Below are 144,179 nucleotides of genomic sequence, written 5' to 3' on the forward strand. Positions count from 1 at the left end.
CTAAAATCTGTGATCTGACTCAATGTCACGCTCACTTCATAGTGTTTGCACATTGAGGTGGTTTGACCCTTTTTGATCCTGCTTTTCCTCCCATTCCAAAGACTGGTAGAGGGCCCACCACCACTTGTCAGACAGACTTCATCCCATAGTCCTCCCCTTTGCTAACAGTGGCAGTGCACCCTTTAGTCGCTTTCAGAAGTCTAAGTATTGTCTGACTTTCCCCTGCAATCAGGCTGCACCACTTACTGCAAGCCGGTGGCTTCCCATCTAACAGCCACCGCTATCAGACTCGGAGAATCATATTGTCTAAAACAAAAACATTTTGGAACAAAATACACAGCAATTAACTTTTTTATTTTCTTGTATATTATTTTATCCCGTTATTTCACCCAAATGCGTGAATTTGTGTTTTTTGTTTTGTTGCAAATATGATGCAAGATTTTTAATCCTTTCTGAATTAATTGACCCTTTATTTACATAAAAGCAAACCATTTTGAATGTTCCTTTCGGAGAAATATAAAAATGTACCTTTTTAATGTATTGAATGGTTACGGCAATTCTAATATTAGTTAAGAGTGCGCTACAGTGATTGTGTTATATTATGTGTGCCTCAGACATGGGTTCCTCCACCTAGTGAGCCTAGAACAGGAGTAGTGCTGCTCCTGTGGAGGTTGTGTGCCTCAGACATGGGTTCCTCCACCTAGTGTGCCTAGAACAGGAGTAGTGCTGCTCCTGTGGAGGTTGTGTGCCTCAGACATGGGTTCCTCCACCTAGTGAGCCTAGAACAGGAGTAGTGCTGCTCCTGTGGAGGTTGCTGTGAGATGTGCAGGAATTGTGTCCTGTAGTTGGTGGAAAGCGAGATTTAATCACTGCCAGTCGTCCTATGCACCAAAATTCAATATAAATGTATACATATATGAAAAAGTGATAAAACCAATAATTGCACTTAATAGTTGTCAAAATCCTCTTATGCATGTATCCAATGGGAGAAGAAAACATATAAATGAATACAGGTTGCAGATAAACACTGTTCCATTGTGTAGATTTCCCCGTGCAGGGGAAATGCAGACACTGGAAAAATGTCTATTTGAAATATGTATTAACTTATATTTTCTTTCTCCCATTTTATCCTTGATACACACAAGGTGATATTGAATGATAATAAGCGTAATTATTGGCGTTATCATATTTGTATATATATATCTTTTGATGATGTAACAGGTGACACTTGTACCATGTTGCATCTCCTAGAGAGCGCAGTGGTTGTCTGTATATTCTTTGTAGATATTAATTATGGTGGACTAGACCTGCTTCTGTCACATATTAATAAATTATTATTGAAAGTAGTTGTCCTGCATAGTGCAGCTACCTGTTCTCTACGAGCTGTGGCCCAGAGTTCCTGTACACCTGCCTATAGTGCAGTGACTCTCATACTGTAGCTATCCCTGAATTGAGGCATCACTGTAGCGCACACAATTCTCATGGAGTGGAGGTCCGTAACCTCTGGAGTGCTGTTTAGGTTATTCCTTTACCCTTTGAAGAGAATTTGTGATCACCATTGGCATGATATTCTTTGCCCATTTGTCCTTACAGGAAAGCATTTGCAAGTATGAATTGCAAACTGAAACATGTTGGTAGCATACTTGGGGACCTGTCCGTCACTTTGTTTTTTGATCATTTTATTTGGGTGATAAATATGGAAAGTATGCGCCAATAATAAAATAAAATGAAATAAAAAAAAAAAGTTGTGGTTCTGTATGTTACAAATTTAGTTTTCTCTTTCAATGGTCCTGGTGACACAGCTCAACATTGGGATGTAGGAGGGTCCGTAGGAGCCAGGCACCTATCCTAAAGCTTTTGCAGGGTAGGCTCCTCCCTTCTGCATCCCAGACTCCTCAGTTTGTGTTAGGTGCCCACTGGAGTGGGTGCTATTCTAAAGGGCTGCTGGAGCAGCCGAAGGATTAGAGTTAGTTAGGGGTTTGTTATTTTATTAACTTTTACACTAGCTAGGTAGGCACAGTGTGAGGATTCTCACTGAATCCTCACACTGACAGCGCAGCAGGAGCTGACAGAAGCGCGTCCTGTCAGCTCGCTGTGCACAGGGGAGACGCTGTCTGGTCTCCCTGTGCAGCACTTACAGCTTCTATTAAGAAGCTGCCTGGGCTCCGGAGCGCTCTGAAACTGGCTTCACGCTAGGTGGGGATCATGGGGGACAGGCGCTCCGTGATGGCGGCGGCCATTTTCTGCGGAGCTTACACACTAAGCTCCTATATGAGAGGACAGCAGTGTGTTACAGGCATGTTCCAAGTGGTCCCCAGCTGAGGGGGAGACACTGGAACTTGGAGATCCTGCAATGGGAGCGGCTGTCTGGGGGTGGTTGGCGCCAAAATTCACAGACCCCGCAGCAGCAGGGACTTGGTCTCTTCCCTCACTCTGTTTTGGCGCCATTCGGAACGCTTGCAGCGGAGCTGAGCTGGCTGACAATCCTGGCAGAGTGTTTGGATTTCCTAAGCATCGTTTCCCCACATCTGAAGCCATCAGACAGATAAGTGACTGAGTACATTGGCTCTGTATTAAACGCCTGTACAGTGTGCGCTGTGACTGTGTTACTTTTACATCATGTCTGAGCAAGCCAAGAGGGGCTTGTGTATGACTTGCGCTGCTGTGAGACCCATGGGGAGTGAACCCCAGAGGGTAGAGCAATCGGAGCCTGCGTGGGCCAGTGCCCTGGGCAGGTCTGTGAATGCCTTAGTGCAATTGCTGGACAGACAGTAATGTGTTGGTAGCTTCCCCGAGACCTTTGTCATCATCTCAGCAGTCCTCTGGCTCCTTGCCTCTGACCCAGGCAGATCCTGGCTTCTTACAGGTCATGCAGGATACTGCTAAGGGAATCAGCAGGTTTAATGATTTGTTAGACAAATTTGATGGTGACGCTGTGGGGACCCCTAAAAGGTCTTATTCAGTGCCATTGCTTGTTGCTGAAGAGGAATGAGAGTATTCAGACATTCCCTGGGATCAGGGTGATGATTCTGAGGATTCCTCGGCCTCAGGGGTGGAGGATTTGATTACTGCTATAAAACAGGCTTTGAATTTGTCTGTGGAGGATAAAACTCGTAACGTAAGGAAGCTGTTACCTTCCCTGCAGATGAAGGTTACAGGATTTATTGGAAGGGGCTTGGAAAACGCCCGATAAAAGGCTGCAGATGCCAAAGAGATTTTTATGTCTATACCCCATGCCTGAGGCTCATGCAGACCTCTGGGAGAAAGTTCCAGTGGTAGATGCTTCTGTGGCACGGTTATCAAAAGCCACTGTGCTACTAGTCCAGGGGGGGGGGGCAGCCTTTAAGGCCCCAGTAGACAAGAAGCTGGAAGGTAACCTCAAGGCAATATTTGAAGGGGTGGGCTACACTTTACGCCCTCTTATAGCATCAGCCTGGGTCTCTAAGGCCATGATTGTGTGGGCCAATGACCTGTGCACTATTTTATATGCTGATCCATGTGTGTTGTTGCTTGCGGAGAAGCTTAAAGCAGCTGCAGAGTATGTGCTTGAGGCTGAGGAGGAAGCTCTCAAAATGGCTTCCAGAGTTTCCACAGTGTCCGTCAATGCCAGCAGAGTGCTCTGGCTTAAAGCCTGGGAGGCGGATAACGAGTCAAAGAAGGCTTTAGAGGCATTAGCTTTTAAAGGAAAGCTGTTGTTTGGTTCAGAACTGGAAGAGATTATTAAGCAGGCCACGGGAGGCAAAAGTACCTTCCTGCCGGCTCCTGCAGCCAAGCAGACTTCAAGGTTTTCTGCTTTTTGGCCGTCCTTTCGGCCCTCCCCTAGAGGGGGTGCGTCCTTTCGAGGACAGTCTTTTAGGGGAAAGTTTCAGTCCTCCAGGGGCAAGGCCCCAAAGTCTAAATTTGGTTCTTTTCATAAGAAACCAAGCACCAAAGGAGAGGACAAGCCCTCTGCATGACTACCTGGGGAATCTCCCAGCAGTGGTCAAGGTGGGGGGGGGGCGTCTGGGATGGTTCAGGGACGCGTGGGCATTGTTGGACTGGGATCCCTGGGTGCTAGACATTATATCCCAGGGTTACAGAATTCCCTTCAAAGGTCTTCCTCCGGGAAGATTCATTCCTACACCACTGCCAAAGGAGTCTCGGCTCCGTGCTGCTCTTTTGGGGCGGCTCAATCTCTTGTAGAGAAGGGTGTGGTTATCCCGGTCCCTCGAGCGGAGTGAAAGAAAGGTTTTTATTCCACTCTGTTTTTGGTGACCAATCCTAAATCTAAAATCTTTGAATCTCCATCTGTGGGTAGACCATTTCAAAATGGAGTCTCTACGGTCTGTGCTGCTAAGCCTGGACCAGGGAGAATTTTTGGCGTCCATGGATGTCCAGGACGCATATCTTCATGTGCCTATCCAGAACATCAGACTCTCTTGAGGTTTGCGATAGGAGACCTGCATTTGCAATTCCAGACGTTACCCTTCGGTCTGGCTACAGCGCCAAGGGTATTCACCAAAATAATGTCAGTAATGGCGGCGGTGCTCCGACTGAGGGGAATCACTGTGATTCCGTATTTGGACGACCTGCTGTTCAAAGCAGAGTCGGAGGAAAGGTTACAGAGTCACTTGGCAGAAGCCATCAAGTTTTTGCAGGCTCACGGTTGGCTTTTAAATTTACAAAAGTCTCAGTTGGTGCCGTCACAGAGACTCCAGTTCCTGGGAGTTGTCCTGGATACCCATCTACATCGGGTATTCCTACCAGAGACAAAGGCCAGGGACCTGGCTTCCTTGGTCTGGGAGATCCTCGGGTCTCAGAGCCCATCGGTTTGGAGGTGTCTCAAACTGTTGGGGAAGATGCTGGCGTCTTTCGAGACGTTACAGTTCGCCAGGTGCCACTCTCGAGTGTTCCAGTGGAACATCCTGACATCTTGGTCGGGGAATACTCAGACCATGAAGTCAGAGCACATAGTGTTGTCTCCAGAAACACGGTCTTCCCTGAAATGGTGGATGGAGGTGGATTCCCTTCAGTGGGGTCGGTCTCTGCAGTCCCGGAACTGGCTGGTAATCACTACCGACGCCAGTCTCAGGGGCTGGGGGGCAGTGGTTTTGGACCTGCGCCTGCAGGGCTTATGGACCTCGGAGGAGTCTGCCTTGCCGATCAATATCCTGGAACTGCGGGCTGTGTGGAAGGTGATATCTCTGGCAGGAGAAAGATTGCAGGGTCTTCCTTTAAGGATTCAGACCGACAACGCCACAGCTGTGGCATACCTGAATCATCAGGGAGGCACACGCAGCAAGCTGGCCATGTGGGAGGTTTCCCGGATCTTCTTGTGGGCGGAACAGAATGTTCCAGCGTTGTCAGCGATATTCATCCCGGGAGTGGAGAATATAGAGGCCGATTTCCTGAGCAGGGAGGAGCTGCTGGAAGGGGAATGGAGCCTGAACCCACAAGTATTTCTTCAGATTACATTGAAGTGGGGAACTCCGGATGTGGACCTGATGGCATCAAGGTTCAATCATCAGGTGCCCAGGTTCTATGCCAGGACGAGAGATCCACAAGCTGAAGCAGTGGATGCTATGACCATTCCCTGGGAGGGGAATCTGCTTTATGTCTTCCCGCCGTTTCCAATGATGGCGAGAGTATTGAAAAAAGTCCAGGCCCAGGCAATTCCGGTGATTCTAGTGGCCCCAGATTGGCCAAGGAGGTCCTGGTACTCAAGGCTTCAGAGATTGTCTGTGGACTCGTGGCATCTACCTCTGAGTTCAGACCTGTTAAACCAAGGGTCGTTCAATCACCTGGATTCAGCTCGGCTAAATTTGACGGCTTGGCTGTTGAGACCGCCATCTTGAAGAACAAGGGGTTCTCGGAAGCTGTGGTTAACACCATGGTGAAAGCTAGGAAGTCAGTGTCTTCTGCAAACTATTATAGGGTCTGGAAGACCTATATTAGGTGGTGTGAAAGGCAGAAGTCACACACATCGCGATTTAGATTGTCTAAATTGCTGGAGTTTTTGCAGGATGGCTTCTCATCTGGGTTAAGCCTTCAGTCACTCAAGGTACAGATCTCGGCCTTGTCAATTTATTTCCAGAAAAGGATAGCATTGTTACCGGAGGTGCAGACCTTCCTGCAGGGGGTTTCTCGATTGAAACCTCCCTACAAACAACCAGTAGCTCCATGGGATTTATCTCTGGTTCTGGAGTGTCTTCAAAAGGCGCCTTTTGAGCCGTTGAGGTCGGCTGACCTTAAGTTCCTTACATGGAAGCTGGTATTTTTGTTGGCGGTTGCGTCAGCAAAGAGAGTATCGGAGTTGGGAGCATTGTCCTGCAAGTCTCCCTTCCTTATATTTCATGATGACAGGGCTGTTCTTCGAACAGTACCCCAATTTTTACCAAAAGTAGTCTCTGCTTTTCATTTAAATCAGGAGATAGTTCTGCCTGTGTTTCAACCCCCAGAGGGTTCAAGGAAAAGGGACAAATTGAGGAATTTGGATGTTGTGCGCGCCTTGTGCATTTATGTGGACAGGGTGAAGGGTGTCAGGAAGACTGACACTTTGCTAGTCTTGTATGATGTGCACAAGATTGGTTGGCCTGCTTCTAAGCAGACCATTGCTAGGTGGTTGCGTTCTGTCATTGCCTTTGCATATACTAAGGTTGGTAGGCCTGTGCCGGCCAGGATTAAGGCGCATACCACCAGGTCGGTTGCCACCTCTTGGGCGGTTCGGCATGGGGCCACAGCTGAGCAGGTTTGCAGGGCCGCCACTTGGTCATCTGTTCACACTTTTGCCAAATTCTATAGGTTCCATGAGTTCGCGTCGGAGGACGCATCATTCGGGCGAGCAGTGATGAGAGCTGCAGACCTGAGCGTACCCACCCAAAGGACCGGCTCTGGAACGTCCCAATGTTGAGCTGTGTCACCAGGACCATTGAAAGAGAAAAAGGGATTTTTGTAAGAACTTACCGTTCAAATCCCTTTCTCTGATATGGTCCTGGTGACACAGCGATCCCTCCCTTACGCTCAGTAAGTATGCCAGGTTCATGATGTTTTATGTTATATATGGTTGAAAATTTATTTTTTGATATTGTGCATATAATATGTGCAGGTGTTTGTACTGAGTTAATGTATTCCAGTGGCTTTGAAAGATTGAACTGAGGAGTCTGGGATGCAGAAGGGAGGAGCCTACCCTCCAAAAGCTTTAGGATAGGTGCCTGGCTCCTACGGACCCTCCTACATCCCAGTGTTGAGCTGTGTCACCAGGACCATATCAGAGAAAGGGATTCGAACGGTAAGTTCTAACAAAAATCCCTTTTTTTAACAAGGAGACTGCAGTAAGCTCATGCAAGTACATTAAGGGCCTTATTCTAGTTCACTTTTCTGACAAAATCCTTCTAAAGGAGCCCATACACACTCCGTTGTGGTCCGGCTCCGTTCTGTACTATGCGATGCGCGCTCCCGCGCATCACATATTACGGTACAAAAAGTATGTGCTGCACATCGTATCGCATTGCAGTTTATGCACAATGCATGCGATCTGATCCGATGTGTACTTTAAAAGTACAAAACCGAGCGTGTATGGGCTCCTTTAGATGGACAAAACCATGTGCACTGCAGGTGGGGCAGATGTAACTTGTGCAGAGAGAATTATCTTGCAGTGTAAAAAATAAAGCAGCCAGTATTTACCCTGCACAGAAACAAAATAACTTGCCCAAATCTAATTCTCTCTGCACATTTTACGTTTGCCCCCCTGCAGTGCTCATGGTTTTGTCCATCTCTAAGAAGGATTTTGTCAGAGTGAACTAGAATAAGGCCCTAAGTGCCCATACACTAGGGTGAGTCACATGTGATTTGGTCACTTTTCATGAGATTGCGGTGATTGCATGAAAAGCGTCCAAATCACATGTGATTGACTTCAGATCAGATGCGATGCACCATCCCATGCCAAATGCATCAAATCCTGTGAGTCGCACCGGCTGCAGGAGAGATATGTTGGATTGCAGTGAGGCCAGGCAGACTTGTCTGGGATCGCATGTGAAATATCATGCGCAAAAGGACTGTATGAGATATCCACCTACCTGGGTGGCTCAACAGGGGATCAGGTGCGACTTCTCAGAGAAGTCACACAAGTGTATGGGCAGCTTTAGATGGACAGCTAGGCTAGGGGGAGACAGGTAAGGAAAAGCTGTTCCTGGGTGGTATTTACACCATTCAAACCATCCCCCCTTTAAGGAGACAATACAACAGTGTGACTAATTCAAAAGTAGAGGTCACCCTTGAACCGCACAGGAACCTCCCTTGCGGCATACGATACACCTTCTGCAGTCCTTTTGCAAACGAAGTATCGTTTGCGATCCCAGCCAAGCCTGCTGGAGTCTTGGCGATGCGATAAATATATAGTGCAGCCCACGGCATCTTCAATCTGCGCATCACATCGGACCTGATATCAAGCACATGCAATTTTCACACTTTCTCCGATTCCTCGGCGGAATTATGAAAAGTGACCAAATTGCTGTGGAATCACCCTAGTGTATGGGCACCTTTTAACAATTATGACATATTAGAGACCATTCTATTCTCTGTGATGAGTTTGCAGGTGCTAGTCCCCACAGAAGCGGCACCGATTTGAACAAAAGAACTTGCTCACAACTCACCCTTTGCACTCAATAGAATTTACCCCATTGTCTGGTGATTACTTCTATCATATACTTTATGGAGATTGAGTGCACCTATGTTTGCATCCAGTACATTCACACTGGAGTAATCATTAACATGTCCCCCACCCTAATGTATGAGTAACTGCAAATGTAGTTAACACTAATTCATTGGATGAATGGGGACTGACTCCGTGCAATACATTAGTATGTGATGGCTCTGATTTTGCCATTGTGTGGTTTATTGGAATGTCTCTGAAGAGTATGATCAGGTTTGTCTGGTTCACCTTTTCAGTGGGTGGTTAGTGTAACCCTCATCATGGTTTGGGACAGCTACTGGTGAGTAAATATATAGTGTGTCTCCTGCAGCAATTTACACATTTTATCAGAACTACTTGTCAGGAAATAAATTTCTAATATACTATTTGTAGTATTCTGCCAATGAACTGTAAAGGACGTGTGGAGGAGAGGACATTCAGGTTCTAGGCTCACAAAGCATGCAGTGTCTTATGCTCAACACTAGCCTATATCCAAGACTAATCCACAGTATCCACTTTTTGTTAATGGAGTAGGAGATATAACATGTGGAGTTGATTCTGAATGATTACCTGTTTGAACACCACAGGAACTTTTATGTTTGCACAGGGTCGGTCCGCACAATAGCTTCTCCTGGATGATGCAAGTACTTCAACCAATGTTACCATATTAGATGGACATTATGGGGCGATTCAGGATTGCTTGCATATGCAAACCCCAGCAGCAAACGGCTTTGGCGAGTTACACCCTCACTGAGTCGTTTACTGCAGGGAGGGAGGGCTGGGGGTGTACACCGGGCCAGAGCAGGGGAACACCAAGTGGTTTATGGGTGTCCCCATGAAAACACTGGGCTGCTGTCTGCTCGGGGTGGGTGGCTGGCTGACTGAGTTCACATAATGTCAACACCCACCCTGTCGTCTGTGTTCTTCAGAGGAAATAAAAAAGAAAGAGTGTGCCAGCGCTGGCTGTAAAGAATTCTACAATACGCAGTTCTCCAAATATATATAAACAATTTATTAATACAAAATCAAATAATTTAAAATGTAAATAAAATATAGAAGGTGAATCGCTCTAGAACATGCAGTTCATAGCACACAATCATAAATAGCTATCACGGGGATAATCAGGGTCTTGATTTTGAACTTTGAGCTGTTTGTATAGCAAATTTGAATGAATGAAGCTGTATATTACCATCCCATTGTGCCTGGTCACTCTTAAGGCCCCCATACACTATGCGATTTTGGGACGATTTCATCCGATTTTGGCACTTTGTGTCGATAATTGGGTGAAATCGGCCCAAAACCGCAGGTGTGTGATATCTGATCCGATGCACGGTCCCGTGCGCATCGGACCGGATCAGGGAGGTCAGACGGTCAGTACATACGATCACGTCCGACCTCCCTATATGCATATGCCTGCCCACCTGACAGGCATATGCATGCAGACACCGGGGGAGCAGTGGGGTGGGCAGCTGGTCCCTGAGTGCTAAGCTGGCGGCGCCAGGGAGTGTTGACCTGGCGGTGATGATCATAGATATCAGCACAGCAGCGCTGCGGGACGGGATGCTCAGTGGCGGGTATCAGATTTTAAAATTCCTGTCAAGTGACTAGCCGTTCTCTGATTGGCTGAGCTCTCCCCCTGATAAGAGCATCGCCGCCCCCTGACCCTCACCACCCGTTCCCTGCACCCCGACATGTGATAAATCGCAAGCGATTGACGGCATGGACGGCGTGGATGGACGGCAGTTTGAACAGCAATTTTACTGGTGCTCAACGCGTTTCCCCAGAATCTCCGGCTTCATCAGGAGCTCCTGCCGTCTGTCCACCTGCCAGTGATGTTTCCACCTTCCCACAGATGATCCTCAAAAATTCTGGATATACAAATCTTCTGGGAGAACTGATTGATCCCTAATTCGTCCAGGCAAGCCAAGAGGACACTCGTATTGGGTAACACAGAGTCCTTGAAAATATAGGACAAACCATAGGACACCATGTCACAGATCCTGTGACCAGGCACAATGGGACGGTAATATACAGCTTCATTCATTCAAATTTGCTATACAAACAGCTCAAAGTTAAAAATCAAGACCCTGATTATCCCCGTGATATTTCTGATTGTGTGCTATGAACTGCATGTTCTAGAGCGATTCACCTTCTATATTTTATTTACATTTTAAATTATTTGATGTTGTATTAATAAATTGTTTATATATATTTGGAGCCGTGTATTGTAGAATTCTTTATAGCCAGCGCTGGCACACACTTTTTTTTATCTACATTCTATATTTGGGGCCTGATAAACCCAGTGCCAGCAGCTGTTGATAGCGCACCACACAATATTCTTTCAGAGGAAATAAGTCAGTTTAGACCAGGCATGTCCAAACTATGGCCCTCCAGCTGTTGTGAAACTACACATCCCAGCATGCCTTGCCATAGTTTTAACATTCCCTAATAGCAAAACTGTGACAAGGCATGATGGGACTTGTTTCACCACAGCTGGAGGGCCATAGTTTGGACATGCCTGGTTTAGACTGACTTATTTCCGAAGGCAGGAGAAAGCATTGGCGATCATCATATGATTTCTCCTGCTAGTGGCCGCATGCGAGGGCTGTGTTCGTGAACACATCCCGTCACATGGAAGCGAAGGGATTCCGGTGCCGGGGCAGCACTGCGGTGCTCATTAAGCAGCAATCTACTGCTGCTTAGCGAGCCAACCTGAATTAGGCCTTATGTATTCAGATCTTTGTTCTTTTGCTAAAGCCTTATAAGACTTCCTCACAAGGAGGTTGTTATATAGAGAAAAATGTCAATTCCATTAAACAGTTGCCCCGACACAGCTTTATCTGTGAAACCTAGCATGTTTCATTGGCCTTGAGGGTTCTTAATGCTACTCCAATCTCCCCGGGACACAATTACTTAGCAGCCACCATAGGTCTATTCTTAGACATAATGCACATTTGCAAATAGATTGCGGGATCTCAAAGCAAAAGAACGTATCACATCCGAGAAGTGGCCTTTTCCACGAACAGTCACTGCAGCTGTTCTCCTCTGCTGGATGGTTCATTATTTGCCTGGGGTTTGTTATACTATTGTGTGGCCAGCACATAAGACATGTTATAATGAAAACTTGTGGAGTAGGCCAATACCACAGATAATGTTATTTTGGTATTACTACACTTCGTGAAATCCCTTGAACCTTATCCGGTCGTCAATATCTAGATCGACAATCTGGTCAACCACTAAGTGGATCAAGTCTATGCTACATTTATTGCCTGACCTTCCTTATCCTGGTTCAGGGGTTTATGGTATAGAAGAACGGCGATGTCTAGATCAGCGTTCGCCAACCCGTTGCTCGCGAGCGACGGGTAGCTCGCCGGGTGTTTTACAGTAGCTCGGGGCTGTCAGTGACCTCCTGCCGCGTAGCACTTCCTCACTTGGCGGCAGTGTGACCTCCTGCCGTCCCCAACATGCCGCACTTATCGACGCCACAGCCTCTGCTTAACTCTGTTAGGTAATTATTATTTTTTTTAAACTGTGTGTGCGCAATACATTAGGGGTGACTCCAGCCTGCATTCCATATTTTACTGCTTGAGGTATAATGGGCATCATGTGTATGGCATATGTTTAATGAGTCATTAAACATATGCCACACAAATAATGCCCATTAAACATATGCCCCACACCTTGATACTCATTAATTAATAATCATCAAGGTGTGTGGGGCATATGCTACACACATGATGCCCATTATACAAATGCCCCACACCTTGATGCTCATTAATAATGAGCTTCACGCTGTGGGGCATTTGTATAATGGGCATCATGTGTGTGGCATATGCCCCAGATACCTTGATGATTATTAATTAATGAGCATCAAGGTGTGGGGCATATGTGTAATGGGCATCATTTGTGTGGCATATGTATAATGGAGCATCACGGTGTGTGGCATATGATTAATGGAGCATCACGGTGTGGCATATGTATAATGGAGCTTCACATTGTGGGGCATATGTATAATGCAGCATCACGGTATGGGACATATAGATAATGGTGCATCACAGTGTGTGGGGCATATGTATAATGGAGCTTAATGTGGGGCATATGTATAATGGAGCATCACGGTGCGGCATATGTATAATGATGTATCACAGTGTGGGGCATTTGTATAACGGAGTATCACGTAGTTGGGCATATGTATAATGGGCATCGCGTGTGTGGCATATGTATAATGGAGCATCACGGTGTGGGGCATTTGTATAATGGAGCATCACGGTGCGGGGCATATTTATAATGGGTATCACGGACTGCACTATTGGGGTCATGTGTATCTGGCACTGCACTATTGAGGGCATATGTGTATCGCACTATTGAGGGCATATGTGTATCGCACTATTGAGGGCATATGTGTATCATTTTCCATGGCCGCACCCCATGTGGCTACAGCTCTTAGAGAGCTGATCATGCCCCCATAGCGGAAAAAATGGGGGATATAGCCTCGCAGGAGTTCCATGGTAGTAGCTGAATCCTCTAATTTTTGGTGCATGCCTTCGGCACGTGCAGATGTCTCTTCTCTACCTACAGTGTTGGGAGGTATGTTTGTGACATATTGGACATTGCAGTGTGTGGCATATTGTGTCTGGGGCATTGCAGTGTGTGGCCTAATGTGTTAGGGGCATTACGATTTGTGGCATTATGTGTAAAGGGCATTTTTTTTTTATATTATGCAGATTTTGTAAAATTTTTTACTTTAGTAGCTCTTCGGGCGGTTTATTTTGTCGCTAGTAGCTCCCGACCAAAAAAAGGTTGGAGACCACTGGCGTAGATGTTGACCGATACTAGAGGATTAGCCAATACCCAGAACAGAGGCGCAGAGTCTAACATGCTGGTGGTTTTCAGCAGGGACCTCCGCTGCGACATGCCCCATCACAAATCGGTTTTCATTGTGTTCAATAAAAAAAAAAAAATCCCCATTTTTACCATCTATGGGGAGAATTCGGTACTTGTGAGTTATCTGGGCTGCCGATTTTTTGATTGTATGCCTTAAGTTAAGGCATACAATCAGATGCGATGCGATATCGCATCGCATGCGACCATCGGATGCGATGACCCGATTTTTCCATAGGAATCAATGTTAAAATGGACTGAGTCCATTTTAACATGGAATTCAATGGGAAAAAGGGGTCCTTTTCATACCCCTACTATCCAAGTGGGCATGGAGTTGGATATAAACCTGTGGCGAGCGTAGCGAGCCACCGAGCCCGAAGCGTGGCGAGCGAAGCGAGCCCCGCGAGGGGACGGTATTCTGTGTCCCCTCGCGGGGCTCGCTACGCTCGCCACGCTTCGGGCTCGGTGGCTCGCTACGCTCGCCACAGGTTTATATCCAACTCCATGCCCACTTGGATAGTAGGGGTATGAAAAGGACCCCTTTTTACCATTGAATTCCATGTTAAAATGGTCCATTTTAACATTGATTCCTATGGAAAAATCGGGTCATCGCATCGCATCCGATGGTCGCATGCGATGCGATGTGCCCGATCCGACCCGATTTAGAAATCGGCAGCCCGGATAACTCACAAGTACCGAGAATTCTTATTAAACCTCCAAGCTTCCATCATATGGCCTCCAGCCATATTTGAACCTTGGGCCCTGCTTCCAATCCAGACACGATACTCCTTTTCCACTACACAAGCTGGGTCGCAACCAGGATTTTGTACCCAGCTCCAACCAAGGTGCGATCCGGCTTGGGAACCCTTTTCCACTAGCGTCCCCAACTCAGCATTATGCCAGGTGGGTGATGTCACTGGAGGCGGTTCCTAAGAGAGTATTTCCCAGCTTCAGCTATTGCATTGCAGCGAACAGGACCCGGGTTACATCGACCCTGGTTACCAGCTTCCACTGCCCCTGGACCCGGAAGAATCCTGGTTGGATTGCTGCGTCATTTGACCTGGAATTTTTTCCTCGGGACGCGTTACTACTAGCAAACAACCCAGGTGTTGCGCCTCCTCATACAAAAAAAGTTATTTCTGCTTGTGGAAAAGGGGTACGAGTTTGTTTCCCAGTTGTTTATATAATGATTTATACCACTACTCCTATATAGTTCACAGTTATAATTTGGATCAATCATATTGCCTGGCAGTCAGTAAAATCACTTTGATGCCAAGACAACACAAAGGTAGGCAACTCCTATACTCTAACAGCTGTTGGTGGGCAAGCATCAGGGTGGATTTAGTTCTACAAGACCTGGAGATTGATCATTGTTTTTTATTTGATCCCTCTGCTTATGATCATTAATAATTAAGTATGCTCTTCAAAACACAAAGCAAACCCTATACTATAGGAAGGATATTGTGATTTAAATGCTGTAATTGGAGAGATGCGATACCATCTAATGTACAATGTATTTTTGTACCGTTTAAGATATGGCCTTAATGTACAGGGTGTACCGGAAATGCTCCAAACGGCTTCATCTGAGTCAGTTCTAGTGGTAGGTCTCCTCCTGCTACATAGCTGTATGTACACACGTACTAGTCTGCATAATTCCCAGATAACAAAGAACAGACAAACCAAAAAGTACGTGTCCTACTCCTTTTATTAATACCACATGTATTTGCAATATATATAGAATTTTGTTCCACAGAAATAAAAAAAAAAGTTTTTGTTTCTGACACCCCAAAAAATAAAAACATTCTTTGTTCTAATAAGCTACAGACTTATTAGTGAATACTTCATTAGCTTGTGACCCTCCAGTCTTAAAATAACAATAAAGCATTTATCTCTTAAACAACATTGATACACAGTGAATAGTTAGAAAGCTCAGTGCAACACAAATCACATTAATAAAACGACCCACCCTGTTACAGGACTAATGCATCTTCTAATTCAAAAGTACCCCACCCAACACAACGGGCATTTACATGGATTGCAATCCAACACCACAGCACAGGTTGGCGTACAGCGGCTGAGTGCCGAACCACATGGAGAAGTGACTTTTCTAGCCCTGTCCCCAATTGATGAAGAGACGAAAACAGCGCTATTGTTATGCAACATGGAGAGTGTCAAAGTATCCTACAAGCCAAGCCTGTCCTCTTTACACCATGTGAATACGTCCTATGGGCTTTTGTTAGTTTTACATGTGTGTGCGTGATATTGTAGTGTGTGGACCTGCATTCAATTAACTTACCTCTGTAGTAACACATTCCACATTTGCATCCCTGAGGGACAGAATAGCTTTGTGCTATGCAACATGGGAACATTAGTATCTCTCCTACAGTCAGGAAGGGGAGGGGGGCACACATGATAGACCATGGGCAGGAAAAGGAATAGGGAGACAACTGTTACCTGAAAATATAAGCAACTATTACAGACACTTAAGTTATGCAACTGAAAACATTTCTTTGATTAATTTTCACTTCGTACAGACCAAGAAATATATAAATTAAATTGTGCATTACGTAAAAATAAAGTTTTGTGGTGTAAGAAACGCCAATATATTACTTCATGTGGCACACAACAGTGATCAAACTGAGCGTATGTATGGAGACATGAGGCGAAGAGACAGCACAGAGGGAATCGGAAATCATATTACTTTCTTGTTGAAGGTAGCAAATGTAAAACATTTCGCGTAAGTGAATGAAAACCAGACCAGTGTGACATAGGTGGGAAGAACGTCAACCAGAGACCAAAAGGAAAGCATAGAGGAGAAATGAGTGTGGGGAGCAGGAGAAAGAACGCGGAGGTGGTCTAATTCAGCTTCCTGTTCCTACAATATCTTTAGGGGGTGGAAGAGTACCAGTGAGTGACAGGGACAGAAGAGAGGTGACTGTGCAAGGTGCAGGAACTAGAATAATGGGTTGCTGGATCCCTACCCAACTCTCCAGTATTGACACAAACAGAAACTTTTAAAATCCATGCCAGTGCTGACACGGACAGACACTCCCTTTGTACCAGAGAGAAGCCGCATACATGTGTGTATACATGAAGTACATGCATACAAACAGTTCCTGTGAGCTACATAAAGGCAGACAATTTACAGAGTAGTAATGAGATACGTAGCCAGTGTATATTTTCACACCCTCCCAGAGCCCGCCCGCCCACCCACCCCCCTGATCCTTCACTCTGCTTTCTTCTTCAGTGCTGCTGGAAGCTTGGCCTGAATCCTGCAAGGGTGGAAAAAGGAGAGATTCTTAGTAAATTTCCTAATACTTTGTTTGTTTTAGGTTAAATAGTTTAAACAAAATCCTAATAGAAAATAAAATGCTCCAGTGGAAATAGGTTCAAAATACTTACTTTAAAATGGGATAACCACCATTGTATCAGGCAATGGTACATTTTTACATATGTCAGTACAGTGATGTAACCATTAATATAACAAGCAACATAACTAAACAAATGACTGTGGTTGTTCACACTGTATTGAACTTTCCATTGAGTACCGATCCCCACACAGACCAATGGTATCCAATATTTCCTTCCATAAATGCTCCATTCAGCATGCACAAAAGGAAAAAGTGGGAGGTGCTTAGAGTCAGGATGCTGAAATTAGTTGAGACATCGTTTCATGACAATGAAGAAAAACTATGTTCTCCTACGAATCGCTCTACAGCCCGGTAGTCACACACAAGTGGATGTAGACACTAGCATCGGTTTTAATATTTAAGACTTAAAAATAAATGTTTACTTCATTTATAACATTAATGTACAGTCATGACATTAAAAAATGTGGCCAATATTTACTTCCTTATCATACCCCACAGGTTCATTCCCCAGTGGAGCAGTCATTCTCAATTCTAAGGTTCACAACCGCTTTTATGGATGGTAAAAGGTTTCTGGTATGAGAAAATAGGACACAGGTACATCGTAATGCTCACTACTTATCCCTTCCGTATCCAATGCAGTACTTACTTCTCCGTTATGGATTTCACTTGGCTGTACACCAGGGACACGTAATGATCAATTTGTACCTGTGAGAAGCAGAAAAAGAAGGTGACACTGAAAGGAAACCTCAGATTCTTAAACAGTATTTTGCACCCTAACCATTTGCTCTACCAGTAGCAGGAGAGATCCAGCACTCCTGTAACTTTTAATCACAGCTTTTGAAGCAGATGCAGACGCAGTTTGTGGCATATTTTCCACACTATTTGCACTGCACATAGCCAGAAAGCGAATGGAAATTTTCAGCACTGTTTTCTTGTTTCTCGTTGGCAGTTCATGTACTGTGAATTTGTTAATAACAAATAAAGTTATTGATGTTGAAAGCACATATAAGAGCCAGTGCAGATGAGAGCGCATTATGGACTCCTTAAACCTTACGGCCTGAGAGGCAAAATACAGATGAGTGTGCTCGCATAGAAGACATCTAGCAATGGCATGTTCAGAAATGCATCTTACATTGCATCTAATGTTGCCATCAGCTATAAATGCAGGTGCAAATACACACAGATGAGGACAACTTGCTTTAACCTAGGCATGCGTGCATGCATGTTTCCCAAGTGTAAAGCTCTGCACATGTGCAGAAATACACTAATGGCCCATACACACTAGAACAGTGGTAGCCAACCCTAGCCCTCGAGAGCTACCAACAGTTCACATTTTCCAGACAACCTAGCTGCTGCACAGCTGCACTCATTAATCACTGACACATTTTAAAAGATACACAGATGGAGCTTATTACTTCACTTGTGATTCTGTGAGGAGACCTGCAAAACATGCACTGTTGGTAGCTCTCGAGGGCTAGGGTTGGCTACCCCAGCACTAGAAGATATTGGACACAATATCGCTCAGAAAGGGCTTTCTGAGCAATATTGTGGACAACATCGCCTCCCTAGTGTGTACACTCCCTGTTGTTAACAACCCCCTCCCTTGTCCAAGCATGTCCGGATGAGGGAGGTCATTGTTAACGACGGCCATGCTGCAGCCAGGCCGTCGCTCCACCTGCCGCCGGCTCACCCTGGAGCAGGCATTGGCAAGTGTGTAAGCACTTGCTGAAGACAGTCCCTGACGCCGCCAATATCGGTGGCGGGGGTATCGTTTAATGTACATGGGCCTTAACAAGCACAATCATTTGGAGCCATTGGCAACTATTTTCTGCCAATTCTTCATGGGGCCCTCTGTGTAGTTAATATGTGGGAACCTTAGGGATCACGCCCCTTCACTCCTCACAGTTCTTTATTTGGGAAAGTTGTTATATAGTTACATAGCTGCTTCTTTTTCTCTTTTACCATTTGGTTATAAATGTATCCGATGATGGTGGGAAAACATCTCTAAACTAGAAAATCAGGTTCATTGGCCCTTTAACTTACCTTGTATTTCTCATAAACAACAGGGGCGCTGAAGGCAACCAGGACCCCTAAAAAGCAGAAGAGAAAATGAAAAACGAGTCCCTGACTCTGGTGTGGTTAGTAATTTGCACAATTGCACAACAGGATCTTACCGAGGATGAGAAGTGTGATGCCATTAAACACAGCTCCTACATAGGTCATCAGCCACATAAGAAGGGCAAGCTGGTTGGAGAAGATGAACAAAGGAAGTTGAAAAGCGAAGCAGGGAAACAGTCTGTTCCTACACTGCAGACTTACCAATATTACCCCTCTCATTATTATAGGTCACATGCCCACAGTGTGTATTATTTACATAAGATTTCTATATGCGCTTGCAGCAACCATCGTGAAATGTTCACGATTTAAACGTTTGCAACAAATATTTACTGTTTTATTGTTAACATGCCCTGGTACAAGGGAACCAGGAATCTGTGACTAATGTTTTGTACTGTTCTATTAACGTTGCCATTGGCCTTGCTTCTTTGGGTGATTCTTATTGGTGAGAGGGTGTACTTGTAAGGCCCCCAGAAGAATTTACAGACATTTTATTGGACATTGTTAGGACATCTCAGGACATCATTTCCCACACAGAAACAGAACATTCTAAGCTATACTGGAAGACCATTCTGGTTTGTAATACAAAGCCTCAGAAGGACTGTTCACCTTTATTGCATATGTTATATTGTATATGTATTGCACATCAGCTGAGAGCATCACACCTATTATTCAACAACTTATGCAACCGCCCATTTTTAAGTTTGACGGTATCTATGTGCTCCAAAATCCACAGGTCACTGTGGCCACTGTCCAATGGCCCTTACTCTGGTTCACTCGCAAAGGCAAATTCCTTCTCAAATGGCCAAACCATGTGCACTGCAGGGAGGCAGATGTAACTTGTGCAGAGAGGTAGATTTGGGTGAGTTATTTTGTTTCTGTGCAGGGAAAATACTGGCTGCATTATTTTTACACTACAATATAGATCTCAATTTGAAGGAAAACCCCACCCAAACCTAACTGTAACATCTGCCCCCCCCCCCCCCCCTGCAGTGAACATAGTTTTGTCCATTTGAGAAGGAATTTGCCTTTGTGAGTGAATCAGAATAACCCCCAATGTCTCAGTTTTAATCCACACTGCAGAGCAGACCTTGCAAAGAACTTGAATGATAAGTGGAATAAACATTATACACAGGCATATGGAAGTAAAGATAGTCTTTTAGCTTAGCAGTCCCAGCAGCATAATGATGTTACTCACCTTCAGTGAATCTACAAGATCCTCCACGAGAAAGAGCCTCATGATGTACTTCACCGCGCGGTTGACGTGAACAAGGGATGAATTCAGCATCTTCTGGAAGCTGTCAGAGGACAGAGTGATGTCCTTTTCCAGTAGAGACCTGTGAAACCATATATATATATATATATATATATATATATATATTAAGGCCGGGGTATTCAAAGTCAGTCAACAATATACAGTCTACAACAACTAAATACTTTTTATTGGGAAAATGAATGTTCGTTCTTCCTGATGAATCTGAGACAAGGAACTTCCCAGGAGACCAGATGCACTGACAGCCTACACTAGAGTCACAGCAGTTTCTGTCCAATTCCTAGTAGGAGTGTGCCAATAACTGAGGGGTAGATTTATTAAGCTCGGTGAAGTGATAAACTGCCTGCGGGGTGGGGAGAAGGCGTCTCACTTACTCCACGGTTTAGCAGGCCTATTCATCAACGCGTTTCGGATAACTAATGTATCCTTTTTCCACATCTTGAAAAAGGATACATTAGTTATCCGAAACACGTTGATGAATAGGCCCGCTACACCGTGGAGTAAGTGAGAACATCGGGATACGCTGACGGCTGCTTGGACGCACAGTACAGCACAGACACCTTCTCCCCACCCCGCCGCGTCTGCAGCACGGAGGCCTGAGGAGATTGGAAGCTGTCCCGGCTCTAACGCTTTCATCCACGGACTTTTTATATCTCTGTTCACGTTTTGGATTTTATCGTATTTGTCTTGGAATAAACCCTGTCTTTTCAATTTCATGCTGTGTACCGGCTGGTGCTAAAGATACCTTTTTGGGAATGCGAGATTGAACCACAAAGTAAGTTGAGTTCATGCCATACGTGTTTTGAAGTTACCATAAAGATACTGTTACGTGAACACCTGTCAGAACTACATTGTAAGTTCAGTTCCATTTGTTTGATTGCAGTGGACATCCATCTGAATATATACAGGACCCCATTAAATCACTGTTAATGAATTCCACACTAGAATTCTGTATAAGCGCAGGTCTTTCCTATATTCTGTCTCCAATTGTATTATTAACCAGGGCTGGGCGTTAACCCTATTAGACCTGCTGCTGACCAGAATCAGCGCAAGGTTCAGATATTACTCTTTTCTGCCTTAGATGTGGATGCTTGTGTACAGCCTAAATCATTGCTGCAATATATCCATGATATAACAAAGGACTGAGAACGCATTCTAACTCATATAGCATAAGGCTAAGTAATAGGAAGTGTGCAGATCTAAGATGGATCACATGGATATAGAACATAAGCTGCTACTTTTCAACTCTAATTGGAATGTCAAGAAGTGGTACAGAGGCTGCGATCCGGTGACAGGCAGAACACTGGCAAGGTGACGCTTACATTGTAACAGCAATGCGATTATTGGCTGGAGAAAGACGACATATTTAGAGAATACTCTTACTTGAAAGGATGTCCCTCATCGGACTTCTGGACGGCTTGCATGACAGATTTGTAGATGCGAAAGCTAATTGTGACAGTCAGCAGGGACAAAATGAAATAGGATAGAACACTAATGATACTGAAGGCTGCCAATGACAGCAGCAGCACCATTGTCGCTCCGAAAACCATTCCAGACTTCTTCACATCTCTCCAAAACAGCAGGTCATGAACTGGGAAAGGAGAGAAAGACCACGTTACCATTTGTCTCAGGCTAATGATTGGGTCATCGTTGTACAACCCAGAAATTATCATTTTAAAGTTCAAACACCACTGCACAGCTGCAAATGTTCCCATAGGTAGTTGCTGGGGGCCAATATCAGGAATTACTTTGCATTCTGGTAAATCCGGGAGATGTGGCTGATGTTGGTAATGGAGGGATCACAGCAGCTTTCAGAGATATCCCTCCTTTGTACATTTAGTAGTTACCTAATATCTGCAGCTAACCTCCAAAACGTGTGTTTTTGGGAAAGCAGACACAAATATGGAATGATAAACGGGTCCCAAAGTCTGTACCATTATTTCCATCAGTGCTGTCTGTTCATGGGACAAATGCTAAGACTGGATGGTCTACATAGGCAGTTATTTACATTACATTGCTTTATGTACAAGGGGGCACATGTTTGAAGCAGGGATCGGAGTGGTGAAGGTTGTCATGGCAACCAATCAGCTGCTAAGTAACCATAATTTAAAGCTCATCGGTTTTGATGGCACAAAAGTGTTCATTCTAGAACCATGCATCTTTCAGTTCCTCTTCCCTGCCTGGGGTGTCGCTCTCTGCTGTGGTGTTTCTAGCACAGGTCTGGGCTACATATAAGTGCTGAAAAACAGACCACACTGTGCTAGAAGCTCCACCCCAGGTAGTGAGGAGGAATTGCAGGGGGTTTGGAAGATACGGGGTGCTAGAATGAACACTACTTCTCCACCCTGCTACCCCAGAGTACCATCCCTTCTAGAACACGGTGACATGGGGTATTTTACTGCAGACCCTGAGCCCCACCACTGCACAGCTGGCTCTATCTGATGTAAGGTAACAGGTCAGATATCATTACAGCTTGGACGTTCTCCCTGGCTCCATATGGAAGTGCCATTGTCTGTAAGAGCTGTTCTCAGCTGGGGGAACATTGTACTAATAACAGCAGTTGGCACTTCTAGCAGAGCAGAGGGAGAATGAGCAGACATGTGCTAGTAGTATGTGCTAACCACTAGTGAGGGGCAGAATTTCAGGTTGCTACTTCTGAAATATAAAGTATACAAAACAACAGTTTGGTATGTGGTCTACAATGTGTAACATGGCTCCAGATATATTAGATCTTTATTTCCACTCACAAGCATGCCGGCTAATCTTCCTTGGAGGAATAGATACTACGGACACCGTTTTCACACGCTTCCAAGCCACTGCCTATTCAACTGGTTGCATGAGCTCATAAGCAATCATCCACTTTCTGCTCAGAGGCACACTGCCACACCACCCAAATACAATCTCTCTCCTAATGGGACATCTGAATCAGGGCTTGGAGAGCTTCACCCAACCAGCTTGGAGCGGATTAATTAGTTGGTACGTTATTTTTCTCCAAACTTTGATACACATGTCCACAAATGAGAACCTTTAACAGACTTGTGTATTAAAAGTAAATGCTGGGCTTACGGGAGGTTAATATGCTGAGCATTGCTGGTTCATAGCCTTTGCTAGGTCAGGGTTGGCCAGAAGTTTTCTAACGTTAGGGCCCCAGCAGATTCTCAGAGGAAACTTATGGCGTAAAGCACATGGTGTGTGATAGTTCGTTAGAGGTGTGTTTCTCCGGGAGCCGGATGACGCTCCGACAGTGGGGTTCTGGACTACTGGTGCTCAGACAGGGGGGATCCCAACTCAAGGGCTATCCTCCCTTGTGGTGGTCCACGACCCCCATAGAGGGATATTAGAACCTGTAGCGAGCCACCGGGCCCGCAAGGGGCTTATTTGCACTCGCCCCCTGTCGGAGCACCGGCAGATGGGATCCCGACGTCGGGATACTAACTGTCAGGATCCCCACTGTCGGAGCCCCATACCACACCCGTTTCTCCAACATGTCCCCAGTATATACCAGCAGCGCACATCGTAGTGTTCTCAGCATGAACCAGCAATGCTCAGCATATTAACCTCCCGGCAGCCCAGCATTTACTTTTAATACACAAGTCTGTAGCTGGAGCTGGGGTGTGGATTCCACACCCCTGCTCCAGCTGCAGACAGACGTGATCCTGCTGCAATAGTCAGCTGATTAAACGCAGACAGATTCACCCAACACACAAACAAAGAAACCTTGCTTGTTGCATATAGATTAGTAGGTTAAGCACACAGGAACTGAGCAACTACATTGCTTGTTACACACACACATACATACATACATACATACATATATATTTGCATTTCTATCCTACCAGTAAACAATCCAGTTCATAGCCGAAAGAGAATTCCGGGCCCTATTCAGATGGATGTAGTCACTAAGCAGCCATTGTGCCCACATTGGTTGAGATTTTCTTGCTGCACATGCATCTGAGCCACAATGTGCATGAGCAGCGACTGAACTGCGGTCGCAATGAGGTATGAGTCGCAAAGCGAGTGACAGGTAGACAGCGTTTGGAGTGGTAAAGAAGAGGGGCTCAGGTAATTGCAGACGGTTGATGGCCGTTGAGACAGCACTTTCTAGGCCGCACATAAATTAGCTTCCAAAGAGCTGCTCAGCCTGCGAATCGTCAGAGGTACACAGACCTGAGACGATGGTACCGATGTTGCTGGGTCCCTACATTCAGGTTAGCCTTTGCCCATATTACATACACTTACCGGCAAAAGATAGCAGCAGCAATTGCAAGAACCACCGAATCTGAATTAGACCCACTGTGCAACGAAAACTCGTGGTTGTGTGGTATGAGGCTCCGACATGGGGATCACGACTGCCGGTGCTCTGACAGGGGGCGAGTACAAAGCCGCCCCTTGCGGGCTCGCCACGCTGCAGGCTCGGTAGCTCACCGAATGTTCTATTCTCCCTCTATGGGGGTCGTGGACCCCCACAAGGGAGAATACCCCATGTGAGTAGGGATCCCCCCTGTCGGAGCACTGGCAGTCAGGATTCAGACGTCGAGATGCTGACTGTCGGGATCACCCCTATTGGATCGTCATCCGGCACCCCGCAGAACTGCTCTACTCTGTGTGGAAATTGGTCAACAGGGTCCATGTCAACAGTCACACCAATATTGATCGGCAGTGATTAGGTTGACACCTAAAATGGTCGACATGCACTACTTATATGTTGACACAAGCAAAAGGTTGGCATGTAAATGGTTGATACAAGTTTTCCATGTTTTCTGTTTTTTTTGCCAACTTGTTCTTCCTTCATGATCCAAGTGGGCATAGAGATTATAGTAGTGTGCCGAGCACAGGGAGCCATGCAGCACGCTTACACCGTGTCCATGTCAACATTTGCCTAAAGACACCGAAAACCTGTGAGAAACTTGAGCCAACCTTTTTTCGCGTCGACCATTTGACAATGTCGACCTAGTGCATGTCTACCATTTTTAGGTGTTGACCAATAGTGTTGACCTAGTGACCTTCGGTGTTACAAAGGTAACCTCATTCTGCTTCACTGCAATATTTATCAACAAAACTCTCCCACAATGTTCTCTACATCAGGATCCGCAATCACCAGTAGCTTCAGGCGTGCATCGCTCAGTTACTACAGGAGACTCGCTAAGAAAAAGGACTGGTCATATCTTAGAACTTGCTCTGGATAGAAAACAGTTATGGCTGCCAAACACTGGTACTCCATCTCTATTCCATGTGGTGGAAGAGCGTGGGTATAGAGATGGATGATCACTTGTTTTTGAACTGTATAACAAAACAGTACGTGGACATTCATTCACTGAGAAGGCTTCACGAGGTCCCTGCTATCTGATAACAAAATACATCTCTTAAAAACAAAAACAGCAGTATACAAAAATAATTGCTGGTACTAGATGGAAATCCACACACGTCTTCTGTGCTTAAATGCAAGAGGTGGAATAATTGTTCGTTTTTTAAACCAAATATTTGCTACCGAAGCGTTTTCACAAAAAAAAAATAATAATACAAAATTATAAACTTTACTGTTAATCTAAATCAGTGGTTCCCAACCTGGGGTACTAGTACCCCTGGGGGTACTCTGCAGACCAGTTGGGGGTACTTGAAAATATTATTGGTAATGGCGGACAATGAAAATGTCTTTTAATGGCTGAAGAAGACCCATTGCCATGGAGACAAACCATGTTGTGTCATATGCCTGACCAGCAATCCACTGGGAGCTTCCCATGCTGCCCTCAGACATCAGCAGTCATCTGCCCAGCACTGACAAAGGTGGAGGAATTAGCGGCATTAATCCTACCGATGTTAGCGGGAATCCTGGAGATAATACACAACCAGTGTCTAGACACAGAAGGGCATGATTCCTTGCTTTATACTACTCCTCCGCTCCTCCTTAATATAAGGACATGCATAAGGATCTGCATACCGCTAATTACTGTCCATATTTCAAAATGAGAGGAAGGGGTACTTATCAATGAAAAGCCTAATCAAGGGGTACGGGAGAGAAAAAAGGTTGGGAACCACTGATCTAAATAACAAACACACACACACACACACACACACACACAGCGCGAGAGGTTTTAAGGAGGTGAACTTGGTATAAAAACATAAGCACACTCCACTGTTTAACACAGTTATGCAGCACCTAAAGCCAGAGCTCCCTTTTTTCCTTCTTCTTTAACTGGTATGAGATGTAACCACAAGCTCCCCAGTGACACAGTGGTCTGTGATTGTCAACATCAATTGTCCTTTGTGTCCTCGGGGATGCCTTGCGATTGTCATTATGCTGCGCCAAATGCAAAAATATGAACAGAGGCTCTGCACTCAGGGGGGACTTATGTGTTAACAATAGCAGCAGGGGAACTTATTCTGCATATATGGAGAGGGGTGAGGGATAATGCTAAATCGTGCTAGGTGGGGTGGGAGTAATCCTGCAATAGAGATCAATGGACAGTGGCATAAGGTGAAGGGAATACAGGAGATAGAAAAAGGTCACAGCAATGGGGAATTGTGCTACCGGGGTCAGACGGAAACACTCTAGGCTAGGGTGATGTTTGTCACCCTCCTAGGCATGTTTACTGAAATGTTATGCTGTGTACACCCATTGCAATTTTGGCTATTTTTCCTTACGATTTCCTTAGCCAAAATGGCACTATGTAAGGGGACTTGTCATACCGATGTGCAGCCCCGCGGTGCTGTTTTAGAAAGCACAGTCTATTTCTACTAAATCGTAAGGAGGGCAATGCTGCACAATGCAGCATGGCCCATCCCCCTCACCCCCTTCCTCCCTGACAATGCAATATCAATCGGCCCATGAGTACACACCTTTAAATACATTTTTAAATAGTGGCTATTTACCAAATGTATTAAACTAGTGATATTTTCTAAAGAAAGTTTAAAAAAAAAAAAAAAGTTCAGTTAAGAGGTTAAAGACCATCGCTGGTATATGCAAAGTAACTCACTCTGAATTGGATATCACTAGTTTCTAAAATGATAAAGGTGCCCATACACGTTACAATTATTATATACAATATCGCATATCATCGCATCTCGGTTTTGCGATAAGATGCAGCACATACATTTTGTACTACATCTCATCGCAAAACCGAGATGCGATGAGATGCGATATTGTATATAATAATTGTAACGTGTATGGGCACCTTAAGACCTATCTAAAATGCAGGAGCAACAGCACAAACCAAGAAATCCATTTGTAATTTATTTTCCATCGAGATGCCATGAATCTCTACATGCTATAGCTTACAGTTTTATGGCCCTTGGAAAGACTAAAGCCAGGTACACTCCATATACGATACATCATACATACCCAACCTATCTTTTACACGCGTTGCTCATCGCATTGTCCTATCAGATGGTGCGCATTGTGTACTGTGTGCATAGGATACAATCTTCCTACATGATAGATTGTGCCATTGTATACACGTGCAATCGCTCTTAATCGCCAATATCTCTGCTCGATTAGAAATCAATAAGTGGCGTTGGCCTAAATTTAGTGCATTCCTATGCTGTACTTACAATAGTCACCAAGGGTTGTGTTTTAGTTCACACCTCTATGGGTTTGCAAAATTGCTACCTAAAGTACCAGTGTCGGCATTCACACAGTGGGTATAGGTCATTCGGTCGACACTCATTAGGATGACTACTATTGATCAACAGTCATTAGTTGAACACATGAAAAATGGCCAAAAGGTCGCCAAGCCAAAGGTCAACTTGAGTTTAACTTGTTTAGGGTCTGTTGACATAGGTCACATGGACACTGTATGCAGCATCACCTCGCCACACTATTATTACTCTATGCCCACTGGGATGAACAAATTTGGTTAAAAAAAAAAAAGATTTATAGCTAGTAGAGGTAATTCTATTAGCAGTGATGCATGTCTGCACATATCCCTGAGAATTTTTGTAGGACAGCACTGTGCAGTTTTGTAAAAGGAATGGCAGTGCACATTCATCTTCTCTGCCCCCAGTAGTGCAAAACGGTGCCTGCGATGTTTGTGTTTCTTTACCATTTAACTCAGTGGTCAGGGAACTCGGTCCTACGCAGTGCATGTTTTGCAGGTCTCCTCACAGAATCACAAGTGAAATAATTAACTCCACCCACGGACCTTATAAAATGTGTCTGAGTAATTATTACACCTGTGCACCTGCTGGGCTACCAGCAAAAAATGCACTATAATGAGGACCGAGTTGGGGGTGGGGGGAGGACAAGGGGAGAGGGTCTGGAGGAACAGAGAGCAGGGGAAGCTGCTGGAGGAACAGATATGTGTATATTGTGGAAATTATATGTACCTTTACAAAAATGGGAGGTAAGGCACAAATGTAGTTTGCAGGGGGCGCCAAAAACACCGGCACTTGCTGGGTTCTGCCTAATGGGAGGGTGTGGGGGATGGGATCAGGGGAAATGAGTTCTCCACCTCTCCAGGACCACTTTAAGCCCTGACCATATGGTTCATGCACAGATGAAGTCTATTATTTGTAGCAGAAGAGATTGCAGAAAATGGGTATTTTGCCGAATACATCAAAACATCGGGACATTTAATTTTTAATGTACATTATAAAGTTTCTTATGTAGCGTAGACAATGACATATGGGCAGGGGGTTATTCAAATGCTAGTGAAGGGTGCGAATTGCTATTGTCTCTGTGTTTAAATGCTGGCAACTGCACCCCATCTCGCACCCTTCGCCTTGCTAAATGCCAGATTTGCGCTAAAGTTCTCGCTACCCTATATAGCAATGAACACTTCTGTGTGAGACTTGGCTACTGTAGAGCGCCACATTGCCGCACTGATCTGGCTGGGCACAGGGATTCATTGGCAGCTGAACTTCCCTCAATGGCCTTCACTGAGCTGTATATTTTATGTACAATAATTCTTGATCCCACAGTCTCAAACATCTAACTTTCTCTAGAATATCAGAATTTGTTCAAAGCACCCCCCATGTCAAAAAGTTTCTTATGGATAAATAATAAAAAATTGTGCTCAACGGTCACCCTCAGGTTCAGTTATGTGGTGGGGAACATAGATGTGGTTCTAATTGTCCATACAGCACTGGTTTTGCCCATCACTTTGAGCATAATTTGTTTTTATCGTGGATCCCCAACCCGAGGAACCCTTGCAAACATCCCGAGACACCACAGGGTGCCTAGGCACACAGTTTGGGAACCATCTAACAGAGTATAAAATGGAGATATACAATAAAGGTATGGTCTAGAGCAGGCATGTTCAAACTGTGGCCCTCCAGCTGAAACTACACATCCCAGCATGCCTTGCCATAGTTTTAGCATTCCCTAATAGCAAAACTGTGACAAGGCATGGTGGTAAACAAACACCAACAGTACTGTATATACATATACTATAAATTAAAATCATAAATAAAATATAATAGATTGGGGGTAGAACTAGCAAATGGTCACTATTTTTAACTGATCTACAAGTACAGGTTGAGTATCTCTTACCCAAACTGCTCGGGACCAGAAGATTTTTGGATAATGGATTATTCATTATTTCGGATTCATTAAAAAATTTTAATAAGGTATCTTGCATTTATGTTGTATTAACACATCAAACACACACACAGATATATTGGGCAGTATTCAATGCTTCTGATTCACCATTTTTTTTCCCGGCGAATCGGGCTGTTTCCACTCCTTGCGGTGAATCTTTTTCACTGAAAATCTGATTCACCCTATTCAATGTTCAGCGAAAGCGAACAGTGAATGCCGGCCAGTTCTCCGTTTCATGCTCGCTGCAATTCGCTGGTATATTTCAATTGGATTTTCACTGGGATTCGCAGAGAGTGTATTCAATGCTAGGATGGAGAACTGCTTTCAGCATGATTTTCGCCATGATTCACTGTTTTGCCCTCAACATCTTTTTAAGGTGAACTGGAAAGTGATCTTTTAAAATAAAGGCTTTTTTTTGGTTTAAAAAAAAAAAAATCTGTTTTTTTTTTTTTTTTTTTCTGTGAAGGGGTATGCTATTTTTATTCATGTACTTCCAGTATATGAATATATATAGTTAATTTTTGTACATTTTTTTTTTTTTTTTACACATTTGCCAGCAGGGGTCCGGGAGCCACTCATTACATATTCACTTCACACTGCTCCCACTCATTACATATGCACAAGTGGGAGCAATGCAGCGGCTCCCTACCCCAGTCTGCCAGCTCTCCGGAGTGTGTATGTGTTCACCTTCTGCTGCCTGTGTCCCCAGGAGCCCTCCTTCCCCCCACACATTCTGGGGCAGGCAGGGAGGCTTCCATCTCCCTGCCTGCCGCCGCCCACCTGCGGCATTCGCAGCAGGGGTTAAAATTCGCCATCAGGGGCAGCAAGCCCCTGCGGCATTGAATAGGGTGACAGGGAGGGCTGGCAGAGAACGCTCCATCCCTCTGGAACCCTGCGAATGTGCAGCGAATCCTAAACAGGATTTGCTGTACATCGCGTAATTTATCATTGCATACTGCCTGTTGTATTTGTGCATGAAACAAGATTTTAAAACATAAAACAAAGTTTGTGTACTATCGCAAGCACTGACATTGAATGTCAAGCAATCATTTTCTTGCACATGTTTTAGCCCAGTTACATATCATGTCTCCAGTAGTGCCAGTTACATATCACTTCCTCAGCAGTAGGGTGGCCAATACCAGGATCGGTGAGATCCCGGGATTTGGCCCCCAAATCACAGGGATTTAAATTCCTGGGATTGGGCTTCTCCTGTCCCTGAGAGTGCGGCTCTGTGTAGAGTGATGAGGTCAGAGGTCATGCTGCGCAGGCCACACAGCCCGCCTTGTTCTGGGCATGCTGCCTTCCCACCGCGTCTATTGCGTACTGCCCAGCTCCAGGACAACAGCCCGCACACTCGGCTTCAGGCAGCATCATGGTTCCTGACTCCATTGCCTGCCCACCCTCCCACACCGCACATGTAAGTAAATATGCGGGCGCTTTATTTAATTTTTTATTAGGAAAGCCAATACGGGGATTGGGCATTTTTCAATCCCGAATTCCGGGATTGAAAAAATGCTGCAGGATTGGCATCTCTCCTCAGCAATACTGTTACAGATGTCACCTGTAGTGCTTGTAGCAAAAAATAAATGAAAATATGAAATTCTGGAAACTATTTTTTGGAATAATTTGGATTACCGATATATGGATAAGGGTTACTCAAGCTGTATAATTATCTTCTAAATAGCATACTGTAGACAGATACCATGCAATACAGAGATTAGCACCTAACCCAATAGGTGCACCTTGCCACAAATAATGCCAAGATCTTATAGTGCATACACACTGGTTGAATCAGTCTTCGATTAGATTTGGCCTATTCAACCTTTTCTGAAGTTTTTTTTTACTCCTTTTCGATTTTCACAATTTTCCAATCGATTTACTATTCGATGTGCATTTGATTTGCACTATTCAATTTGCTATACGGTTTCAATTCAATCTTAGTGTTCCTGATCCTTCCGGCAGGAGATTGAAAGTGAATCTGGATCTAATCGAATGCCGCAGTGAACACATTAGATTGGCACTAGATTGAATAGAAAAAAGTCTATTTCCACTACACGGGAGCGCGCATTGGGATAGAATGCTAATAAAATCATTCAAATTCTATTCGATTTTGCTTCTATAAGCAAAATAAAATAGAAAAATAGTGCATATCTCTCCGTGTGTACCCACTATTAGTCACAATAAATTGTGCCTTCCAGATGTAATGCTGTTACCGCACATGGTAGGCACACAAATAGCCCTAAGGCACTAGTTCAGGCGTAGGCAAACTGTGGCTCTCCAGCGGTTGTGAAACTACAAATCCCAGCATGCTGTGCAAGTTTTAGCACTCTCTAATAGCAAAACTGTGGCAAGGCATGCTGGGACTTAGAGTTTCATAATGCAGAATTCTGCTTCCACCCTTACAAGGGTGCGAGCAGAAATCTGCTAGTTGTGTGCTGACTGCAGGAGCAATTGAATAGCTCCCGGGAATTTAATCTGAGAGCTACATCCCCACAGCGCTAATTGAATCAATCTTATGATTTGGATTGAAGTCGGAACTAAGGTTCGGCAAACAATAAATGTTCCACAATTTTCTGATTATTGGGTCTAAAAGACTTTTGAAAAAAGTGATTGAGAAAAATATTGAACCTGATCTGCTCCAATAAAAGACTTGAAATACTTTTATATTGGTATACATGAAGCTTTCATTATTGTCAGGTGTTTAAGTGTGTTTTAATAATACTGATGGTATAAAACCACAATATTTGAAAGCCTGAGAGTAGGCATGTATGTAATGTATATAGTAGATTTTATATATACATACACTCATACATGGATATAAAAGGTAAAGGACAGAAGATCAGAAAGGGGTAATTCGGAGAGAAGATACACGCATGCCAATTTAAAACATACCAAGTACATCTAGGAAGCAGGTAAAGGTAAAATGTTATAGCCGTGCATGGCAGCAATGTGTACAGAGAGGGCAGGTTGCTGTACCAAGAGCGAGTTGCGCATGCTGGATAGGCAAAGATGTGCCACTGATCAGCTACGAGACATGCTGCAACAGGTAATAGGACATCTACAGAGCATGCCAGTTGTTCATGCCAACAATATGACTGGGCATGAACGGTGTAAGTCAACAACGTGAGGGTCATGCCAATGGTGCATTGGTTAAAAACTCTTCTTTACCTTTGAAGGTCAGCAAATCAATGATGGAGCCTGGGAAGGATTCTGCTTGGGCCCGCCTGTCAGCTGATTTTAATCCTTGAATGTTCCCAAAATGGGGGCACAAGATTTCAGGAGAGGAATCCTGGCTTTCTGAATTCCAGTCTTGGGTCCCAGCTGCCAATGCTCTTAGAGCTTCAATGGTTAAATTTTCCTGCACTTGGTCTTCCAAGGACTTGGACTGAAAATCATGACCAGCTCCTGTACTAGAATCAGTATTAGAAGTTTCTGCCAGGTCTACAAAGCCTTCGCCATGCGGAAAGTCCGGCATCTGTGGAACAGCTCTGTTTAGTGTATCCACTACGTTTTGTGACTTTCTACACTGTGCCGAACAGAGGGGATCCGGGGTGTCAGGATTCTCTTCCTTTGTTGGATATTCTCTCTCAAGTTCATTAGCTTGCTGTGTACCACTGATCTCCACCCAGCCATCATCTGTATTCTCTCGATGGTCTGCCTCTGAACCTTTGAACCGCCAACCAGCGTCTATAACCGTGTCATCAGACTCCCCTGAACTATCCTGGTCTTCATCGGCATCAGGCCACCGGAGGTCAGATCTGGAGTCATATGAATGCTCTTCACTTTTTGCAGAACTAAGCTCTGTCGATTCCCCATATGTTTTTAGAGCACCCAGGTTTAGTTTCATGTAGCAGTCCTCTGCTGAAGCTTTGCTAAGTACTTCCATGCCTTTAGTCACACATTGAGGATCGGATGCTGTTTGATGGTCAGGTAATTTACAAACTTCAATAGGCAAATGTTCAGTCCCAGAATCCTTTTGCCCTGTATGCGTTCTGGCATGCAGGAAAACATCCCTGTTTATGAATGGATCTTCCTTGGGAACAGAAAAACCTGGGCGTGCATATCCAACCAAAAAGGATTCATCCGCCCTTGTAGATTGGTCAGAGTTTTGTGACAGTCCATAGAGGTTTCCTCTCTCTTCGCTGTCCTTGAACTCAAAGCGCGAGCTGTTGGCAATCATTTCAAATGGAGACCCAGGTGATTCTGGACTGGGATGTTTGGGATGAAGTTCTGGAGAGAAGGGCGTCAGAGAAAAGTCTGTAAAGACTGTCCCACTAATAATATTGCTGTTTACTGACAGCGCAAAGCTATTTTATTAATATCTTTCTGGCGTAGACACAGGGACATCATTGGGACATGTAGCCAGTGGCAACATTAATACAAAATACAGCACAGTTCATTGGGTGCCACATTTAAATGTGCTCATGGTTACAGCGGGGCTAGTGTCCTTATGTTTATGTTATTATCTGAGTAGGAGCGGGTCAGACAGAACTCATACATACTGCTACTGGAGCAATAATATTTCACCATCAGTAACAGAACATCTTACTCGTGCAACTACATGGTGGGCACAAGCGAGATGTACCCAATAGTCAGTTCTGCACAACTCTCTCAGATCCAGGTAATAAATACTATACTAGCACTATCCACTGCTTCAAGGTGCAAGAGGTGACTCCCATCTTCCTAGGTTTATGTTATATCTACACGTGTTGCTACATACACAGCAGTAATAAATAATGTGACCCACAAAAAAACCATACCCGGATTATTTGGCTCATAAGAGTCAGAAAACTAAAAAAGAAGAGGTTTAGTTACGGCACTATATTAAAAAACGGTTAGAGCCGAGACATTACTGCAACACAGCTGAGCAAGGGAGGAGCTGAGCTCTGCTGCAGGAATACTTGTTCCACAAGGCACAGTATCACAATTCATCTGCATGTTGCATAATGGCCTTGTGAGACATGTGGTTGTTACTCAATATCAGCCTAATATTGCAGAATTAATCTGTGTACAGTGAGAAATAACATGAACAACTGTCCTTATTGATTTCTAAACTCATACATCATGTAATTTACAGCTTACCAATGGACGATATATTTGACGAAGTACTCTACAAAACCAACTAATCCACAAGAGATCCACAAGAGCTAGGGACTGAGGGGTACATTTATCATCCGTTGATCAGGGGAATATGCGCTATCCCCATACTTTATGGCAGGGGATGCATGACACCTGCGATGCGGGTGGTCAACGAGTGGCACTACAGGGGAGGAGGCTTAGCGGAGCTGCTTTATTTCAAATTTAGCGCCGGGCTCTTACCTGATGTATCATCAGGCAATGCGGGGCTTCGTTTCTTATCCGGCCCTGTCGCTGATTGCCATCTTTTTCTGGCGCTGCAGGTCTCTTCTTAATGTTCTGCGCCGCTTGCTGGTCTTCGGTGTTTTCAATTTAAAACAGTGTATGTGCTGGGTTTACAGTGCTGTCCATTTCCCGGCATCCCATGCAACCATAACCTGGCGCATGCGCTGTTTTGATTTGAAGATGCCGAAGACCAGCAAGAGGTGCGGAACATTAGAAGGCAGGAGACACAGCGCACTGTTATATTGGATGCAGCAGGAATTATTCAGCCGATAAAAGGACCCGCTTCACCATGATAGTGTGGTGAAGCGGTTCCTGATACTTAAGGAACAAAATGCCCATGTTAATAAATCTACCCCTGAGTGGCCTTATTTTATTTTTACATACAAACATAAGATTATGAAGGTAGTTTCTACTTTTTTAAGAATAAATAGGTTGGGTAGAATATCAGAGGCTCTACCCAATACCAAAAGCTTCCTTACCTGGGGTAGTTTCCCAGATGGGGAGTGGTATAGCGGTCCAGGAGTCAGGATTCCAACGGCCAGTATACGGTCATTGGAATCCTGACTGCAAGTATTCCACATGTATGATTCTCCTTCTAAATATTACATATGGTGCCACACTACTCAAGGTGCCCATACAGGTACAAAAATTGTGTGCGTTATGGACTACGATGAGATCTAGTTCAAAAAGTATGTGCAGCATACACTTTTTGAGCTGTGCATCTCATCAAACACAGCAATTGTACTGTGTATGGGCACCATAAGTACGTTACACTGCACTGCTCATTTCACAAAGGAAATGTGATCCTTAATGTTTTGCCCCAACAGCAAGATAAAACTTTATTTGGTGAAACATTATTTGCCCAGAACAATAATTAAAACATTCATTGCAGCATTGACACAGGATGTAAAAAGTAAACTAGAATTAAGTGCTGCTTGTTTTAACCATATAACATGTTTTGTGGAGGTTTTTTCTTTTTTTTTGGATACATCAAAATACTCCACGTGTTCAACCTAAACAAGTCATGTAATATTTTCCACCCCAGCTGACATGCTCTCAGGGCGTCAGTCCTTCCAATTTGCAGGGCTTGGTTCTGCTAGATGAAACTATATTACCAGGGGAACAGTTCACACGTTCAGTGGCTAATATCAAATGTGACCTCAGCTGTACAATACTATGCAGTTGTTCATTAGGACCTGAAATCAGTTTAGGATTAACATGAAGTCCGTTAGGTCCTAAATGACCGAACTGGCCATCATAATGGCAGCGAATATAGTGCCCTTTACAGGAAAGAGACAAACTAGAGATTATGGCTGGGAGCAGCAGTGTCACCAACGCAGCCATGCCTTCCTTATACACACTGTGCAGAATGAGCATACAGGTCCCATGGAAAACGTGCACCAATACAACAGGATCTGCTTATTTGGTATATGTTACCTTTAAAAGAAGCAGTCAATACCTTATACCAGTGGTTCCCAAACTGTGTGCCGTGGCTCCCTGGGGTGCCTCGGGACACTTGCAGGGGTGCCGCGGGTTAATGGTCCAGGACCAATTCAAATTATTTATGGACAAAACCAGTGCTGGTGGCTGCCAATCATAAAACGTATGTACAAATAGAAGAAAATACTGCCCTTTACCAAAGAATCACATATAAAAGCAATCTAATTCATTTTATACAATATATATATATATATATATATATATATATATATTATATATATAAAATCTACATGTTTGTTTTTGGCCTAGGGGGTGCCACGAAAAAAATTCTGATACTCTAGGGTGCTGTGACTGAAAAAAGATTGGGAACCACTGCCTTGTACTATACATGTTTTGAAAACTTTGTGACTGTTCTAGAAAAGCGGTTGCAAAAGACTAGTGTACATAGCATCCCAGCACATTACAGAACATAATGCTATCACTTATAATGCATCTCCACTACTCAGAGGTGAAGAGTACACTCTAAAACAGTGGAGTCAAACTCATGGCCCTCCAGCTGTTTTGAAACTACAGGTCCCAGCATGCCCTGCCACAGATTTAATATAAAGGATTGCTAAAACCGTGGCAGGGCATGCTGGGACGATTAGTTCCACAACAGCTGGAGGGCCATGAGTTTGACACCACTGCTCTGAAAGAAATGAAGATGTATGCACAGATGTTTTGAGGAGTTGTAGAAATGATACGCAGTGGGGTGAAAACAAAGTGACATTACAAAGCAAGAGATGTGACTGCTTCCACCTCATTGCTAAATCAAACAACAGGATTAAAAAGGTTTCCTATTTAACTGGCCCCTCGTTTACCAATGATGGTACCCAGGACGCTCACCAGTCACTGTATGTAGCAGTGCAGGTGCGTAACAAGAACCAATACAACATATCCAATAGAGGCTGCATTGCATCTCTAGTGCACAGAGAGTTGAGCAGCACCAGAAGGCTGGCATAGATCCCAAGCTATACGTATGTGCAGAGAGTATAGTGGGTGATGGGGCGCCAGTAAACAGGGTGGAGATTTTATAGAGTTAATAGAGGTTCATAATCATGTGTATCATTTCACTCTTACATCACTCAAAAACACCATCACACATACATCCATTTAAAGACGACATATCTGTATAGAAATACAGCACACAATAAATATAATATATATCATTTTTTTCCCCACACATACACACAGTATATAAATGGTTAAGTATTAGACTATAGTGGACGGCGACAACATTTTTTCTTCTATTCGTGTAGAGTGGGATTTCTTCATTTGCATTTAGAGGTATGAGATGCATTAACATGCAGCTGAGAGGCATGCAAGCAGATGCAATGAACACTACACAATTACATCACAATCACATAACGGGAGCAGCTATGTATCATTCCGTAGGAGTGCACTACTAGCCCTGTGAGCTGCAGGCTACATGCCACTAATGAAGGACTGGCTGCATTCTCATGTATAGTGGCTTATACCAGGCATGTCCAAACGGTGGCCCTCCAGCTGTTGTAAAACTACACATCCCAGCATGCCTTGCCATAGTTTTAGCATTCCCTAATCGCAAAACTGTGGCAAGGCATGATGGGACTTGTAGTTTCACTACAGCTGGGAGGGCCATAGTTTGAACATGCTTGGCTTATACTATGTAGTAGTAACACCATAAAGCAGCAATATCCTTTTAACTAGTAGATGAGCACATGGTGATGCTCAACATCAATGGTATATAAATTTTCCCACTGGTGTCGTATCGACCAAAGCAGTCTCTATTCTTGTCTGGTCACAGAAAAACATATATATTAGGAGATTTGGGGGGACAATAAAATTAAAGTGTGCCTCCAATATTACGCACTTACATTATATGTCTATTACAGAAGACACCAACACTACAAGTAGCCCTGCCCATGGAAGTAAGGTATTATGTGCCATTCCTAGGGTCTCCTTCCAGAAGAAAACACTGGAATGTGTGAGAAGACTCAAGGTGTGTACACACGGCAGATACTGCCATGAGATGCGAGTCCTGACGCGATCAGATCGCATCGGGACTCACATCACACAGCATGCTAGAGGGGCACAATTTACACTATATAGTGTAGATCTGCACTATATAGTCTTGCCTGCCCTCTCTATCTGGCATCGGCAGCGCATCGGGCTCGCAAGCCCTAAAAAAGCATGCGATTTAGCCAAATCTAACCGTGTGTACACTCTCTAATGCTTTATAGACTACAGATGAACACGACTGAAACACGCTAGGCATACTGGTGTCCATGACTTCCCTTTGTTTTAGCATACATTAGCTCCTAAAAGCTATTGATGCTTTCATCATAATACCGAAGCATACACCCAGCACAGTCACACTGTGATTATGGCTCATTAAACTCCAGAGGCGAAGTAACACAAACAGCATACTTTGTTTCTGTATCACATTCATGCCAGGAAAGGGGGATGGTTGCTGGAGCAGAAAACAATTCACTTATTATACTCTGTTTATGTTCTAACCTTATAAACTAATAAAAAAAAAAAAATTAGAATATATATATATATATATATATATATATATATATATATATATATATATATATATATATATCACTGAACAATGAGGCTAGTATATAGTTACATAGTAATACGCACAATTGTAAAGTGCAATGGAATATGCTGTGCTATAGAAGAAACTGTAAATAAATAAGAAATAAATCTACTACAATTGTAAATAACCATGACATTTCTTACATAAATACTGAAGCAATGAATAAGGGTTCACCGGTGGCATCGGCTGGAAATTCAGTGCCACCTGAGTAATTTTCTTCAGTGACGGGGATTGTGCACATTACACACTTATCCGCGTGGGTCCTACTGCCACTTTCAGAGCTCTCTGAGGTATGGACAATAGTTCACCATCTCCACAGTGCAAATTGGCTGGAAAGTGCTGGCATTACACAAATACATGTGTACCAGTTATTAACACATATTGGTCTCTTTTTGTCGTGTGAGATTTTTTGGGAGGTGGGTCATTCAATTGCCAGTGATGGCTGCGAGGTGCAGAGTTTCCAATGTTTCTTCAGTGTCTCATTGCAGATTTATCCCCATAGAGGTGCGGAAGAAACGCTGATGTTGGACTACCATATAAAGCAATTGGGTCCATCATGTATTTTGCAATACATAAACATACACTGTTCAATATTACAGCAAAATTAAAGGTGGGCGGGGCCTGCATCCCCAGAGAGACAGGGCTATCTGCAGTGCCCGCTCTTTATCTGTGGCTGCAGGAGAGCACCCATCTCCCGTCACAGCAGAAGAGCTGGCACTTTGATATCACCCTTTTAAAGTGTGACACTGGGTGCAGGCCCCACCCCCAGCTAGTGATGCCACTGGGTGCAGTCTATTAGGAGTGTAACTGGGGTACAGGTCTTTGTCCCCATGTAGCTATACAAGTCAATAAATCACTGAAAGGTATGCTTGCAGAAGACTGAGCAGGGCTGGCCGGTTTAAACCAATTGTGTTCTTTTTTTTTTTTTAACCATTTTGTTATGTTGTGACTTCTCTAAAGGAAAAAAAAAAAAAAAGGCTTTTTTTATTCAAAATGCTTTGTATATCTACATATATTCAGATGTTGTAGAAATAATGATGTCCAACATCAGTACAACTACAACATATGTGGAGTGACATCTATATACAGTATATATCAGAAAGGCTACCATTTTACTGACCTCATCATAAGATATATGGTTACTGATAACTAGCATATTAACGCAAATACACAATACATGTAACAGCAAAGTGTGGGTATCCGGTCGACCCTATTGGCCATCAGGCAAAAGGTGACACTTTATGGACAAAAGATAGTCACACCCAAAAGGCCGAATGCTAATAGCCGACACATGAAAAGGTCAACTTGAGTTTTTTCATGATGTTTTTTTTATTTTAAAAACAACTTGTTCATCCATGTCGGCATAGTGGGAGGTTATAATAGTGTAGCAAGTGCAGCGTTACACTAATTGGGGGGGGGGGGGGGTCCATGTTGACATATGCCAACACACAAACTGTGAAAGACTGTAGTGGTCACCATATTGACTGTCAACCTAATAACCCACACCTGTGGACTAGTTAAACACCCGGGCAGATGACGTCACCGAGGTAATAACCCTCTCCTTTCCCTTGTTTGGCTCCATAAACCCTTACACATTTTGCTAACCTCTCCCCCTTCCTTTCCTTCATCTTTAGCACCTTCTAGATTAAATAAATATCTTGTGTCCTTCTAGATTTCAAAAGTATGAGCTGCCAGCTCCTCTGTCCTCCTCTATAACACTATAATCATTTACACTGCAAAACCAGTTTGACTTGTAAATGAACTGTAAATGATCGCCGCTTTAAAAAACTGGAGATTTCTTACCAAATCTCTCATCCTCTTAAATTTCTCCCTTTAAATAAAGAGGGTCAGAGATTTGAAACATTTTTTAATAAGTAAAATGCATAACCGCATAAAACCCATCACATTAATCAAACTGAACAAATATCTGAGACAGATAACTGAGGGTTGCCCTTTATGTCTGCTGGCTAGCTGAGCATTCTGATAGGTGGGATCCAGATGACCGAAATACAGGTCAACATGGAAATGAAAAGGTCGACATAACAAACAATTTTTTTTTTTTTACTTTTTTGATTCTTTAACATTCACATGGATTCTGATTGGGAAAGGTAGTCAAAGAATGGCTAGCCAAGTAAGCCATGCCAGGGTATGCCCTACACTTATTTGGGGGTCAACATGCTCTGGTATGGACATAGGGCCTGATTCACTCTAGAGTCCGGTATTTGAATACATATCATAAGCACTTATTGCTTACTGCTGCCTAAGAAGTCAATGTACATAATAGTTTATGGTATTCCCATGTACAGACTGTGAATAAATCCCTCAGCACATGGTGTCCTTTGGCATGGCACGCTCGCCATGTCAGCATCCAATTTATGCTACTGGGCATCATAGTGATGACCGATGCATACCACACACAACTTATTGAGGCTGAACAAGTGATGACACTCGCATCGTTACCGGATCAACAGAGCACAATCCCGACGACTTTCACAATCTGTAAATGGCAAAACAAGGTTGGTTCTATCTTTTTATTGTTGCCACTTTATTAAGGGCGGACTCCTTAGAACCGCACCACTGCCTGCAGATCACCGTCTGTGTCATTTCCCACAATATTTTGCTCTCTCCACACTCGGTTGCTAGGTCAACAATATGAAGGTCGACCACTTAAGGCTGACAGGGCTTAGGTTGACACATGCAATAGGTCGACATGGCTAAAGTTGACAGGGTCGGAATGTCGGCACAAGCATTAGGTCGACACTGGAAAGGTAGACATGAGTTTGTCACGTTATTTTTGAGCCGGCAGTGAGTATTTCATATGCTACCACCCACGGAGTGAGAACCGAATAGTCTGCCAAGCGCAGCAAGGCACCGGGCCTGAAGCATGGAGAGAGCAGCGAGCCATGCAAAATTTGGGACGATAAAACGTGAAAAAAGTCACGTCGACCTTTTCACTGTCAACTTAATGCTTGTGTCAACCTTCTGACCTTGGCCACGTCGACCTAAGCCTTTAAGGGTCAACCTAATTATGTTGTATTTCATACAGTCGATCCAATGACCCATACACCGACACCTCTAAATCCTATACACAGACAGAATAAGGAAAGTGAAAAAGAAAGCTAATAATTTCACAGGGAATAAAATGAAACAAGAGAAGTGTTATTGAAAGACATAAGACACTTTGATTTACAAAATCATTTAGCAGCACATTTTAGCCAATCACAGATGCCAGAAGGAGCTTCCACTGGAAAAGGAATGTTATGGACAGTAGGGAGAAGTAAAATACACTGTCATACTGTGTTCTTTATATGCTTTTATTACGATCTCTCTGTGTCTTCAGAAGATAATGAATGAACCTACATGAAGTATATGCCAAAAGCCTCATTTACTGTAAGGAAGTTGTATCCACTTATGGTATGAAAGGTTTCAATTTGGCCTCTGGTTATTTTGCCCCATTACAGGTACACATGCTTCAATATACAGAGGAGAGTACAGGAAAGGGAGGAGAATACTACTTTTACACCAAGTTCCTGGGATTCGGGGCAGTGCTCCCTTAAAAATTATCCTGGGTCTTTGACTCGGCAATCCCAACACAGGAAATTTGCAGGGTGGAATACAGACGAGACCCGTGTTCAGGGGAAGTGTAACCAGGTACCCCGGGTCTTCCGACCCGGAACCTATTTACATCACTGGGGGAGCCCATACCTCCCGATGATCCGGCAAATGGGTCAAAAGCCAGCTCGCATATGGGTTGGAGCTGGGTCCAAAAACCCATGCGACAGGGCTTTTGGTATAAAAGCAGTATTATTGTACCACTTTTAATCGTACTAATCAGCAGAAGAATTACAGAATAATAGATACCATTCAAAAAAAACACACACTAAAAAACAGCTTAGTATTATAAAGAGGGAGAATAGAACAGATGGCGTCCGCGACCCCCATAGAGGGAGAAAAGAATAGATGGCGCCCGCGACCCCCATAGAGGGAGAATAGAATAGATGGCGTCTGCGACCCCCATAGAGGGAGAATAGAATAGATGGCGTCTGCGACCCCCATAGAGGGAGAATAGAATAGATGGCGTCTGCGACCCCCATAGAGGGAGAATAGAATAGATGGCGTCTGCGACCCCCATAGAGGGAGAATAGAATAGATGGCGCCCGCGACCCCCATAGAGGGAGAATACAATAGATGGCGTCCGCGACCCCCATAGAGGGAGAATAGAACAGATGGCGTCCGCGACCCCCATAGAGGGAGAATACAATAGATGGCGTCCGCGACCCCCATAGAGGGAGAATAGAATAGATGGCGTCCGCGACCCCCATAGAGGGAGAATAGAATAGATGGCGTCTGTGACCCCCATAGAGGGAGAAGTGAATAGATAGCGTCCGAGACCCCCATAGAGGGAGAATAGAATAGATAGCGTCTGCGACCCCCATAGAGGGAGAATAGAATAGATGGCGCCCGCGACCCCCATAGAGGGAGAATACAATAGATGGCGTCCGCGACCCCCATAGAGGGAGAATAGAACAGATGGCGTCCGCGACCCCCATAGAGGGAGAATACAATAGATGGCGTCCGAGACCCCCATAGAGGGAGAATAGAATAGATAGCGTCCGAGACCCCCATAGAGGGAGAATAGAATAGATAGCGACCGCTACCCCCATAGAGGGAGAATAGAATAGATTGAAAGGAACAGAATAGATGGCGAGCGCAGCGAGCCCGCAAGGGGCTTTGTTGAGCTCACTCCTGTCGGAGTCCTGGAAGTCGTGATTCTGACGTTGGTGTAATGACTGTCATACCATACCAGGCAAAGCAGAGATGGAAAAACTGTTTAATTAGTACAAAGAGATAATGAATCCGAATATGCTGTTGAAGGAGAAAGGTGTGAAAGGAAGGAGGACTTTTACATATGTAACAGATGGCACAGAGTGTGACAAGATAAATAAGAGGCCATTTGAGGACATGAGTTTCCAAGAATAAAATGCCCAACAATGAACTTTCAAACCTTTATTTTCCTGGTAATTATTTGGTGCTGATAACTGATAATCTACCCCAAACATCCAACTGGATATAGATATATATATATATATATATATATATATATATATATATATATATATATATATATATATATATATATATATATATATATATATATATATATATATATATATATATATATATATATATATATATATATATATATATATATATCTATCTATCTAGATAATCCCTAATGTTTTGATAGTATTACATAAATATATCATAACTTGCAGTGTGGGCTTCAGACCATTAATTGTGGGCAGCACAGACGGTGTAAGTGTTAGCATTACTACCTGACAGCATGATGATGGGTCATGGGTTTGATTCCCACCATGGCCCTAACTGTGTGGAGTTTGTATATTTTCCCTATATTTGTGTGAGTTTCCTCCGTTTTCCTCCCACAGTACAAAAATATACTGGTAGGCCAATTCACTCCCAACATAAAGTTAACCCTAGAATGAATGTGTGTATGTGGTAGGGAATATAGATTGTAAGCTCCACTGGGGCAGGGACTGATGTGAATTTTCAACTATTCTCTGTAAAGAATTCTATTTGTACTGTACATTAAAGTATCCACCAATTTAACTTCTCCTCACTGAGCTTTTTGACCACCCACACTGAATAAATGAATGAAGAAACAGGAACGTATAATGGGATTTGGGCCCTTTCTTACTCCTGATGCTACTAAAATTATTTTCCAGGCAGTCAACACAGCTTCGACTAAAGTGACCTCCACTGAATGCTACTGTTCTCCCTCCTTACCCGTTCAGCGCCAGCTTCTACCCACTACATCCTACTTCACTAACTCCCCTTCCTCACATACAAAGCACTTAATAAATGTATCCCTCCCACATCTTAAGTGTCATTTCTGCCTCCTCCATTTTGGTTCTTCATCTCATGCCTGCCCCCTCTGGAATAATATCCTTGCAAAGGCACTTTCTACCAGACTTCAAATGTTTAAACATATCTGATCAAAGCCTACCATCCTTTCTCCTAAAATGCAACTTTCTTTTCCTTCATTAATCTTTTTTCCCTAATTCTCCCGTTTCCTTTATGTGTAAATTGTGTTACATACAATTTGATGGCAGATTAAAACCACTTGGCCCATCTAGTCTCCGATTAGGTTGTTTTACTAGGACACCGTCCCAGTGCCTCTACAAGACCCCACGCTCATTGGAACGGTGTCCTGATTGGTCTTGTTTGCCTTAAATAGCAGTCTCCACCACGTTTGTTCTGCTTAAAATTCCGGCACCATTGTTCCCTTGTACTGCACTCTCTCCAAATCCCCCCTCTGGTCTAACAAACCAAAAGGAAGCATTGCATCTTGACCAGAGACTGAGAACATGTCTGTTCCAGACAGGAAGTATCCAACTTTTCATTCTTATCTCCTTGTGATTGACACGTCATGGTGGGTGTTAATAATTGGGGGAAAAAAGGGGGATGGGGAAGTAGGCCTGGGGCACAGGATTAATTTGTCGTGGATGGTGAAGGCATGCTCCATACAACACAATAAATGAATAATTCGGTGTATGGTTGAGGAGGTGCTCCCTGGGAGTAAGGTAAGTCGATTCAAACAAAAATATCCAAGATAGGATATGAAGAAATCTCCCGGGTGGGGCACAGCCTTCTAGTACAGTGTTATAACTCTGTTAAAACTGTATATTATTATTAGTAAAATGGGTCTATTAAGGCAGACCTAAGTGACATAGGACAGAGACAGAGAAATGAAGTTAGCATGACCGTCGGTAACAATTGAATACCACTCATTGAGTTTAAAGCTCTTTTCACCTCCCTGCAACTCACTACCAGTGTCCCATCAAAATACAGACACTTTGGAAAACGCCACACACACATAAAAGATTACCAAAAGAGGTATTAGGGCTCATCTTACAAAACATCTTAAAATGTAGTGAGAAAAGGGCACAGCGGAGACATAACAATAAAATGAATATAGGAGTTTAGAAAGGTGCTGGTGGTTACTTGCTGGATTTATCCGTCTAATAAACTAGGTTCTGCTTAGAACATCAAAAAATTCTATTTTTGTGCTTCATAAAAGAAAAATACATTAATAAACTAAGGTTATTTTAGGGCCACACACCTTTATTTAAAAAAAAATGGATACTTAACAACATGTAACACAGCTTTTACTTTCATTAGTTTTCCATTTAGTACACTGTGTACCAGTTGAGTGTGCACTGAATACTTATTCATAACATTTGATACTGGTAATATCATACTTTGGGGGCCATTTATTAGCCCTGAACCACTTCCAGACCATAAAAAGGCCTGATAGTGCGAGGTATGACCAATGGTCATTATTGCGGTATCCAATTAGAGGTCCTTTTTAATCAGCCAAAAAACAGAACCACAATTGCACAACACCACATGGGATATCGGATACCTTCCCTGTCCCATTTTATTATCGCCGCTCCTTTTCAGTGATTATGCTCCATAATACCCAACGCCAGTATTGGGGCTAATTGGATAGCCCCCAATGACAGTGGGTATTTGGATCATCCCATTTATATTTGTTCATGTAAGACACTAAAGAAGGACAGTCTACAGTAGTGTACATTCTAGCAACCTGCACCATCAATGAGGAGGACATATCATTTCAGCTACTGTAGCAATACATCACGTACAAAATGTTGCCATTAAAAATGGAAGGCTGTCCTCATCACTGATAAGCTGCAAGAATAAACACTAGGCTTGAAATGAAGGAATACGGTCAGTAGGTCAACAGTATGAAGCCCAACATACATTAGGTTGACCACTAAAGGTCGACAGGGCTTAGGTTGGAACGCCTAAGGTTGACTCCAGCCTTAGGTCAACAATGGGAAGGTCGACATGAGTTTCTCATGCCCCCTCCCCCCTAAAACAGAAGGTATTTCATACTAGAGTGGAGGGAGAATACGATAATGTGCCAAGCGTGGTGCGAGGGGACGCTGTACACTAATATGGTGTCCATGTCAACATTTGACAGAAAAACTATGTCAACATTTTGCATGTCGACATTCCCATGTGGACCTAATGCTTTTTCGACCTATTTCATGTGTCGACCTTTTGACCCCATACCCAAAATGACAGGCTATACTATGAAAGCAATAATACTGTATAGGAAAACACCAAGGGCAGTAATGCAGAACAATACAATACAGAACAACTCTAGGATGATGCTTGTGCAGATAAGACAGATCAATAACGGAATAGGTCAGATGACGGACAGAGCATTAAATTGGTCACCTTTAATTAGTGCCTGCTGGTCGAAACTTGGGGGATGGAAGAAAATGACACAGGTTTTTGAAAGAAAGTTAAATGACAAATTGAAAACAGATCGGAGATCAGGTGTAACGAAGAACCGTTGGAACGGGGATGCTCTGTAGTATCTATTGGTGGATTTGGGATTTTTGGGGAAGGCTATAATACAGCAAACACAAGATATATTATACTTGTATGTCGCATAGTGATTAGTATGCTTTGGCTATGTGAGTAGGAGGTCATCAGAGGCCACTTGGCAATCAATATGCGCACAGCATACTGTACATCAGCAAATCACATAAACCCCCCTAGGTACATCCTAGTACAATCTGTCAGGTGACACAAATAATACAACAAATATTTTGTTGTATGATCTGTAGGTTTTCCCTGGTCAAGAAACACTGCTACATCTACAAATGTCAATCCACCCACACTTCGGTCAGATGTAAAAGACTGAATGCATACAATTTGAGATCTGTTTAGCTAGTGACTTATCCGGTTTCAATTACATAGAAGGGGAAATTAGTGGCTATGTATAGCTCAATTAGAGAGTCACAACTTGCTTTAACACAATGCCCAAGACAAAGACAATTCATTAATTCAGCACATTAGCTATTTTAATAGTAATACATTTCCTAGATAAGTCATAAGAGCATATTCCTATATACACACACACTTGTCTCTTGAAGCATTGGATTTACGCTGCCTATTATTTGGGTATGTCCTACACAGTTGAAAACCATAGTCAAATAGTTTTTAGGAATCAAACAAAAAAATAAAAAAAGCAGTTGATTTAAAAAATGCCCATTATTTTCCTTTTGCCAATCTATTACTGAGCAGAAGTGAATTAAGGTGGATTTTTTTTTTTTTTTAATTTTTTTATTTTTCTTACAAAAAAAAAAAAATAGTTTCTACCAGCCAATATCTTAATTAAATTGCACATCCAAATATAGCATTTCAGATATCTTGTAAGTGTAAAATATTATGCTACTGAATATATTACTTTTAGAGGGGTGTTTTTCAAAGATTGGTGGCAGCTCCTAACTGTCATTTGCAACACATGGGCATATATATTCAGCCTGGAGATGTAATTAAGTGGAAGGTGACACCGCACCAGCCAACCAGCTCCTAACTGCCCAGTTACAAGCTGGGTTTGCAAAATTATAGTTGGGAGATGGTTGGTTGGCTGGTTGTTTATCACTGTTCCAGGCTTAACATCTACCCCACAGACTGCAAATGTAAGGAAAATACTGATTGGCTAGTACTTTGCCTCATCATTTGATCTCTCTGTGAGCTTTGATAAATACCACCCTAAAGCCCCGTACACACGGGGGGAGATATATTGCTCAGGAATATATTGCTAGCAATATATTCCTGAGCAATATATTGCCCAGTGTCTCCTTTGCATCAGCGACCAAAGATGGTCGCTGATGAAAAGGAACCTCTGCTGGGGGAGCCGCAGAGGTAATCAGCAGGTCGCAGGAGCAAGCTCCTGCGACCAGCGATTACAATGGGGCAGAAAACGGGAGCGCGCACCCGGCGATTTATCGCTGGTGCGCACTCCAATCACTGGCAATATGGTCGCCTGCGACCATATTCCCAGCGATTATAGCCCCTATTGCCCCCGTGTGTACACAGCATAAATCTTCTAATATGTGAATGCATACACATGTGATGTGAATTCCTGTCCTACATCAATTCCCCCCCCCCCCATTAACTCTCACATTAACCATGTTTTGGGGGATGATACAAACCATGAATAATTGAATAACTATAAATCCCAGGTCAGAAGGTTTTTTAAATTTGTCCCATGTGCATTGTGAAAAGCTCTGATTTAACATACCAGCAGTGGCCATATTTGCACAGGAGTATGCATATTTCTGGTTTATTTAGGGAACAGCAGACCATTTATAATATAGCAATAGAACATCCATTAAATAAATGCATCAATTCACATCGTTTCTAATATAAATACAAAAGTATTATTATTGTAAAGGCAGGTTGATTTAACAATTACATCTACTGTTAAATATTTATGTTGAGAGGAGGTATATAAATGCCTAGCAGGTGATGCAAACCCAATACTAGGCCTTGGCATGCCAACTGTGTTACATCACCCACAGATTAAAGCTCTCTAGTCATCATATCTCAGTGGAATAAAACATTTAGGAAATTAAAAATAATAATCAAATTGTAGGATAATAGTAGATGATAAACGAGATCCTAGAGACGCACTAACCACAGGGGAGTCATAAGGTGCCAAATAATTGTCTAGAATTCAAATTCTAAAAATGATATAAAAGTGACAGAATGCAAATTCAGGCATTCATCAACCTACCTGCACAGCTGCCGCCCTTCTCTCCAGCTGATGAGGATATATGAGCAGACTGATGTCCACTGGTTTCAGCCATGTTGCCAGCAATCACTGCACATAGATAAGACAAGTAGATTGGATTACGCACATACATACAGACATCAATATAGACTTAAACATTTCCATTACACCAAACACAAAATAGAAGATATAAAAGAAAATATTTTCTCCTGCCAGAATGTCAGCCATCCCTGCTGCAGGCTTGGCATATTATAATATATATATATATATATATATATATATATATATATATATATATATATATATATATATATATATATATATATATATATATATGGAAATATGATCCGTAACATTGGGACCAGGTCTCCCTTTGTCTACTGACTCTGAATGAGTCTCCACTACACCTATTGCAAGAGGGCGGTAAGGATGTGCAATGCTGATAAGCAGCATACTGTACACACACGCGGTATACAGGATCTCCTCATAGGCTTTATGCAGCAAAACGTATGTGTGTGTGTATGTATATAGCCTAGGTAGACAGATACATGTATGTACAGTATGTATGGCATACAATCCGTGCACAACCTATGCCGGGCGGTGACTTTGTGTCACATACATTGGCCATGCACATCTATGTGATACAAAGAGGCCGTGCGGGCCGTACAGCAGCATCGCCCACACACCCAGCGACATACCGGCACCGCACAGCCGCACAATACGTACACTGCACACAGAGAATAAGAGGATAGAATATATACGTGCGTTTCTCCGTCCTTCTCCTGTCACCGAACGCCCGAGCACGACACCGACACAATGACGCAGCGAAGGGGCGACGCCTGCGGGGGGAGGGGCTACGGATCAGGGCGTGGTCTCATCGATCCACCAAAGAAGATGACAGGCTGGTGTCGCTATGGGAGCGAGAGGCGGAGCAGGCAGCGAGGGAAAGCCTGTGGCTGAGGATCGATCCATCTCGCACTGCGCGCATGCGCTGCACTCTGGCTTCCAGGATCCGCCCGTCTCTTGCTGCTGAGTGCTTTCTTCTCCCAAAACGAACTTTATTAGTACATCGCACTGTGAACAAAGCACTGTACCCACATTCAAATGTTATAGCTGCTCTATAATGAGCTATATCTATAAATTACTGTAATGGATGTATCACTGTAGGGATTTGTCTTCCTTTTCGCCTGACTGCAGAGATTTGTGCGGTATGTAGTAAGTAAATGCCCGGGAGGAGTGAGCATAGTGCATACAAAGCGCTGCCAGTACCATACTGCTGAAAGGGCCCGTGTCCCGCACAAGAATGTTCGCTTAGTAAAATAAACATCACAAGACTGACAGTGTAAAACCCATTTTAAATAAAGCTACTTACATTCAGAGTGCGTTACGCGCTATGTCACCTGGGAGTTGTAGTACCACGGAAGCTGCCCAGTAATGGCGGTAAGTAGATAACACGTCAAGAGCGGAACTACATTACCCATCGCGCCTGGGACTCTGACAACCAGCTTGCCTGCCCCGCCCCATCCGCACTGCTATCTGTCTCCGTGCTGCTGCATAGGAAATAGGAATCATCCCCAGACACCAGCTACAGGTGGGTACCAGTGACTGAGCCGTCGCCAGTAGCGCAGGGGTCCCGCAGCATTCGGAAACATGAGTATGAGGAGGGCAGCGCTGGCTCGGGCGGCATACATGCCAGTGCCCAAATGCAGGTCTCCCCCTATGCATCAGTGCGCTTGATGTCCGCTTCCTTTCTGAACTGTTTGTGTATGACTGCCAGGCTGATATCCCGCCTCATACTCGCAGCAGCTTCTCCCTGACAACTTGTACTCCCATTAGTGATGTGGCATCCCAATGATGCCCCAGCAGCAGCAGCAGCAGCAGAGGAATAAAGCAGGGGGCACTTTGCACTGTACAAGTGGAAACATGTTAGCATTGGCTGCATCAAACCGGCCAGGAATGTTCTACCCTTTGGACAATCTGTCAGCCAGGAAATGAAAATAGGAATCATTGGCCCTGTAATAACACCCCTGTGTGCAGTATAATGAGTGCCCTGGAAAACTGCTCTGCATTAGTATGGGCAAATTAATCCTAGGTCTCAGTACTCCTCGGCTAATTGTCCTCGACCCCCCCCCCCACCCCCACCTTTATGATTTCTGTAGCTCTATTTGACTGCACTGCCTGTATCCATACTGTGTACTCTGGTTTAAAGCTGCCAGTATCACCAGTAGTTATTTCTACTCACCCTCACTTAACTTAAGCCCTGTTCTCACTACACGATTAAAAGTATACAATATGATCTATTTAAAAAGTGTAGTGTGTACACTCAATATCATTATGCTTCTGCGCATCATTAAACCCCCTCCTCCCTCCCCGTCTGGTCAATTTTGGCTATGTATCCATTGACCTGTGTGTTCAGCAGGGTTCCAATGAACCCTCTGATATTGGTAACAATATATTTCAGTGCCTATGCTCATTGGCGTTCACCTATGGCCAATTTCGCTAAGATATTGGCAGCCGCGTGGGTCATCTAGTGTATGCAAAGCTTTTAGGTGCATACACACTAGATCAGGCATGTCCAATCTGTGGTCCTCCAGCTGTTGTGAAACTACGCATGCCAGCATACTTGCCACAGTTTTGTGGCAAGGCATGATGAGACTTGTAGTTTCACAACAGCTAGAGGGCCATAGTTTGGACATGCCTGCACTAGATGATTTGTGCCATGAGCAATAAAGTAACCGATTTCCCTTGAACTCCTGGTGTATGCACCTTTAGCCTATATGCAAACACCATGTTACCTCCCCATTGCACCCTTTCAGCAACTGGAGATGCAATTGAGCTGTGTACTATTCTGGAATATGTTTTCAGCACCAGGGCATCTGAATCTGGGTACACACCTTAAGATCTATGCCCATTCCATCTGGTGTTAACAGAAATCTGGTAATCTATGGGAGCAAATGACAATCAACCATTTGCTCCCCAGTGCCGCAGTTCTTGTTATCAGGGGTGCCAAGAAGGAAGGCAGTTAGGAAAGGGGGGGGGGGGGGGGGGGTGTTCCATTATCAGGAGGCATGCAAACCATAATCTTTCAACAGTGCCAGCATTGTGGCTAAATTATTATCTGCAATGAATTTCATGACTCACATATTCAGAGATCTGGAGAGGCGTGGCTGCACAACAACCGGTTGCCTAGACAACCGGAGTACACACTGCGGGCAAGACGCAGCACTATACCAAAACAGTAGTGGGTCCTCTGTTCACCGCTGGTCCCAAAGCTGCAGGCAGGTATCCCAACACCACAGGAGTAACAAAAAGAGAAGAAAACACAGCTGTGAAAAAGTAAAAATGAAAAGAAGAAAATAATAAACATGAATATCGTAAAGTAAATAGGTCCACATGATGTCTGTTATGTGCAAACCCTAATGGGCCCTACAAATGTAGGTTTTTTTTTTGCCTATTTTCTGAGCAATTTGACTAGATTGCTTAGAAAGTAAGCACATATCGCTGTATGTGTAGAACGCCTGGGGACAGAGATGCGCTTTCCCAGACATTGCTATCACCTGGCATGGCATGCAGTATAAATCTAGTCATCACCGTGATGTGACAGATCGCTCAGCACACATCACTGGTGCAGCGCTGTGTGCTGAGCGATGCTAGATCGCTCAGCACAAAGCTTCCATCGCTCCATAAGGTATTAGGGTGCTGAGAAATGGTGAGTCTCTGTGGTCCCATGTTGTAAGTGGTAGCACACTGAATATAGTGTACCAAACCACCAGTTACACCTGAGGATATGAAAGCATGTAGACACACACACACACACACACATAAAATCTGAAACCATTCTGACTGCAGAATAGGTGATCTAAAACCACCGTTACCTAACCTCAATAACTCAATTGTAAACGCAACGGAATCTGCTGTGTTATATAAGAAACTATAACTAAATAACTGACTTGTGGTGGCTCCTACCAGTGCAGAGGAGGGAGGCTGCACCATCTTGTCCCTACTGCCAACCAGGATCCTGGCACAGTCCATTGTAGTTGACAGGTGCCTGGCGCAGTAGCAGCGACGGTTCTGAGCATGCGTAAAAGCCTGGTATCTATGGGCTGCATCCCATAGAGGCCAGCTAGGGCAGAATTATAAGGCAGGGAGTGGCTTCCTACAGCAGTCCAATGCTCTGATTGTCTGAATTCACTTATGCTGAGCAGTGTGAGGGAATTTACTGAGGGACCAGCAGCATTCCTGTAGCCTATAGGTAAAATCCATCACTGCTTGTGATGTGTGTGTCCAACTTGGTAAACACACCTAAATAAATATATAGAAATAATAATTAGGAGTGGTATTTATGGATTTCTGTAGACATGAGATATTTTATATGGCAAATTATGATTTGGAAGCACTAGTGTACAGCATAATATAAATTCTGGATACTTCTGTGTGGCATGTTATGGCTTGTTGTCATGGGTTCAATACCCACCATGTATGCGCTATATAAGAAACTGTTAATAAATAAATAACAGCTTAGCCACACATCCAAAGTGAAATTGTACCCTTCTCAGGGATCAGCACCCCGCCCCTAAGATCTACATCATGGGGGAAATGTAATAGGGTGAGACATACTTACCTACTTTCTGGCTGCCCTTTTCGGTAGAGGGCAGCCAGCTCAGGGGAGGGCTACTTATTTGGGGGAGTAGCCAGAGCGAGCGTGACGTTTTAGCCACGCCATCAACGTGCAATACAATTTTTAAGGCATTGCACTGCGGTGGGTGGTGCTAAAATGACGCAATTCGCGTCATTTCACCTGCGGACCCCCCTGCCGAGGGCGGGTCGTGGAAGCTGGGCAGCTTTCTGGGAGGGTTGCCCCTCTTTCCGGGGGGGGGGGGGGCTGGGAGGGGGACCCGATTTCCGGACTCTCCTAGCCATTCCGGGAGGGTAGGTAACCCTGGGGTGAGAGAATCAAAAAGTGAGAGATTCGGTAACAAATCTCCAGGTTTTTTTTTAAAGCGGCAATCATTAACACGGCAAAACCAGTTTGATTTTGTGGTGTAAATGATTGCCGCTTTAAAAAAACCCTGGAGATTTCTTACCGAATCTCTCACTTTTTGATTCTCTCACCCTACTACAATTCCCCCTACATCTCATAAATAATATGCTTCACTTTCTATTTATAGTTGGAATAAAAAGTAACTTTGTGACATTATTCAACAGTTGCAGCAGAATTCGCTTTGATCTACTCCAGACAGCCTATGTTTATATATTGAGCTCCTAGCAAAATTCTAACCACCAGGAAATGTTCCCTTCTTGTGTTCTGCATTAGAATGTTTAGTACAGCAAAACTAACTGCTGCTGCATGGGATGTGGGGTTTCTTGCAATCTTGAAAATATCTGAGTAGAGGCATGTGGAGTAAAGGGCCGCTTTATTTGCCCCTGACAAATATCATATTTTATATCAAGCTTAGGTACTTGTTTCCTAGCACGGCGTCCATCGCATGCCGTACTTAATGGTGTGCGATGTGATATTTCCATCAAATTAACAGGAGTGCTTGTACAATGAAATAATGCATAGCATCGCATGGCAGCAAATGCGATGCGATTTTTTTTAATTGTACAAGCACCCTGATGGGTGCTTACAATGTTAAATGCACCCACATTGGCAATGCCACCCCCACTATCAACGCCAACCCGAAGCGTGGCGAACGCAGCGAGCCCGCGAGGGGCGGCGGTATGTGTCCTCCTACCTTTTCATACCCCCACTATCCACGTCGGCATGGAGTTGATTTTAGATAGTGTGGCAAGCGCAGCGAGCCACCGAGCCCGAAGCGTGGCGAGCGCAAGTATACAAAGGAATACATGTAAAGTCATCCGTGTCCCCTCGCGGGACTCGCCACGCTTCAAGCTCGGTGGCTCGCTGCACTCGCCACACTATCTAAGATCAACTCCACGCCGACGTGGATAGTGGGGGTATGAAAAGTTCGGAGGACGCGTACCGCCGCCGCTCACCACACTTCGGGTTGGCGTTGATAGTGGGGGTGGCGTTGACAATGGGGGTGCATTTTACATTTTAAGCACCCATTAGGGTGCTTGTACAATTAAAAATTGCATTGCATGCCGCTATATTGCATGGAGAAAAACAAAATAGCAATCTAGCAAATATGATACCTTTTAATGGCTAACAAAAATAAATGTTGTTAAAATGCAAGCTTTCGAGACTTCTTAGGTCTCTTCCTCAGGCATGGTATAACAAGGTGTGTGAAGAACCACATATATATACACAGCAGAGTAGGAACAAGATGTGATAGATGGACATTCTTAAGATCAAAACAAAACAAAATAACAGAATGAGCTTGTAAATTGAGTCCTTAATTGGTTTGTAGATAAGTAGTGTGAAAGTTTTATTGTCTCTAAGTTGATGGCGGACCAGAGTTAGAGCTCCGATGCCCTCACTCTCTCTGGGCCAGTGTCCTCAGATGTTGTAGTGGGCCATAAATCCCTCGGATAGATTCAGTCCTGTGTTAAGGGTGCCAAACGTTGTCATTAATTTGTATTCCCAGACCCTCCTGTCTCTTTGTGATTTGAAATTTCCTTTTAGTATAATCACTTTCATATGATCCTGATTGTGTCCTGGGCTGCAGAAATGTTTGGCCACAGGAAAGTGTGTCTTTTTTTCCTTTATTGTGTGGCGATGGGACCTCATCCTTGCCTTAACTTTTTGTCCTGTTTCTCCAACATACAGACCCCCAATAGGACATTTGGTGCACAGAATCAGGTACACTACATTGGTAGTAGAACATGTGAATGTCCCTGGGATCTTATAGTCCTGTTGTGTGTTGGGGATCCGTACACTGTCTGTAGTGAGGATATGGGCACAGGTTTTGCAGCTCCTTACATTGCAGGGATAGGTTCCTCTTTGTGTAATGGATGGATTCACTGCCATCCATTACACAAAGAGGAACCTATCCCTGCAATGTAAGGAGCTGCAAAACCTGTGCCCATATCCTCACTACAGACAGTGTACGGATCCCCAACACACAACAGGACTATAAGATCCCAGGGACATTCACATGTTCTACTACCAATGTAGTGTACCTGATTCTGTGCACCAAATGTCCTATTGGGGGTCTGTATGTTGGAGAAACAGGACAAAAAGTTAAGGCAAGGATGAGGTCCCATCGCCACACAATAAAGGAAAAAAAGACACACTTTCCTGTGGCCAAACATTTCTGCAGCCCAGGACACAATCAGGATCATATGAAAGTGATTATACTAAAAGGAAATTTCAAATCACAAAGAGACAGGAGGGTCTGGGAATACAAATTAATGACAACGTTTGGCACCCTTAACACAGGACTGAATCTATCCGAGGGATTTATGGCCCACTACAACATCTGAGGACACTGGCCCAGAGAGAGTGAGGGCATCGGAGCTCTAACTCTGGTCCGCCATCAACTTAGAGACAATAAAACTTTCACACTACTTATCTACAAACCAATTAAGGACTCAATTTACAAGCTCATTCTGTTATTTTGTTTTGTTTTGATCTTAAGAATGTCCATCTATCACATCTTGTTCCTACTCTGCTGTGTATATATATGTGGTTCTTCACACACCTTGTTATACCATGCCTGAGGAAGAGACCTAATGCTGGGTACACACCAGGACGACTAGGGCACGATTCTGTCAATTTAGATCCAATTCCGACCGGTTGTATGCAGATTGTATGTACTATCGTGTGTTTTTGACATTTATTTGATCCGATTCCGATCAAATGCGCGTTCACGCCGCTCGTTTGGTCGCATCTTTGGTCCTACGTGCTGCAGGTAGGATCTGTCAATCCCAGGCCGACCGACCGTCAATCGTATGCAGATCGTGAGTGTTTTTTGCCGCCTCCGTCGTCCGTCCGTCGGTGCGTCCGTCGTTTGATCCAGCCTATTTGAGTGGCATTTCCTAAACACTCCCCCGGCGCCATGTTTTTCCACATAGCAAACAGCGCTGGCGCAGCAGTTGGACTCTCCTTCTTGTCTCATCTCCCAGAACAACAACCTGGTATGTTTGCACTCCCAATGCTCTTCTATGCATGCCCACTGTTGCCACCAATGTATATAGTGTGTATAAAGCACTGGTTTGGCAACCGTGCACCCGACCATGTCACTGTTTTTTTTGGGTGGGCCCCATGTCTGTGTGTATACATATAACCAATGTCCACCATTGCAGTATTCCAAGCACTCCTCTCTGCTAGGCCCCATTCACCTGTGTGTGTGTGTGTTTGTGTATATATAGATATATATACATAAACCATTGTCCACCATTGCAGTATTCCAAGCACTCCTCTCTGCTAGGCCCCATTCACCTGTGTGTGTGTGTGTTTGTGTATATATAGATATATATACATAAACCATTGTCCACCATTGCAGTATTCCAAGCACTCCTCTCTGCTAGGCCCCATTCACCTGTGTGTGTGTGTTTGTGTATATATAGATATATATACATAAACCATTGTCCACCATTGCAGTATTCCAAGCACTCCTCTCTGCTAGGCCCCATTCACCTGTGTGTGTGTGTTTGTGTATATATAGATATATATACATAAACCATTGTCCACCATTGCAGTATTCCAAGCACTCCTCTCTGCTAGGCCCCATTCACCTGTGTGTGTGTGTTTGTGTATATATAGATATATATACATAAACCATTGTCCACCATTGCAGTATTCCAAGCACTCCTCTCTGCTAGGCCCCATTCACCTGTGTGTGTGAATAGCAATCTGCACAATAAAATGTATAGTGGTTTTCATAAAAGTTTATTAACATTTTAAATACTTAAAACATAAGAACTAGGTAAACTGGTAACTATAACTATAAAAATTTAAATATGAAACAAAACATGGGTATAACTATAACAACTAAAATGGTTTTATCTTTTTACAGTCCCAATGTCCAACGCAAAGGAACAAGAGTTTTTGGAAGGGTTTATTGAAAAATATCGTACACACGAATGCCTGTGGAGAACCAAATCCAAGGAGTATTCAAACAAAATGAAAAGAAACCAAGCCTTGGAGGAGTTGGCACGCTACAGTCTTCCATTTCACCCAGAGGCCAATGTTGAATGGGTGAGGAAACGCATCCAGAATATGCGCACGGTGTTCTTAAAGGAACACAAGAAGATGGAGGCTGCAAAGAAGTCTGGTGCTGGAGTCGACGAGATGTATCAAACATCGCTCTGGTACTATGACCGGTTGACATTCACCCTCAGCCAGGAGTCGATGAGGACAGGAGTAGTCCTTATGGTCGAACAGGAAAACCAAGAAGTCGCGGCGCAGGAGGAGGAGGAGAATTCGCAGTCTGCATCGGTGAGTCTATTTTTTTGGCTATCTAATTGATTCCTCCTGCCAATCCACAGCGCCCTCCCCATTAAAGTAGGCCATGTACTCTTCCCTCACCTGTTTGGCTCGTGCACTCCCTGTGTAGCGTTGTGTTGGGGTTTGCAAGGAGGATATCTGCACTACCTCCTCTGGCAGTTCTTGGTCTTCTTGGAGTGCTGTGCCTGTAGCCCTTTGCTGTGTGGCTTTTCTGCGGAGCAAATTGTGCAGGACACAGCACGCCGTGACAACCCAGTCAATTTTGTCCACCCTCAGGTTAATGGCAGTGTGAAAAATGCGAAACCGGCTTGCCAGGATGCCAAAAGCATTTTCCACAACACGCCGTGCCCTGGATAGCCTGTAGTTAAAGATCCTTTTGTCATGGTTCAGGCCCCTTTGCGCATATGGCTTCATGACATGCTCGTGCAGGCCAAAAGCCTCGTCAGCCACAAAAACAAAGTTAAGCCCCTGTTTAGTTTCCTGGACAGACGGCAAGTGAAGGGTGTTCGCTATGAGCCTTTCGTAGAACTTTGTGTCCTTGAAAGTGCCACCATCCGATGCACGGCCATTCCTTCCTACATCCAGGAAGATAAACTCATAGTTGGCATTCACCACAGCCATTAGTACAATGCTAAAATAGCCCTTGTAATTAAAATAGTAGGAACCACTATTGATAGGCTGGGCTATGCGGACATGTTTGCCATCAATGGCTCCACCGCAATTTGGGAAGTTCCATCGCTGTTCAAACTCCTCTGCGATGACTTTCCATTCATTCACGCTGGTAGGGAACTGAAATTAGAAGTAAATAGAATTGATTAGTAAACATGTTCAATTTTTTTACAGCTTGGTGACTACCCACCTGCAACCCCAGACCTATCTGTCCTATCTGATAATGCATGCACATCTAACGAAGTTCCTACTCCGGCACGCACTCCGCCACCCACCCTGGAACCCACTCCACCACTCCCCCGTGCCAAAAAAATGCGTGGCAAAGGAAAAAAAGGAGAAGCAGCGGCACATGAAGAATTTATGATGCGGGCACATCAAGTCCTGCAAAGAAACCCGGACAAACATGACAACTACTTCACTTATGTGGCAGAGTGTGTTCGCAACATGGCTCCTGACCAGCAACTTACTTTTGAAAAGTTATGCATGGAGTTGGTGTATAATGGCAGTTTAGGGTATCTCAACAGTGGCACTAAAATAGTTGGCATTGGTAGTGCACCAGACACACCACTGTCATTAGAATCACCAGTGCCTACTCCGCCTGCCACCGTAGCAGGCCAGTCGAGCACAATTCCAACACATACCCAGTCAACACCTACACAGCCTTCTCAACCCCCCCAGTACCGTCAATTCTACAGTTCTTTACTGATAGAAGATCCAGAGTGTCCTGTTTTTGAGGATCTGTCTTAAAAAATAGGCTACTTTATCATTTACCATCGACATGGTCTCAGCTGCAGGTATGTGATGGCCACTGCTCACATGGCGTATGGCGCACATCAATGGGGCCGGGACCATTGCATCTGCGCCATGCGCCATGTGGGCCGCAGCCTTTACATATCTGCAGCAGACATCCTCTGCCACACAAGGGCCACAGTGTGTATTTTTGTTTATTTATATGCTGCTACCTGTACCTGCATTACCAGAGGGAGAACAGGATTCTCCTCAATCTGGATAGCAAACTCCATTTATTGCCCTTTTGTCTTTACCAATAGTATGGGGTACTGTGCGGCAGACATGGTCTCGGCTGCAGGTATGTGATGGCCACTGCTCACATGGCGTATGGCGCACATCAATGGGGCGGGGGCCATTGCATCTGCGCCATGCGCCATGTGGGCCGCAGCCTTTACATATCTGCAGCAGACATCCTCTGCCACACAGTACCTTATCCCTACTGTTGTAAGTGCCTGTTCCAGAAGTTACCAGAGTGTGTTTTTTGTTTTTTTATATGCTGCTACCTGTACCTGCATTACCAGAGGGAGAACAGGATTCTCCTCAATCTGGATAGCAAACTCCATTTATTGCCCTTTTGTCTTTACCAATAGTATGGGGTACTGTGCGGCAGACATGGTCTCAGCTGCAGGTATGTGATGGCCACTGCTCACATGGTGTATGGCGCACATCAATGGGGCGGGGGCCATTGCATCTGCGCCATGCGCCATGTGGGCCGCAGCCTTTACATATCTGCAGCAGACATCCTCTGCCACACAGTACCTTATCCCTACTGTTGTAAGTGCCTGTTCCAGAAGTTACCAGAGTGTGTTTTTTGTTTTTTTATATGCTGCTACCTGTACCTGCATTACCAGAGGGAGAACAGGATTCTCCTCAATCTGGATAGCAAACTCCATTTATTGCCCTTTTGTCTTTACCAATAGTATGGGGTACTGTGCGGCAGACATGGTCTCAGCTGCAGGTATGTGATGGCCACTGCTCACATGGCGTATGGCGCACATCAATGTGGCCGGGACCATTGCATCTGCGCCATGCGCCATGTGGGCCGCAGCCTTTACTTATCTGCGGCAGACATCCTCTGCCACACAGTAGCCCGTACTTATTGGGAAAGTTTAAACTGGGTCATACATACTTAAATCTTTATATATAGTGTGTGTTTTTGTACAATATCTTTTATATATGGTATTATAATATATTTTTGTTGACACAATCTATTTACTATTTTACATGTTTTAACCATGAAAGGCCTAAAAAACCTGTTTCTGTCCTAGGCCTAAATTATAAATAAAAATATTTTGTTTGCACAATAAAGTGTACAGTGTATATTTCATCCTTACCTTGCAATACTGGTACTGCAGCACCTTCACAATGGCTTTGCAGGTCTCCGGGATGATGAGGCCCAAAGCTTGCGGGGAGATGAGGGATCCAAACTTTAGGTCAGCAAGAGACCGTCCTGTCGCCAGAAACCTCAGGGTGACCACCAGCCGTTCCTCAGCAGGGATAGCCATGCGATACTTGGTATCCTGCTTCTCGATGTGGGGAGTCACCAGACGCAGCAATTCCTGGAATGTGGCATCATCCATCCTCAAGAAGTTACGGAAATCGTCTGGGTTATTCTCCCTGATGTCCCTGAGCAGTGGCATGTGCGAACGAGTCTGACGCTGAAGTAGCCACTGCTTTGTCCAGCATGATCTTTCTCTCCTGCGCTGGGCTCTCTGACGCCTGAGCTTCAAAACTGCATAATAGAGCAGGTACTGTTGCTGGTGACTACCCATCACTGCATTCTCCATAGTGCAGGGTTAAAAGACACTTTGTAATGGCAGGCAAAACAAAGTAATGTGTAAATAGCTATGTCCAGCGTTCAGCAGGTATAAACCAAGCCTCACTAGTAACAAAGCAGAAATACACTGGTTTAAAATGGCTGCTGCTATTCCTATCCCCCTCTGCTAGTCCTCCCCCTCTGCTAGTCCAGCCCCTTCATTCAAATTTCAAAGGCCCATCTGACGACGGTCGCATGTGTTCTTGCAAAAAAAACAAAAACCAGCGATCCGACCGTCTTAACGACCATCGCGGGCGCATCGGGATCGGATCTAGATCGTTCCGCAAAAAAACACAATTTTTGCTAATCGTTTGCTGGGGACTGCCTGGGAGCTCCCGGGAAGTCCAAGGGAAATCGTTCCATGGTCGTCTATCGGTCGTGAACGACGGTGGTCGTCCTGGTGTGTACCCCACATAAGAAGTCTCGAAAGCTTGCATTTTAACAACATTTATTTTTGTTAGCCATTAAAAGGTATCATATTTGCTAGATTGCTATTTTGTTTTTCTCACTGAGGAACAATAAAACTTTTCTTATCAACTGGCTAACACGGTACCAAACTTTTTTCTTTTGGCTATATTGCATGCGATGCAATTGCATAAGATACAGTGCGATCAAAATCGGGGGCGCCGTGCTAGGAAACAAGTACCGAAGCTTCTTTAAGTTTACACACTAGAACGGTGTACCTGGCCGATGTGCTGGCCAACAGGCTGATATTATGTATCTGTGGTACACATCAGAACAATGTAATGAAGCATATAATGACTCCTTGTTCCTTCCTTCATTACATGGCACAACGCCACATGAGATATATCATCCTGTTGGCCATGCAGAATGGCAGTTCGGAAGATATACTGTATCTAACAACCAGTGGAGCCAGAAAATTGTCCAGAAACGACATATCTAGTGTATATCTGGTTTTAGGTTCTGAGATAACATATGTGAAAAACCAAGCCAAAAACTATGTATATAATTGTTTTTATGTTCTATCTGTCCAATACTTGGCTCCTACTGGCACGTTCCTGTAATTGTTTGTATTTCATTGCTTTTGCACTTGTAGTTTTGTGTTCCTTTTAGTCCTTTGCGGTCTCTGGATTCTATATTTTTATTCATTGGTTCACAAAGTGTGCCTTGGGACTCTTTCAGGAGTCCATGACAATTCAGATTATTCATGGTCAATGTAATAGGCAAAACCAGCGCTGGTGGCTGCCATTTATAAAATATGGGAAGAAACCGAAGCGAATCCTGTTTTTGACTGAATTTAACATATTGCTGCAAATTATAGATATTTATTAATTCTATATTTATTATAATTCTGCAAATTATAGATATTTATTTTTCTAAATTTCATTTGGGCTAGGAGCGCTATGAAAAAAATTCAGATACTCTAGGGCACTGTGATTCAAAACATTTTGGCAACCTCTGTTTTAATTTCTATTTTTTAACGTTACATTTTAACTTCAATAACAATTGGTAGATTGGGTGCTTGTGTATTATCAGAGCGCCCATCGCATCGCATATCACCAATTAAGGTATGCGATGGGACCCGATCTCCGGGCCCACAGACCCGCACTGTACGATAAAATATTGCATCGCATGCCATTAGAAATGGCATGCGATGCGATATTAAATTGTACAAGCACCCTGATGGGTGATTATTATGTTTAATGCACCCCCGAAGCGTGGCGAGCGCAGCGAGCCCGCAAGGGGCGGCGGTATGCGTCCTCCGACCTTTTCATACCCCCACTATCCACGGCGGCGCAAGGGGCGGCGGTACGCGTCATCCGACCTTTTCATACCCCCACTATCCACGGTTCGGTGACTCGCTATCCGTCGTGGATAGTGGGGTATGAAAAGGTTGGAGGACGCGTACCGACGCCCCTCGCGGGCTCGCTACGCTTGCCACGCTTCGGGTGGCGTTAACAATGGGGGTGCATTTAACATAGTAATCACCCATCTGGGTGCCTGTACAATTAAAAATCGGGTGCAATCGGATCGCATGCGATGCAATGCGACCAAAACTATGTCGTACGATTGAAATCTTGGGCGCCCTGATAATACACAAGTACCGTAGATTGTTTTCCAAAAAGAGTTCTTGGTACTTGTGTATTAGCTGGGCGCCCATTACGTAGTTTGCGTATTGAGAATACCAATACACCACTATACTGGCAACGTAAACTACGTAAGTTACACAATTTGTTCAGGAGCTGTGCTAATACACAATGGTTCATATCCCCGCTATCCACGTCATACCCGCAGTGTCCACGTGGGCGTGGAGTTAATTTTATATAGTGTGGCGAGCCCAAAGTGTGACGCTTCGGGCTCGCTGCGCTCGCCACACTTTATAAAATGTACTCCACGTGGACACTGCGGGTATGACGTGGATAGTGGGGATATTATTGTGTTAGTGGCTGAAATGTGTGTGTGTGTGTGTGTGTGTGTGTGTGTAGTGCATCATACTTACCCTCAACGATGTCCCCGGCACCAGCGTTTCCCTCCTCCATGACACTTCCCGGTGGCAGCAATGTACGCAATTAGCGTAGTGCCGCTGGGGGAGCAGGGAAACCACGTGAAGCTCCCCCAGCGGCAGTATGCTGAATTGCGGACATTGCTGCCACCGGGGAGTGTCATGGAGAAGGCGAGTGCCCGAAGAGGTGAACGCTGGCACCGGGGACACCGTTAACTAGGAGTGCCATGGAGGAGGCGAGTTCTGGAGGTGGGGAACGCTGGCGCCGGGGACACCGTTAACTAGGAGTGATATGGAGGAGGAGGGGAACGCTGGTGCCGTGGACATCGTTGAGGGTAAGTATAATGCACTACACACATATTAGCAGGGTGCCTGGCTACGCTACGCTGACAACGTAGCCTAAGGTTCGTTGTCAGCGTAGCCGGGCGCCCTGCTAATACACAAGTACCGAGTTCTTTCTCCCTTGTTTTTTCACTTTCTTCCGTTTATTCTCCTGGGCACACCTCAAAAATCATTTTCCACTTCTGCCTGGGTCTAACATTGTTCGTGTCAATTATCCTACCACGTTCAAACTCCAATGTTTCCAATTTGAATGTTTTTGAATATTTCCATACTTTTTTTTTTTTTTTTTAATATTTTATTTTTTGTTTCTTCAAATAAGTAGAATTAAAAGCCCCAAACTGGGCTTTCGTTTCCATTTTACCTCTGCAGAATGCCAGCTAATTCCAGCGACTCGTGCAGTGTTCAATTGGTGAAAGAGCAATAATAATTGTATTTATATATCGCTTTTCTACAGCAGGACTCTAGGGGGGTTGATTCTATTACACCGGAAGGGTGTGAGTTGCCGTTTTAACGCTGAAAACGGCATCTGAATTAATTTTAATTTGCACCCTTCGCAGGGCCGAAGTTGCTGAAAGACCTATGGAGGTGCGAGCACTTTTCAGCGAATTCAGTCAGCCGTAAAATGCGCTCTGTGTCCTGTGTCATGATGATTCACAACTCGCGAATCATCCGCACCCTTCAGGTGTAATAGGAGCGACTCCAAAGACGTTTGTAAAAATGTATTACAGACATTCCTCACTTAACGTATGGGGGGTGAGTGGTGCGCTATCAACAGCTGCTGGCACTGGGTTGTCAGACCCAAAAAACAATGTGGTAAAAAAGAAGAAATGTGCCAGCGCTGGCTGAATAATTATGAAGACCAGACGGTATCTCAAAATTATTACAAATTTAATTATACATATAAAAACATGAAATAACAAAAATTATAATAAAAACAATGTATAATAGTTAAAAAGAGAGAGCACAAGATGCTTGACTGATATATGCGGAGCTCCACTAATGTGGAATGAAAATTGAGAGTTGATATTACCATCTGTAGTTGGCTGGTGTGGATGACAGCAGCAATATAAGTGATGTTGCAGTCCCGGTTGATATAGTTCCCTATGAGGGGATGGGGGTATTACTCCCTATTTGGCGTCTTCTCCTTTTAATGTGGATCTTTTAGGAACTAAGCTGAAGTCCCATGCAAGTTTTTGTAATCCAATAGAAGAATGTGGAGATGATGGACGTCTGTGGGAGAAAGGGCATCACTTGGGCAGATGGATATGAAGAAATAATGCAGCTCAACGCGTTTCCCCGGATGTTTGCTGTCCGGCTTCCTCAGGAGCAAGTGTCAACACACTTGCTCCTGAGGAAGCCGGACAGCAAACATCCGGGGAAACGCGTTGAGCTGCATTATTTCTTCATATCCATCTGCCCAAGTGATGCCCTTTCTCCCACAGACGTCCATCATCTCCACATTCTTCTATTGGATTACAAAAACTTGCATGGGACTTCAGCTTAGTTCCTAAAAGATCCACATTAAAAGGAGAAGACGCCAAATAGGGAGTAATACCCCCATCCCCTCATAGGGAACTATATCAACCGGGACTGCAACATCACTTATATTGCTGCTGTCATCCACACCAGCCAACTACAGATGGTAATATCAACTCTCAATTTTCATTCCACATTAGTGGAGCTCCGCATATATCAGTCAAGCATCTTGTGCTCTCTCTTTTTAACTATTATACATTGTTTTTATTATAATTTTTGTTATTTCATGTTTTTATATGTATAATTAAATTTGTAATAATTTTGAGATACCGTCTGGTCTTCATAATTATTCAGCCAGCGCTGGCACATTTCTTCTTTTATTCCTCACTTAACGACCTACCTGTTTATCGACTGCTCAGACTTAGACCTGGCCTTCTTTTATCGGCCGCACTGCGACTGCTCAGACTTATGACCCCGCCTGCTCGTACTTACGACCTGCCCTTGAACCCCCCTAATCATTCGTACTTTCAACCCACCCAGACTGTTAAGTGACCCGTGCTGAGCACATTTTGCAGCGTCTCCGCAACATGTCAGAGAATAGGAGGAGTATGACTTTTCTTTATTTAGAAGTGTACTCCACTTTATATATTTATATTATGTATTTTTATACACGTTCGTTTAACGACCGAGTCGTAGGAACTGAACCCGGTTTTTAAGTGAGGAATGTCTGTATTGTTATTATTGCTCAGCTGCTTCTGAAATATATTTTTGTTAAGTGTGGAGTTAAATCTATGATTTTCCACACGTGTTAATAATAACTGTTGTAAATATAGATAGTCTTAAAAAAATAAATAATAATAATCCTACAAAGGTATCAGAGACATTAACTGTGTTCTACAGCTCTTTGTTCTGCTCTGAGTTGTCACCTCCCATTCAGCATTTGCATCATGTGACCTACTCTAGGCACTTTCAGGAGTAGGGGCTGGCTGACCACTTTCAGCCTGGGGGAAACACGCAAGGGAGTGGCCCTGGTGAGTATACCTCCATGGGCATATATTCTATTCCAGCATCAATGGTCTGAGCCATTGAGAGACTACGATTTTAACATGTACAAAAGTTATCTCCCACCCTGCCTAGCCCGCCACTGGCCAGAAGGTCAAACCACATGTTTAATTGGAGGAGAATAAATGCAGTGTTGACTGTATGCAGGCTGATCTGGAATTGTTTTCTGTCCCCCATCTGTAAATAAGCTTTCTCACTGTACAGTGATGGACTTCAGCATTGCTTGGCCCATTCCAGGCTAACTGGGGTGTACTTATTTAGCTTAATTGACTTGCTCATGTTGGCTTATTTGCTGTTGAATAAATAATGGCAGAGCTTTTATTATTTGTTACATGGCTTTTTATTTTGCAAATGTTACTTACTTGATGGGGGCTGGAGTCATTTTCTTGTTGCTGTTACAATGTAAAAGTATAGATTTGAAGTAGAGTGTACTTTACTCTCACAACTCTCATAGGAATTAGCCAGCTCATTTGTTCATTGTATTTAATGGGCTATAGCGTCTTCTAAAATATTTGAAAATGGGTTGTTCTTATCCTTGCCTGCTTTCCTCAGATAACGGTTATAATTTAGGGGTGCAATATGGGACTCCGACAGTCGGGATCCCGACAGTCATTAGCCCGACATCGGGATACTGACTGCCTGTACTCAGACAGCATGGCGAGCGCAAAAAAGCCCCTTGCAGGCTCGCTGCGCTCGCCACGCTGCAGGCAGGGTGGCTCGCTACACGAGCCACCTATTCTATTCTCCCTCTATGGGGGTCATGGGGCACCCGGCTGTCGCCGTTTTGACAGTCAGGATCCCGACGTTGGGTAAATGACTGTCGGGAACCCATCTGGCACCCATAATTAAGGACACGTATTTGTTTCACTTTCCTACCAAAATAGCCATTTTGTCCTCAGAGTGTGCCAGTTTTGTCCCTGCATCTGGGATACAGTCACTAAGTTGACATGCATTAGGTCCACAGGGCTGAAAGTTATTTTTTCAAATTCTGCCGCCCTTACTGACCACTGCCGCACGCTAGCCCTACTGCACAGTGCTCCGTTATACCGCCGCCAGCACCTGATGTGGCATGCAACACTGGATACTGGAAAAAAAAGCACTTGGGCACCATAAGATGCGATGTCACATATTTTTATGAGCACCATTAGCCAGTGGCAAATTTTCCACAAGGCAACCTAGGCGTTTGGCTTTCCAAAACACTCCCAGGGGAGCATTGTGCGGCTTACACGTGATGTCATGACATCTCATGGACCTGTCCATACTCCCAAAGTCCCATTTGATGTTCTTTGATAGGATAACAAAAAAATATTTGGACAAAATGGTGTCATCCAGTGTATGTTGGCTGTCAGTTGACTGTAAATATGATATCAGTATTAAGCCAACTTCCAGAAGACCTAGAGCCTGATTCAGATTTGTATGTAATGCCGATATGACTGTGCACATGCCAAGGTGGTCTATGGATGCCGGCTGCAATCAGCAGCAACAGTATAGTGCTATGGATTGTTTGAGGAGGGCCCCAAACTGGTATCTTGTCTAGGGCTCCTTGAGGTCTAAATCAGCCTCTGGGCTTAGCACTTGCTTTGATAGCTCAGGTGGCGAAATTTTTCTTGAGTGTACCAATATTACAGTGTATAAGGGGTAAATGTACTAAGATTGGAGTTCTATAGAAGATGGAATGTTCCCCATATCAACCAATTAGATTCTACTTTTTTATTTAGTACCTTCTATAGGAATATAATCTGATGGTTGATATGAGCAACATCCTATTTTCGATATAACTCCCAATTTAGTCAAATTTTCCCTCATTTTCCAATTTTTTAATATTGTAGTTTTAATCCTGCACACATTTATCGGGATAATTGTTGATATTGCCTTTTATCAGGTGAACCGGTCTTTCATCATGGACATGTTGGTACACGCTATGTTTCCTGTAGTGTACATAGGATATGGAGAGAAAAGGCCATGGTGCTAGTATTGGAGGACACATTGTAGGCAATGTAGACTTGCTAGAGATTGCCTGAGCTTTCATTGGGCAAGAACGGTTCTGACCACCAGGGTATTAGGCTAAACAAAGTGTGAATATATATGATCACACTAGCGGCCTGATTTTTTCCAATCTGTCTAATGCCACGTGAGGTAAGAATGAGGAAATGCAGGAATGGGTGACATGAGACTGGCACAGAGCTGCATATTGTGGTTGGCATACAAGGCTGTGTTTGTAGTACTGGTGTGCAGGAAGTTTCACTTGTGGGTTCAGGTCTGCTTGTTATGCATGGAGGTGGGCGTTAACCTGTAAGGAGCAGTGTTTACTTAAATTCATTTTTATTGTACCACAAATACTATTTACTGCTCCTCATGCTGTCTGACCATCCATCATATAAAGCTGGGTACACATATATACAATTGTCGGGCCGTTCTCCCGTTCTGGGTCGGACAGCCGTTCAATTGTATATGTGTGTACGCTGTCCCGTACGAGCGATAAACAGCAAAAAACTGTCTTGACCGTCCATACTCGGTCGGTCGACGGTTCTTTGCTGTTTAAGTTTCATCTGACAGGACGGCCCCATATCGGTACAAAAGTGCAGTGTGTAGGCACGTTCGACCGATATGCTGCCATCCTTGCGACTATACTGCCAAAGCTGGGCGTTCCATAGCTGCATCCTCTGGCAGGGTGACTAAAAAAAAAAAACGGCGTGTACAATTTTACATGCGACGTCTGATGTACTCCCGTCCAAACAGTCGCAAGAAAAAGATTATACCACCGTACACACTGTCTCGATTTGGGCTATTGGCACGTCACATGTGACCAAAATTATCATAATGGGCTGGGTTAGGGCATAATTATAGCTGTCACCCTTTTACCTATTAAAAAAAAAAAACGGCGTGCGGTCCCCCCCACAGCCGTAACCAGCACCAGGCTGAAAGAGCCGGGGCTGGTATTAAAAAATCAGGAAACCCGACAAATAGGGCTTCGCTGATTTTTTTTTTTAAAACCAGCCCCAGGCTCCAGGTCCGGGGCTGGTTCCCAAAATACGGGGGACAAAATAACTAGGGGGTCCCCCGTATTTTACGAACCAGCCCCAGGCCAAACCAGCCAGTAGGGTAATGCCACAGCCGGGGGAAACACTTATTATATAAGGTCCCGCGGCCAAAGCATTCAGCCCTCTGACCGGTCAGCCTGGCCAGGGGCCCTGGGGGAGTGGGGACCCCCCCCCCCCCTCCAGGACTTACTTGACCAGGCTGAAGCCTGGTGCTGTCCCCGGTGGCCCTGTGCAGTGGCCACTGGGCTGATTCAGTGTAAAAAAAATAGAATAAAAACTATTGTCTTTTCCAGTGGAACTATGAGTCCCAGCATGCCTCCCCCGCATGCTGGGACTTGGAGAACCACAAGTCCCAGCATGCGGGGCATTAAAGGGCCCGCTGGCACTTGTAGTTCCACAGGAAAAAAAAATAGTTAAATAAATACACAGACACATTAGAAAAATAAAAGTTTAATACATACATTACACACACATACTGATACTTACCTATCTTGAGCCCGTCGGTAGGTCCCAGGGTCTGGTCCGGTGGCTTGGTTCCGGGGCTGGTCCGGGTACGGGGCTCCAGGGCTGAAGAGTCCTTTCTCAGCTCCTGATTGGCCAGAAATCATTCTGAGTAGAGACGCCGAGGAAGAAGGATCTCTGCGTCTCTATTGTACAGCGGAGCGGGTACCACTGCAGCCGGGAGCAGCGCGACTTCCTTCCCCAGGTAACCCTTTGGATTACTACGGATCCAGGACCCCGGACTCTTCAGCCCTGGAGCCCCAGACCCGGAACCAAGGCCCCGGAACCAAGCCACCGGACTGGACCCTGGGACCTACTGACGGGCTCAAGATAGGTAAGTATCAGTATGTGTGTGTAATGTATGTATTAAACTTTTATTTTTCTATTCTAATGTGTCAGTGTGTATTTATTTAACTACTTCAGCCTGGGCAGGTAAGTCCTGGAGGGGGGGACCCCTTTATTGGGGGGGGGTCCCCACTTCCCCAGGACCCCTGGCCAGGCTGACCGGTCAGAGGGCTGAATGCTTTGACCGCGGGACCTTATATAATAAGTGTTTCCCCCGGCTGTGGCATTACCCTGCTGGCTGGTTTGGCCTGGGGCTGGTTTGTAAAATACGGGGGACCCCTGGTCATTTTGTCCCCCGTATTTTGAGAACCAGCCCCGGACCTGGAGCCTGGGGCTGGTTTTAAAAAAAAAATCAGCGAAGCCCTATTTGTCAGGTTTCCGGATTTTTTTTTTTTTGGATTTTTTTTTTAATACCAGCCCCGGCTCTTTCAGCCTGGTGCTGGTTACGGCCGTGGGGGGGGGACCCCACGCCGTTTTTTTTCTTAATAGGTAAAAGGGTGACTGCTATAATTATGCCCTAACCCAGCCCATTATGATAATTTTGGTCACGTGTGACGTGTCAATAGCCCAAATCGAGACAGTGTGCAGTATTCAATGCCGGTGCGAGCGGCCGGCGAGGGGGTTAAACTGCGAGGATCACAGAAAACCAGTGATCCTCGCAGTTTAACCCCCGCGCCGGCCGCTCGCACTATGCAACGTTCCGGGGGAATCCTCGCAGTCACAGAACTGCGAGGATTCCCCTAAACTGCGAGAGCCGCGGCTAGTGCAGCAAACTCGCTGTAATTAGCCTCGGCTCTCGCAGCTTTTGGAGGCACGTTTGCAAATTCCCCCTCGCTCAAAAAACGGAGCGAGGGGGAATTTGCGAATGAGGGGGGGTCAGTTGAATACTGACAGGGTGAGCGGTGACTGCGAGCAAAAAGTCCTGCTCGCAGTCACCGCTCGCCGACGGCATTGAATATATGCCAGTGTGTACGGTGGTATAATCTTTTTCTTGCGACTGTTTGGACGGGAGTACATCAGACGTCGCAAGTAAAATTGTACAGGTGTGTACGTGCGTGTCGGCTGTTGTTTGTGGACGGTCCGACGGGAGTACGGTTGGCCGAACGGTTACAAGAAATAGGGATTGTATAGATGTGTACACAGCTAGTGCCTAAAAGTGTTCAACTAAATATTGGATGTCAAATCTCGGCCACTGCTCGACATAGGAGGCCCAGTTTTACTAAATGGGGACCCCCCAAAAGCACCTCAGAAGCAGTGCATGGCAAAAGGCTTTAATCTCAGTTATTTAATGTGGTCATTAAGGTGGCGCAGATCGCTGCAAATATTTCAACACAAAGGACGAGAGCAGTGCGTTTCCTCTGCATCTCTTTCTGTGTGTGTGTGTGTGTGTGTGTGTGTGTGGGGGGGGTACTAATTACCTGGGCCCAGGTCTAATGCCGGGGCACAGTTAGGCCCACGTTAACGGGCAGCAGCAGCTCTTCTCAATCCAGCACATGTTACTTGTGCTGGGCTGCATTGTTGCGAGGGAGGCCCTTAAAGTCCTATTTTTCTGTATTTTATTCTAAGGGTGCATGGCCACACCTCCCAAGATTAGACCACGCCTCCTGCAAACTAACTTTGGCCTGGCCAAGCTTTTTACTTCCCTATCTGTGTGTTTTACGGAGGGGATATGGGAGTCTTTTAATCAAGTGTTGTTAAGGTACAGTGCCAACCCGTCTAAACGGGATACGGTCATTAGGTCGGCAGGGGTAAGGTTGACACAAACAGGTTGAAAGGTCGACATGGGGTTTTTTCGACTTTGTTTTTTTGAGCAGACATGTGCCGACAGGCGGTATTTTATGCCCTACCATCCACTAGGGCGTGGTGGGAGAATAAAATAGTGTGGCGAGCGTAGCGAGGCACCATGCCCGAAGCATGGCGAGCACAGCGAACGATGCGAGGGGATGTGGTGGTATGTTTCGGTGTCCATGTCGATACATGTGCCGACAGGCGGTATTTCATGCCCTACCATCCACTAGGGCATGGTGGGAGAATAAAATAGTGTGGCGAGCGTAGCGAGAAGCATGGTGAGCACATCAATCCATGTGAGGTGATGCAGTGCACTTTTTTAGTGTCCATGTTGACATTAGCGACCTTTTGACTGTCGACCTTTCCCATGTCGACCTAATGCGTGTGTCGACCTAATCCATGTTGACCTTTATGCATGTCGACCTTCAGTGGTAGACCTAATGCTTGTAGACCTAATGTCTGTCTATCCTATGATAAATACTCGTCTAAACTATGGGGTGCGATGAGGAAGTTCTGCTTGTCTCCTGCAGGAAGGGGCGAGCACAAATATTGGGCCCCCAAAAAACTGAATTCCCCTTTATGTACGTTGTAGCTGGCCAGTGTTCTCGCTTAGTAGCCACATTGACCCTTGTAGTAACAGTATAATTGCTTCATTGTGTTCTACGCTAGTATAGCATGCAGCTCTACAGGTTATTCTTTGGTTTGTGTGCTTTGGCTTTGGCCTATCCTTTCTCCCTCTTTCGTTCTGCAGCTGCCCCTCCTCTGCTTCCCCTCCCTGTGTCTCACAGAATGCATCATCCCCATACTTCTCTGTGTCAGGTTATACATGACAAAATCTGTAGTAGACTCTGTGTGCTGTGAGTCAGAGGTGTTGGCACGTCACGCTGCATTTCCACCGCTGGGTGCGGACCTCTGCAGCCATGCTGGTATCACTTTCCTGAGCCTTCTGCCCCAGACACTTGTATTCTTGTGGTAATGCTGCTTTTCCTAACATCCTTATATAGTTTCAGTCTCTGACTTGTCTTAGCGCGTCCCAGTAAAGTTCAAAGTCCAACTTGTAGCCTCGCGATTAACTTTTTTTCCTCCCTCACAGTCCATAACATTGTTTTGATCCTTTCCACATGCTTGATTTGTAAGTGGATAATCACTAAATCTGTGCTGAAAAATAGGCCTGTTTGTTCAATCTGATACTTATGTTTTATACCCCTCTCTCTGTTATTTCTCTCTCATTTTCTAACACAGACATGGCTCCGTTAACTCCTGGTCCAGTCCAGGTAGTTATCGTGCAGAAGGAGGATCATTCGTTCCAGCTGGATGAGGAGGCGCTGGCCTCTGTGCTTCTCCAGGACCACATCCGGGATCTCGATGTCGTGGTGGTATCTGTGGCTGGTGCTTTCCGCAAAGGGAAATCCTTCCTGCTAGACTTCATGCTGAGATACGTGTACAGCCAGGTGATCCTCACACTTTGCATTCCCCACACTGCAAGGCCTCTTAACGCCTCACACAACGTCATAATGTCAGACTTACCTGCCTCTACTACAAACGTGCAGTACACCAGGTGTTAACAGCTACTTGCAATACCAAAGTTATAATGATATCACAACATATATAGATACAGTCACGAAACAGTAGCAACAATGGATGATAACATTTGTGAATGCAACAAATGTCCATGTGATCTATGGGCCTGATTCACCATGGATTACATATAATGTAGCACCTTATCATATGCAATCCATGAAATGCAAACGCAGGAGGAGGGGCAAACCACTTGCATGCATTTGTGATCACTTAAAACTGTGATGTGATTGCAGGCCCCGAGGATCATTGTGATGCTCTTCTTACACCTTACTCCGGCTGCCTACTGCATGACAGCTTGCGATTGGTCAGGTCACTCAAAATAAACGGGGCAGTACGCCCCTGTTTCCAGCAATGCCGGCCTCCTCTGCCCCTCCCCACAAATGCCTCGGCCTGTCAATCAGACAGAGATGTTTGCAAATCTACAAGGCTATCTGGCAGTATGAAAGGAAGAGCACAGTCTCATGGGCATATCGTGTGCCATCATGTAGTCGGATGCTATTTATTCTGGTGGGTATTTTGCACCCAGTGTAGCGTAGGGTTAACTGCCTATATTGTTGTTGAAGTCTGTTCTACTTGACGGTAAGCAGTAAGGCTGCGGGTTGCTTATGCATTAAGGAACATGTATAGTAGTAATATGCCATTAATAAAATAAATGGAGATATTTGTTTTATTTAAATGCAACATTTTAATTGTTTTAGTTGTTCCTGAATTGCATCACTATAGGGCTGTGACACATTTTGCTTGCTGAAATGTGAACACTGTACATTGGAGATCATTCTAATTAGCGAAATACGTTCGCACAAAGGTTGGATGGTGAAGCACTGTGCATGCGCATTTTCACTTATGCGCATGTGCAGGGCTTCAGTGCAGCCACCTTTTGGAGACTTGCATAGTCTCCATGCAAGCCTCATGGGGGTGGGCCTGTAGGAGGCGGACAGGGGGCGGTTGCATGAAAACTCCCTGCTTTTGTCAGACAAACTAGTATAAAGACACATAGCTGTTTAGTTATATGCAAAGAGGGCAAGCTGCCATTGTATCGGATTGGAAATGCTCCCAACAGCACCACAAATTAGGACCCGATCTTGCTTCAGCTTGGTGGCTTTTTGTACACTAAGAGGCAAGTTAGTAGCAGCATATAGCCACACTTATACCATTTTCTCTTTCAATGGTCCTGGTGACACAGCTCAACACTGGGATGTAGGAGGGTCCGAAGGAGCGAGGCACCTATCCTAAAGTTTTAGAGGGTAGGCTCCTCCCCTACTGCATCCCTGGACTCTTCAGTTCGTGTTAGGTGCCCACTGGAGTGGGTGCTATTCTAAAGGGCTGCAGGAGCAGCCGAAGAATTAGAGTAGTTAGGGGATTTTTATTATTTTATTAACTTTCACACTAGCTAGGTAGGCACAGTGTGAGGATTCTCATAGTGAATCCTCACACTGCTTGCGCAGCAGGAGCTGACAGAAGCGCGTCCTGTCAGCTCACTGTGCACAGGGGAGACACTGTCTGGTCTCCCTGTGCAGCGCTTATAGCCTTTTCTAAAAGGCTGCCTGGGCTCCGGAGTACCCTGAAACCGGCTCCACGTTTAGGTGGGGATCATGGGGGACAGGCGCTCCGTGATGGCGGCGGCCATTTTATGCGGAGCTTACACGCTGAGCTCCTAGATGAGAGGACAGCAGCGTTGTGACAGGCATGTTCCAAGTGATCCCCATTTGAGGGGGAGACACTGGAACTAGGAAATCCTACCTAAGGAGCGGCTTGCTGGGGGTGGTTGGCGCCAAAAGGTCACGGACCCCGCAGCAGCAGGGACCTGTGGTCTCTTCCTTCACTCTGACTTTGGCGCCTTTCAGAACGCTTGCAGCGGAGCTGAGCTGGCTTACTGATCCTGGCAGAGTGACTTGGATTTCCTGGGCATCGCTTCCCCGCAGTTGAAACCAACAGACAGATAAGTGACTGGGTGCATTGCTCTGTATAAACGCTTGTACATTGTTTGCACTGTGTATACTGATAGATATACATTTATCACTTGCATCATGTCTGAGCATCAGGCTGTGGTTTTGGGGGAGGGAGCCCTTAGTGCACTGAGCGCGTGCAATGTTTGCACACAAAAGTTTGTCCCTGAGCAGATGGCCTAGGGGGGCTTATGTATTACTTGCGCTGATGTGAGACCCATGGGCAGTGATCCCCATAGGGCAGAGCAGATGGAACCTGCGTGGGCCAGGGCCCTAGGCAGGTCAGTAAACGCTTTGGTGCAGCTTTTGGACAGGCAGAGTGATGGGCTGGTAGAATCACAGAGACCTATGCCATCATCTCAGCAGTCGTCTGGCTCCTTGCCTCTTACCCAGGCAGATCCTGCACTGATCCAGGTGATGCAGGATACTGCAAAAGGGATTAACAGGTTCAGTGAAATGCTGGACAAAATGGATGATGTGGCAGGGACCCCTAGAAGGTCTTATGCTTTAACTACTGTGGTAGATGAAGAGGAAGGAGAGTATACTGACATCCCCTGGGATCAGGGTGATGATTTGGAAGAGAACTCTGCTGCTGGTATAGAGGATCTCATTGTAGCTGTGAAGCAGGCTTTAAAGCTGACTGTGGAGGATAAGACTCCTGTTAAAGGTGTTTTTAAGCGACAGCGGAAGGAGGCTGTTACTTTTCCTTCAGATGAGGGGTTACAGGAATTGTTAGAAGGGGCTTGGAAAACTCCTGATAAGAGGCTTCAGATGCCTAAACGATTCCTTAGTCTGTACCCCATGCCAGAGTCTCATGCGGAGCTCTGGGAAAAGGTCCCAGTTGTGGACGCTTCAGTGGCACGTTTGTCCAAGGCTACTGTATTACCAGTACAAGGCGGTGCAGCTTTTAAAGATTCTGTGGATAAAAAGCTGGAGGGAAACCTCAAAGCTATATTTGAAGGGGTGGGGTTTACCTTACGACCCCTTATTGCTTCAGCCTGGGTTTCTAAGGCCATGATAGAGTGGGCTGGTGAATTATGCACCATGCTGCAGGCTGACCCTGGTGCATTACTGCTTGCAGAAAAGATTAAGGCAGCGGCAGAATATGCAGTTGAAGCAGAGGAGGAAGCTATTAAAATGGCAACCAGAGTGTCCACAGTCTCCATTAATGCCAGGAGAGTGCTTTGGCTTAAAGCCTGGGAAGCAGACAATGAGTCCAAGAAGGCTCTGGAAACATTAGCCTTCAAAGGAAAGGTACTCTTTGGTACCGAATTAGAGGAGATTATAAAACAGGCCACAGGCGGCAAAAGTACATTCCTGCCGGCCTCCTCAGCAAAGCAGACGTCCAGATTTTCTGCTTTTAAGCCGTCCTTTCGGCCCTCCCCTAGAGGTGGTGCGTCCTTTCGAGGACAGTCTTTCAGGGGAAGGTTTCAGTCCTCTAGAGGCAAGACACAAAAGTCAAAATTTGGCTCTTTTCACAAGAAGCCTGCCAATAAAGGAGAGGACAAACCCTCTGCATGACTGTCAGGGGCTTCGCCCGACAGTGACAAAAGTGGGCGGGCGTCTCACACTCTTCAGGGACGCTTGGGCTTCTCTAGGCCAGGATGCCTGGGTGTTAGATATTATAACACAGGGTTACAAAATCCCTTTCAGAGGGCCACCTCCGAAGAGGTTCATTCCCACATCCTTACCAAAGGAGGCACGGCTGCGTACAGCTCTTGTGAGAGCAGCGCACTCCCTTTTGGAAAAAGGGGGGTTACATTAGTCCCCAAGACAGAGTGGAAGAAAGGCTTTTACTCCACGCTGTTCCTGGTGCCCAAACCAGACGGGTTTTTCAGACCAATACTAAATTTGAAGTCTCTAAATGTTCATTTATGGGTAGACCATTTCAAAATGGAGTCCCTACGGTCAGTACTCCTGAGTCTGGACCAGGGAGAATTTTTGGCGTCCATGGATGTCCAGGACGCATATCTGCACGTCCCTATACACCCGGAGCATCAGACCTTGTGGAGGTTTGCCATAGGAGACCTGCATTTATAATTCCGGGCGTTACCCTTTGGGCTAGCAACCGCGCCAAGGGTATTCACAAAGATAATGTCAGTGATGGCGGCGGTGCTGAGGCTCAGGGGAATCACAGTAATACCCTATTTGGACGATCTCCTGTTCAAAGCGGAGTCAGCAGCCATGCTGCAGAGTCACTTGGCAGAGGCCATCAGTTTTTTGCAGGCTCACGGCTGGATTTTAAATTTGCAAAAATCTCAGTTGGTACCGTCACAAAGACTCCAATTCTTGGGAGTCATACTGGACACCCATCTTCATCGGGTTTTCCTCCCGGAGATAAAGGCCAGGGATCTGGTCACCCTAGTCCAGGAGATTCTCAGGGCTCAGAGCATTTCAGTATGGAGGTGCCTCAAGCTCCTGGGGAAAATGGTGGCGTCATTCGAGACGCTTCAATTTGCCAGGTTCCACTCTCGGAGGTTTCAATGGAACATTTTGTCAGCCTGGTCAGGAAACACTTTGACCATGAAATCCGAGATGATAGTGCTGTCTTCGGACACTCAGGAATCCTTGAAATGGTGGACAGAAGTAGATTCCCTTCAGTGGGGTCGGTCATTACAGACCTGGGACTGGTTGGTAGTAACTACCGACGCCAGTCTCAGGGGCTGGGGGGCAGTAGTCCTGGATCTCAGGCTTCAGGGCCTGTGGACGGCAGAGGAATCAGCGTTACCAATCAACATCTTGGAGCTGAGAGCTGTCTGGAAAGTGATTTCCTTGGCGGGAGACAGGTTACAGAACCTCCCTTTGAGGATTCAGACCGACAATGCCACAGCTGTGGCGTATCTGAATCACCAGGGAGGTACACGCAGCAAATTGGCCATGTGGGAGGTGTCCAAAATCTTCCTATGGGCGGAACAGAATGTTCCAGCTGTATCGGCTATATTCATTCCAGGAATAGAGAACATAGAAGCCGACTTCCTGAGCAGGGAGGAGCTCAAGGAAGGGGAATGGAGCTTACACCCTCAGGTGTTTCACCAGATCACCTCGATGTGGGGAATCCCGGATGTGGACCTGATGGCATCCAGGGTCAACCGTCAAGTGCCCAGGTTCTATGCCAGAACGAGGGATCCACTAGCGGAGGCAGTGGATGCCATGACTATTCACTGGCAGGGAGATCTCCTTTATGCATTCCCACCAGTACCAATGTTACCGAGACTTCTGAAGAAAATACAGGGGCAGAAGGTTCCAGTGATCTTAGTGGCCCCAGATTGGCCAAGGAGGTCCTGGTACTCGAGGCTTCAGAGGTTGTCTGTGGACTCATGGCGTCTACCTCTGAGACCAGACCTTCTAAGACAAGGCCCATTCAATCACCTGGATTCCGATCGATTGATTTTGACGGCCTGGCTATTGAAACCACCATTTTGAAAAGGAAAGGGTTTTCTGAGGCAGTAGTACAGACGATGATAAAAGCCAGAAAAGCTGTATCTTCGGCAAATTATTATAGAGTCTGGAAGACTTACATTCGATGGTGTGAGAGAAGAAAGGCTCATACATCTCATTTTAAGCTATCAAGAATGATGGAATTTTTACAAGATGGTTTTTCATCGGGGCTAAGCCTTCAGTCACTGAAGGTGCAGATTTCGGCCTTGTCCATCTATTTCCAGAAAAAGATAGCCATTTTGCCGGAAATTCAAACCTTTTTACAAGGAGTATCCAGGTTGAAACCTCCATACAAGCAACCAGTAGCACCTTGGGATCTATCACTGGTTTTGGAATGCCTTCAGAAGGCACCATTTGAACCTTTAAGGTCGGCTGACTTTAAGTTTCTCACGTGGAAGCTAGTGTTTTTGTTAGCAGTAGCATCTGCTAAAAGAGTTTCAGAGTTGGGAGCCTTGTCATGTAAATCTCCCTTCTTAATTTTTCATGATGACAGGGCTGTTTTGAGAACAGTGCCTCAGTTTTTACCGAAGGTGGTATCTACCTTCCATTTACATCAGGAGATAGTTCTACCTGTGTTTCAACCCCCAGAGGGTTCTAAGAAAAGGGACAAATTGAGAACTTTGGATGTTGTGCGTGCTTTACGCATATATGTGGACAGAATGAAGAGTGTCAGGAAAACTGACACATTGTTGGTATTGTATGACGTACACAAAATTGGTTGGCCTGCATCTAAGCAGACTATTGCTAGGTGGTTGCGGTCTGTGATAGCCTTTGCATACACCAAGGTGGGTAGACCGGTACCGGCCAAAATAAATGCGCATACCACCAGGTCAGTCGCCACCTCTTGGGCGGTTCGACATGGGGCCACAGCTGAGCAGGTTTGCAGAGCTGCCACTTGGTCATCTGTTCACACATTTGCCAAATTCTATAGATTCCATGAGTTCGCGTCGGAGGACGCATCATTAGGGCGAGCAGTGCTGAGAGCTGCAGACCTGAGCGTACCCTCCCAAAGGACCGGCTCTGGAACGTCCCAGTGTTGAGCTGTGTCACCAGGACCATTGAAAGAGAAAAAGGGATTTTTGTAAGAACTTACCGTTCGAATCCCTTTCTCTGATATGGTCCTGGTGACACAGCGATCCCTCCCTTACGCTCAGTAAGTATGCCAGAAGTTTCATGATGTTCATGTTAAAATGGTTAAAAGTTAACAGTTTCTGTTATAAAATGTGCATATAATATGTGCAGGCGTTTGTACTGAGTTAATGTATTCCAGTGGCTTTGAAAGATGAACTGAAGAGTCCAGGGATGCAGTAGGGGAGGAGCCTACCCTCTAAAACTTTAGGATAGGTGCCTGGCTCCTTCGGACCCTCCTACATCCCAGTGTTGAGCTGTGTCACCAGGACCATATCAGAGAAAGGGATTCGAACGGTAAGTTCTTACAAAAATCCCTTTTTCACATGGCAAAATGCAGGGTCGCATCGGGATTTTAAAACGGTTCAGTCCCGATGCAACCCTACAATATTGCCAGTTTGCTGATGTCATGCGGGAGGCGCGGCGGGGCATCAATGGGAACGGGGGAAGGAGGCAGCTGGTCCAAGTACTGCCTCCTCCATCAGTGTGAACAGGAACCGAGTTGCTCGACCCGGTTAACCCATTCACACTGCATATCAACCTGGCAACGAACCGGTAAGAAACCTTCTTTTTTTACAGGGTCGTAATGCCGGGTTGCTGGACCTAATAACCCTATTACCGGGTCGACCCGTCAACAAACCGGCATGAACCCGGTAATTAGGTGCAATCTGAAAGGGGTATAACTTGCGTCTAATTGAACTTTATCACCATGTGCATTCCTTTCTTCTTGGCTGTGCTTAATACACATCAACACATCAAATCACACAGAAATAGAACCTAATCAAACCTAAACAAGCTTGGTGGTTTATGTGCTCTGCAGAAGGATGGAAACCACAGGACGTGGCTGGGGCAGGATGATGTACCTCTTACTGGGTTTTCTTGGAAAGGTGGCTCTGAGCCAGACACCACTGGCATACAGATCTGGAGTGAGGTGTTCACTATGAAGAAGCCGGATGGTAAGGAGGTGAGAGCTATCAATAGCAAAAAAATTTTTTAAATCAAGTATGTTTTATTATTTTTGCAAGTTCCAGTTTGCACATTTAATTTAATTGTAAACATCTAGTGCTTTGGGATTCGCACAGTTATTTTGAGGGAGGCTACATATTTGAACCAGTGTGTTCTCTGCTTTTCAGGTTGCCGTGGTCCTTATGGACACACAGGGGGCATTTGACAGTCAGTCCACTGTCAAGGACTGTGCTACCATTTTCGCTCTGAGCACCATGACTAGCTCCATCCAGGTGAGTAGACCTTAAATGACAATCTTCTTTTTCAATTGATTCCTTCTACTGATTCTTTTTCTGGAGATCGGTCAAAAATGTAGCTGGCTCATCTGCGAGAAACACAGATGTTCTAATCTGCCTGTAACACATATAAGGCCTACACAGGCGGCGATTTCATGGTATTCTCTAAGTGATCTCACTAGATCACTTAGAAAATGCCCCAACATCGCTCCGTGTGTAGGGGCGATAGCATTGCGAGGGGACGCGCATCACTATCACCCAGCAATTAATATCCAGCATGCCGAATAAATCTAGTGAGATTGCTGGTCGGAGCCAGTGTTCGCATCGGAGAACACTGGCCCTGACAGAGCACTCAGCCCTGGCACATCGCTGTGCAGCACTGTATGCTGAGTGATCTACATTGGTCAGATCGCTCAGCAGTTTCGCCCCTTAAGGGTTGGGTTCTAGGGGTAAATGTACTTAAGCTTCTAAACATGGAAAAGGTAATGCTGCCCATAGCATCCAATCATTTCTCTATTGCATCCTAGAAAATCAGACAGAATCTGACTGGTTGCTATGGGCAATATCACCTCTTTTAATTTTTAGAAGCTTTAGTAAATTTACCCTCTGTTCTCTTTTATCATATCCTCCTTTTTCCATAAAGAGTGAAATCAGAGAAGTATATTCAGTTTTGTGTTACTTAGCAGCTGCGTTGTTCCTACCTGGCGATGTCCTATGATAACTCTGCTACCGCCACTAGGATAAAGCCTTCCTTTCCTTTCATTTTTATTTGTTGATGCTTTCTGTCTTTTATCCGGCACTTGATTTATTTTCAGAATCAGAATCCGCTTTATTGGCCAGGTATACTAGTGTTAGGTACAGTTAAACAGTGACGGTACAGATATACATAACACATAAAGGTATAGGCTAGATGTACTCTGGGGGTTGCAGGGAACATATATTCGCTGAGCTGCACAGCGCCTAGGCAGCCATCAGTGGCGTCACTGGTCGTTGCAGCAGCTAGGTGGGTAACAATATAGGCAGAGACAGTACAGTTATCACACAGGGAACACATACCCGCCATGCTGTACAGCAACTAGGCAGCCAATCAGTGGCGCCACTGGTCGCCGCAACAGCCAGGTAGGTAACAATACTGCAGGGACAGTACAGATATACATTGCTTTGCAATGCGCAAGACAGGGGAGACACGGGGGGTACATGTGGCTGAGTGCAGTTCCCGTTATTTATTATAACATTCCTACCTTGTTTCTTTTCTCATACAGATTTACAATTTATCCCAGAACATACAAGAGGATGATCTACAACAGCTTCAGGTAGATCTTTTTGCAAAGGAAAGGAAATGTATTTTATTGTTGCCTTCGGCTGCCATACATTGAAAGTTAATGTAAACGAACAGATTGTTATTGATGGACATCTGCCCCCTATCCATGTGCCCGGTTAGTTACTCTTCCTCATCATCCGTGAAGAATATGCTGGGTGCATATCATGCAGGATAGAGGATATTTGAGATTGTGAGACCAAGATTTCCATGTTTTGTTATTGTGGAGAGAAGAATTTCGGTACTTGTTTCCTAGCACGGCCACCATCGGGGGTAATCGTGTACCTTAACTTAAGGTACACGATTACCCCCGATGGACCCGATTTCCTTTGAAATCAGGCCCATTTTGCCGGCAAAGGCAAAATCGGGTCCAACGCGTCGGTTGTGTGCATTAACATGGCACCCGACGCGATGCACTCGATTTTCCCATAGGGTTCAATGTTAAAATATTTTTAACATTGTAAATTGTAATCGCGTTCATCGCGTTGGTCTTGTGCCATTATAATGGCACAAGATGCGATGGACGCGATTAAGCACATTTTACATAGCTAACAATGGGAAATGGGCCAATATGGCCCATTTCTCATTGTATATCCCCCCCCCCCCATTGTGAACGTCACCCCACGATTGACGCCAACCCGAAGCGTGGCGAGCGGCGGCGGCGGTACGCGTCCTCCGACCTTTTCATACCCCTACTATCCACGTCGGCGTGGAGTTGAGAATATAAAGTGTGGCGAGCGCAGCGAGGGGACGCGTATACCTGTGAAGTTATACGCGTCCGCTCGCCACGCTTCGGGCTCGGTGGCTCGCTGCGCTCGCCACACTTTTTATTCTCAACTCCACGCCGTCGTGGATAGTAGGGGTATGAAAAGGTCGGAGGACGCGTACCGCCGCCGCTCGCCACGCTTCGGGTTGGCGTCAATCGTGGGGTGACGTTCACAATGTTCGTGGGGTGCCATTGAGGGGGTTAAAATTGGGGTTTGGGGAGACTTTTACATTGAATCCAATGTAAAACAGGGTCCCAGGGACCCTATTGACATTTCAATCAATGTAAAAATCGGGACCGTCGCGTCGGTCGCATCGCATGCGATGCGACCGACCCGATCAACATCGGTGTGGCCGTTCTAGGAAACAAGTACCAGAATTTCTTATAATACTCTTCATCCTTTCCGTTTATATGTGCCAGGTTCTCTGTAGGAGTGCAGCCATTGTGAATAAACCCTGTGTTTTCCAAAGGGATAGAACGCAACAATTGTAAAATATAATTATCGTTAGCTGCTTATAATACCAGCAGTTTGTATAATACCAATGATCCCAGGTATGGGAAAAACACTGGTCTTGTAGTAATCAAGTTCAAATGCAGTCCAAGAGTGTTTGTTCCTTAGAGCAGTGGTTCCCAAACTGTGCGCCGCGGCACCCTGGGGTGCCTCAGAGCACTTGTAGGGGTGCCCTGGGATGGTGGTCCAGGTCCAATTCATTTTATTTATGGTCAATGTAAATATGTAAACAAACCAAAGTGAATACTGTCCCTCACAGTATTATATATAACTGCACCTAAGGATCACATATAAACACAATTAATTAATTGTATTTATTTAATTAATAGAAACTTTTGGCCTAGGGGTGCCACGAAAAAATGTCTGATACTCCAGGGCGCCGTGATTCCAAAAAGTTTGGGAACCCCTGCCTTAGAGGAAAAAAGCCTGCCGACGTTTCAGTCCTTGTATGGACCTTTATCAAGGCAGTTATAACAGCAGAGTTATCCGAATGCAAAAAAGGGGTACATAAATCCAAATAGGAGGGGGAGGGGGGCTACACAGTCCCTCCTTCTATTTGGATTTCTGCACCCCCCCCCCCCCCCCTTTTTTTTCCCCAAGGAAACAGCGGCACTCGAAGACAGTGTCACAAAGTCTATTTAAATAAAGTGCATAATGTGTCCGAAAATGCCAGTTTCGGGGTTAATCGACTGCTTTTCCAAGGTACATTAAACCATAAAGTGCACTTTGATAAAGTGTGAACCCCGAAACTTTGTGAAAGTACATTGTTGGGCTTTTAGCTACTTACAAATAATTGACGTGTTGGGGACCTGTACTTTGCTCTTTTTTATAAATTGCAAGTACAGTAATTGAAGAAAATGCTTAAAATCCATTTTTTTTTTTTAAATTCTTTAGCTTTTTACTGAATACGGGCGCCTTGCTATGGATGAGATCTTCTTAAAGCCATTTCAAGTAAGAAATCATTAACCTGAATCTATATTTTTTTTGTATTGATTCAATTAACCTTTATGTTGGTTTATGCCGTACCTGTATGGTCACTGAGTGGGGATAGAAGTTTTCTGACAACAATAATTACAGGCCCCAGCAAGTTACTGCAGAAGGACATCACATGTGTAGTCGGCAGACATCACATACTGTACCTGGCAGCACGGTGGAGGCACAGAATGATATGAGGAGTCTGAAGTAACAGACAATTCAACAGATTGTTCAGACTCCTTGAGAACTGCTTCTCTAGCCCAAAGCATTTTACATTCACTTACACAACAGCAGTCACAAAAATCTGAAATTGGGTAGTCACACCTTGCACCCTCTGGAAGGAGAACAAGATATGAGGTATCCTGCCAAGTTGTGAGAAGTCATAGTGACCTCTGAGTGTCCTATACAGGTTATGGAAACTAATAACGCATATACTTACTACTTCTTTCTACTGACAAATCAGCACAACATAAATGACTACAGCGACAGAGTCAGCATCATTAATATTGAGGAGCATTCATGTTTGATATCAAGCACGTAAGCCAACACACAAGTATATGGCATGCACAGATGGTGTAATGGTTACTGCCTCACAGCACTGAAGTCATGGGATCAATTCCTACCATGGCCCTAACTGTGCAGAGTTTGTATGTTCTCCTTGTGTTTGTGTGGGTTTCCTCCAGGTGCTCCGGTTTCCTCCCACAATCCAAAACTATACTGGTAGGTTATTTGTCTTCCAACAAAATTAACCCTAGAATGAATTTGTGCATGTCATAGGGAATATAGATTTTAAGCTCCACTGGGGCAGTGACTGTGAATGTTCAAAATATTCTCTGTAAAGCGCTGCAGCATATGTGTGCTCTATATAAATAACTGTTACTAAATAAATAAATGCAAAGGTAGTATTAATACATGCAGGTCAGCCATCAGAAAGACTTAGGGCGAGATGTACTAAAGGGAAAATGCGGTAAAACCCCCGTTTTACCGCATTTTCCTATGTACTAAAACCCGTTCGCCACGTCACCGCAGGGCAGGGTATCGTCACCTTTGGGTGGCGATACCCTATAGAAGCCTATGGGCTTCTTTTCGCCACCCGCCGCGTCGCCGCAACCCCGCCGCCTCGCCGACCCCCCCTCTCCCCCCTCCCTTGGGCTTACCTTCTTGCAGGTCCTCCTGGACCCCGGAAGGTAAGCCCTTCCTCCCCCTAGCAACGCAGCCGGACGTCCTTCCGGCTGCAGGGGGAGGAGGAAGCGCCGGGGACAGCTTGCTTAGCTGTCCCCGGCGTGAAAGCAGCAAAAGCCGGCTGGGAGGTGACGGAGCCCCCCCGCAGACCACAGTACAGGTATCGCGGGGGGGCTCCGTCACCGCATCGCGATGCCAGCCGCATATGTTAGTACATATGCGGCGGCATCGCGGCGGGGGGGGCGCGAAGGGCGGCGATGTATTTTAATACATCCCGCCCTTAAGGAGTGGAATTACCATTGTTACAACAAAAACTTCCACCATCGTCAACTATCGGCCCAATTCCCCAAACTGTATTCATCCTGATTCATTCCAACACTGGAATGGGTGGATGGTGAAGACTTCTTATTAGGAAATGAGATTTCTAAAGTCACTAGTAAGCTCGAAAGCTAGTCTGCTACTTTCTGTGTTTGTGCATGTGTGAGATGTAGTTTCCCTCTCTGCCAGCAGATGGCAGTGTTTAAGACTTATGGACACTAGACATATATATATATATATATATATATATATATATATATATATATATATATATATATATATATATATATATATATATATATATATATATATATATACATATATACAAGGTTGTTGGAGAGCAGCACGTCCACCTAATAGAGTAACTGGCTCCGGTGCCTTCCTGGAGGGGAGAACCCCACACGTTATACAGACAAGAACGGCGGCACCCGGAGGCTTAGTAAATAAAGTAACAGCTGCAGGTTTGCGTGATCACGCAAACCTGCAGCTGTTACTTTATTTACTAAGCCTCCGGGTGCCGCCGTTCTTGTCTATATATATATATATATATATATATATATATATATATATATATATATATATATATAAAAAATGGGGAATACCTAACCGTCCGCGCCTTAATGGTGGCTAGCAGCAACTCTGAAAGTCCCCTGTTAGCCGGGACTTAAGACAGATAGAGATAAAGAAAAGGGAACAGAGTGCGCTTATAGGTGAAGGTACACAACTTATTCCTCACTTTTGTTTAAAAAATGTATTCAATAAAAGCCTTAACAATTCGGCTCATATAAAATACACAAATACATATAGTCATTTTGAAGATAACTATTAACGTAATGTACAATTTTTCCAATACAACAGCTGGCCCAACGCGTTTCGTCACCTGCGTGACTTCCTCAGGGGCACTTGATGACTTGGTTGACAAAGTTACAATTGCACTGTAAATGGTAATAAAATACGTCAAGGATGTGATACATATTTACTTAGTGACGTCACGCTGTTCATTACGTATAAAAGCATCACATCTGTCCATGTGACTGGTGGAGCACCTTCATGCAGTTGCACCTTTTGTAGTTTACCTTCTCTGAAGTACAAACACACAAACTCTGCCTAATTATACCATTGCTCTATGCAAGCAATTAGTTTTAATTGCTTAAAAATACTCTTGTAGCACTGAACAGAATATGTTTACTTCTTCCTACAGACCCTGATGTTTTTGGTTCGAGATTGGAGCTTTCCCTATGAATATCCATATGGTGCGGAAGGAGGAAATAAGTTCCTAGAGAAGAGATTGCGGGTAATGACTAACATACAGGCTGAAAGTTCGGCTTCCATCCATATTTATTCCAAAAAGTTGGCTAAAGATTGTAATGAATTGCTTTGATGCCGTCTATATTGTGATATTGTGCCTATTGCATTGGCAATCCTAGTTTTAGTTGATCTGACAAAGCAAACTATTCTCCCTTCATCGAAATGGGGCCTACACAAGTCACATTTTCTTAGCGATCTGGTATCCCTCTACATCGTTCCGTGCGATGCTGGATAAATCTATTATTGCCAGTGTCCGTGTTCTCACGGAGAACATTGGCCCTGACAGATCGCTCAGCGGCACAGCGCTGTGTGCTGAGCGATCTGAGTGATCTAGCATTGCTCGTCTCCCCTTATCGCTATGTGTGTAGTCCCCATTAGTTACATGTCTTGTCTCCTGAGTTCTCACACTACCTAATGGAATGTATCTATTAACTCTTCCAGTTATTAATGACTTTATACACAGTCCCGTGGGTTTCCCTTGGTTCTAACGTCCCGTTGTATCATATCCTATGTGGTCTCATTTTGATCTGGGATTGTGAAACACATCACCAGTTTGGACAAAAGGGACCAACTTTTCTGAATAAATGTAGACATCTGTAGCCAACTTAACAATGTTAGCAACTAGATAATGTTGGATCTGAGGGATTGGTTAGAACATGTCTTTGTAGCATAGGGGAACATGTAAATGATTCAAAATGTGGCCTGTAAGAAGTGGGAGAAATCATCCTAGACCCTGTGTGACAACTGTAATAGCAGGACCAAATAAAAGGCTTTTCCTAGAGATCAGTCAAAAATGTAGCTGGTTCCTCTGCAAGAAACAGACGTTCTAATCTACCTGTAACACTTATAAGGCCTACACATGGGGCGATTTCAGAGTATTTTCTAAGTGATCTCGCAAGATCGCTTAGAAAATGTCCCTACATCGCTCCGCGTGTAGCGGCCATAGCGATGCGCGGCCCTGTGCTTCACTATCGCCCAGCGATTAATATCCAGCATGCTGGATAAATCTAGTGAGATCGCTGGTCAGAGCCAGTGTTCTCATATAGAAGACTGTTAGTGGCCATATAGAAAGTACTGGAGGCTTTTAAAAAGTTGTAGCAATAGGGGTCGGTGAATAAATCCCAACTCCTTTTATAAGAGGCGCAGCTACACCCAGTATAATAAACACAATTTTATTTTAATGACCATAATATTATTTACTAGAATATAATCAATCAAATATAAAAACAATTTTGAACTGCACTTCTAACATAATAAAAATAGACACACAAGACGTACAACATATAACATATAAAATATAAAATCACTTAGTTTGAGGCTCTATATTGCTAAAATGAGGCTTTGGTAATTATGGCTTTTCTATATGTTGAGGCAATGGAATCACATAGTTTCCAGTCCCACATCAGAGAGTTAGTTTCTCCTGTGGCCATACAGATGTTATAAAGGTATTGCTTTCAGGTGTACTTCAGGCAGTCTTTCATATGGGGTATAAGTGTCCCCTTTCCGCTCCTTGGATTAGACTCCAGACACCAACAATTGGAAAATAGTAGGTCCACAGTAATAGAGATTTTCTCCAATCACTCAGTTCTTTAGTGAGATGCAGATTAACATGGGTAACTGGGCTCCTTCCTTGAGGCTTACATACGCGTTTCTCCGCCTGTAGTAAGTCGGCGGCTTCCTCAGATAAAGTGTCTGATTTTAACAATTCATATTAATGGTTTAAAAATTCTGGCCAGCAAGTGTTTTCAGCAAATGAAAGAACAGTATTTTGGGTACATAAAAAAGGGTTTTATTTGATTTTTTCAATGTTTTTAATACAAGTTTGTAAGAACTTGGAAAAAAACTATTAAAGTTCCCACTTAAAAACCCTCTCCCTTCAATACTTCACCTCCACATACCTGTCCCATAGAATTTAACCTATTATCAGCCTTTTTAGAGAAATGTATTGGCGAAATTATGCTATTTAAACCCCTCCGAGTGCATGATCATAGGGGTGCAACAAAGGTTCCCACAGAGAGTCCCAATGATTTTACATAATATAAGGCATTAGAAGTATTTTTTTATACCAGTTATTTTCAGAGCATTGGGTTGTCATTCAGAATTCCGAGAGGCGTTCCAAATGGCAGTCCTGGTGTCTTAAGTAAGGACTGTATCAGTGGGTTACAGTGTGTGGGCCAGTTCCCCATCCTTTCCTGCCATCTAATGAACAAGTCACCAAGCTAGATAAGAGGCTCTATTGCTCCATCCAGAGTAGATACAGATAAATATTCTGCCTGTGTTTGTGAAGAGGATAGCTGCATTACTGATATGTAAACTCCCTTGTTACTGTTACCCTTTAGGTAAAGGAACATCAGCATGAAGAAATCCAGAATGTCCGCAAACATATTCACTCCTGTTTCACCAGCGTCAGCTGCTTCCTTCTCCCACACCCTGGGCTCAAGGTGGCAACTAGCCCCCAGTTTGACGGACGGCTGAAAGGTTGTTCATTGTATTATTTGTAATAAGGTCCATGGAGGGGTAGTTGGAAGTACAGGTGGAAAGACAGCTGTAGAAAGACAGTAGGGTAATATAAACCATTGTGTCCCAACTCCAGTCCTCCAGATGAGGTTGTTAAACACCGGTCTAAGCAAGTCACAGGCCAGCATCACCAGTAAAGCAGGTCAAACTCAAGTAAAAGCTAAGAATAATAGACGAATGACAGTCAAGACAAGCCCATAGCACAAACTAGAAGTTCAAATACACCAAGATGCAAGATTCCAATCCAGTGTCATTGAGAAGCCACCACTGGAAATTAGAATCCCTGATAATGAATCGGCTTCGTAGCGATCAGCAATGAGGTGTTGACTGGCCTCCAGAGCAGCAGATGTGCAATGTCTGAGGATTGGCATGTGAGACTCACAGCCGGACAGACAACAGGCGGCTCTTTGATTCTTCTTTCCTAGTAGGGCGGACACACGGTTGAAAGTTGTCTATTTTTCTTTTTGATTTTGCTTATATAGCAAAATGAAATCGAAATTGAATCGAAATCGAATGAAAATCAAATGCATTCAATCCTGATGCGCTGCCCCATGGCATTGAAATCGAATAGAAAAATAGACTATATAGTACAGATCTGTCTAAATCCCGATTTGATCAGAATATCAAATTTTATTTGTCACATACAAAATCATACATAGTACGGGATGCAGTCAAAATCCCGAATGGGTCCTAATACCGACAAGGACAAAATCCCGACATTTAAAATCCAGAAAAGGACAAAATCCCGACAGGGTCAAAACACCGACATATAGAATGTACAGGTGAAACGGTCAACATGACTTTCCGTTGACAGGTCGCAAGGTCGACATGGGTTTTTTCACTGTTTTTTGACCCGACATGTGCCGACAAGCGGTATTTCATGCCCTACCATCCACTAGGGCGTAGTGGGAGAATAAAATAGTGCAGCGAGGTACCGTGCCCGAAGCATTGCGAGGGGCTGCAGTTCACCTCCAACTGTGTCCATGTCGACTTTGTCGACATTTGGGTCAAAGAAACAGTGAATATGTAAATATGTCGGTATTTTGACCCTGTGGGGATTTTGTCCTTGTCGGGATTTTGTCCTTGTCGGTATTATGACCCATTCAGGATTTCGACACTGACGGGATTTTAACCGTCGGGATTTCATACCGAATCCCATAGTACAATATGTAGTAAAATGCTTGTTTATATAACCTACATTACGATAAGTACAGTAGATCGGCTGAGGAAGAGTGTAGAGAGAAAAAGTGTTGGGTAGGTCTAGAAAGAAAGTAAGTCCCGGGACTAGTAGGTCTGGTTGAGTGCTCTAATGGCCTGCGGGAAGAAGCTCCTTCTCATTCACTCTGTGTGTTTTGCCTTCAATGAGCTGTCGCATTTCACTGACCACAACAGAGAGAATAGTCCATTGTTGGGATAGCTGAGATCCATCATTATCTTCCTTGCTTTGGTCCAGCATCGCTTGCTGTATATAGTGTCCAGGTCTGGAAGCTCGATATGGATGGTACGCTCTGCCGGATGGTACGCTGTGCTGAACGCACAACCCTCTGGAGAGCTTTCCTGTCCTTTTTGGTGCTGTTGCTAAACCAGGCCGTGATATTTCCTGTCAGGATGCTCTCAATGGTGCGAAAATAGAATTTGTTTTAGTACTCCTGAGGCTAGTCTAAAGTCCATCAGTCATCTAAGATGATAAAGACTCTGCCGGGCCTTCTTCGCCAGGGAGTTAACATGACAGGACCAAGTCAGGTCCTGCGTGATGTAGACACCTAGGTACCTGAAATGGTCTACTCTCTCTCCACTGGTATCCCATCGATGGTCAGGGACTGGTAGTTCCTCTCCTGCTTTGTGCTGAAGTCCACTATTAGCTAACCTCCTCTGGGTAGGCTGTCTTGTCATTGTTAGAGATCAGGTCCACCACCAGCTGCTCAATCAAACTAGTAATGCCCCCCCAGGTGCTGCAAGGGAGGGGGATTTAACTCCCAGCACACCAAAGGGCATTAGTAATAAGATTTGAAAAACCAACATAATAGACGGTCATCCACAACAGTGTTGTCTGCAAACTTAATGATGTTGGTGGAGCTCGAAGTGGCAACACAGTATAATAATAATATTATATATACAGTATAATATTAGTAAAATAATATTGGGAATGAATAGAAAGTACATTGCATTGTGTGTACACTACTTAACTCCTTTTTCTGTCCCAGATATTGCACCTGAGTTTACTGAGGAGCTCATTGCTTTGGTACCCCTGGTCCTGGAACCCAGCAGCCTTATGGAGAAAGAGATAAATGGCGCAAAAGTGACCTGCCGAGGTTTGCTAGAATATTTTAAGGTAAAATTTGGATATACTTGATCTGCCTACCTTGACATCTTTTCTCAATGTACATAATTAAAAGTGATTAAAACGTGATACTTTTAATGGCTAGATTCAGATTATTTTACTATTTTATTTAAGGTTATGCTATATGTAATAAGTGTGTGCTGGCTGATTATCTCTGGGATCGACAGCACGGGTTCCCCCTCTCCCTGCATTTTGTGGTCAGCGCTGCAGCCACTGATGGTTGCAACCCTTCCATTGTTTTGTAACATGTAGATGTAACATGTGCAGCGAGAGTTATATTTAGATGGGGTTTGTACTTCAAACTGATCTCTATATTGCAGTTCAAGAATAAAGCAGCCAGTATTTACCCTGCACAGAAACAAAATAACACCCAAATCTAACTCTCTCTGCACATGTCACTCTGCCCCACCTGCAGTGCACATGGTTTTGGCCTTTAGAGAGAATTTGCTTTTGCAAGTGAACCAGAATCAGGCCCTGTGTGTAATACGTTTCTGCCCTAAGAGATCCTTCATTGCTGTGAGGTTTTTTAGCTCTGGTCCCACTATCAAAATAATAAAACTTAAATCCCATGTGCATATCATTATACATTCCTGACCTAGAGCTATGTGAAGACTGACCATTTTTTTTCTTTTCATGCAATTGGAAAACTTTATGAGTATAAGAACAATCATTAATACAATAATCTGCTATGGTCTGTCCCATGTGTTTCGGACACGTGTGTGCAATGAAGGGAGATGCGACCCCCATCTCTAACGGTTCCCCCTGCAGCAGTGATGGGACAGAACCTAGCCTAGCTGGTGAGGGGGAAGACTTGTTACAGGGCTGCTGTGGGGAGGGACGAGTCTCGGTGAGCAGTGGGCCCAGCATATGCCAAGTCTATTTACTATGAAATTCTTATAATTAGAATGAAAAATTGAATCCAACGAGAATATAAATTTTAATTTGAACTTTAATTTGAAACCTAAAATCTCTGATAGGGTTCTTAGTAATCGTTATGGAGCTGAGCTGGCATGATGTTTCTTCATCCACCTGATAGATTCCAAAGATTAACTGTAATTGCCAGTCATTTTCAGTTCTTTATCTCCTTTGTAAAATCTACAGAACTAACAATAACAACTTTCATCTGTAGGTGGCAGCAGTACACTACAGTTATACCACTAATCTCCATGAACTGTTCATCTACATTACAAAATGTGTATCTATCCATCTAGATCAGCGGTTTTCAAACTGTGGGTCATGACCCCAAAGTGGGTCCCGACCTTCTCAGCATGGGGTCACAACTTCATGTTGCTGACAGTCAGGCTAATGACTTTTTCTAATCTCAGCCAGTGGTTCAAGGAGTCTTTTATTTAGACTCCTCCCATAATTTTGTGCTTCAACAATGCTGCCGTGTATGTGGTATGCTGACCTCACATGTGTGACAACCATTCTGAGGTAAATTGCTGGGGTCCTATATTTATTTGTATTGTCTGATGGGGTCCCAGAGCAAAATAGTTTGAGGATCCCTGATCTAAATTATATAATATCTATAATGAGAGATAGAGATCTATCTATCTAGACCCCTATGATGTGCTTATTATATTTACTGCTGCTCCTCATAGTACTTTACAGTTACTAGAAGAAAAGTAGAAGAGAGATGGTTAGCATTACTGCCTCACAGTATGATTCCCGCCATGGCGAGAACTGTGTGGAGTTTGTATATTCTCCCTGTGCTTGTGTCGGTTTCCTCTTGGTACTCCGGGTTCCTTCCACGGTCCAAAAATATACTGGTAGGGTAATTGGCTTCCAACATAAAATTAACCCTAGAATGTCTGTGTGTGTGTGTGTGTGTGTGTGTGTGTGTGTGTGTACATGGTAGGGAATATAGATTGTAAGCTCCACTGGGGCAGGGACTGATGGGAATGTTTAAATATTCTCTGTAATAAATAAATATGAGGGTGCTGCAACAGTATATCACCTCCTAGAACATAGTATCCACCCCAAATAGGGATTAAAACACCAAAGTAAAATAGAATGATTATATTAAATAGTCTGCTGCTTACATATGGAAGAGGTAATGAATTTGAGCTTATCTGTTTCTGATGAAACATAGATTGTAGGCTTCCTTCAGTCCTTGGATTTTTATTAAGGAGACAAGAGGAGGAAACCATAATTTTAAAATGGCCACACGCTAATCCGAGCTACCACATGCAGCCTTGCATGGAATACCTCGGCAACTGCCCGCCGGGCCTTTCGAGGGCTGGACCGCATATGGTACATGGTATGTGCTCCTTAAGCATACACTGTATGTGCTGCACGCAAGATCTATCGGACCCAGGAAGATCCAACAGGACTCCTCCTCCCCCCCCCCCAGCAAGTCCTGTTGGATCTTCCTGGGTCCGATAGATCTTGCGTGCAGCACTTGCGATCTCTGGATCCAACACACACGGGACTACACACAGGATTGGAATAGAGGTTAGGCACATAGGATTTGGGCACTTTTCACCAGAGTTCTCGGCCCGATCTGTTGGAATCGGGTGAAAAGGGTAGAAAGTGTATGGGCAGCTTAATACTGTATAAATTTGCTTATTTATAGTCAAATCTAAGTAATGTTGATGGAAGGGGAAACTACATAATGTAATACTTAAACATTTAGGATTAAGATATCAGGAATTACTGATGTTGTAGGTTTATTGGCAGTCTCTTCTGTCACCACATCGATTGCTATTTGCTCAAACACGCCATAACGTTGCATGACTGGACTCTCAGTATGAAGGCATAAGCTGACCTACTGTAACTGTTCCTTTTACAAACTACTCATTCAGTTAGTGACATCTGTTGAATGTGTGTGTTCATGAATATGAAAGTCCCAGTTTGCTTCATTATCCTGGGAGTTTGTTATAGGTTATGCTTTCCGAGCCACAATCCCAGAGGCCATCTTTGTTTTCCCGTTGTGTGTCATTATCTCAGCTTTCAGGGAATGTCCGCTACAATTCATTATATTATATTATGCATCAGGGATAAATCTGTGCTGTTTTTCTTCTTTTTTTAAGGCATACATAAAAATTTATCAAGGTGAAGATTTGCCTCATCCTAAATCCATGCTGCAGGTATGACTGATATTGCTGTGCACTTCTTTCTCAGAAATCACCTTCCTAGGTATGATGGGCGTAAATCGGTCTCTCCCTCTCTCCTCAGGCAACCGCAGAAGCCAATAACCTGGCAGCAGTAGCATCAGCTAAGGATTTGTACAGCAGCAGTATGGAGAAGGTGAATAGTACTAATGTCCTTCCTATCCGTCTCCATGGCATCTTTAGTCCAAATACCTCACACCCCCATAATTATGTGTCTCCCATCCTATAGTCATTATTCATTACACTATCACTGTTATTATTCTTCCCTCACATTGTTGTGTTTCTCACCTGTGTTTAGCTCTTTTTATATCCCCACATAATGACCCCTCAGCCAGCATGCCTTCCTCCGCATCCACTGCCCCAATGCATGTCTTGGTGAGGTCGAGGTTTCCTACATCTATCATTTTCATTGCTGTAGTTACAGTTTGGGAGATATTGTATAAATGGAGGACTGAAAATATTATGCTTATTTTCAATAAACTACAATACCTATATAGTTATTTAAATCAAATGACTTTTTAAGAACATTTACATAAATTCCTTCCTGATGTCACAGATACTTATGGAAGCGACATGCTGCTGTTTTATGTATTTAACTCCACTAATAAAACCGCTCCCGCCACACTATATACAGTATATGGGACAGGTTACTTCAATACAATAGTGTATCCCGCTGTAAAGTATAGCAATATAAGAAAGTGCTTTAAAATCTAGAGGAGCTGTAGCTGCATGTGGTGATCAGCAGCTGCAATTCATTGGCGTCTGTTGAGGTGTGTGGTTGTAATGCAATTTTAGGGAAGATATTTGATAACAGCAGGACAGTCTTTGAAGGTGAGCAGCTTTTAGTCAGGCTAGACATGTCCAACACAGGCAGTGCACCAAACCCGTTTCCGTTTCATGCCATTATCAACGTACACCTCGAATATTGGCAATGAGTTTCAGATGCAGATATGCCCTTTAGATGCAGAAATTTGGTTACATTACGTACTTCAATATTTGACCATGTTTCCACCTGCTTCACTATCTTACAACTCTTAGTGGGACAGTTATGGCTAGTCTGAGGCACAGATCCTGAGGGGAGGCAGTGGTCTATCTGCTCTGACCTGGTGACACTGTTAGATCAGACCCAGGAAAAACCCCATTGCAGTGCATTACTGGTGATCGGAAATTACACCACGGGGGTTATTCTGATTCACTCTCAAAGGCAAATTCACTCTCTAATGGACAAAACCATATGCAATGCACGTGGGGCAGATGTAACACATGCAGGGAGAGTTGGATTTGGGTGTTATTTTGTTTCTGTGCATGGTAAATACTGGTTGCTTTATTTTTACACTACAATATAGATATCAGTTTGATGTACCCACCCAAATCTAACTCTCCCTGTACATGTTACATCTGCCCCACCTGCGGTGAACATGGGTTTGTCCATTAGAGAGTGATTTTGCCTTTGCGAGTGAACCAAAATAACCCCCCTCCATGTCCAAGTGCCACAAACTCCAGGTCTTCACTAAACGCCAGACTGCAGTGGAGCGGTGGTGACCTGTAGCAGCGTGGGTTGGCCGTCTAGGAGTGTCTGTTACAGCGGTCTCCGAGGAGCCGGATAGAGAAAGATAACAGAGGCTGTAATCTCTTCCTCCCTGGTGACAGCTGTCACAGACACCTTCCAATTTGGCTCAAATGGGTCCAGCGTCCTATGACCCAGGTTACCCATTGACACTGTCCCTTAACCTGGGCATTTTTTGTGGGGGACCCTTTTCCACTGAGCAAAAACTTGGGTTGATGTGCGTTATGGTGCAAAAAAAGTGTAAAAATCATGTGACCCTTCCCATTGTCGGCCTAATGCTTTTCAACCATTTGACCCTGTCGACCTTTTTCATCTGTCTACCTAAGCCCTGCCGACCCAATGCATGTCTACCTTACTTTGTTGGACCCAATAAACCGTTTCTTCTTGTGTAGCCATGTTCCTTTAATGACTTTGTGCTGCTTCCCCACTGTTCTTCCTTTGCACAGATTTGCGGAGGGGATAAGCCCTATGTGTCTCCGGATGTTCTGCGAGACCGAGACAGCGCATGCAGGGAGGAGGCTCTCTCTCAGTTTGACCGTGCCAAGAAGATGGGAGGCGTGGAGTTCAGCCGGCAGTATAGAGAAGAATTGGACAAAGATATGGAAGACGTTTATTCGTCTTTATGCAAGCACAATGAGAGCAAGAACATCTTCACGGCCTTTCGCACCCCCGCTGTGCTTTTGGCTCTGGTGGCTGCATTATACATGGTCTCTGGTATTACAGGCTTTGTAGGCTTGGAAATTGTGGCACAGCTGTTTAATTGCGCAATGGGATTGCTGCTCATTGCACTTCTTACATGGGGTTACATCAAGTACTCCGGACAGTACAGAGACCTTGGGAAAGTCATAGATACCAGTGCGGATTATGTTCTAGAGCAGGTAAGAATGAGCTTGTTGCATTGCTTGTAATGGTATGTCATAAATCTGAAAGTAATGACAAAATGTGAGTATAACATTAATGGGTCAATTCAGTTTGCCGCGAGGGTGGTGAGTTGCTGTTGCAATGACATTGAAATGCCAAGGCTACCTCATCTTGCTCCCTAAGCAGGCGAGTGTCTTCCTGTATGCAATGGGCAGAGCTCATGTCTGGAACTACCGCAAGTGGGGCGAATCCAATACCCCTTTCATATCGCAAAGCCAGGTTGGACCCGGGATCCTGATCCCAGGTCCGGCACTTTCATGCCCATTCTAGAGTAGGCGACCCGGGTTTAACCCTTCTTATAACCGTTGGGTTTATCAACCTGGGTTATAAGCGGTGGTGCTTTAACATTGCACCTCAACCCGAGTCCATACGTCACCAACCCTGCAATAACCTGGGTCCGTGGTGCGATGTAAAAGGGGCATAATTGTATGAACCCTTGAGATGTTAGAGGAGAATAGATTTGTATTTGTTTTTCTTATTGTAATAATTTGAGGTAATAATACTTACATGATTGTTACCTACAAATGTTGCTCACATATTTCTTTACCTTATCACTTTGATTCATTTCACAGGCTACAAACCGTATGGGCAACTCCACACGTCACATTGCGGAGGCTGCCGTTGGCGCTCCACCTGAGAGAAAAAAGCAGAAGTAACAGCAGATTGCTAAGATTGCCTATTTTCCCGCCTCCAGCACAAGCCACCATTTTGATCCACAGCCATTCCAGCGATCAAACTTACCCGACCACCGTGCCAGTCTTACAATTCTCTCCATACATTCCCATTATGATACAGGTAGACAAGCAATGTTATGTTCTACGTCATACAACAAGCATGAGGAACAGTGGAGTTTGTATTATATACCCAGCACTTTAAACCATCAGTTCGTGTTGCCTTCACAGACTGACGAAAGTATTTTTTATAGAAAAGCCCTTCACGCAGAACGTAAAGGATTTTTCCTGGTATTTTATTCTGTTACATTGAAAAAATAGGGTTCCTGGGGACTTATTGCTAAAGATGTGTTACTAATCTAGTGATGCACATTTGTAAGCGCCAAATTACCCAACATCTGTGGTCAATTGTCATTTAGACCTGTACATCACAAGCATAATGGTCAATTTCAGACATATATTATATACTAATAAATATATAATACATACACTGACACGCAAACATTTTTCTGAAGCTTATTTTGGTGTTCAATATACTGTAGTAGGGTAGTTGCTCTTTATCCTGGGTCTATATTATTGTTGTGTTTTTATGTATTTCTAAAGAGAGGCCTTATAGTAATCCTTAGCACAAGTTGTGCCTTACATTCTGCACCTTCTAGGGGGTTATAAAACTGTATAGCTGCCTTGCTTTAAATTAATAACCAAGTACATTTATGTACCTATAACTCTGCGCTTATGTCTGTCTTATTATTGTCTGTACTTACGGCAGCAGATAGCTAAAGTATCACCTAAATAATCATGTTTTGATGCAAGAGATACCAATGTTGATTACAGAAAGAAAACTAAGGGCTATATGTATGAAGCAGTGATAAGAGAGAAGTGGCCCATGACAACCAATCGGCTGCTCTATATCATTTTATAGTATACAAATTATAGATGTTACTGCAATGCTGATTGGTTGCTCACTGCTTCATACATCCACCCCTGTATGTGCTGATATAAAACCAGCAATGAGAGATTGGCACAGTCTTAAGCCTATGATTAGGGACTAATGACCTCTCCCAGTCCTGATTCTGGTGCGGGTAAAACAAAAATGAGCAAGTAACTGCACCTGGACAAACCATTTTGCAATGTAATGGAAATACATTTATTTATATTTGACATGCAGGGCAAATACGGGCTGCTTTTCCGTGTAGGCCTCAATTTTGACTCTGCAGTTTAGATTTGAGATAGGACATGTCCTCCCTAATCTAGATCTAATTCTAAATGTCCTCAGTGCCATATGGTAATGCCCACTTACTTGCTCTTTATCCTAGATCAAAGGCCTGGTGTCTTTTATCCCAGTGAGTTGATTGGCAGAAATGTAGTAATTATTGGTCTGCCCACAAAATGGCTTTACCCACTGTGTAGGCTACAGGTCCACTTTCATATTGTGTATATGTATTGCATTTAATTACAACCACATACAGCTTCTGTCATACGGTTACTTCTGTTGGGCTGGATATTTATGTGCTGTGTTCTATGCCTGGTTATCTGCATGACATTCCATTGTAATGAACGTATATATACATACATGATTCCTTGCACTATATGCACTTACACATACAATTTATATGTGCAATCGGTAGTCTCTTCCACATCTGAAAACTTTGTGTTGTGGTTACGTGTATGTATGTAATATCTGTGCCTGTTACATGTGTGTATATACAAGCATATGTGTATATACCTGGAAATAGATTTAGAAGTTACGCCCATATACAGTGGTTTGCGATGGACTTCTGCCAGAACTGAAATTTTTTCCCCAACCCAAGAGTGTAAAATGTACTCTACAAGCTGAATTCCAAAGCACAAATACGGCTAAACCATAATCTGGACCAAGGACATATTCTTCTTGCTGCTTATTTTTCTATTCTGTGCTTCATTTTTAATAAAAGCAATTATAACACAATCACTGAAGATCTATTATTTCAAATCAAACTGTTCTACAGTAGACGCTTGATACAGCAATCTGTTATGTATGTGCCTGAACAGATGGTGTAGTGCGTGCCATGGTGTATATACCGTATGTACATTCCAAAAATATACTGGGAGGTTAATTAAATCCCAACAAAATTAAAGCTAGAATGTCTGTGTGCGTGTACATGTGGTAGGGAATATAGATTGTTAGTTCCACTGGGGCAGGGACTGGTGTGAATGTTCAAAGCACTGCAGAATATGTGTGTGCTACATACATAACTGTTGTTAAATAATAATAATAATGTGTGTGTGCCTACCTACCTGGGAGCGACATGATATGCATAGTAGCAGACTCTGGCTATGAGAGCTTACATTCTAAAGGAAGGGATTATAACATACAATTGCTCAGGCATGCCCAAACTATGGCCCTCCAGCTGTTGTGAAACTACAAGTCCCATCATGCCTTGCCATAGTTCTAGCTTTCCCCAGTAGCAAAACTGTGGCGTTTCACAACAGCTGGAGGGCATGCCTGCAATAGCTAAAGGTACAGCCTTAAAAAGTGATAAAGTACCAGCCAATCAGCTTCTAACAGGCCATGTTTGAGAAATGACAGTTCATTGGCTGCTCCGTTATCGCTCTTCGTCACTCTCCACTTTGTCACTTGTTAAGGCTTAATACATTTGGCCCATTCATCTTAATAGTCCATGCAGGTAGGATATGAGACATAAGGTGGTATGCAATCCTGTGCCTCTATTTCCGACGGGGGAAATAGCGGCGGAGCCCTATTTAATGCTGTCTTTACCGACAGCATTAAAGGGGCATCACGGCAGAATGAGCCCGTCTGGTCCTTTCTGCCGATAATGCCCGTGGATTGGCACTATACCAGCCGCATATGGACCATCCACGGCTGTTTATGCGGACACTCCCCCTTTTCGACCATCTGCAGGCGGACATTGAATCCCGCCTGCCGATTTGCTGTCGGGCAAACCGGAAAATGAGCCAGGATTATGGCTGTCGGGAGGGAAAGAAGTGTGGTTGGGCACAGAGGTGTAGCACAGAGCCATGGCATCTGAAGCAAGCTTATGTCACTAGGCCCAAATTATACACATACACATTGGGGTATATTCAATGCAGAGGGGGGGGGCGGCACCGATAGCATGCTGTCCGTATTCAACGGTCCCCACTCACTCGCCGTTTCCACCTCGCCTATTCCCTTAGGCGAGGTGGAAATGGCAAATACGGCCGTCAAAACGGCAGGACTGGCTGCTGTATGCAGCGGGTCCCTTCATTAGCGGCGAACCTCGCCGTTCCGGGGAATCCTTGCGCCCTCTGAAGGCGAGGATTCCCCCCCCCCCAGGAACATAGAATGTGGCCAACGATGGGGCTGGATGGCGAGAATGGCTTTTCCTCAATAAATAAAAGCCCATCCTTGCCATACAAACCCCACTCGCTGCCACTTGCCCCAAACATTGAATATACCCCATTATCTCCAATAGTAAAAAGTAAAAAAACAAAAACATATTGGTTCCCATGGGGAGTGGGACACACACACACACACACACACCAGTATAAAAAAAAAAACCTATTGGCCTATAGAAAACACTTAGGGGTATATTTACTAAAGCTTCTAAAAAGAGGTGATGTTACCATAGCAGCCAATCCGATTCTGTCTATCATTTCTCTATTGCCTCCTACAAAATGGATCAAGCATGAGCCCTTTTGTATGGTTTTAAATCTGTGAGCGTCAGGGGCAGTACTACCATTGGTGCAGCAGGTGCAGTGCATCGGGGCCCCTGAGGACTGCTGAGCCCACTGCCGCTCCTGTCACCCACTGCCGTGTTGCATATTGTGAACTTGGGTTGGGGTGGAGTAGAGGGCCCCAAATTATATTTTAGCACCTGGGCTCACCATCCACCAGTTTTAACACCGGTGAGAGCCACTGGCAGATCATGGGCCTATACAGGAACATGCTGCAGTAATATACAGCGCATAAACTGTCAGGACATCAGAGTCACTTGACTGGAGCAGCTGAGGGCTTGCGTACAGCATTATACTAATGAGCATACAGATAGTGGTAGATGCTCAAATTAGTTCAGTAATACTATTCAGGTGCATGCAAGGGAGGGGTTAATACTGAGTGTGCTGGGGGAACCAATGTCTAATTATACTAATGAGGATCGTATGACCCATTGATTAGACACAAGTACAAACAAAAGGTGCTGTCTATCTTTATACTGTACATGTATACTGTATGACACAAACACCCACTACCACAGTGTATCCTTTTATAAAATGATGGGAGTAAATGTTTCTTAATGTTGCACAGTACAACTATTAAAGATGTTTCATACATTGTGGGGGGGGGGGGGCATCATGCTATTGTGGTAGTGGGGGGTGGGGGGCACATGTACACATTCCATTGTGGTAGTGGGGTTTGGGGAGAATGTGTGTACACATGCTATTGTGGTGGTTGGGGCAACCTTACCCTGTCCTGGGTAAGGTTGCCCCAACCCCCTCCTTCAGGAGTAATTTTATGAAACTTCACAGAATTCTGCCCTTTGCCTACTATTACTAATACTAAGAGAAATGCCAGAATACACAAGGGCCACATTTCCCATTAATTTATTGTGTATGGAATTTGATCTCTGACACACACACACAATCTGGGACATACGTGTAATGTTTTATAAGCTGCTGTCATAAGAGTGCATAAATCCCAGTAAGCAGATACTGTGGCTGGGACAAGTCACAGAGACAGCACCAGACATGGCACAGCAGATGGTGAGTCATGGTATATATATAAGGCCGTCATTATTTACTATCTGAACTATGGATTTTCTCACACACCCCTTCGGATGATAGCGGTAAAGTAACGTTCTTCTTATGTTAGTAATCACATAAAAGTGTGTTGTGCTCATATAACTGCAGTACTATCATAGGCTGAGTGTGTCTGATGTTTGCCGTGTCTGCACGTGTACTGCACGGCGTAATGCTGCTGTATGTCGCAGAAGGAGGACTGTGGGTCAATTGCATGTTTATCCCTGACTGGCTTTAATAGAGAAGTGTATAACTGTAACCAAAACTCACCCTCCTTTGTTTTGTAGCAGGGTCTTCATCATACCTCCCAACTTTAAAGCCCTGTAGTCACTGGGGGACTTTCATGTGAAAGCCGCTTAGTTTCTCGTGCCCAGTGTGTACAGGGCAGCAGTGAGCGCTGCTGCTCACTCCCGCATCATCGCTGCCGGCCGCTGCTCATCTGCTGGTTTACCAGAAGATGAGCGAGGGAGTGGATGGCTTTCCATAGCGTCCTGCTATGGGCAGCTGTCCACCCCCGGGGAAAAAACGCTCAGTGTGCATGTATTGAGCATTTTTCAGTCCAGCTATTTTCCCCATCATCTTGCACCATACACGCTGGGCATAATCGCTCAGTGTGTATGGACCATAACTCCTTGAGTGGTGGGTTTTGCTGGGGCAGGACAAACCTACCAGGGCTATTGACAGAGCTTTGGGGACATTCTTAATTCACCCGCCTTGGACCAGCTTCCACCTTGACCATTCACCCCCAGTCTGTTTGGTTCATCTGGATATCATCAATTGGGATACCACTACCTGCTTATTTTTGGGACACCAGCAAAGAGGAGAGCCTCAATCCAACAAGGCCACTCACCCAGTCAGGTTCATGACACCCTACTCATCCAGTACCTCTAACTAAGGACGCTACAATTGGCCATTACGCATTTCCATCAAGGAAGCATAATTAGGAACAAGCGGGACTGCTATAAGTATATCTTGAATTACATTTTCTTTCCCAAATCTGTCAACTTTTAGAAATTATTTTGAGGTTGCCCTCCAATATTAGGCGCTGTGTACGTACAAAATCAATAAAAAAACAATTTAAATTTAAGAATGTTTATGTACCGTCAAGCTGCAAAAAGGGTGGTGTGACTGTGTAATCACACCTAATTGGAAGGTTTTTTTCCTGCCTAAGCAGAACACCATCCACAGACCAAGGTTACTTTTATCCCTATTATTGCGCTAATTATCAACAAGGTGCACAGGTGGCTGAATCAACACTACACACAATATTTTAAAAAGTTGTTTTTTTATTTAAAGTTAATATAATGAATGAAAAAATAATAATTACCAAGCTGCTTATAACAAAATCAGAATTAATATAGTTTAATAATGTTACCAATGTAAAATAAATGCATATATCCTCATGAATTCCGCTCTTATATATCAGGTGGCCACCTGTAAATCTATATGACTGATCTTAAAAGATGATAGTTTTGATTTTTAATAAAAAGTCTGAATAATATAGAAATCAAATAAAAAATATATATTTGAAAAAAATGGACCCCGGGATGGTTCTCCTCCAATTTTATATATGAGGGAAAGATGTCCACTGGTGGGTTGGAATGGATTTAATATCCAAGTGCCATTGTGGCTATTTAGTAGATAAACAAGTGAAGCCTCCACACAGAATTATACTCACGGACTCCACTTGAAATGTGCATGTGTTGAATGGGAGCAGTGCAGGGAGACGGGTGGGCTATTCCGTGTAGATTCCACTGCCCTCCTTTCTACTACCTGCACGTCGCTGGGAGATGCGGTGCCGGGAAAGAGACCACTCTGAGTCCAGCGGTATGTTATCTGTCCGGATCAGCCGCGTCTCTCACATGCGGCGTGTAGTGGTCTCACTTCCAGCAACTTGCGGATACCTGTAAGGCAAACAGGTCCGCGTCCCTCACCAGCTGCTCCACTGTCCGAGGTGATTGTACCAGTCTGTGTGTTGGAGGGGGTTCGTTCCGTGCGTCTATGGTTATAGACAAGTGATGGAGCGTAAACGTGGAAATAGCAAATGGACTTTCAAAACGAGTGTGTCCTGATCCCCAGGGGTGCCGGATCCTCTAACGCGTTTCGCTCAGGTATGAGCTTTTTCAATAATAATTAGCGCAATAATAGGGATAAAAGTAACTTTTAGAAATTATTTCAAAGCAATTTAATCAATGATTTTATGCTAAATATTGCCTAGGCATCATATATGCTATTTAATAAGTATTTTATATAATTAAATAATTGTACATTAATGTGATACCCAGTTGACTAGTTTTCTTAATGCGCTTCACATATTATCTTTTTTAATTTATGCTTTGTTGTTAGGGGATTGACCTCCCCCTCTGTGTGAGCAGCTGGTCAAAGCACCCCATTTTACTGGCGCCCACTTTCTTTCACCCACGGGTGAATCTTTTTTGATACAACAAGCCTCCTGACTGCCTGGAAACCTCTACACTGGCAGTAAATGGGACATTTCTTAAGCACATGCTTGCCTACCTGACCCCTCACCATGAGGGAGAAAATGCTCTGTTCCTGGACTTCCCTGGTAATGTATGATTGCCATCACATGTGGGGAGCTAGGTAATTGATAGGAAAGATGTTTCACCACAGGTGACGGCAATCATACATTACCAGAGAAGTCCAGGAACAGAGCATTTTCTTCCTCCTGAAGAGAGTTCTTTTGGGAGGTATGTAGTGGGGTCACCGGGACCCCCGGAACATGCAGGTTGTTTACTATGTAGCCAAAGTTGAGCTGCATGTTTAGCAGATAAGAGGGGTCATTAACGATGCGGGGAGCAGGCATTGTTAACCATATCAAGTGTACACACTAGACAAGAAATTAAAATATATCTTTCAATTTCTTGTCTAGTGTGTATGAAGCTTTAGGACAGAGATGCATTGCTTGATGCACTGCTAACTGCGTTTATTCTGCATTGCTCAGAATTTATTAATCTACGTAGACATTTTTTCTTATGGCAATTGACCCATATGAGATTGTCTTGGACTATGACGAGTGACTTTAATTAAGTTTAATTCTGAAGTTAGTCAAGTCTTGCATCCAATTAAGGCCCATACACACTAGAAGATTATCTTTCCAGTCTGGCTGGTTGGAATGAAAATCTGGACATTTCTGGGAACAAAAGCGGTCACCTGCATAAAGGACCATACACACTAGAAGATATTGGCATCAATCTCGTTCAGAAAAGGTCTTCTGAAAGATATTGATTGCAATCACTTCTAGTGTGTATGCCTAATATCTTTAACAATGCAACCCCCTGCTCATTGTAAAGATATTGACATCTTCAGGACATGCAGGCCAATATTGCTCATGCACCCATCGTTCAGTGTGGATGCACAATATCTTTCATGATTAGCTCAAGGGAAATTGTTCGCTAATATCTTTTTTTCTTTCATATCTTCTAGTGTGTATGACCAATTTTTGGCTGTTTTCCATGTTTAGGAGCAAATAGTCAATTGTCATTTGCTCCCAAAACTATCCAGATTTTCATTCCAACCAGCCAGATTGGGAAGATAATTTTCTAGTGTGTATGGGCCTTTATCAATCTTTTGCAAGCAGCTGATGCCCCCATTATTATTGTACTAAGCCCAACATCCCTCTCCTTCCTCTATATCCTCTACATCAGCGGTTCTCACAGGGCCGGCGCAAGGCACCGGAGCGCCCCAGGCGAGTCGGGGTGGGGGCGCCCCAGTGCCATGGTGTGTGTGTGTGTGTGTGGGGGGGTACCTGTTGCGCCTTCTGGGGAGGAAGGGGTGTCTATTCCGGAATCTGACAGGAGGCGGAGCCCGCGCGGGTACCTGTCCTGCGACGCTTTGTGTACCTGGCGGCGGCGGTCCCTGCAGTGAATAATAAATAACAAGCTCTATCTGGCGGCGCGGGAAGTGCTTCTATTTTGAAGAAACACTGGCCGCACGCTGATTGGCTGAATCAGCGTGCGGCCAGTGTTTTCAAAATAGAAGCACTTCCCGCGCCGCCGGATAGAACTTGTTATTTATTATTCACTGCAGGGACCCCCGCCGCTGCCGCCAGGTTATGATCATAGGCGAATCTAGGGGGTGGTCCGGGGGTGCACAGGACCACCCATTAGCCCATTTTGTAGCTGAGGGATGGGGCTTTCCAACGAGCCCACCCCTGTGTCTCTAGCCCCCTGGGAACCAGAGATACGGACAGGCAAAGCTGGAACATTTTCCCTATAGGATAACATGGGACCCGCTAATTCCGACCCCCACCCAGTTCAACCGCTGCCAGTTCCCCCTTCGGCATCACTGAAGCTCGAGGTTGATCTCAGTCGAACCCAAATCGCTGGGCTTTCAATCTGATACCAGGCTGGATCCATATGGGTTAATTGGTTCCAGGGATATTGAGGTTAAACCGTTTTTTTTTTCCATTTCTTAAATGTAATTTCATGACTGTTTATGTTCTTTGAGGGCAGATTTCTCTGGAACCAAACAGCCCAGTTTCACGGGACCAAAATCATTTGAAGCCATCTCAAAAGTTCTTCAATATGATACTGTTCTCATGTAAATGGGTCAGTTGGTTCCGAAGATATAGCTGGTTTGTTAAAGGGGGGTAGGGAGAGGGGAGTGGTTGTCTCTCCCCCTCACACCAGAAAATGCAGGGACTAGGCTGGTGTATAAGGGGTCAGCCTGGGAATGTCCCTGCATGATCCTGGGACCATATTCCCGGGTAAATCTCTGCATTTTCTGTTGTGAAAGGGGTATTATTTAATCATGTGGTGCCGGCGCCCGGCGTGCTCCCCCGACGTCATGCACAACAACAGTGCGCACAATATTTCAAATGTCCACTCGGCTAGAGGGGACACCAGGAGGGGAGTGGGAGCGTGCTCTGCGCTGCGCTCTGCTCCTCTCCCCATAGAAGCAGCTGCACTGCTCTCCATCTCTCCCTGCAGCAGCAGCGAAGGCTCATATAAAAATTTACAGTAATTGGCACTTTTGGGGGCATTGCTTAAGGGACAAGTGGCAGTATGTAGGGGCATTACGCATAATGTGTGGCTTAATGTGTAAGGGGCATTACGGTGTGCAGCATCATGTGTAAGCGGCATCATGTGTGCAGCATCATGTGTAAGGGACATTATGTGTGCAGCATCATGGTGCGCAGCATCATGTGTAATGGGTACTATGGTGTGCGGCATCATGTGTAATGGGTACTATGGTGTGTGGCATCATGTGTAATCAGTACTATGGTGTGCGGCATCATGTGTAATGGGTACTATGGTGCCATCAAGCAAGAACCCCCTAGCAATGAGCACGTAGGTAAGCAGCACTTATGTGGCAAATATGTAATGGGCATTACGGTTTGTTATATAGTATGTAATGGGCATCATGATGTGTGGCACAATGTGTAATGGGCATTATGGTGTGTGGCCTTATGTGTAATTGGCATGTGGCTTTATGTGTAATGGGTATTACGGAGTTTGCTAAAATGTGTAATGGGCATTACTGTGTATGGTCTAAAGCAGGCATGTCCAACGTTGGCCCTCCAGATGTTTTGAAACTACACATCCCAGCCTGCTTTGCAATAGTTTTAGTATTCTCTAATAGCAAAACTGTGGCAAAGCATGCTGGGATGTGTAGTTTCAAAACATCTGGAGGGCCAACGTTGGACATGCCTGGTCTAAAGTGTAATGCCACACCCCTTTTTGTAATGCCACACCTCCTTCCCATGAGGCCACGCCCCCTTTTGCCGCGCGGCATAGGTCTCCCTGCTGTTATGTCTAGGTCTGGGACCACCCATTACCATAATTCTAGATTCGCCTATGCCCACAACATATAACCAGCGGAACTTTCATTGTAAAGGCCCCCACACACTAGAACGATTTTTTGCCCGATTGTCCGATTTCCGATCGATCGTCTGATATATCGGCCGATTTTTACCGATAATCGACAATAATCGGCCGAAACAGGCCATCCTTTAAGGCTGCAAAAACAAAATAAATGTATCTGAGCAATAGCAGGAACTTTAGAGTAACAGTTTGGTACGTTCTCAGATAAAAAGAATGTACTGGTGAGCTCAGCAGCACAATAAAGGTGCACACACACTGATCTGCGATCTTCAGATGTGTGCATACATTTCCCTTAAACTCTTTTGTTCTGGACAAAAGATTTTAAGCAAGAGCACATTTTGACAAAAGATTTATCTACATACACACTGAGTGACTATGCCCAGCGTGTATGGACGGGATGCGGTCATTCGTCAGAATGCATTTAGGTCTACAGTCATTAGGTCGACCCCACTAGGTCGACTGGCAGGAAGGTCGACCTGACTTAAGGTCGACATGGGCCAAGGTCGACATGACTTAAGGTCGAATTTGCATAAAGGTCGACATGAGGAAGGTCGACTGGTCATAAGGTCGACATGGGTTTTTCACTGTTTTTTGAGCCGACATGTGCCGACAGGCGGTATTTCATGCCCTAGCATCCACTAGGGCGTGGTGGGAGAATAAAATAGTGTGCCGAGCGCAGCGAGGCACCGTGCCCGAAGCATAGCGAGCGAAGCGAGCGATGCGAGGGTCCGATTCTCATTGCCAACTGTGTCCATGTCGACTGTGTCGACATTCGGATCAAAAAACAGTGAAAAACCCATGTCGACCTTATGACCAGTCGACCTTCCTCATGTCGACCTTTATGCAAATTCGACCTTAAGTCATGTCGACCTTGGCCCATGTCGACCTTAAGTCAGGTCGACCTTCCTGCCAGTCGACCTAGTGGGGTCGACCTAATGACTGTAGACCTAGAATCATTCTGACGAATTATCCCAACCCGTATGGACAGCGATGATTGCGTTCATCGCTGGGGGGGGAAAGCCGCTCCGTGCATACACACTGAGTGGCTTTCCTCCTGCCCGGCACTGATGGCAGGGGGGAGGACGGCTTTGCATAGCGAAGTGCTATGCAAAGCCGACCTCAATGCCGCTCATCTGCTGGTAATACCAGCAGATGAGCAGCTTTCCCGGAGATGATGCAGAAACACGCAGCAGCGCTCATCGCCGAGGCATACACACTGTGCGGATTTGAGCTGAAAGCCGCTCAAACATGCTGTTTTGAGCGACTTTCAGCTCAAAGTTGCCCAGTGTGTGTGTATGGGCCTTCAGAATCCGCTGTGCATTCCTGTCAATTTTTTTGCTAAATCTTCTGATGTTTCATGCTGCATGTAAGATCAGAAGAAGTAACAAAATATCCACGGGAGCGCGCATCTGATTGCGGTCGTTTCATGGCTGATTGATTGGCCAAAAAAAAAATCATTGTGTGTGGCACCGTAAGACCATTGCACTGGGCCACTAGTGTTTTATTGCTGATGTGACATTAGCAGCTGGATGGATTCTAAAGTGTATAAAGATAGGTGCTTCAAAATACAGATGGACAACGCTACACACACTGTGATCAAAATTTATACTGTGCACTACACAAGAAAAGAAACACCCCCATCCGGTGAAGTCCCGCCCGCAAACACTTACCCACGGCCTCCAGGCCTGTATCTCCCCTTCTGTCATAGAGGCACCGTGCCGCATCGAAGGGATGCCAGCCGGAGGACACCGTCTCTTCCGGCTCCTTCCTCTGATGTCATCCCCCTGCCCCGCACTGCGCTCTGGACTTCCGGGGTTCCAAGCCTCATTCTGGCTGCCGCTATCAGCTGTCTGCTTACGTGACTCTAAAAAATGCAGATTAAATGACAAGCGGCTAATACTAGTCGTGCCGCTTGTCATACTAATAGAGGTCAGTGCGGCGGGCCAGCCCTGAGCATCAGTGCTGTTGCCCACCTCTGGTCTATCAGATCAGACCCATCAGCGGCACATTGCAGGTTTTTTTTAGCACCTATGATGTGTTGGGTCAGATCCGTAGGTGTGTGCCAGCGGTGAAGCACCGCTGGCACACACATGTGCAGGTACTGGCAGGTAAATCTCCTTAGGACAACTCGGGCTAGTGTTTGGGGGCTTTAGGGTCTTCAGAATGGGAGTATTCATGGCATGTTTGAGCAGAGAAGGAAAAATACCAGTTGCAAGATAAAGATTGCAATTTTAGTTAAGGTTGGGATAATTAAGGTCACTGAAAATGATAAGGTCACAGGCAGCGACTAGCATCCAATGTTAATATAATTTATTATTTGTTTACTAGCTAAAGTACCCAGGGTTTATCTCTTCATGTTATTAAGTTATCAATGGCAGGTATTCAATGCCGGTGCGAGCGGCCGGCGAGGGGGTTAAACTGCGAGGATCACAGAAAACCAGTGATCCTCGCAGTTTAACCCCCGCGCCGGCCGCTGGCACTATGCAACGTTCCAGGGGAATCCTCGCCGTCACAGAACGGCGAGGATTCCCCTAAACTGCGAGAGCCGAGGCTAGTGCAGCAAACTCGCTGTAATTAGCCTCAATTCTCGCAGCTTTTGGAGGCACATTCGCAAATTCGAGCGAGGGGGAATTTGCGAATGAGGGGGGGTCAGTTGAATACTGACAGGGTGAGCGGTGACTGCGAGCAAAAAGTCCTGCTAGCAGTCACCGCTCGCCCACGGCATTGAATATATGCCAATGAGTTTGATGTAACTGACAACATTGAAATAATAATTAGCAGCTTAGCAGCTCTTCCAACACACCCATGAGGTGGCTGCTGTGTGTCGTTTTTGTTTTTGGGGTGTCGCCAGTAGCCCTAATCCCCAGTTTTTTCCTTTTGCTCAGTTCTATAATATGATGCCACGTGGGATTTGATGTGGAGCTGCAGCTAATAACTGCCACATCAGGTTACTCCATTTATTATGTCCTTACTGAATGACGCATCTTCTTCTACAGGTTTTTGGAGGTGGTCTCACTTTTTCAGTTTCTTCGATAGTGTTAGTAAGAGCCGGATTGAGTCTCACTCGCTTATTACTTCCATACTCTTCTTGTCGTCTTCTTTTCCTGATTTTTGGAAAAGGTGTGAACTCTCCATCCTCCAGGCACTGTACGAGATGTAGCCTCATGAATAGACGGCTGTATCTGTAGATGGGTATGTCCCCGGTGAAGAGCAACTCTACAGCATTCGCTATAGCAAATACTCCACAGTCTTCTGAGTATGGGTCCTGTTTCTCCACATCCAGGAGTTTGATTTTTTTCAATGTGTCATTTGGAACGACAGCCCCATAGAGATCTTTCAGTTGTCTGCTAGCCATGGGGGTAAGCCACCATGTAGCACTGTCTGCAACTTCTATCTGTCCATTACGAAAACAAGACATAAAGCAGTGGCGGATATCTGTATTTGGGTGTAATTGTACTGCAAGCCCAGAGACGGCATCAAAGGAGCCATACGCACCTTTCATAAAAGGTTGCAGTCCCTGTACATCAAATTGCTGGCGCAGTATTTGCTGAGCAGCTTCAACAGCGCTGAAAGTCAGACCGTGGCCCTGCAGAATATTGAGTCTGTGTTGTTGTGTCAGCCCAAAATGAGGCAGCCACATTTTATGTGGAGGTCTAAGAGTAACCAGTTTAGGAGTAGCCGGTTTAGGAGTAACCGGTTTAGGAGTAACCTTAAATTTAAAGAACTGAGAAAATGCGTTTATACAGCTACGCCACATTTTCTGTAAATGTTCCAAGAATTAACTTGAATTTAAAGCAATGAGAAAACACGTGTATACAGCTAAAACAGGTTATAGCTACCAACACTGCTCACTCTCATCCAATGAGTGATTGTCCTGTCCCAAGCAGGGCCTTTTCTTTCACTCCTGCTGTGACATCACAAAGGCTGTCTGTGACATCATCAGCATCACCCTGCCTGGTTTCTTCCACGGAATGTAATGATTTCTTTGCTTTATTTAGGGTTACCAACTCATCCCTTTAATCCGGGACACATATTAATTACACAGTTTCTGTGGCAGTTTAAAACCAGGTGAAATGGAGTCTTGAGGTGTGGCAGTTTAAAACCAGGTGAAAGTCAGCCACAGAAATGTTTCCCAGATTAAAGGGATGAGTTGGTAACCCTAGCTTTATCATAAAGTTTATTAACCATATAGGGCAGGGGTGGGCAACTATTTTGGCTGGGGGGCCGCTTAACACTTCCAGTAAATATTCCAGGGCCGCACACAAAATATCTTGTATCTGCAATATGCATCACGAAAAATGCTGTAATATTTTTATCACAAATATTTTTAAAAAACATGTTACAAAACATACCGATTAATAAAATTAACACTGATTATGAAAAAATCAGTATATGTCTCTGTCGGAGTACAAGGATCCGGAATGGAGGAGGAGAAGGGGAACATCTCTGTTGTTGCAATACGGAGCACATCTGCAAGGTGGTCATCATTCATGGAAGATCTGAGTTTTGACTTGTTAAATTTCATCACTGAAAATGCCTGTTCGCATATGTAGGTTGAGCCACATAGGACAAGCATCTTCTGTGCATGAGTCTTTATCTTTGGAAAGTTTCTTCCATTGAGAGAGGCATAAAACCGGGGAAGAGGATCTGATTTGAATTGCTCTTTAGGCAAAGCATCACATTGCAATAAACTCAAGTTGGAGATCACAAGGAGCGTCATCGGCATCAAATCTGGAAGGTGATGAGACCAATGATCTTTCTGATTTTGAGATGTAAATTGATTTAATCCTCTTGCACGGATAGTGTTGACCACTTTTGTAACAGTGTCCACAACATTGCTTAATTTTAAAATGCTTTTACAAAGGGCCTCTTGATGTATAATGTAATGTAGAAAGACAATTTTGTGTTCTGGATTTTATTCTGTGACTTGGTCTTGAATTCTTTTTAGCAATCCAACATTTTTTCCTGTTAGATTGGGGCTTCCATCTGTTGTCACACCAGCCAATTTTTTCCAGTCTACTCCAATTTTGGACATACACTGATTTACAGCCTCCAATAAATCCTTTCCAGTTGTATCTTTCATGGGCTGCATTGATGCCAATTCTTCTGTAATGTCAAATTTTTCATTGATACCTCGTATGAAAATCATCAACTGGGCTGTGTCTTTGACATCACAACTTTCATCCAGTGCTAATGCAAAAAATGACATCTTGTTGACTTTTTTTTTTTTTAATTGCACTTCAGTATTCTCGAATATGTCCTTGATGCGCCACACAACAGTTCGCCGTGACAAGCTTAGGTTTTCAAACTGTTTTTTCTTGCCAGGGCACAATATTGCAGCAGCGTCAACCATACATTCCTTTATAAATTCATTGAATGGTTTTACTGTTTTTGGCGATTTTGTGTGCTTTTATATAGCTCACTCTAGTAATTCCATCCTGTGCAGATGATAATTTAGTGACATTTTTTGCATTCGAGCAAACATCTCATTGGCTTTCTCCGCTTTGTACTTTAAAGCAGGCATGTCCAACCTGCGGCCCTCCAGATGTGCTAAAACTACACATCCCAGCATGCATTGCCATCATTCTAGCCTTCCCTAATAGCCAAATTGTGGCAAGGCATAGGGGGATGTGTAGTTTTAGCACATCTGGAGGGCCGCAGGTTGGACATGCCTGCTTTAAAGCATGTTTTGTCTCAAAATGTCGATTTAAATGATATTCTTTGAATACTGCCACAGATTCCTTACAGATTAAGCACACAGCTTTTTCACCCACAAGGTAAAAGAAATATTTAGGAGTCCATTCTTTGTTGAATTTTCTGCATTCACTGTCCACCTTTCTTTTCTTTATGGAACTAATTTTTCAGCCTGTTGATATTGTAAATTAAAATCAAGATTAGTGCAAAAAATATACAAAAGACTGAAAAAGTCAGCCTTCATGCCCAGTTGCCTACAGAATTGCCCTCACCTCTACAACACATCCCCTATAAAAATAGTATCCTACCGCAGGGTGACATTTGTAACCCGGAATCTTCTCTATGGCCCTTAAGGTGCCCATACACGCTGCGATAATTGCATGCGTTTTGAACTTTTAAAGTTCAAAACGCATCGCATTGGATAGAATCGCACCGTGTACCTGCGGGGATGCGATGCACGTCCCCGCGGGTACAAATATTGTATAGCACGAAAATGATCTGCAGGCAGTACTTTTTGTGCTACATTGCATTGCATCACATCACTTAGTATATGTGATGCGATGCAATGTACATTACTTAACTATAAACTCAATAAAAAGAGGCTAAAATCGCATCACATTGCACCCGCACAGTACAGTAGATCACATCACATCCCCTTTCAAGTGCCAAAATTGCACGGCACAAATGAAGTACAAATTGCACAGCACACATATCGGCACGTGTATGGGCACCTTTAATCAGATCTGATTGCAGTACAAATGTGTTCTCAAAATGGGCACAACTATGTGCACTGCAGGTGGGGCAGATGTAACATGTGCAGAGAGTTAAAATTTGGGTGGGATGTGTGGGAACTGAAATCTAAATGCCAGTGTAATAATAATGCAGCCAGTATTTACCCTGCACAGAAACAAATTAACTCACACAAATCTAACTCTCTCTATACATGTTACATCTGCCCACCCCCCCCCCCCCTGCAGTGCACATGGTTTTGCCCATTTTGAGAACAAATTTGCACTGCGATCACATCTGAATGAGGCCCTCTGTACACATCTCACTCTATGCAAAATATTCCCTTCCCAATGCATTAGGCCCAAAATTCACATTATGCCACGCAGAATAAGCCAAAATTCACATTATACCTTGCTGAAATATCATAAATATTTACCACAGTTTTAGATGAACATAACAGATGGCACAAGAAACAAAGAGTGTCTATTTCAGTTCTGCGCTAGGCTGCCACAGAAATTACAAAGAAGGGTATCCAAATGCACCTTCAAAATACAGAACAGTGTAACAACAAAAGTTTTGTAACTCCAGATGGCGCCAGTGAGTCAGTGTGATCATATAACAACAATGAGTGACACAGTGAGGGATAATACAAAAGTATACTTCCTTAGTGTAGGATGATCACATCCCGTATGTGGAGTATCCCTGTCAGGTGATGTACTCCAGTATATGCAAAAGAGGGAAAGGCTTAAAATAGTGAAGCCAGTTTTTTAATATACATATACAGACATAAACATAAAAAATACAATAATGAATCCAGCAATGTAATTTGAATAAAAAGTCCAGTTGCCAAGGTACATAGGTGCACTTACCAAAAAATGTATCAGAACTGGGTGTTAATCAGTTCATTCGCATGGTATAATAGTCACCAGTCTGGTCCCGGGTAGAATACCAATGGGTAAAGTCCTGGTGTTTCCTTGGGCTGGTCCAGATAAACGGCTGCCACTTCACTCCTGCCTCCACGGATTTGGTAAAACAGTGTATTTGATCAATCAATCAAATATACATTACATTATTTGCCGGGATGTCATTAACAGGCAAAGTAGATACAGGCAGGGCAGCAGAAGGCAGCAGCCAGGAGCCAGGCCAACAAGACTGAGAACGAGAGAAGTCCGCACCTGAAAGCAGGATCTGGAGCAGCGAAAGTTTAAATGAGACTCATATGGAAGAGGGTTGTGTGGATTTGGGATTAGGTGGGGGCACCAGAAATATAATTGTACAGGGCCCCACGATTTCTGTTGCCAGCCCTGTGTACACACAGTGCAATTTTGGCTATTGATTTTGACTATTTAGTCAAAATTGTTAGCAAGTTAGCCAAAATCGCAACGTTTTAGCTGCATCCGATGTTGAATCGATCCACGGCATCGGTATTGCAAGTAGAAATAGACTCTGCAGGCTATTGCTGCACAATGCAGCATGACCCCTGTTTCCCCTGCCATCATTCGTTGCACACCGGCCGACGCCGATATCGCACACCACATAAGCCTAATGTGTGCATATCTTCAGCCCCGTACACACGGTTCGATATTGACTAACTTTTTCTATTCGAAATGTAAAAATTTTTGCTTTTTATAATGAATCAAAATAAAACAGTTTCAGCCACATTTGAACGCGATGCCTGGCCCCGCAGCATCAAAATCGAATAGAAAAATAGACACTGCAGGCTAGACTATATAGTACAAATCTGTACTATATAATCTAAGTCAGATGTGTCACTGCGACACGTGATACGATCCTGATTGAATCAGGATTAAATAGAAAATGAATCACACTGTGTGTATGTATTTGCAGGCAGGGGGTTTACTATTAAACAGCTAACTGGTATACAGCGGACCAATATGTGCTGTATTAGTACTACAGTGTACGGTTACCATTCAATGCTGGTTCCTCACTTGCTGCCAGTGAAGTGTTCCTCCTTAATGGTGGTGTTCCCGGATTGGTCATAGGGGAGGGGTCTGCCGGCAGAATTGAAGTCTCAACTGCTTAAAGCGCTTAGCTTGGGGATAGACTGAATCGATAGACGCGCTTCACCAGATAGGCCCGATATGTATTTGGACACAGAGACTCAAATTTTTAGATGTGTTGTGGTATGAGTCTGACAGCCATGCGGGTTGCTGGCTGAACTTTTTTCTTTTAAAGATTCAGTCATTTACAAGCCAAGGTTTTGCACCGCGGAAAAAAGTGTGCCGTTGGTAAGTGGCATCTGATGGGAGCTACAATCGAATACAGCAGAAGCCACACTCATTGGAGCTGTGACCTGCGACTCGGATACGCTACGATGGCAAAGTGCTTTTAAATAATGACTCTGACTTTGATGCTGTGATAGATGCTCATTAATATAGTCCTCCAGCAGGAGGCACAAGCAACATTTGAATCTGCTCCAATCAACATTTATTCGAGGATGCTTACATCCAAATTAGAGAAAGGGTTTAGGACATACAATTGCTTAATATGTTACCCATTTGTTTTCAAGGGACCAAAAATAATTGGACAGTTGACTCAACAGCTGTTTCATGTACAGGAATGAGCGATTATTTTTTGTTGTTTCTTAATCATTTAAGCAAGAAAACGGTCTGAGTTGATTCCCAGTGTGGCATTTGCAAGCTGCTGTTGTGAACCCACAACCATAGGCGAATCTAGGGGGTGGTCCGGGGGTGCACAGGACCACCCATTAGCCCATTTTGTAGCTGAGGGATGGGGCTTTCCAACGAGCCCACCCCTGTGTCTCTAGCCCCCTGGGAACCGGAGATACGGACAGGCAAAGCTGGAACATTTTCCCTAAAGGATAACATGGGACCCGCTAATTCCGACCCCCACCCAGTTCAACCGCTGCCAGTTCCCCCTTCGGCATCACTGAAGCTCGAGGTTGATCTCAGTCGAACCCAAATCGCTGGGCTTTCAATCTGATACCAGGCTGGATCCATATGGGTTAATTGGTTCCAGGGATATTGAGGTTAAACCGTTTTTATTTTTTCATTTCTTAAATGTAATTTCATGACTGTTTATGTTCTTTGAGGGCAGATTTCTCTGGAACCAAACAGCCCAGTTTCACCGGACCAAAATCATTTGAAGCCATCTCAAAAGTTCTTCAATATGATACTGTTCTCATGTAAATGGGTCAGTTGGTTCCGAAGATATAACTGGTTTGTTAAAGGGGGGTAGGGAGAGGGGAGTGGTTGTCTCTCCCCCTCACACCAGAAAATGCAGGGACTAGGCTGGTGTATAAGGGGTCAGCCTGGGAATACGGTTTGTTATATAGTATGTAATGGGCATCATGATGTGTGGCACAATGTGTAATGGGCATTATGGTGTGTGGCCTTATGTGTAATTGGCATGTGGCTTTATGTGTAATGGGTATTACGGAGTTTGCTAAAATGTGTAATGGGCATTACTGTGTATGGTCTAAAGCAGGCATGTCCAACGTTGGCCCTCCAGATGTTTTGAAACTACACATCCCAGCCTGCTTTGCAATAGTTTTAGTATTCTCTAATAGCAAAACTGTGGCAAAGCATGCTGGGATGTGTAGTTTCAAAACATCTGGAGGGCCAACGTTGGACATGCCTGGTCTAAAGTGTAATGCCACACCCCTTTTTGTAATGCCACGCCTCCTTCCCATGAGGCCACGCCCCCTTTTGCCGCGCGGCATAGCCGCGCAAAGGTCTCCCTGCTATTATGTCTAGGTCTGGGACCACCCATTACCATAATTCTAGATTCGCCTATGGTTATGATACACCTGTGTCGACCAGTAGGTGTTGTATAAGTGGCAGGACGTAAATCAGAGCCTGGGAATATTGTGCATAAGGGCACTGCTATCCGCAAAGATCAGCAGTTAGCTATATGCTAGTTCCCGTGCTGGTCACAAAGCGTCGCAGGACAGGTACCCGCGCGGGCTCCTGTCAGATTCCGGCATAGACACCCCTTCCTCCCCAGACGGCACAACAGGTACCCGTGGCATGGGGGGCGAAATGCCGCCCTCCAGTGGCTGGCGCCCTAGGCAAATGCCTAGACTTGCCTAGTGGTGGCGCCGGCCCTGGGTTCTCAAACTGTGGGTCCTGATCTCAAATGGGGTCCCGACCTGCTCAGCATGGGGTCGCAACTCCATGTTGCTGACCATCAGGCTGATGACTTTTTTCTAATCTCAGTCTGCCATGTATGTGCTGCCATGTATGTGCTGTCTGCTGACTACACATGTGATGTGATGTGATGACCTTCTGCAGTAACTTGTTGGGGTCCTGTCATTATTTTTATTGTCTGATGGGGTCCCAGAGCAAAATAGTGTGAGGACCCCTGATCTACATCATCTACTCAAAAAATGACAATGGACCTGATTCAGAGTTGGTCACAAAAGCTAAATCTTGTGCAGAGAGTGTTAGATTCGGGGGGTGTGGATCGTTTTATCGACCATAGTTAGGTCGACAGTCATTAGGTCGACATGGGTCAAGGTCGACATGGGACAAGGTCGACGTGGGGTTTTTCACAGTTTTTTTACCCAAATGTCGACACAATTTACTGACATGGACACAGTTGGAAGTGAACCGCAGCCATGGGTAACTTCTCCTCTAGCTCACTTCTCCTCCCTTATCACTGTGTCATACATTTACCCCAGAGTGAATGATAGGCAGCAGCAGGATCTTCTCTATTGCAGCTCTCTTCCCCCTGCTGAAGCTGTCATGCTTGGAGACAGACAGGCAACAGCACCGTGGTGCCCTTTGCCACATCTCTCCCCTCCTATCAGTGGGGAAGGGAATGCTCCTTTCCCTCTCTCTTACTTCCTGATATGTTGAAGGAAGTCACATGGTGCACACTGGACTCTGAAGGAGCCCAGCAGACGACACACGTGGCAGCAGCACTGGCAGACAGCCACACACAAGAGCTGAGTCTCTGGTAAAAGAATAAATTACTTTTTGGGGGGGGCATGAAGTGAAGAGTGGCACAGACTAGTGTACTGGGGGCATGGGTTTGACAGGATACAGTAATTATGTCGAACCTATGAAGGTCAACATATGCTTGCAGCAGGGCCCTTTTACCTCCAAGCCTGTCTGTTGTTACCCAGTTTGTTTTACCACTGTCTACAATTGTAAAGCGCAACGGAATCTGCTGCGCTTTATAAGAAACTGTAAATAAATAAATTAGGTCGACCCACTGAAGGTAGACGGGGCTTAGGTCGACACCTGAATTAGGTTGACAGGGTCTGAAGGTTGACATAAGCATTATCGACAAAAAAGGTTGACGTGAGTTTTTCACTTTTTTTGAGCCGACATGTGCCGACAGGCGGTATTTCATGCCCTACCATCCACTAGGTGTGGTGGGAGAATATAATAGTGTGCCGAGCGAAGCATGGCGAGCGCAGCGAACCATGCGAGGGGATGGGTTACACTTAGATGATGTTGACATCTGGATAAAAAAAACATGAAAAACTCAAGTCGGCCTTTTGACTGTCGACCTAATGCTTGTGTTGACCTTTAGATCCTGTCGAACCTTAGCCATGTCCAACTATTTTAGATGTCGACCTAAGCTCTGTTCACCTACTGTGGTCAACCAAATGTATGTTTACCTTCACTGAGTCGACCCAATGACCCATACCCGGATTGACACAGATGTGCAGAGGGAACACAGATTAATGTGCTGGGGGGTGTCGCAGTAATGTGCGTGGAAGGGTTGGTGGGGTACAATTATGTGCACTGGGGGGTGTCATATAATTATGTGCACTGGGAGGGGATGATGGCGTTATTGTGCACTGAGATGGGGAAATGGCGTATAATTATGTGCAATGGGAGGGGAGGGTGGTGTATTATGTGCGCTGGGGGGTGGCATATAATTGTGTGCTGGGAGGAGAGGATGGTGTTATGTATTATGTGCGCTGGGAGGGTGGTGTATTATGTGCGCTGGGAGGGTGGTGTATTATCTGCGCTGGGGGGTGGCATATAATTATGTGCGCTGGGAGGATGGTGTATTATGTGCGCTGGGGGGTGGCATATAATTATGTGCGCTGGGAGGATGGTGTATTATGTGCGCTGGGGGGTGGCATATAATTGTGTGCTGGGAGGGTGGTGTATTATGTGCGTTGGGGGGTGTCATATAATTATGTGCGCTGGGAGGATGGTGTATTATGTGCGCTGGGGGGTGGCATATAATTGTGTGCTGGGAGGGTGGTGTATTATGTGCACTGGGGGGTGGCATATAATTGTGTGCTGGGAGGGTGGTGTATTATGTGCGCTGGGGGGTGGCATATAATTATGTGCGCTGGGAGGATGGTGTATTATGTGCGCTGGGGGGTGGCATATAATTATGTGCGCTGGGAGGATGGTGTATTATGTGTGCTGGGGGGTGGCATATAATTGTGTGCTGGGAGGGTGGTGTATTATGTGCGCTGGGGGGTGTCATATAATTATGTGCGCTGGGAGGATGGTGTATTATGTGCGCTGGGGGGTGGCATATAATTGTGTGCTGGGAGGGTGGTGTATTATGTGCACTGGGGGGTGGCATATAATTGTGTGCTGGGAGGAGAGGATGGTGTTATGGGGGAATGGTGTACAATTATGTGCGCTGGAAGGGGGTATAGTGTATTATGTGCTCTGAGAAGGGGTGAATGGTATATTATGGGTGCTGGGAGGGGGTATGGTGTATAATTATGTGCACTGAGAAGTGAGGTTATGGCGTATGTTGTGTGTGAAGAGTACAGAATAGCGGCTATAGTGTAGTATATGTGGAGAGGGGGCTACATTATAGCTGCAATAGTGTGGTGTGCGGAGATAAGGGTGCGGATAGCAGACACTTGTGAGTAGGCTGAGAGTGACTATATCTGTATACCTAAAGAGGGCGCCAGACACCCTAGCACTGACCCTGTGTGCAGGGTAAATATTGTCTAGTTTATTTTACACTGCAATTTAGATTTCAGTTTGAACACACCTCTACAAATCTAACTCATTCTGTACATGTTACATCTGCACCACCTGCAGTGCAACATGGTTTTGCCCATTTGTCAGGATTGGATTAAATAATAACCCCTGATACCTAGAAGCAAAACTATTGGCTAGATCAGAGGTGGGCAACAGGCGGCCTGCGAGACGCTTATGTCTGGCCCGCATGACAAGCGGCCCGACAAGCATTAGCTGCTTGTCATTTAACCGCTTGTCGTTTTGTGTGCACTGTGCAGGGATAAAACAGCCACCGCGTGAATATATGCCCGGCTGCGCCGTGCACGGCATTACTGGGAGCGTGGGAGGAGACACGGTGACGCGGCAGCCGCCTCCCCGCCATTGCTTGGTGCGGCCGCCACGTCACCGCGTCCCCTCCCAGCAATGCTGATGACAGCCGTAAACTGACCCGGAGACCGCCCGTCCCCCGGCACTGCTGACAGGCACCATAAGCGGAAATTAAGCCTGCTCACCCCCTGCCCTGCTGGTGGTGATAAAGTGAAATGGGTCACGCTGCCGCATCCCCGCACAAACGCCGCCCCCCCTCCCCCCGCATTCTGATAGGGAGCCAGAGACCTCCGCATGTGAATGGAGCTGTCTCCTCAAGCAGCCCCTCAGTACACTACTGGCTGCTTGAGGCTGGCACAGCGACAGTGAGTTTCTTCTCCCGCTTGAGCTGCACCACACCACCACGGAGGGCAGGAGAGTCAGCAGTGACAGACTGGCTGGCACAACAGTCTCCAAGCAGCAGCAGCCAGAACAGTAATGTGCATGAATAGATACAAGATTGACTACAGCTACTTGCGCTCACAAAGAGGTTGCTGCTGGGAGTAGCCACAAAAATTGGGATACCAAACCCAAAATAATTATACCAAAAGACACCAAGATATGGAACTCCTCAGCGCTACCTCCGGAAACTTCTTGATCCCCTTTGTGTGAGTGGGGGGAGAGCGGTGCTCTCCAAGCGTATATAGAGAAATAAGACAACACAATTTTCTTATTAATGTAGATCAATGTGCAGTTTTCTACAGGTACTAAGTCCCAGATTGACTCACCTAGTCAAGCTAGGAGATGTTCCCGTACCAGTTTCTTTATCAAGTAGACAACATATATGGCAAATAAATTTGAGAACTCACCAAGGGACAGTCCCCTATGTTCGTCAAAAGGTTTCTTTTTATTTCATCAATCGACAGGCCAAGACCATACGGGTATTCAGAAAACATAGACTTTTATTCCATTTAAAAGCAGGACATCCACCCTTTCCACAGCACCGGATTTTCCTTTCCCACCCGGAATGAGAAAGTTGAGACCCAGATCTAGTGTAGTTGGTAACACACACGTGGTTAGGGGTTCAGTCCAAAGTTTAAAAGGTCCTTAACACCAACGCGTTTTGAACTATTGAAGTTCTTCCTCAGGGTGTGGAGCAGAAGTTCTGTGGAGGTCAGTGCTGCCATCCTTCATCTGCCATCCTTCATCACCCCAACCCAGTGTCCCATTGTCTAACAATCACCTTTATTTAGCCCAGTCCCATTCCCCATCCCAGTGTCTGTCACACTGCCACCTCCACCCCCCCTCCCACACACACTTCTTTTCCCAATTGGACAACTGACCCCATCCCACTGCCCTGATCTAAGCCACAGTTACAGTGCCCCACACACAGTGTCCCCTCCTTTCCAGACTAGTGATTGCCCCTTCCACCCCCATTTTACTGCCCCTTTTCCCATCCAGGGCAGTGTCCTCCAACTTTTATTATACTCTACCCCATCCAGAACAGTGTCCCCATCTGCTCAAAGACCCCCATCTGACTCACACTTTGCCACCCAGGGTTTCCTCTCTTCCCTTTCAAACCAACCCACTGCCCCCCATAAGGAACCCTCTCCAGCCCTCATATATCTATTCCCCCCCAACACACACACCCGCACCACTTTCCAGCTCTTCATCTGTCATCCCACCCTACCATTCTGACCCCCAACATGCCCCCCCCCCCACACAAGATATTTTGGGTGCGGCCCTCGAATGTTTACTGGAAGTGTTAAGCGGCCCCCCAGTCAAAATAGTTGCCCACCCCTGGGCTAGATAAAAGGCAATCTAGCGTGGCGAGCGCAGCGGATACCTTCACAGGTATCCGCGTCCCCTCGCAGGCTTCACAGGTATCCGCGTCCCCTCGCCACGCTTCGGGCTCGGTGGCTCGCTGCGCTTGCCACACTATATAAAATCAACTCCACGCCGCCGTGGATAGTAGGGGTATGAAAAGGTCGGAGGACGCGTACCGCTTGCGCTCGCCGCGCTCCGGGTTGGCGTCAATAGTGGGGTGGTGTTAACAATGGGGGGGGGGGGCATTAAACATAATTTTTAACCATATTCAATGTGAAATGGGCCATATTGGCCCATTTCACATTGTCACCTATGTAAGATCGGGTTGATCGCGTTGATCGCATCGCGGCCCATTATAATGGGCCGCGACCGACTCGATCAACCCGATTTTCACTTTAAAAAAAATGAACATGAACTATGCGAAAATCGGGTTGATCGCGATGGACGCGATCAACCCAATTTTGTCTTTCACCGGCAAAATAGCTGGTGATTGACACAAAATCGGGTCCATCGCGTTGATTGTATGCCTTAAGTGCCTTAAACTTAAGGCATACAATCAACGAGATGGGCGCCGTGCTAGGAAACAAGTACCCACGATAGCTGTAAAATTATAAGATCACTCCTTTATTATGAATAATTTGGGGAATAAATATTTGATGTTATAACACTACCTTCATCCTCAGATTACATTAATTGATTAGGTTGAAGACTGAGCTTAGTGATTACTCACCAAATTTTATGTGAAGCAAGAACACAGTAACAATTTTTAGAATCATATGTAACAATTTGAATGTCTGGGCAGAGTGCCAGCAATATAGATGTAATTATAAAGGCCCCCATACAGTGAGCTGATTTGGCCTGATATCGGTCGATTCCGAGGAATCAGGCCACAAAATCAGACCAAATGGAGTCAGTTTGATGTCCCCTCAGGTCCGATGCACAGTACCGTGAGCATAGGACCTGAGTCGGTGGTCGGACCTGCTGGCCGTCCGACCACCTGACCTGGGACATCCCTCCCGGCGGCAAATCGAATGTAGATAGCATGAATTGTATGTGAATAGTACAGTTAGCAAAAATTGCATAGCAATCAAATCTTAAGTCGAATAGCAAAGGAATCTCACCGTGTGTACACACCATTAGAGACATCTCACGGTAAACTCGTCAACATTTTTAATTTCTTTCACACCATTTCTAACTTTTTTGGAGCACAACATTACATATTAATATTTACATGTTGTATTTGTCAAAATTTTAATCCCTAAACATTTCACCCCAGCTAAGAGGAGCCACTCCCCACTGCCCTATATATGAAAAGGCTGTGGGGACCTTACCCTCTTTCTTTTTAAATTAAATAAATAATATTCGGGGGGCGTGGCTAGCCGGCCAACAGGGAGGACGCCGAATCTAAGAGCTCCTGCTCCACGCTCCCAACAAAGCCTGTTTTACAGAACTTCACCCTCCCCAATCTCAGTCACCCGTCGCCCCTACCTCCCTCCTGCACTCCGATAGCCGTCGGGCGAAGCTGCGGAGCCGGGGAGTGTATCTACACACTCCTGCAGGTTGCGGCCTAGCCCGGCGACGGAAGCCGCGGCCTCAATTTCGGGGGCGGAAGATCCACGGACGCCCGATCTCGTCGCCGGGGAGCACCTGAGGAGAACAGAAGCCCGGACAGGTGCGGGTGAGTGCCCCGGAGTTACTCCCAGAGCCAATTACGGCACCCCGCCACCCCATTCCTCGGCACGCCGCACGGAGCCGCAGGGCTCCAGAAAATCCAACCCGCCAGCCCCTTCGCCCCCACGTACCGCAAGGCGGCAAAAAGACCTGGCTGCCAGCCCCATCACCCGCTCCCATACCTCCCACAACTCACCACAAAGGACCCGGCTCTCTCCCCAGTGATAGGGAGACCCGGGCTGATACCCGTCTCCGCGTGCCTCTCCCTGCAGAGAGCACATAAGCCCCGGCCGCCATCTTGCCTCCGCAGCTGCCCTCACTACACCTGCAGCCGGACACCTCCTCAGCTGCTCCTACAGCCATCTTACTGGCTGCACTCCTACAGAGGAGATCCCACAGAGGAGGGAGTCCAACACCTGGAACACACTGCTGTGTCCCTGAGACCTGCTGTAATAACACAGGCAGACCCCCCCATATCTCTAATAACCCCACAACAACCTGACTTAGCTGGTGGTGCTTATGAGGCTGCACCTACCACAAATATCAGTCTGAGACAGACACCTGGGGAAAAGGACTTCCTGCTTGCTCCCCACCAAACTCAGTATATACTGCTATAAAATCTCACAGCACCCGTGCACACTTGCCGACCAGCACTCGCCCCCCCAAACCACTTATCCTACAGCACGGTACACAGTGTACCCCTCCGGGCTCGGAGAAAGAGAGAGGTGTACACCTGTTATACACTGCTACACTGTTGCCCTCAACTCACTACCTGCTGCAAAACTATTCCGACAGATAGGAAAGGAAGCGACAGCTTTTGTCTAATTATGTAACCAATGGACTGACTCTCACAGTCGTGGCCCACCTATAATCCATGTAACGCTGTGCCTCATAGCACACACTCGATTTTAAGGCCCATCTCTTCAGCCATATGAAAAGATTCCTTGTCTTTTCATCCATGACCCCCACTGGCTCATCTACACGAGACAACACTCAGGAAGGCAACTCTTCAGACTCAGGAGAATCCTCGACTCGCTCTGGGTCCAGACGTAGACACAAATCTACATCCACCATCCGCCCACCGAAAATGAAACCCACAGACATCGCCGCGGTGCTGGGCCCCCTGTTAGATGAAAAGCTGGCCGGCATCAAAGAGGCCATAGACTCCACACTAACACAGTTAACCCAACACTCTAGCCGCATAAACGAGCTAGAACAAAGAGTCTCTAACCTAGAAGACGATCTACACACAGCTCAAGAAACAATCGAGACTCAACACGCGGACATCACCAACCTCACCGACAAACTTGACGATCTCGAAAACCGTAGTCGAAGAAATAACCTGCGAGTGATCGGCATCCCAGAGTCGATAAAAGGTCACGAATTACTTGACCTCCTCTCCAACTGGATCCCGGAACAACTAGCTATGAATCTGAAGGGCGTACCCCTGGCCATCGAACGGGCGCATCGTATCGGCCCGGACCGGAAAAATGCCTCTGGACGTCCACGCCCCGTCATCATGAAAATCCTGAATTACGCAGATAAATCAGCGCTTTTAGATCACTATCGTAGGACAGCTAACCTATCTTACAAAGGAGAACGTTTACTTATATTTCAGGACTTCTCCAACCAGGTTGCAGCCAAACGTAAAGAATTCACCCCTATCTGCAAACAGCTATTTGAAAACAAGACCAAGTTCTCCTTGTTATATCCTGCCCGCCTGCGAATCTTCGAGAATGGAAAACCGATCTTCTTCGAAGACCCAGCTGCTGCACAAGCTCATCTTTCCCGCCCTGACACCTGAACTAGCCTGAGGCACTGCTACTTGTCACTGTCTAGCCCTGTACAGTGGGCCACACTGTGAATGTGCTTCGGCACACCGTGAATGTTCACACAATGTACCTTGAGTACATTTTTTCTTTTTTTCTCTTCCTTTCCTTTTTTATTCTCTTTCCTTTTTGTAATTGTATTTGTTAATGTTATGATTGCCTGCCTAGCTCTGAAGCCTAGATTCACCTCGGGGTGCTCTCTCTCTGCTCGCTGGGACGGAGAGAGGCCCTGCTTTAATATCCTTTCCACCCGTACTATGATGTTATCCACTGGCATAGGTTAATATAACGGACCATAACAATCCCCATCAAGATTCTATAGGGAATACCCCATTACTATCATATAATATAATTTCCTGGAATGTAGAGGGACTCAATTCCCCAGTAAAGCGAAAGAAAGTGCTCTCCCACCTTAACCGTCTAAAATCCCATATCTTATTCCTTCAGGAAACACATTGGACCGCAGACCCTAGAAACACTCTAAAAGCCCCCTGGATCGGGGAATGCATATCCGCCCCCTACACTAATAAAACCAGAGGCGTAGCCATAATATTTAGGAAAAACCTACAGTACACATGTAAGAAGAAATTCATAGACCCAGAGGGAAGATATATCTTATTAGAAGCAACTATAGACAATGTAGACTACTTGTTGGTTAACATATATGCCCCGAACACTTCTAACAAAACTTTCTATGCAGCACTTCTACAGAAGATCCTATCCTGGGAAAACAAGAATCTGATCCTGGGAGGAGACTTCAACTCAGTCGTCGATCCATCCATAGACAGATCCAAGGTAAGCTCACATGCCACTGGCACAGACAGCAACATTCTTCTCCCCTTCTGCTCCCAACTAAATCTTGTAGACCCCTGGAGAATACACCACCCACTACATAGAGAATATTCCTTCTTTTCACACCCGCACTCAACTCACTCACGAATAGACTACATATTTACCTCCCAGCATATGCTCCCCAAGGTCACCCACACTTCTATCAAAGATATCATTATCTCTGATCACGCACCCATATCCTTAACCCTTCACCTCACGATGCCACAACAATTCTCAAAGAACTGGAGATTCCCTGCCTATCTCATACACTCCGAAGACTTCCTTCTACATTTAAAACAGCACTGGCGCAATTATGCGACAGATAACGCAGTGCACGAAGATGACCCTTCGTTGTTCTGGGGGGCCTCGAAAGCGGTCCTTAGAGGACACATAATGTCATATATTCACTCTAAACGAAAAAAATTCTCAGCCCAACTCCATAGTCTAAGCTCCGAGCTCACATCAGCCTATAGGGCCTAGAAACTACACGATGACCCCACCCATAGAGAGGCTTACCTCACTGCAAAAAAAATCTATGACACCTATCTCACGGAGCAGGCTCAAACCCAACACAATTATCAAAGAAACAAATATCACCGCTGGGGTAACAAATCTGGTAGACTGCTGGCGAACCTCGCCAAAGGCTCACAGCCCAAGACCTGGGTTAGCGCCATCAATAGCTCAGATAGAATTATTACCAACCCTACTGATATATGTGAAGAATTTATGCATTACTACAAAACCTTATATACAGCTGACCCAGACAATGAAGCGGAAGGAACCTCTTTCTTAAATGAAGCCAATCTACCAACACTAACACCGGAAGAAAGAGATCTTCTAGATAGCCCCATCACTGAGGCAGAAATTATGGCAACTATTAAATCATTACCCAATGGCAAGAGCCGTGGCCCAGACGGCTTTGGCCCGGAATTTTACAAAATGCTCAATAGTGAAATAGCCCCCACATTGACTAAACTATACAATCACATCCTATCCTCTGGAGCAGCCCCAATTAGGTTCAATGAAGCAAGAATCATAGTGATAGCCAAACCAGGGAAAGACCCCTCGCTCACAAGTTCCTATCGCCCAATATCACTCCTGAACCAAGACCTTAAAATTCTAACTAAACTTATGGCCAATAGACTACAAGATCCCCTGGCTCGCCTGATCTCACCAGCTCAGCTAGGATTTCTTAAAGGCAGGCAGTCAGTACAAGGAATCCGCGCAGCCTTAGCTGCGATCACACATACCTATTCCCAACAGATGCAAACTAACATCTTAATCAATCTAGACGCAGAAAAAGCCTTTGACAAAATTGCTTGGCCCCACCTAACTAGAGTACTCCGGCATCAAGGCTTTGGGGAAACTTTTTGCAAGCTCATCTCTGCCCTTTACAACAGCCCCACAGCACAAGTGTTGGTTAACAACATGCTATCCTCACCCTTCTGTCTGAAGAGAGGGACACGTCAAGGATGCCCCCTATCCCCACTACTTTTTAACCTAGCACTAGACCCATTCATTAGATACATCACACAACTGTGAGGCTACTCTGGGATAACTATAGGCAACAGAGAGCTACGAATTATAGCTTTTGCAGATGATTTACTGATTTTTATGTCTAATCCAAACCGAGACGTTCCCCAGCTAGTCTCAGCCATTAACTGGTTCTCAATCTTTGCTGGCTTCTCGATCAACTTTGAAAAATCGGAAGCACTAGCCATGTTCGGGCGAGCGAGGTTCTGCCAGACCACCCCCTTTCCCTTCAAATGGGCTACAAATCACATCACCTTTCTAGGCATAGCCCTCACACCGCATACCCGGGACCTATATTCCCATAATATCACCCCTATCATACGCAAAATACAAACTGAACTTAACCTCTGGCAAGAATTGCCATTGAACTTGTTGGGTCGTTGTAATCTGGTCAAGATGGCTAGCTTCCCCAAACTCCTCTATGTCCTACAAATGACCCCCCTTCTGATAACCAAATCGGACCTCACAACACTAAACGCAGCCATCTCCCATTTCATTTGGAACAAAAAATGGCCGAGAATTAGCTACAAGAAAATGACACAAACAGTTAATAGCGGAGGAACTAACCTACCCAATATCGAACAATACAATTTGGTCTGCCTTCTGCGCTTCGCGATAGACTGGATCACGACATCCAACATATACACGGACGTAACGCTAGAGTCGCAACTATGTACTCCTCTTTCCCTCACTTACCTACTACACACCAAACCCTCTACCTTACACTCCCGAACACAAGACAATCTATTGCTGACTACAACTGTGCGGGCTTGGCAGAAGTCCAGGAAAACATTAAAACTCCAACACCACCATACATTATTCCTCCCCCTAGTAGGCAACTTAGATTTCCAAAAAGGGCTGGCTGTGACACCTTTCGCAGAGTGGAGAACCGCGGGCATTAGGACCCTACGAGACTTGCTAAATACCTCTAACAAGCCACTGACATTCGCGGAGGCCTCACAGAAATATAACCTACAACCCCAACACAAATTTGCATACTTTCAGGCATCCCATTATCTACGATCTGTCCTGTCCGTGCTGCGGAACCAGGACTTTACAAATTCTCTAGACTCTTTACACCGCACCACATCCTACTCCACCTCTGTCATATACTCACGGATACGTACTGAACTCGACCCAGAGACGGAACTACCAGAGATAACCAAATGGACAACCCAAATCCCCTCCCTTTCTCCCGAGACCCTCATGAAATCCTTCAGCATCAACCTAAAACTCATCCCAGCAAGTTCTTACCAAGAAATGGCATACAAAATGCTCCATAGAGCATACCTCTCACCTAAAAAAAGACATTTGATGGGTATTGCAGAAGGGACAAAATGCCCCAAATGCTCCACAGACAATGCAGACATTCTACACTGCTTCTGGGACTGCCACCACATACAGAAATTTTGGAATGACCTATGTCAATACAGCGCCACAACCCTGAACATATCTTTTAGCTGCACTATCTCCTGGGCACTCTTTGGATGCCTGACCGACCAACCCCAGATCCCAAAATATAGCAAAAAACTTGTAGTTATCCTTTCTGCAGTGGGCAGGAAAGCTATACTACAACAATGGATACATGACTCCGCACCTACTGTCCACATGGCAACCACTAGACTCTTATTTCTGTTTACTATGGACTGGCTAGAAACGACTTTACATAAAGAAAAACTAACACCCTCCCTTTTCCAGTGCTGGGAAAAATACATACAAACTCTTCCCCCCCACACTAAAACAGCAATACATAACTGTTTTCAACACACTACATGGTACTCTCACCAACTCCTTGCTAACCACAACCCTATTCCTCTTGACTGATCACCCTGAATTTCCCTATACCTTCACCTAACCTTGACTAGATGGATACTCTGTGGATGGATCGATGGCTTCTGGAAACGGGTAGGCAATAGGTTTTTAGTAGTAGTAGATGATTATTGTTACTAGTTTAAAATGAAAATAAGAAAAACCGGTTAGATATAAGCCCTAATTTTGTTGCATTTTGACACACGATTATTTGGAGTATAGCTAACAGACAATGTATGCTACCTTGCACACACCCGGCCGACAAGCCAACCGCTGGACGGAAACATACATGTAGCATATGTTGACTGTCCCTCCTTCCTTGTTCAAGCTCCCAATTGCATTCTCTTTTTGGCTACGTTAAATTTTTGGGATTACTGATATCATTGGACATGTTGTATTTATATGGCTAGAGTTTTAGCTGAAACTTTCAAACCAATGATTTGTACAACCGAACTATTACAACTCTTACTGTGATGCCTAAAAATGTTTCAGTCTGTATTGAACGCAATGTGTTTAATGTGCAAAGTTTTCAATAAAACACATATTGGAAAAAAAAAATTAAATAATATTCAACATTCAAATGTTGCACCAGCCCGCCAGGCTATCAGAGCTAGCAGACTGGCAGCCACAGATAGTGATTGGTTGCCGGACCGTGAGCACTGATTGGCTCACAAATGCCAAGGAGAGGTCACATTGAATGAAGAAAGGTGATGTCAGAAAAGATTTAGAGGTCCGTTTATTAACAGAATTTTAGCTAAAAGAATGTGAAATGTCTGTTTATTTTTTTTTATATTTTAGTATCCCCTGAATGTATTAAAAGGGGTTTGGTCCCCAAACCTATGTACAATAAGATCAACAGGTCTCTCACTAAATATATTTGGAAAGGCCCTAAACCGAAAGTAGCCAAAAACATATTAATTCGCTCTAAACTAGCCGGCGGAGTTGCCTTCCCGGATATTGAACAGTACCACCGAGCGTGCCTCCTGAGCCAGGCAAGAGACTGGTTCACACAGGACTCCTCACAACCCTGGGTCCATATAGAGAGGGCGGAAGTCTCGCCATGTAGCCTAGCTGATCTTCTTTGGATGCCGCCCCCATCCTTCCGCTCACTGAAAATAAAAAATACAGCTGTAAGGGCCACAGTGAGGACCTGGTATGAGAGTATATCTGGTAGCGATGACATTACACTACCTGCCCCACTTCTGACACTACGGACAGTGATGTCCTTGATACCAAATTTGAGGCTGATAAACTGAATATCCAGAGGCCTGACTAATTCTGCTTTCAGACCGCAAAACTGGCTTTGACCCTGTATTTGGAAACGTTTCCAAAAACAGGTCTGCCAGGTAAAACCCCTTTCACACCACATCTCTTAAACGGTATATTCCATTTTAACGGTATATTCCATTTTAACCGTTTTAACCGTTTTACAAAAACGGCTTTTGTAAAACGGTATAGTGGTCCTGCACCTTTGAGACCGCACAGATTACCGTTTTAAAACGATTAAAAATCGGCAAAATACCGGTTTTTAAGTGCGGTCTGAAAGGGGCATATGTTGGGCGACTTGCATCATGAGGAACACCTAGCCTCCTTCACCTATCTACAGGAAACTTACGATATACCTAGGTGTGATTTCTTTAAATATTTACAGCTGAGAAACTGGTTATCTATATCCTTCCCCTCCCGAACATGACCCCATGTATTGCTTCACATGTCCATAAGTTACTGTGTAACCCCAACCACAAAGGAGGGATAGCCAGGTGGTACGACTACATAGTTACCCAGAAAAGCACGACTAAACTCAAGTCTCAGGCTCTATGGGAGAGAGATTTCCAAAGAACCTTGCAAGAGGAGGAATGTGATCTAGTATATAAGTCCTGTTTTAAAATATACAGATGCATCAATCACTCTGAGATGTTTTTCAAATAATGCACAGGGCATATTATACCCCCAACCGCCAAAATAAAATATGGCCTACTGTCTCTAAATTATGCTGGAGAATTGTGGAGAAATAAGTACTATTTTCCATATATTCTGGGAGTGCCCCATGCTGAGGCCACTCTGGGAGTCAGTGTTCTGCATGATTAGTAAAGTAGTCGGTGAGTCGATTGAGGCTAACCCGGTAACGGCTCTACTCAACCTCTATGGGGCTACCTGTCCAAAAGTGAGTCCTATGTCCTTGGGCACATTTTAATTGCTACCAAAGCAATTATGGAGGTCAGCGGGGATTCCAAGTATTGACAAGATAGGTTAAAAATCCAGAAACACTATAACTTCGAGACTGCAGGAGTCCAGTATTCCTCCTCTACTAACTCTATACACATGAAATGGCTGGGGTGGACTACATACAGAGAAGATACGGACCATACAACAAAAAATAGCATTGCGGTAGATATCAATCTCTTAAACTCCCCATGCTCTGAGTGATTGATGCTCTGTGGATCTGATGAGGTCACTACTGTTAGAATTTATGTGGGCAATGTATAATATCTATGGTATCCCTCTGCTTATTATCTATCCTTATTGCTGTCTAGAGCAAGATGTATGTGCTCTAACCATGTACACTCCTGGTTTCTCTATGTATTTAGTATGCTTATCGTATCACCTCCTTTTTACTTATTTGTATCCCCCCTTGATATTTGAAAAATTTCAATAACCATATTGTTAAAAAAAAAAAAAAAGGTTTGGGTGCAGTTTTTAAGTAACCAGATTGCATTTTCCATACTGAGAACAAAAATGTTTCTGCACAGCTTTCTCTTCCCCGATGCACACACCAACTGATCACTGTGTAAAAAACAAAATTCATACTCACCTCCCCAGTGTCTGGAGATCGCTGCCGGTCTTCAGGGATCCCTGCTGCTCTGTAACCTCTGGTGTAGTAAAGTAATGGGGCAACAGTCCATGTTTTAAGTATATCCATGGCTCAGCACAGATGGTTAATTGAAATTGATTGAGGTACTAATCAAAACACCTGTGGTCAAACATGGATATACTTAAAACCTGGACAATCAGGGTGCCTGTAGGACTGTGATGAGGAACATCTGCGCTAGAGCTAAATAAGATCAGTGACAGTGGCCATTTTGGGGAGGGCAATGTTAAATATCAGGCAAAGGGCTACAGATGGCATCCTGGCGCTCAGGATGAAATAGAAACACAGAATGTAACGGCAGATACAAACCATGTAGGCTCCCCCTTTTTTACCCATAATGTTATCCAAAACCTATTTGATCCTTATATTTTGTAAAGATATCCATATGTAATTAGTCCTACCGCAGCATCTCAATATTGGAAATGCCAACAGGGTCTCGGATAGTAGCCTATCCCTCTCCACTAACCCTAACTTCAATCAGTCTAACCCCCCTCCCTCCACCGCAGCCTAACTATAACCTTCCCCTCCCTGCAGCCTGACACTGTTTGCCCACTAGTGCCTAAACATAACCCCCTTCCCCAGGTGCTCGGCTCCTCACATACTTACTGATTGGAAACCTGAATGTCGGTATTCCAACATTGATTTATTCGAGGTTCCGGTGTCGGTCTTCTGAAGGCAGTTGGAATGCCTTCAGGTGACTTTGAGCTCAAATTGGGTAAAATGTGTGATTTTGAGCTCAGAATCACCTAGTGTGTATGGGCCTTAAAGTTGCATACATACTATGTGATACGATTTGCGGGACCCTCCTGGCCATTCCGGGAGGGTAGGCAAGTATGTATTTACCCCACCTCATTATGCATTCATTTCCATGCTTCATTAGGCATGAAGTTAATAAAAAAAATGTTAGGTAGAATCCAAAATCATTACTATAAGACCTATATAGTTGTGATGTCAATGCATACTTACTTAACCCTGCTATACTTTCTTATATCTTTTTATACTATTCTTAAAATAATAAAAGTTACATTTGAATAGAAACAGAAATCAAAAATAATTCAGTTGCCTCGATAAATGAGTAGTTTTCTATCTTTGATATTGGTTACCATTATCCTAAATGTGACAATCAGATCAATACATTACCTATTACATGGCCTAGTTACAAATTCCTCATTGCTACATTGATCACAATGAGCAGAGATAGTCGGTGCGTGTCAGAGACAACCACACAGCACAGGACACTACAAGACATGTCACTGGTGAGTCAACAAAATTCTGTTCTGTCTCAATGATTAGTAGATGCTATCTGTAATCATAAAATAACAATGGTATAATGGCAAATACATATACAATTATCCGAAATATCAATACTAGGTCCCGCCACTGTTGCTGAGAATGCCGCAAAGTACTGATGTGAGGCAGGGCCATCTTAACAGCAGTGTGGGCCCCTGGGCAAAGCAATGCACTGGGGCCCTTACCCATTCTCCCCTCCTAGGGGTGGGGGTGCTATCAGCAGCAGCTTTGATGTCCCACGGGTGGCAGGGGGTGCTCTATCTTCCATTCGACATGTAGGACCTGGAGCAGTAACTTCTGCTAATTACTCCTGTACTGCACAGGTGGTGGGAGGGAGAACACTAACGTGTGGAAGGGGGCACTGAGCTGAATGAAGGGTCCCTTGTAAATGACTTCCAGGGAGGTAGGGGGTGTTTTATACGCAGGGGATAGTTGGATAATGGAGTGGGCTTAATATTCATCATTTTCCTGTGGAAGGGCAGCTTGTTTGACTGCAGATATCGCCATTATCTGGAAATAGATTCCTTAGCCTTCAATAGTATAAAAACCTAGAGTCCCAACTTTCATGAGGTGCTGGGAACTTGGGGATCAGAGATCAGGAGCCAGAGCAATCCATTGACAAAAATATAAAACTGTACACCAGACGTTTGGAGCTGGAGCAGGGACCGGCTGCTGGAAGGCTGATATCTCTGGTACTGGGCATGGTAGAGACAAGCCGCTAGTGTCAACAGAAAGGAGAGAGCCACAGCTTTCAATATACTCTCAAGGCCCCCATACACTATGCGATTTTCGGCCGATTTCACCCGATGTTGGCACTTTGGGCCGATAAATCGGGTGAAATCTGCCAAAAATCGCATGTGTTTGACATCTGATCTGATCTGATGCGCGGTCCCGTGCCCATCGGATCAGATCAGGTGGTCGGACCTGCAGAACATAAGATATATCTGCATCTGACCCATCATGGGCACATCGTGGGTGCTTTTGCACCCATGATGTATCAGATCCGATATATCATATGTTTGGACCCTCCTCCCACCCCCACGCGTACATCACCGGAAGCCGGAAGACAGAAGCCGCTGCAGCGTCTTGTCAGGCTGTCAGTCACAAATGAAGGGACTGGGAGCGCTGAACGCAGTGAGCGGCAAAAGAAGAAGTGGTGCGTCGCCTCTGTGCTGAGCTCCGGCAGAGTACGACACCACCTGATTGCCTGCGCGGCTCTCTGTAAGAATTTAACACAGGAGTCCACAGAGAGCCGCACAGACACCGTACGCTGCTGCAGCTCAGCCCGGAGGTCTCAGCAGGGAGATGGGAGAGAGGAACCACCGCTGCTGCACTGTCCTGAGCAGAAAGTGAGTTCTCTATGTATACATTACACTGACATCAGGCTTGAGCTCCGGCGGAGTATGGCGCCTGATTGCTTATGCGGCTCTCCATAGACTGTGTTTACATTTTAATAACGCAGGCAATCAGGCGCCGTACTCCACCGGAGCTCAAGCCTGATGTCAGTGTACCGATGTTACCTGCACAGGAGTCCATGGACAGCCACAGAACCAATCATGTATGTGGCAGGATCCCACCACAGCCAGTTTGCCTCCATGTGAATTGGAATGTCGAAAAGCCATAATTGGTCTATTCAGTGGGTAGCAAACTGATCCTGTGGACAAAATAGCCACTGCTGGCTTCATAACATTAAGAGTGGCACCAAATGGGTAAACACAGGGCCGGCGCTACCACTAGGCAGCTTTAGGCAGCTGCCTAGGGCGCCGGCCACTGGAGGGCGCCTCTTCAGCCCAACAATTAAATCAGCAGCAGCATTCTAAAAACTGTCCCTGGTCCCTGCTGCTGGCGATGGCTGCCTAGCGCTGGTGGTGAGACACTGGTCCCAGAAGATGCCGCCTGCCCCTCACCATTGGCGTCAGTGGGGAACAGTGCCTCTGTGGCAGCAGCGCTACGCAGTCAGCGGCTGCAGCAGGGACTAGGGACGGATCTCCCTGCCAGTCGCAGAAGAAGGAACCGCTGCACGGGTCCTGACCTGTGCAGCGGTGAGTGGCACCAGCGAGGTGAGTGTCACCTCCTATACCTCCCGCCACCCCCCAGCCCCGGGTAATGATGCCGGGCATCACCCCCCGCCCCAAAACACAGCGGCGGGCTGCCGGCGCAATCACCGGCACCCCCCGTGTACAGCTGCCGGGTGAGCATCACAGCTCCCCCCCCCCCTAGCGTCGCGGCGGGCTGCCGCCTCAATCAGCAGCTCCCCCCCTCCTGTACAGCGTCCGGGGGGCGGGTGGGCACCGGAGCGCCCCAGGCGGGGGAGGGGGGGGGGCGCTCCGGTGCCTAGCACCGGCACTTGGTAAACAAATGTCAAGCCCTGTGAATGGTTTCCTCCGCTCTCTTCATCCATTACTGCAGACACGTTCTTCCCAGCCGCTCTACTGACTTCTCGGTTTAACACTCCATTGGAGATAAGAGCCTCCTTGGGGTGGAAATACTTGTAGTAAACATTTCTTACAACGGAATCTGTGTTTACCATAATGCCATACTCCTCAAGAAAAAAGTTGATATTGGTATCATATTTGGCCTCTCCTCCCTCCCCTAGCATCACCAGAATGTCACCACCTTAAAATACGGTACATCCAATTTGCATCAGATAAATCACATGAGATTCATCTGATGCAAATTGGATGTAAAAAATGGCACATCATGTTTCAAATTGGATGTAGCCTTCCTGGGAAGCTGCCGGGGAAGTTCAAGGGAAATCAGATGCAATTTATAGGTCAGACAAATCTTTCTAGTGTATGGGGGCCTTCAGAGTCAGAGAGAACCTGAGAAATATGACTGGGAATTGCAATTAACACGTCGGATGTGGACTGCTGCTTTGAAGTTGGATATCTCCAGTTCCCCAGGGCCGATATTCAAAATCCTGGTATCCCTGGAAAAAGGGGATCCTCAGCTATCAGCATAGGGCCATTATACACCTGGGGCCCCTGGGCAAGTGCCCATTGAGCCCATACGAAAAGACGGCCCTGATGTGCGGTACTCTGCTCACACACAGTACAGGTCTGTGATATAAGTCACACTAGAGCAGTGGTTCTCAAACTGTGGGTCCTGACCCCAAAGTGGGTCCCGACCCCTCAGCATGGGGTCACGACTCCATGTTGATGACCATCAGATTAATGTTTCTGTGGAGGGGGGTCAGGGGATAACTCATTAAGTAAACACTCTGTGCTTCCCTCTTCGATCCCCGTTTCCCCCTTTTACACCCCCTCATTACCCACTGCCTCCCTATTACAATAGCAGCCACTTCACTTCACTGACCACACATGTGGTGGCCATTTTGTGGTAACTTGCTGGGGTCCTGTAATAATTTTTATTGTCTGACCGGGTCCCCGAGCAAAATAGTTTGAGAACCCCTGCACTAGAGCATCAGACTGTCAGTTATTGACAGCCTGGTGCCATTTTGGGGGAGGGAAGTGTTGCCACCATTGATGGGGATGGACAAGGGGCCTGATTGAGAGTTGATTGTATAGTATAGATCTAATTGCAATCCCCTGACAATTTGAGTGACCATGGGTCGCGCATACAGCTTGGATTCAGTAATGCATACAGAGGCCTCCTTCTGCATTACCACATTAGAGCTATCGCTGCTGATTTCATTTATGCAGCAACTATAGCTCCATCCACATCAGGACGTACGTTAAGGCCTAATTCACACTAAGTGATGCTGGCCACAGCCGATATAGTTAACAATCGGCCGATATTGAGTGTGCACACTGAACGATATTGGTAAATGATGGGTCATTAACGATGCACGAGAGTGAGCATGGTTAATGATATTGAGTGTTAAAAGTATTTTAAAAGATAATGGGGGACATTTACCAAAATGGATTCGTAGAAAAAAGGTGTATTCGTAGGGAGAAATACACCTTTTTTTTACGAATTTGTATTTTCGGGATTTACAATCCCAAAAATACAACAATTCGTAGTCCTAAAGATGGAACATTCGTATTTGTATTTACAAATACGAATGTCCTACACCATCGATAGAATACGACAGAAATCACCATTCAAAAGAATGGTGATTCCTGATGTACTAAGCAGCCGTACTGACAATACGGCTGCTAAGTGGTGTGAAACACCCACGCAAATACGACAGGAAAATAGAACACCATTTTCCTGTTCTATTTGCGTTTTAGCCTGCACGGATCAGTCAGATCCGTGCAGGCTTCAGTGTAAAAAAAATAGAAAAATTAAATAAATAAAAAAAAAACGGCGTGGGGTCCCCCCCACAGCCGAAACCAGCACCAGGCTGAAGGAGCCGGGCCGGTAATTAAAAATCAGGGAACCCGACAAATAGGGGTTCCCCGATTTTTAACAACCAGCCCCAGGCTCCAGGTCTGGGGCTGGTTCCCAAAATACGGGGGACAAAATGACTAGGGGTCCCCCGTATTTCAAGAACCAGTCCCAGGCACAACCAGCCAGCAGGGTAATGCCACAGCCGGGGGGAGACTTTTTATACAAGTCCCCCCGGCCAAAACATTAACCCCCTGACCGGTCAGCCTGGCCAGGGGCCCTGGGTGAGTGGGGACCCCCCCAATGAAGGGGTCCCCCCCTCCAGGACTTACCTGACCAGGCTGAAGCCTGGTACTGTCCCCGATGCCCCTGGGCGGTGGGCATCGGGCTGATTATGGTGTAAAAAAAAGACTAATCTATTGTTTTTTACTGTGGCACTACAAGTGCCAGCAAGCCTCCCCAGCAAGCTGGGACTTGGAGAACCACAAGTCCCAGCCTGCTGGGCATTAAAGGGCCCGCTGGTACTTGTAGTTCCACAGTTAAAAAAATAGTACACAAAACACACTGACACACTTTTAAAATAAAACTTTAATACATACATTACACACATACTAATACTTACCTATCTTCTTCCCGTAGGTAGCCCTGGTCCTGATGTCCTCCAGTCCTGTGTCGGCGTTCCTCTTCATGTCGACGTCCTTCTTCAAGTCGACGTCCCTGTCGGCGATGGCGTCCGGTGTCCGGGTCCGACGAAATCCATGGAAGAAGCTGTGGAAGGAAACCATACTCACCTGTCCCAGCGCGACGTAGTCCAGGTAAGTGTCTTGTCAAAAAAACAAACCGAACACCCCGAAACCAGCCGGACAGAGAGCCGCACGGTGTTTGTTTACATCGTGCGGCTCCGCCTCCCGAATGCCGCTATTGGCCGCCTTGCGGCCTAGCGGCTCCTGATTGGCCGCTAGGCCGCAAGGCGGCCAATAGCGGCATTCGGGAGGCGGAGCCGCACGATGTACACAGAGTACCGTGCGGCTCTCTGTCCGGCTGGTTTCGGGGTGTTCGGTTTGTTTTTTTGACAAGACACTTACCTGGACTACGTCGCCCCGGGACAGGTGAGTATGGTTTCCTTCCACAGCTTCCACATGGATTTCGTCGGACCCGGACACCGGACGCCATCGCCGACAGGGACGTCGACTTGAAGAAGGACGTCGACATGAAGAGGAACGCCGACACAGGACTGGAGGACATCAGGACCAGGGCTACCTACGGGAAGAAGATAGGTAAGTATTAGTATGTGTGTAATGTATGTATTAAAGTTTTATTTTAACCCCTTCCCGACGCAGCATGTTTTTGCCTTCCTGACAGAGGCCTTTTTTTCAAATCTGACGTATCACTTACAGTAAGTGGGGATAACTTTTTTTTGTTTTTACTTATCCCAGTGATTTTGAGACTGTTTTCCCGTGACACATTGTACTTTAAATTAGTGGTAAATTTTGGTCGATACAGGTTTTTTTTTTGTGAAAAATACCAAAATGTCGTAAAAAAATGGAACATTTT

The 144,179-nt window shown here is 44.9% G+C and overlaps 4 protein-coding genes across 10 annotated transcripts in view; 3 read left to right on the plus strand and 1 right to left on the minus strand.

The window, feature by feature from the left end:
• The window catches only part of ZFTA (zinc finger translocation associated), an 18,820-nt gene extending 17,086 nt beyond the window's left edge, over positions 1-1,734 (plus strand). For all 3 annotated transcript variants that reach the window (XM_083164757.1, XM_083164756.1, XM_083164758.1), the window contains one exon: positions 1-1,734. This exon is cut by the window's left edge and continues 455 nt beyond it. The gene's annotated coding sequence lies outside the window, so the exon portion shown is untranslated.
• Positions 1,735-15,236: 13,502 nt separating this feature from the next.
• Positions 15,237-50,878, minus strand: RTN3 (reticulon 3). Of its 3 annotated transcripts, none has more exons than XM_083164765.1 (9): positions 50,675-50,878; positions 49,913-49,999; positions 33,012-34,073; positions 21,692-21,899; positions 20,234-20,372; positions 19,095-19,164; positions 18,964-19,010; positions 17,567-17,625; positions 15,237-16,821 (listed from the first exon to the last, which is right to left on the minus strand). In XM_083164765.1, the coding sequence occupies exons 2-9, from the start codon at positions 49,983-49,985 to the stop codon at positions 16,776-16,778; spliced, it is 1,704 nt and encodes a 567-aa protein (XP_083020891.1). In that variant the 5' UTR covers positions 49,986-49,999; positions 50,675-50,878; the 3' UTR covers positions 15,237-16,775. The 3 variants fall into 3 exon arrangements, with proteins under 3 accessions (XP_083020891.1, XP_083020889.1, XP_083020890.1); XM_083164763.1 differs by having other exon boundaries at positions 50,671-50,877; XM_083164764.1 differs by having other exon boundaries at positions 50,636-50,877.
• A 465-nt stretch (positions 50,879-51,343) lies between these two features.
• ATL3 (atlastin GTPase 3) lies at positions 51,344-102,347 on the plus strand. Of its 2 annotated transcripts, none has more exons than XM_083164766.1 (13): positions 51,344-51,500; positions 74,797-75,005; positions 82,468-82,611; positions 82,781-82,885; positions 84,151-84,201; positions 86,378-86,434; positions 89,160-89,252; positions 91,606-91,744; positions 93,988-94,115; positions 97,157-97,213; positions 97,302-97,373; positions 99,251-99,682; positions 100,298-102,347. In XM_083164766.1, the coding sequence occupies exons 2-13, from the start codon at positions 74,799-74,801 to the stop codon at positions 100,379-100,381; spliced, it is 1,569 nt and encodes a 522-aa protein (XP_083020892.1). In that variant the 5' UTR covers positions 51,344-51,500; positions 74,797-74,798; the 3' UTR covers positions 100,382-102,347. The 2 variants fall into 2 exon arrangements, with proteins under 2 accessions (XP_083020892.1, XP_083020893.1); XM_083164767.1 differs by lacking the exon at positions 51,344-51,500 and adding an exon at positions 74,504-74,526.
• Positions 102,348-105,000: 2,653 nt separating this feature from the next.
• LOC146045736 (uncharacterized) overlaps positions 105,001-144,179 on the plus strand; it is a 70,259-nt gene continuing 31,080 nt past the window's right edge. Inside the window, exon 1 of one of the 2 annotated variants that reach the window (XM_083164777.1) lies at positions 105,001-105,133. In XM_083164777.1, coding sequence (XP_083020903.1) covers positions 105,119-105,133 — 15 coding nt within the window. In that variant the 5' untranslated portion in view covers positions 105,001-105,118. Of the gene's footprint in view, positions 105,134-138,217; positions 138,302-144,179 lie in introns of those variants that run through there. The other variant, XM_083164776.1, reaches the window with a different exon arrangement.

Source organism: Crinia signifera, chromosome 11, assembly GCF_055691185.1.
Source record: "Crinia signifera chromosome 11, ASM5569118v1, whole genome shotgun sequence".
Taxonomy (NCBI): Eukaryota; Metazoa; Chordata; class Amphibia; order Anura; family Myobatrachidae; genus Crinia; species Crinia signifera.

What these genes read in the sequence shown, in the direction of transcription:
- RTN3 (XM_083164765.1), bottom strand. Translation starts at nt 49,985, where the DNA reads ATGGCTGAAACCAGTGGACATCAGTCTGCTCATATATCCTCATCAGCT. An exon ending in CATCACACTTCTCATCCTCG is followed by an intron (nt 19,011 to 19,094) that starts GTAAGATCCTGT and finishes TCTGCTTTTTAG; the next exon opens with GGGTCCTGGTTGCCTTCAGC. An exon ending in GTGAAATCCATAACGGAGAA is followed by an intron (nt 16,822 to 17,566) that starts GTAAGTACTGCA and finishes CCACCCTTGCAG; the next exon opens with GATTCAGGCCAAGCTTCCAG.
- ATL3 (XM_083164766.1), top strand. Translation starts at nt 74,799, where the DNA reads ATGGCTCCGTTAACTCCTGGTCCAGTCCAGGTAGTTATCGTGCAGAAG. An exon ending in GTTTGACGGACGGCTGAAAG is followed by an intron (nt 91,745 to 93,987) that starts GTTGTTCATTGT and finishes TTTCTGTCCCAG; the next exon opens with ATATTGCACCTGAGTTTACT. An exon ending in ATCCTAAATCCATGCTGCAG is followed by an intron (nt 97,214 to 97,301) that starts GTATGACTGATA and finishes CTCTCTCCTCAG; the next exon opens with GCAACCGCAGAAGCCAATAA.